This window comes from Lucilia sericata, unplaced genomic scaffold (assembly GCF_015586225.1).
Source record: "Lucilia sericata isolate MDLA Ls3-8-SP2 unplaced genomic scaffold, ASM1558622v1 Contig000270F_arrow, whole genome shotgun sequence".
NCBI lineage: Eukaryota > Metazoa > Arthropoda > Insecta > Diptera > Calliphoridae > Lucilia > Lucilia sericata.
This window is the reverse complement of record NW_023994295.1, coordinates 324,820-452,295: the sequence shown is the minus strand read 5'-3', so window position 1 is coordinate 452,295 and position 127,476 is coordinate 324,820. Positions and strand designations below refer to the sequence as shown.

Here is a 127,476-nt window from a genome sequence, read left to right as displayed (position 1 = left end):
ATCCTCAAGTACTCGAGCTATCTAATCTCTCTCCATTGCTTAACTACCAAGATGCAAAAAGATCTCTTCCGTTAACAACCACGCAGATGGAAAGGATTTTATTGAGTCGGCAACAGCACCTAGAGACGAATCCATCAAATAAGCCTGTGTTCTTTATCACAGAGAACACACACTATGTTAAATCTGGTATGAACAGAGTTTTCCCTGAACATCTCTGGATAAGGAAGGAAAACTCAATGGTATCACTTGTATAAGATATCTTTTATCCATCACCATTCAACCCAGCACACTTTCCATTCAACCGAGAACAACTTTCGACACACTCACTCTAGGTATAAGGCCGCGGGGGAAGACCCTATAAACCTAGATTCATCCTATATCACATACATTTAATACCAACTAATTTCCAAAGCTTAGTCCCACAGTCACTCCTCTGTGGGGTATCTGTTGACTTTGACAACAGCACCGAACTTATACCGAATTATAGATTTCACTGTGTATCCGTCCTTTAACCGACATTCCCTACACGCGAATTTGGCTTTAAACCACAGCCACTAAGTGGATCCCGAAGGAACTTCAGCCAACTGATCAGCCAGGACAAGGTACTGCGGGTAACTGGCAATCCGTAGTACCAGATTCTTCGGTTCGACCCAAAAACATTTAAATCATTTCAAGGAAATTGGATCATCACCAAATTATAGTCCCGCAGACTAGAGGTTTTGATAGCACCTCTTTTCCCCGGGAATGCAATCACATCAAGATGGGGTCTATCATCAAGGTGTGTCGACCCACAAAGTATGTATATATATATTCTGGATCCTCACATATAGTGAAGTCGATTAAGCTATGTTCGTCCTTATATTTGTTGAAATCAGTTTTTAGAAGACCCCAGATATCTTCGAGATACGAATCTTCAATAATTCTGACAGACATGCTTTCGAGAAGTTGACTATTGAAAATCAGCAAAATCGGTCCATAAATAACTGAGTATATGAGTAAAAATTTGAGATTTCTTCTGAAAATATAAGTTTTTACTAAAAACATAGTTTTTACACAAAAACTAAGTTTTTACGCAAAATTCCAGTTTTACACAAAAACTAAGATTTTACACAAAAACTCAGATTTTACACAAAAACTTAGTTTTTACGCAAAATTCCAGTTTTACACAGAAACTAAGATTTTACACAGAAACTCAGTTTTTACACAGAAACTCAGTTTTTTCACAAAAACTCAGTTTTTACACAAAATCCCAGTTTTTACACAGAAACTCACTTTTTACACAAAAACTCAGTTTTTACTCAAAATTCCAGTTTTTATACAGAAAATCAGTTTTTACACAAAATCTTAGTTTTTACACAAAATCCCAGTTTTTACACAAAATCCCAGTTCTTATACAAAATCTTAGTTTTTACACAGAAACACAGATTTTACACAAAATCTTAGTTTTTACACAAAATCCTAGTTTTTACACAGAAACACATTTTTTACACAAAAAGTCAGTTTTTACACAGAAACTCACTTTTTACACAAAAACTCAGTTTTTACACAAAATCCCAGTTTTTAGATGAAAACACAGTTTTTACACAAAAACCCGGTTTTTAAACAAAATCACAGTTTTTGCACAAAATCCCAGTTTTTACACAAAATTCCTGTTTTTACACAAAATCCCAGTTTTTACACAAAAACCCAATTTTTACACAGAAACCCAGTTTTTACATAAAAAGTCAGTTTTTACACAGAAACTCAGTTTTTACACAAAAACTCATTTTTTACACAAAATCCCAGTTTTTACAGAGAATTACAGTTTTTACACAGAAACACAGTCAGTTTTTTAACAGAAACTCACTTTTTACACAAAAACTCAGTTTGTACACAAAATTCCAGTTTTACATTGAAACTCAGATTTTACACAGAAACTCACATTTTACACAAAAACTCAGTTTTTACACAAAATCCCAGTTTTTACACAGAAACACAATTTTTACACAAAAACTCAGTTTTTACACAAAAAGTCAGCTTTACACAGAAACTCACTTTTTACACAAAAACTCAGTTTTTACACAAAATCCAAGTTCTTATAAAAAATCCCAGTTTTTACACAAAAAGTTAGTTTTTATACAGAAACTGACTTTTTACACAAAAACTCAGTTTTTACACAAAATCCTAGTTTTTATACAGAAACTCAGTTTTTACACAAAACCCCAGTTTTTACACAGAAACTCAGTTTTTACACAAAAACTCAGTTTTTACACAAAATCCCAGTTTTTACACAGAAACACAGTTTTTACATAAAAAGTCAGTTTTTACACTGAAACTCACTTTTTACACAAAAACTCAGTTTTTACACAAAATTCCAGTTTTTATACAGAAACACAGTTTTTACAAAAAATCTTAGTTTTTACACAAAATCCTAGTTTTTACACAAAAACCTAATTTTTATACAAATTCCCAGTTTTTAGACAAAATCCCAGTTTTTACACTAAATCACAGTTTTTACACAAAAACGAAGTTTTTACACAAAATCCCAGTTTTTACACAGAAACACAGTTTTTACATAAAAAGTCAGTTTTTACACAGAAACTCTGTTTTTACACAAAAACTCAGTTTTTACACAAAATCCCAGTTTTTACACAGAATCCCAGTTTTTACAGAGAAACACAGTTTTTACACAAAATCCCAGTTTTTACACAAAATATCTGTTTTTTAAACAAAATCCCAGTTTTTACACAAAAACCCAGTTTTAACACAAAATCCCATTTTTACACAGAAACACACTTGTGTAAAAACAAGAAGTCAGTTTTTACGCAGAAACTCAGTTTTTACACAAAATCTAAGTTTTTACACAAAATCTCAGTTTTTACACAGAAACACAGTTTTTACACTGAATCCTAAATTTTACACAAAAACTCAGTTTTTACATAAAAACTTAGATTTTTATACAAAAACTCTAGTTTTTTTTTTTTTACTCAAAACTCTGTTTTTACAGTTTTTTACACAAACATTTGGATTACACACAAAAAGTGCATAATTTTTTACATCAAAGCACAAAAATTAAAATTTTAGACAAAATTTTGTTTTTATTAATTTAATACAATTCTCCTTAAAATAAATAAAACCAAAACTTTTTTTTTATTATAATACAAACTTAAAGCTCTTGAGTTAGAAAAATTGTGCTTTTATAACTTAACTGTGTTCATACTTTAGCAAATTGGGGTTGACTACTACTAGATCATAAGTAGGCAAACTTACCAGAGGCTATAACAGTATGACAAGATAACATAGAGTTTAAATAGTATAAAACACAACTGGTTTAAAAGAAAACAAAAAAACAAAACAAATCAACATTTAAAACTAAACTCCATTCTTATACTCACCAAGTAATTGGTAATACTCCAAACAAAATGTTTGAGTGAGTCTTCTCTAAGCACTAGTATAAGATCATGTTGGTTTTTTTTTTTTTTTTTTTTTTTGAGTTAAACTTAAAAAGTAAAATAACTTGGAGTTAAAAAAACTTTAAAAAGAAAATGAAAAAATAAAAACTATGTTTTTTTTTTTGTATATTGCTGTATACAACAAACTACAATTATTTAACTATAACAATATTATGATGGTTGGTTTTGGGTAAAAGCATTTTTTTTTCTTTATTACCTTTACATATATTTTTTGTTTCATTTCTTGTATAAGCGACTCAAATGAACTTTATTTGTTGGGGCTGGTTGGCTTTTTAGTTTTCTATCATAAACCATGCGAATCAGTTAAACAATGTTATTTTATACAGAAGGTTTTTATAATATATTACGTTTTGTCGCTGGTGAAGACGGAGAAGATGCTAACGGTGGTCATAGAGTTCAAAAGGTATTTTGGAGTTTTTTTTTTTTTGGAAAATAATAACAAGTTGTATATGGATTATAGCATAATGAAAGTTTTTTTGTGTTTAATTTGATTTGCAATTTTACTATTAAGCTGCTTAACAACAAAAAAGTGAAAATCAAAATTAGTTTAAAAATTGTCAATTTTGTTTTTAATTTGTTCAAAAGACCAGAAGAAATCTTTAGCTTAAAAATGTTTTGTGTGTTAAACAAAATTTGAAATTTGGATAATTATTTTATTTTCGCTAATTTCCGTTTTTGGAAGTCGTTATAGTTGTGGCTTTGTTGTACATAACTACATCTTTATGTACCTTTTTGTGTCATTCATTATATTTAAGTAGAACATGTTTAACGTTCATTTATAGTACATATTTGTAGATACAGCTGTATATTTGTACTCATATGTTTATCTATATATATAAAATTCTAACGTTACTGACTGACTGATTCATCATCGCACAGCCTAAACGGTTAAAGCTAAAGAGCTGAAATTTGGACAAGGGGGTTGGTCTCCCACCAAATAGATCCACTAAGACGGGATTTTTGGAAATTCGAATGTTTAGGGGGTAAAAAAGGGTAAAAACGGGTAAATTCGGTAACTTCATATCTCCTAAACTAGAAAAGATACAAAAATAGTTTAAAGCTTATCGTCGTTCATTTAAAAAATAAGCGGACAGGTGTCTGGTACTTTTTTCAATTTCGGCCCCTTTAGGGAATAAACGGGTAAAAACTGTATTTTGGTACTATTTTTGCACCCCATATATCTTTTAAACCAGTGAACAATCAAACAATATTTTTGACTCCTTCATAACTTGACGAAAAAATAAAAATATAAATTTAGTACTTTTTGGCTATTCGGATGTTTAAGGGGTGAAAATTGTACCTATTTTTGGTACTTTTTTCATAAAACATTGATTTTGGTTTATTAACTTATACATATAAATACATATGTAATAACGGGCTCCCACTACGATGTTGCAACATTTTGGAATAGAATTTTTATTTCGTTAATGGGTAGAAAAAAGTACCAAAAGGGGTAAAAACGGGAAATTTGATTTTATTCAAACACAATGATCCAATTTAGATAAAATTTTTAGATTTAAAAACACTATATATGCTAATGAGGTGTTATTTGGAACCCCGGTACCAAGTGATATTTTTTGGTACTATTTCATTCTCCATCTGGAACTTTTTGAGTTTTCTTTGATATTGTAATCGAAACATGAAATTAATAATAAAGGGACTTTTCGGTACTTTTTCGTTCTACACAGGTATTTTTTTGAGTTTTCTTTAAAATTAGACCCAGAAGCATGAAATTAAGCATGTAGAGCCCGGAGTAAATGAGAATCTATAAAAGGGGACTTTTTGGTACTTTTTCGTACTTCGACTGGTACTTTTTGAGTTTTCTATAAAATTTAACCTAGAAACATGAAATTAAGCATGTAGAGCCCGGAGTAAATGAGAATCTATAAAAGGGGACTTTTTGGTACTTTTTCGTTCATCAAAAGGTACTTTTTGAATTTTCTATAATATTGAACCTAGAAACATGAAATTAAGTATGTAGAGCCTTGATTAAATGAGAACATATAAAAGGGGACTTTTTGGTACTTTTTCGTTCTTCAAAAGTTACTTTTTGGATTTTTGTATAATATTGAACCTAGAAACGTGAAATTAAGCATGAAGAGCCCGGATTAAGTGAGGACCTATAAAAGGGGACTTTTTGGTACTTTTTCGTTCTTCAAAAGGTACTTTTTGAATTTCCTATAATATTGAACCTAGAAACATGAAATTAAGTATGTAGAGGATGGATTAAGTGAGAACCTATAAAAGGGTACTTTTGGCACTTTTTCGTTCTTCAAAAGGTACTTTTTGGATTTTTGTATAATATTGAACCTAGAAACGTGAAATTAAGCATGTAGAGCCCGGAGTAAATGAGAATCTATAAAAGGGGTCTTTTTGGTACTGTTTCGTTCTACAAAAGGTACTTTTTGAGTTTTCTATAAAATTTAAAAGTGAGAACCTATAAAAGGGCACTTTTTGGTACTTTTTCGTTCTTCAAAAGGTACTTTTTTTGTTTTTTATAATATTGATCATAAAAACATGAAATTAAGCATGTGGAGCCCGGAGTTAATTAGAATTTATAAAAGTGGGCCCTTTGGTAGACATAAAACTAAGCAATCAGGGACTTGAGTGAATGAAAATTTAAACTGGAATATTTTCTGGTACTTTTTCGTTTTTTAATTGGTACTTTTTGAATTTTCTATAATATTGAACTTAGGAACATGAAATTAAATAAAATAGGTCTTTTGGTACTTTTTCGTACTTCACTGGTACTGGTACTTTTAGTGCTTTCTAAAATATTGAATATATAAACATAAAATTAAACACACAGTATCCTAATTGAACGAAAATTGAAAAAGGATACTTTGGTACTTTTTTGTTCTTTTACTAATACTTTTCTATAATATTGAACCTAAAAACATAAAATTGGACATGCAGCTTTCTGATTGTATAAAAATTTTCAATTCTGGTTGAAAATTAAACATGCGTCATCCTGATTTAATGAAAATATATAAAAAAGCACTGTCTGGCACTTTTTCGTTCTTCAAGTGTTTTTTTTTTTCATTTTCTGTAATATTGAGACTAGAATCGTAAAATCAAACTTAAAGAGTTCTCTAAAAGGGGAATTTTTGATATTGCAGATATATATACATTTACAATAATGATATTAATTTTATTCCATTACGATGAGGGTAGCGAAGCACACTGGGTATAGCTAGTATATATATAAAAGAGTAGCGTTACTGACTGACTGATTCATCATCGCACAGCCCAAACGGCTTAACCTAGAATCATGAAATTTTGATAGTAGATGTGTTTTTGGTTATGTAGATCCACTAAGAAGGGATTTTTGGAAATTTATACATTTACGGGTAAAAAGGGGAAAAAACGGGTAAAACAGTTTTTCTTAATTATCTTACACAATATTAGTGATACAAGAAAAATTTTAAATGCACCTATATCTACTCTTAAAATGAGCAGATGGGTGTCTGGTACTTTTTTGAAATTCGTACTTTTAAGGGTTAAAACTGTGTAACAAAGGTAATTTTGGTACCTTTTTTTTTGGCCCTTTATAACTTTTGAACTAATTAACATAATACAATTTTTATAAATATTTTTGCATACATCTCCCAAAATTATGAGGCACCTGTTTCGTACTTTTTTTAAAATTCAGTACTTTTTGGGTGTAAAAGGGAGAAAACTGTATTTATGGTACTTTTTTTTTTTTTAGCACATTAAGAAAACTTTTTCGTTTTATTGAATTATTCCTATTAAATTACGGTCTAACTGTGTAATATTTATTGTAATAAAATTTTTGCTATTTCACTGGGGAAAAAAGTACCAAAATGGGAAAGAACGGCCAAAATTTAATTTTATTCAAACTCATTGAGCCAATTTTTTATAAAATTTTTAAAAAGCAGTTTATTTACTCACACAAAATAAGCTGTTTGTATATTATTTTGAAATTCGAGTACTAAGGCCTATTATATAGGACCAAATTCGAGTAAATTGTACTTTTCGAAAGCACTGTTTTTCGGGAACAAATGAATGCAGATTTGAATCGTTTGAGTTTTATCTGTGATATATAGATTTTAATACGCAACATTTTGTAAACTTAATTCACGAAAAATTGTATTTCTAAGCGAAAAGGGGAAAAATTTTACTCTTTTTATTAGTACTTTCCACTTAGGTAAAATTTATTCCAATTTTGGTACTTTTTCTTTCTTTAAATGATACTCTTTATATGAATTCAAAACACATGATTATTAAAAATACACGGTCCTCATTGAATAAGATTCTTTAAGAGAGAACTTTTAGTACTTTTTATCTCATAAATGGTACTTTTTTTAATTTTCTAAAATATTCAACATTAAGGAACATTAAGTTTAACATACATGGTCTTGACTGAATAATATTCTGTAAGTGGAACTATTTGGTACTTTTTCTATTCTTCAAATGGTACCTTTTAGATTCATTATAATGTTTAACCGGAACACACGGTCCTTCTTAAATGAGAATTTATTGAGAGAGATTTTTGTACTTTTTCGTTTTTCCGATGTTATTTTTTGATATTTTTACGATATTGAATATAGATATTGAAAATAAATTTTAAAATGTAAATGAACACAGAAAGATAAATGTTTGATTAAATGATAATCTATTAGAGATATTTAAAGTACTTTTTTTCAAATAGTACTTTCGAAATTTTTTATAATGTGGAAGCTAAAATAATGAAACTAACATTAAAAAAATGTTCAATCAATTTTAATTTTCTATAAAAGTAAACAAAATTTTGTATATATTTAATTTAAGTTAGGGTAGCGAAGCACACAGGGTATGCTAGTATGTTTATATATATTAATATTTAAAACTGAAAAGATTTTGTTGTTTTAAGCTTAACAGTGGTTCTAATTCAATACTTGTTTGCTGCTCATTCATAGATCTTTTGTGGAATTAGTGCAGAACGGTAAAACAAAAACAAGTAAGAAAGTATAGTCGGGGCGTGGCCGACCATATGATACCCTACACCAGTTATGAATATTAAATGTGATTTATTTTTCATAATATCGCATTTATCTTCAATATTCCCTTGTTCCGATACATTTAAGCAATTTATGGATGAAAAACTAATTTTCTGAAAGAGGCTTTATATGGGGGCTAGGGGCAAATATGGACCAAGCCCGATAAAATTTTGTGAATATATTTATATTTACATAATATTTTATTGTGCTGAATTTCATCGCGATATTTGTGTTTATAAGTTAATTTGGGACATTCAAGTAATTTTCTGAAGGGGACTTTGTATGGGAGCTAGGGTCAAATGGGGCCCGATCTTTATGAAATTTGGCAGGGTTATCAAGACTTCTATAAAACTTAGTTGTGCCGTATTTTATCGATATATCTGTATATTTAACATAATTATGAGCTCAGAAGCCCTTTTCGGGGGGTTCTGTTATATGGGGGCTAGGTGAAATAATGGACCGATTTTAAACCATTTTCAGAAAACGATTCTAAGCCGATTGGTATACTTTAAGGTGGGTCTAGGACGAATATTTTTGTATGTTACAAACATCAGCACAAATCCAATATACCCTCCCCACTAAAGTGGTGTAGGGTATAATTATCATATACAAATGTAATTTTACACAGAAACTTAAATTTCTGGAAATAATAATAAAAAGGAAACATTATTAAAACAAAAAAAAAAACCTTTCTCATTTTAGACTACTCAACATGGATTTCCACACAAGCCTTCTACATTGGCTTATGATCCGGTATCGAAATTAATGGCCATTGGCACACAAACTGGAGCTGTAAGGTATTCGGCCAGCCGGGCGTAGAATTTTATGGTCAACATACTTTTACTAGTAATTCCGGAGCTGAGCTTAATATACAAATAATTGAGTGGGTATATGGTACGGGTAGACTATTGTCCCTGACGGCGGCAAATCAATTGATCTTATGGGAACCTTCTGGTGCAACATTGGTCGCTATTAAAGTATTACCATTCGATGGCAAATTGAAAAAGGTATCATCTCTTTGTTGTTCACTAAACAAAGATATTGTTTGGATTGGCACAGAAGGGTGGCAATGTCTATCAATTCGATTTACAAACATTTTCGGTAAGAGAACCGGTTATATTCCATGATGTGGTAATGGAACAGATACCACCTTCCTATAAACTAAATCCCGGTGCAATTGAAGCCATACGTCAATTGCCCAATGAACGTAATAAGCTATTGATTGCCTATAATAGAGGTTTGTGTGTTTTGTGGGATTTGGAAACTTCGTCGGTGTTGAAAACCTACATAGCACCTGGTCATGGTCAAAGTGTGGGTTTATTTTTAAATGCCTCTGGTTCTCAGTTTACTTGGTATCATGCTGATGGTTCATTTGCCACCTGGAATTTAACCAATTCAGATCCACCCAAAATGTTAATTATGTGCCCTATGGTCCCGATCCCTGTAAGAGTATAAATCGTTTATTTAAAGGCAAAAGAGGGTAAGTTTTCACTTTCTCAAAAAACAATCATAATTTCCTTTGTTAATCTATTATTTGCCGTTTTTTTTTAGATCCATAGAACTTTCAATATTTTCGGGTGGCATGCCTAGATCTGCTTATGGTGATCACAACTGTATATCGGTTCATGCCTCAGATGGCAATAAAGTTTGTTTAGATTTTACCTCTAAAGTTATTGACTTTTTTGTTACCTATTCAGAGGAAAGCGACAATGCTGATGTTCTTATTGTTCTTCTAGAAGAAGAATTTTGTGCCTTTGATTTAACAGATCCCAAGGTACCACCAATTAAGGCTCCTTATCTACATTCAGTACATGCCTCAGCTGTTACCTGCAATTATTTGTGTTCACAAGTAACTGCTGATGTTTATGAGAAAATTGTTAAAGCTGGTGAGGAACAAGATCATCATTATAGCAATGCTGAGTGGCCGATTAATGGTGGAACATTGCCTGACAATGAGGAGGATGAAAATGACACAACTTCTCAAGAATATGAGATTCTATTGACGGGTCATGAAGATGGCTCTGTGAAGTTTTGGGATTGTACTGGTGTGGTTCTGAAACCAATTTATAATTTTAAAACTGCTTCACTGTTTGGGTGAGTAAAACTTTTTAAAAAGTTATGTAAAAACTGTGTTTATAGCAAAAACTGCTGCAACTGCTGTTTTGTTGTAAAAACTAATTTTTTGTGTAAAAACTGAGTTTTTGTGTAAAACTGAGTTTTGTGTAAAAACTGAGTTTTTGCGTAAAAACTGAGTTTTTGTGTAAAAACTGAGTTTTTTGTGTAAAAACTGAGTTTTTGTGTAAAAACTGAGTTTTTGTGTAAAAACTGAGTTTTTGCGTAAAAACTGAGTTTTTGTGTAAAACTGAGTTTTTGTGTAAAAACTGAGTTTTTGTGTAAAAACTAAGTTTTTGTGTAAAAACTGAGTTTTTGTGTAAAAACTAAGTTTTTGTGTAAAAACTGAGTTTTTGTGTAAAAACTGAGTTTTTGTGTAAAAACTAAGTTTTTGTGTAAAAACTGAGTTTTTGTGTAAAAACTGAGTTTTTGTGTAAAAACTAAGTTTTTGTGTAAAAACTGAGTTTTTGTGTAAAAAATGAGTTTTTGTATTGAAATCCCAAATTTTTTTAAATAAAAAATTATAAAATACTTCTTTTCTTTTCTCCAGACACGAAAATAACGATGATTTGCCAGCAGAAAACTCCGAACCATTAGACGAATCCGAGCCACCCTTTCGCAAGGCTGGTTTATTCGATCCCTATTCGGATGATCCACGTTTGGCGGTAAAGAAAATCGCTTTATGTCCCAAAACTGGTCGTCTTATTGTGGGCGGTACAGCTGGCCAAATAATCATTGCCCACTTCGAAAGTGATGAGGAAAATAAAACACCGCTCAAAGTTAGCTCTATGAATTTGGTTAGTGATCGTGATGGTTTCGTTTGGAAGGGACACGATCAGTTAAATGTACGCAGTAATCTATTGGATGTCAATGCTGAACCGGTTGGTGATGAGGGGGTACATATAACTGGCGTATTGCAGGTATTACCTCCGGCCAGTATTACCTGTTTGGCGCTGGAAGCTGCTTGGGGTTTAGTAGCCGGTGGTACGGCACATGGTTTAGTATTATTTGACTTTAACAACTTTCTACCGGTATTCCATCGTTGCACGTTAAATCCTAACGGTGAGTTATATTAGAAAAAACTATTGTAAAGAATAAAAATTAATGATTTTATATGTTAAGATCTCACTGGCGCTGGAGAACAGTTGTCTCGCCGCAAATCTTTCAAGAAATCTTTAAGAGAATCATTCCGTAAACTAAGAAAGGGACGTTCAACTCGCAATAACCCCTCAAATCAAGTGCCCACCACAGTAAGTTGTTGAATAGATGCAAAATATTAGATAAAAGATTTTAATTATGAAACATATTTTAGCTTGAGGCCAGACCTGTGGAACGCCAGGTTGAAGCTAGATCATCTGCTGATGATGGCATGGGCTCTATGGTGCGTTGTTTAATCTTTGCCAAGACTTATATAACAAATGGTGAGTTAACTTATCGCATACATTGCATTACCATCAATTATTAATTTCTGGTCAATTGAACAGTCAACATCACATCACCCACCTTGTGGTCGGCCACAAATGCCAGTACGGTTTCTGTTTTCTTATTACATTTGCCACCAGCACAAACGGCCGCCACTTCTGTGCCTCCGACTGGTGGAGACGCCGCTCCTGCACCGCCTCGTCGTGTCTCTGCTCAGTTAGCCAAAGAAATTCAACTTAAACATCGTGCCCCTGTTGTTGGTATTGCTGTAATTGATGCCACCGGTTGTCCGGTGGATCAACTGGGCGGTGGTAATGGTACACAACCGCATCGTGTTCTTATCGCCTCCGAAGAACAGTTCAAAGTATTTTCTCTGCCTCAATTGAAACCCATTAACAAATATAAATTGACAGCAAATGAAGGAGCTCGTGTCAGACGCATACATTTTGGTTCATTCTCATGTCGTGTACCCAGCGAAATTATACAAGGTGCTATGGCTAATAGTTCACCTACTAAATCTACACGTTCACAAGAGAACAATGAACCTGCAAATACAAGTGTGGCCTCAGTTGGTGGTGGTGTGGCCGGAGAACATTATCAAGAAATGGCTTTAATTTGTCTAACAAATTTGGGCGATATTATGGTACTCTCTGTGCCGGAATTAAAGAGACAATTGAATGCAGCTGCTGTCAGAAGAGAGGATATAAAGTAAGTTTTTTTTTTTCATAAATAATAAAACAAACTTATAAAATCCTTTTTTTTCCTTTACAGTGGCATTTCCTCCCTTTGCTTTACCAATGCTGGCGAAGCCCTTTACATGATGTCTTCCTCGGAACTACAACGCATATCATTGGCCACCTCTAAGGTTGTCAATCCAGAGGGCACCATCACCATCGAACCTTTACAAACTATCGAAGAATCTGCAGACAACGAAACTGCTGATCAGGCATCAGTTAAGGATGAAGGAAATAATGAAGTTCCTACCGCCACAAAACGTTCAGTTACCGTTACCTCCAGTTCTGCAACTTCGGCGAAAACTAGTGAAGTTAATATTGATCATGCCGCTGGCTTAACTAATGGTATCGGCGAGGGTAATTCACCTAATCGAGCTAATGAAACTATCACCAGTTCTATGGGTGATATAACAGTCGATTCTGTTAGAGATCATTTGAATACAACGACTACTACATTATGTTCTACCACCACCGAAGAGACAGTTGGTATGTAAATTGTTTGTTTTTTTCGGTGTTTTTTCTGTTTTGCATTTATCATTTGGTTTGTCTATTTGTTTGTTTTTTTTTTTGTATTTGTGTTGATGGCATGACTAATTTCCATTAAGTTCACATAGTTATTTATAATTGCATGAGATTTTTTTTTATATTTTGTTTACAATCACAAACATACTATTTTTAACGATTTTGAAATATTAAAATTGCATTAATATTAGAGGATCTTAATGTTAATTTGGGGATAAAAGAATTTTTGTGGATTTTTGGAAAAATTAAAAACGGACTTTTTCACATTGAAAATTTTACTTACGGATTTCTATGTCATAGTCAATAGTCTGGTCTATAATGTTGTCTATAAACTGGACTATATACTAGACTATAGATTAGATTATAGACTAGACTATAGAATAGATTATAGACTAGACTATAGACTAGACTATAGACTAGACTATAGACAAGACTATAGACTAGACTATAGACTAGACTATAGACTAGACTATAGACTAGACTATAGACTAAACTATAGACTAGACTACAGACTAGACTATAGACTAGTCTATAGACTAGACTATAGACTAGACTATAGACTAGACTAGGCTATAGACTAGACTATAGACTAGACTGTAGACTAGATTATAGACTAGACTATAGACTAGACTATAGACTAGACTATAGACTAGACAATAACCTAGACTGTAGACTAGACAATAACCTAGACTATAGACTAGAGTATAGGCTAGACTAGACTATAGTCTAGTTTATAGTCTAGTCTATAGTCTAGTAGGTCGCCTAGTCTATAGTCTAGTCTATAGTCTAGTCTATAGTGTAGTCTATAGTCTAGTTTATAGTCTAGTTTATAGTCTAGTCTATAGTATAGTCTATAGTCTAGTCTATAGTCTATAGTCTAGTATAGTCTAGTCTATAGTCTAGTCTATAGTCTAGTCTATAGTCTAGTATATATTCTAGTCTATAGTCTATTATATATTCTAGTCTATAGTCTAGTCTATAGTCTAGTCTATATTCTAGTCTATAGTCTAGTCTATAGTCTTGCCTATAGTGTAGTCTATAGTCTAGTCTATAGTCTAGTCTATAGTCTAGTCTATAGTCTAGTCTATAGTCTAGTCTATAGTCTAGTCTATAGTCTAGTCTATAGTCTAGTCTATAGTCTAGTCTATAGTCTAGTCTATAGTCTAGTCTATAGTCTAGTCTATAGTCTAGTCTATAGTCTAGTCTATAGTCTAGTCTATAGTCTAGTCTATAGTCTAGTCTATAGTCTAGTCTATAGTCTAGTCTATAGTCTAGTCTATAGTCTAGTCTATAGTCTATTCTATAGTCTAGTCTGTCTATAGTCTAGTCTATAGTCTAGTCTATAGTCTAGTCTATAGTCTATAGTCTAGTCTATAGTCTAGTTTATAGTCTAGTCTATAGTCTAGTCTATAGTCTAGTCTATAGTCTAGTCTATAGTCTAGTCTATAGTCAAGTCTATAGTCTAGTCTATAGTCTAGTCTATAGTCTAGTCTATAGTCTAGTCTATAGTCTAGTCTATAGTCTAGTCTATAGTCTAGTCTATAGTCTAGTCTATAGTCTAGTCTATAGTCTAGTCTATAGTATAGTCTATAGTCTAGTCTATAGTCTAGTCTATAGTCTAGTCTATAGTCTAGTCTATAGACTAGTCTATAGTCTAGTCTATAGACTAGTCTATAGTCTATACACTAGAGTCTAGTCTATTGTCTAGGTTATTGTCTAGTCTATAGTCTAGTCTGTAGTCTAGTCTATAGTCTATCTATAGTCTAGTCTATAGTCTAGTCTATAGTCTAGTCTATAGTCTAGTCTATAGTCTAGTCTATAGTCTAGTCTATAGTCTAGTCTATAGTCTAGTCTATAGTCTAGTCTATAGTCTAGTCTATAGTCTAGTCTATAGTCTATAGTCTAGTCTATAGTCTAGTCTATAGTCTAGTCTATAGTCTAGTCTATAGTCTAGTCTATAGTCTAGTCTATAGTCTAGTCTATAGTCTAGTCTATAGTCTAGTCTATAGTCTAGTCTATAGTCAGGTCTATAGTCTAGTCTATAGTCTAGTCTATAGTCTAGTTTTATAGTCCAGTCTATAGTCTAGTCTATAGTCTAGTCTATAGTCTAGTCTATAGTCTAGTCTATAGTCTAGTCTATAGTCTAGTCTATAGTCTAGTCTATAGTCTAGTCTATAGTCTAGTCTATAGTCTAGTCTATAGTCTAGTCTCTAGTCTAGTCTATAGTCTAGTCTATAGTCTAGTCTATAGTCTAGTCTATAGTCTAGTCTATAGACTAGTCTATAGTCTAGTCTATAGTCTAGGACTATATTCTAGTCTATAGTAGTCATAGTCTAGTAGTCTAGTCTATAGTCTAGTCTATAGTCTAGTCTATGTTAGATAGTTAGTTTGAAAGGAGGATGTATATACATCAAATCCGAAGAAATACACCTAGGCCTCTATCAGGCCTGTTGTGCGCTCCTTAACCAGTGCCTCAGGTGGGAATCGAACCCTCCACCTCCGGTCTACCAGACTAGAACACTAACCACTAACCTACCGGAGGCCACTAGTCTATAGTATTGTCTACAGTTTAGTCTGTAGTCTAGTCTATAGTCTAGTCTATAGTCTAGTCTATATTCTAGTCTATAGTCTAGTCTATAGTCTAGTCTATAGTCTTGTCTATAGTCTAGTCTTAGTCTAGTCTATAGTCTTGTCTATAGTCTAGTCTATACTCTAGTCTATAGTCTAGTCTATAGTCTAGTCTATAGTCTAGTCTATAGTCTAGTCTATAGTCTAGTCTATAGTCTAGTCTATAGTCTAGTCTATAGTCTAGTCTATAGTCTAGTCTATAGTCTAGTCTATAGTCTAGTAGTCTAGTCTAGTCTAGTCTAGTCTATAGTCTAGTCTATAGTCTAGTCTATAGTCTAGTCTATAGTCTAGTCATAGTCTAGTCTACGTCTAGTCTATAGTCTAGTCTATAGTATGTCTACAGTTTAGTCTATAGTCTAGTCTATATTCTAGCCTATAGTCTAGTTTATAGTCTACTCTATAGTCTAGTCTATATTCTAGCCAAAATTCTAGTTCATTGTCCAGCCAATAGTGTAGTCTACAGTCTACCCTTTAGTCTAGTTGTAGTCTAGATTAGTCTATAGTATAGTCTATAGTCAAATTGTCAAAAATATGAGTTTTTGGAGATTTTTACTCAATCTTAACAGTTTTTGCTAAAGTTAAAAAGTAATTGAGATGGAGAAATAAAGCTCAACATATAAATCTAACAACTTCATCCCCAATCATTACATTCACATTTGCAAATTCATCTTGGTGTTATAATTCCTTTAATTTTTTAGATGTTATTACCACTTACACTTCACATAATTTGCTTTACAGGTAGCGGTAGAAGAATGATTTAATTTAATTTTTAATTTAAATACAAAAACTTTACTCTGCATGTTAAATTTTTTTTATAAGTTTACATTACAATACTTAAGGTAACAATGTTTAAAAATTACTTTATTTTTTTATCTAAAAAATAACACCTTAAAAATTAAACATTAAACAATCATTAATAATACAAATAATATTGCAATTTCATTTAGGCCGTTTATCTGTTATGAGCACACAAACAAATCAAACGCTAACTAGTGTTAATATGAAGGATATTAACGATTTCAATATACCCAATTTAATGGATTTAGCACCTTTGAGGTAAGTTAGAAAAACATTAAGTTGTTTACAACGAATTGTTTGTTTTGGATTCAAAATGAACATGAGATAAAGATTTGATTTAATTTTTAAACTCTTTTCTTAAATTTTAGTAATACAACTGAAACCAGCACAAGTTCGGTGGTAATAAAATCTGTCATAACCAGCGTTTCGCATGAAAAAACCAATGGTGAAGCCGAAGTTATAACTACAAAAAACTACAACACACGAAGAAAGTCAATTCTGAAACAACAACAACAAAAACGTCTAATAATATATAAAATCATATATAGCGCACTGCACTTTAGAGATTAAAAACAAACAACAACAACAACTCACCTTTTTTTTCTGACGCCACCTGCTGCATGGTATAATCTATTTTAAATTTAAGTTCTTTTCGCCTTTTGTTTATGTTTCTTTCTCTTTGTTTGCAAAATCTATTGTCTTTAGATTTTCTTTCTGTTAAACTATGTTAAAATTCTATAGAAATTAGTTTTATACTTAGTTTTTAGTTTCTCTGTCCATTTTGTTTAGTTTTTTAGGTTCTCTCTATCACATTCACATTTTCATAAAAAAAAACACAAACAAAAACCCCAAACGGAAAACGGCCGTTTAAAATATTTAAAAACAAATCTATTCTATTCATTTACTTTGTACACATTTATTTTTTTTAACTTTTTAAGTATTACTTTTATTCTTTTAAAAGCACTTTTTCACTTGAATTATTTTTTACAAAAAAAAAGAAGAAAACATACATTTTATTTTATTTTTTTTTTACATGAGAAATTTAATTTTAAAAATCATTATTAAAAACAAACAAAAAATGAGCATTTATCATAAAAAAAAAATCATTTAAAAGAAAAAAACTTAAAGTACAACTCCGCAATTGCCTTAAGTACTTTTTACAAAACAAATTTTAAATAAATATGGCAATATGTATTAGTTTACTACTTTTCCCTCCTCCATAGTTTATAAAAAATATTGTCTCGTTGTTGCATATTCTTAAAATATTTCATTGTTCCGAGTTTCTGATATGCATTTCAAAATTTATTTGTTTTTTTTTTATCATACTAAATCAAACCATATTTTTAATATATAAAAACAAAAATGTATATCATCTAATACTAAAAATCAACAATTTGTATGTGGAATAATATTTTTGGACTTTTTATATAAAAATATAATTTTTTATATTTATATTAAACATAATAAAAAAAAATCGTTTAAAAACCCAAAAAATGTCACAATTTTCTTGTATAAACAATTTTAATGTTATGGAAAAGTAACTTTATAATTGGAAATTTATTTAAGTATTTAGTAGAGTCGTGTAGAACTCATCTCAATCTGCTATGTTAGATTAGTCTATAGTCTAGTCTATAGCCTATTCTATAGTCTAGTCTATAGTCTAGTCTATAGTCTAGTCTATAGTCTAGTCTATAGTCTAGTCTATAGTCTAGTCTATAGTCTAGTCTATAGTCTAGTCTATAGTCTAGTCTATAGTCTAGTCTATAGTCTAGTCTATAGTCGAGTCTATAGTCAAGTCTATAGTCTAGTCTATAGTATAGTCTATAGTCTAGTCTATAGTCTAGTCTATAGTATAGTCTATAGTCTAGTCTATATTTAGTCTATAGTCTAGTCTATAGTCTATTCTATATATATTCTATAGTCAAGTCTATAGTCTAGTCTATTGCCTAGTCTGTAGTCTAGTCTATAGTCTAGTCTATGGTCTAGTATATGGTCTTATCCATATTCTCTTCTATAGTCTAATCTGTAGTCTATTCTATAGTCTAGTCTATAGTCTAGTCTAATCTATAGTCTAGGCTATAGTGTAGTCTAATCTATAGTCTAGTCTATAGACTAGTCTATAGTCTAGACTTTATGTAAGTATTTAGTAGAGTCGAGTAGAACTCAGCTCAACCTGCTGTCTAATCAGCTAATTTATTTACTTACTTACTTACTTACATACACTTACTTACTTATTTACTTACTGACTTACTTACTTACTACTTAGTCGAGTAGAACGCAGCGCAACGCGGCGAAGCAGCGAAGGAGGACGGACGGAGGACGACAGGACAGACGGACGGACAGACGGACGGGACGGACGGACGAGACGGACGGACGGACGGACGGACGGACGGACGACGGACGGACGGACGGACGGACGGACGGACGGACGACGGACGGACGGACGGAGACGGACGACGGACGGACGACGACGGACGGACGGACGGACGGACGGACGGACGGACGGGACGGACGGACGGACGGACGGACGGACGGATGACGGACGGACGACGGACGGACGGACGACGGACGGACGGACGGACGGACGGACGACGGACGGACGGACGGACGACGGAACGGAGGACGGAGGACGGACGGACGGACGGACGGACGGACGGACGGACTGACGAGGACGGACGGAACGGACGGACGGACGGACGGACGGACGGACGGACGGACGGACGGACGGACGACGGACGGACGGACGGACGAGGACGGACGGACGGACGGACGGACGACTACGACGGACGGACGGACGGACGGACGGACGGACGGACTGGAACGGACGGACCGGACGGACTGACGGACGGACGGAGGACGGACGCCAGGAAGACGACTGGACTGACGGACGGACGGACGGAGGACGGACTGACGGACTTACTTACTTACTTACTTACTTACTACTTACTACTTACTACTTACTTACTTTACTTACTTACTTACGTACTTACTACTTACTTACTTACTTACTCAACCACCTACTTACTGACTTAAATAAAATGTCCAACTTTTTAACTACGAACATACCTTGCTTTTCAACCCCTGCCTAAAGTAGGGTACTAATATATAAAACAACCAGAAAACAAAGCATCATTCAGCTATCTACAAAATGATACACAGATAAGAGATACTTTTTATGAAATGTTACAATTCAATACTAACTTACTACCTACAACGCTCCCCCCTTATACGTGACTTTTATGCTGAACGAAAAAAAAACAAAAACAAACACTAAATATAAACAAGACATTTGAAACATTTGTTCTTTTATTTTAAACATATCAAAAAAAGAGACTTTTTAAATAAATTAAAAAAATTGCAAAAGACACGTACTAGGTATTCTTTACAATTCCCCACACACAGCCGTTATCATTATTTCAGTGTTAAGCGAGCGACAAGGTTTAAAACAAAAGAACGGTTTTAAATTAAAAAGTCTTTTAACGATTAATTGTCAACAACTGACAGTAATTCAAAACATTAAAACCCATAAAATTGAAAACATGAAATTCATATCAGCAGTTTTAATATTTTGCCTAACACATGCCCTTCTTCTTTGGTCTGTTGTTAGGCCTACCAACTCCATGCAAATTGAAAGTACTCTCAGTGAGAAAAGTACTAGTAAATGTATGTTACTATTTAAGAGTATTATCTACTCAGTTCAGTTAATCTTGTTGTTTCTAATTTGCATTTATAATTGTTGTTGGTGTTTTGTTTTTAGCTTGTTTGGAACCCAAGACTCCCGGTGTCTGTCGTGGAAAATTATTACGTTATGCCTATGATGACAAATCCAAAAGTTGTGTAAGTTTTTATTATTCGGGTTGTGGTGCCACACACAACAATTTTCTCACCTATGAAGAGTGCCGTCGTGAATGTATACCCCAGTCGAGATATTAAAGTTAATGAAAATTAAAATATTTAATTATGATTATGATTTCTTGTTAAAATTTAAATATTTCGAGTGTTAACTACCTTGAATGAAAATATATTTGTAATAGTAATAATAATGTTATTTTGAAGCAAACAAATTAAATTGTTTTAAATAAGTGTCTGTTTTGAGAACAAAATTGGAGCTAGGAGTGTAAAATTTCCAGTTGTACAAACAAAAATTTAAAATTTGCAAAACAAAATTTTAAATGTTTACAAAAACATATCTTCAGCTAAAATGCATAATAATGTAGCAATAGCTTAAATTTTTAGATCTTAAGCAGAAGTAAATAAGTACGTAAGTAAGTAAGTAGTAAGTAAGTAAGTAAGTAAGTAGTAGTAAGTAAGTAAGTAAGTAAGTAAGTAAGTAAGTAAGTAAGTAAGTAAGTAAGTAAGTAATAAGTAAGTAAGTAAGTAAGTAAGTAAGTAGTAAGTAAGTAAGTAAGTAAGTAAGTAAGTAAGTAAGTAAGTAAGTAAGTAAGTAAGTAAGTAAGTAAGTAAGTAGTAAGTAAGTAAGTAAGTAAGTAAGTAAGTAAGTAAGTAAGTAAGTAAGTAGTAAGTACAAGTAAGTAAGGTAAGTAAGTAAGTAAGTAAGTAAGTAAGTAAGTAAGAGTAAGTAAGTAAGTAAGTAAGTAAGTAAGAGTAAGTAAGTAAGTAAGTAAGTAAGTAAGTAAGTAAGTAAGTAAGTAAGTAAGTAAGTAAGTAAGTAAGTAAGTAAGTAAGTAAGTAAGTAAGTAAGTAAGTAAGTAAGTAAGTAAGTAAGTAAGTAAGTAAGAAGTAAGTAAGTAAGTAAGTAAGTAAGTAAGTAAGTAAGTAAAGTAAGTAAGTAAGTAAGTAAGTAAGTAAGTAAGTAAGTAAGTAAGTAAGTAAGTAAGTAAGTAAGTAAGTAAGTAAGTAAGTAAGTAAGTAAGTAAGTAAGTAAGTAAGTAAGTAAGTAAGTAAGTATAAATAAGTAAGTAAGTAAGTAAGTAAGTAAGTAAGTAAGTACGTTAGTAAGTAAGTAAGTAAGTAAGTAAGTAAGTCAGTAAGTAATTAAGTAAGTATGTGAGTAAGTAAGTACGTAGTAGTTAGTTAGTTAGTTAGTTAGTTAGTTCTTTAGCACTTCAGTAAGTTAGTTAGTTGTTTAGTTAGTTCTTCAGGAAGTTAGTTAGTTAGTTAGTTAGTTTGTTACTTAGTTAGTTAGTAAGTTAGTAAGGTAGTTAGTTAGTTAGTAAGTTAGTTAGTTAGTTGGTTAGTTAGTTAGTTAGTTAGTTAGTTAGTTAGTTAGTTAGTTAGTAGTTAGTAGTTAGTTAGTTAGTTAGTTAGTAGTTAGTTAGTTAGTTAGTTAGTTAGTTAGTTAGTTAGTAGTTAGTTAGTAGTTAGTTAATTAGTTAGGTAGGTAGGTAGGTAGGTAGGTAGGTAGGTAGGTAGGTAGTTTATTAGTTAGTTAGTTACTTAGTTAGTTAGCTACGTAACAAAACAAGTATTGGAACAAAAAGAAGACTGATAGTGTGTATTCGTACCAACGTAACAGATGCGCATCGAAATGCAGAAAGTATATCAAAGTTGAAATTTGGATTCATAGGTAAATCATAATCCGTGGAATAGTCCTTGCACTATTCCATAGCCCGTTATAAGGTCAGTCCGTAGACATTCTAGACTTCACACTGTTTTTCTTTTTCAGAATTTATTAAGTCTTTTAATGATTTTTACATGAAAATGTTTTTTTGTAAAAATAAGTTGATCTTATATATTATTATACATTTATAAACGTTTGTTTATTTAAAAATAAGCAAAAATATTTCAATTTTAAAATTCTAATTTTATTTAAAAAAAGCCATTTAAACCTTCTAATGCGTTTTTATATAAAAAAATTTTGTATAAATAACAATTCAAGTTTTAAACACCAATTGAAACGAAAAACTTTAATAGATTTCACAATAATCATATTAAACACTAATATTGCATTAAAAGGTAAGATTTTTCTTTCATCATATAACTAATAGTTTATTGCATCCATGCTTTAATATAAAGTTTGGAAGACATTTTAATTTTAGAATCTAATTGAGAGAATAGGGTGAAAAAATAATAAAACAAATACAAAATTACATCTTAATTAAAAAAATATATGGCTTTAGTAAAATAAATCCGTTTTTTTTTTTTTTAAATATAAGTTTAGAAATCCTTATCCCAACCGGTAATGTCATCTGGTGGTGGTCCCTCTGGATCGGGAGGATAATCATCAAAGTTTGTGGTATCTGTGACACTTTTAACGGTGGGCCTAATGGGTGGTTCGAGAGTGCGATTTTGTAGTCCCCACCAATAGAAGCCATCAAACCATCTGTAAAAAAGAGGAAAAGTTTTATTTTAGTTAATTGCTATATTTGCAAGGTCTACAAGGGTTGTTTTCCAATGATAACTTACTTATGTTTTTGTATCTCACTTATGCCACCACGTTGATAACCCAATCTTTCTGCAGGATTATCCCGACATAATTTCTTAATAAGATTGCGGGCATTGCTTGTTATATTACGGGGGAATTCAATGGCATCGATACCTTTCAATATGATGTTGTAAGTTCTCATGGGATCAGAGCCGGTAAAGGGAGGAGTACCTTAAAGAGAACATTTTTAAATTGAAGATATTTAGAGCAAATGACTACAACAACTTACCTGTTAACAATTCAAACATTAAACGCCCAAAGACCAATAATCAGCACTAATGTCATGACCACGATTCAGTATAACTTCAGGAGCCACATACTCGGGAGTGCCACAGAAGGTCCAGGTCTTACGACCCGATTGCAGTTTCTTGGCAAACCAAAATCAACCAATTTAACATAACCCTTCTCATCTAGCAAAAGATTTTCCGGTTTCAAGTCACGATAGATAATATTACGTGAATGCAGATAATCGAAGGCCTCGACCACACAAGCTGTATAGAATCTGGTGGTTGAGTCATCAAAATTGCCTTTGTCACGTAATATAGTCCACAATTCACCGCCCAGACAACTTTCCATTAACATATAGAGATTATTTCTTGTCTCTAAATGTCTTAAAGAGTTTGACAATAAATTGACAATTGGCTTCACCCATAATTTCCTTTTCGGACATGATATGCTGCTGTTGTCGCGTCTCAACAATTTGAGCCTTTTTCATTTGTTTCAAAGCGAATGAACGATTCGTATCGCCATTGATTTGAACCAATTCAACGCGACCGAAACCACCTACACCCAAGGTAGCAATGACACGCAGATCCGTAAGATTAACATCACGGAATTCTTCATTGATCCTAAGAAAACGAAACAAAAAAAATGGAAATAATAAATGTTCATGTGTTCATGATGGGTAGTGTAAGGTTGTAAGTTACAATTCTTAAATGTTTCACTTACTTTCTTCTTTCCAGTGTTCCCTCATCATCATAGCGATGTTTAATTTCATCTAAATTCGATATTAGTTGATTAAATGTTTCACGATCAATAACCAAACAGGTGACACCATCGGGAGAATCACAAATAATATTGGCGGTACGCAGGTCATCCCTTTGGAGGAAAAAAAACAACAATAATGATAAAAGTCCTTTTTGTTATATATCCTTTAAGACAACTTACCCTTGCAAAGCCTTTTCGCCAAAGAAATCTCCCTTCGATAAGGTTCTTATAAACTTCTCCTCTTGGGTATTGGGCAGTTTAATTGTTACCCTAACCGTACCCTTAGATATAATAAAGAATGTATCTCCTCTGGCTCCTTGTCTTACAATATAATCGCCCTGCTGGTAATGGGTCTCTTCCAAAATATCCGAAATTTTAATAAGAGTATCTTCCTGGAGATTTTTAAATATAGGCACACTGTTTCAAATAGGAAGAAATCAAGAAAACAGGAAATCACATTAAAAAAAAAGCGAAAAATTTTATAAAATGTTAATTTAAAAAAAGTGAAATATGTTGTTTTTTTTTGTCTTGCTCATAAAATTATCTCATACATAGAGATACTCTACTCTTAACATCCTCAGTCATCGAACTTTTTCTATTTCAAGACCATCACCATCACCATCATCATCAACATCGTCATCAGCGTCATTATAAGTATACGCGGATGGATGGATAGATCATTGTGCAAGTATTTTTGCGTTTTTTTTTTTTTTTTTTTCTTAAATATTTATTTGAAAAAATATCAAACAGAAATAAGAGAGAAAGTTTTATTTGTAAACAATTTCAAACATCATTGCCACCAGTAACCAACTACTAACTACACGATACTGATGAATATGGTTGGGCTGACTCAGACTGGTTGGTTGGAAACTACGTTCATTCGTGGTAGGCCTTTAAGCAAACACAGTCAGACTAATACACAAATATGAACAAATAAAGCATCGTACAAACTGTTTTATAGAAGATTATGATTTTAGATCATAGACTATGGTCTAGACCATAGCCTAACTGCAGACTATACTTTAGACAAGACTATAGAATAGACTATAAACTATACCATAGAATATACTGTAGACAAGACAATAGACTAAACTATAGGGGAAACCATGTACTAGAATATAGACAAGAATATAGACTAGACTAAAGACTAGACATTATACTAAACTAAAAACTAACTTCAGTAGACTATAGACTTAAGACTAGGCTATAAACTTAAACTATAGACTAAACTATAGACTAAACTATAGACTAAACTATAGACTAAACTATAGACTAGACTATACTATAGACTAGACTATAGACCAGATTATAGACTAGACAATAGACTAGACAATAGACTAGACTAGACTATAGACTAAAAAATAGACTAGACTATAGACTAGAATATAGACTAGACTGTAGACTAGACCATAGGACTAGACTAGACTATAGACTAGACTATAGACTAGACTATAGACTAGACTATAGACTAGACAATAGACTAGACTATAGACTACTAGACTAGTAGACTATAGACTAGACTAAAGACTAGACTTTATACTAGACTAGTCTAGACAGAACTATAGGCTAGACTATACACTAGACTATAGACTAGACTTTATACTAGACTTTATACTAGACTAGTCTAGACAGAACTATAGGCTAGACTATAGACTATACTGTAGACTAGACTATACACTAGACTATAGACTAGACAATAGACTAGACTAAAGACTAGAATCTAGACTAGACTGTAGACCAGACTTTAGACTAGACTATAGACTAGACTATAGACTACTAGACTAAAGACTAGACTTTATACTAGACTATACTATAGACTAGACAATAGACTAGAAATAGACTAGACTAGACTTAGACTAGACTATAGACTAGACTATAGACTAGACTATAGACTCGACTGTAAGACATAGACTATAGACTAGACTATAGACTAGACTATAGACTAGACTATAGACTAGACAATAGACTAGACTACTAGACTAGTAGACTATAGACTAGACTAAAGACTAGACTATAGACTAGACTATAGACTAGACTATAGACTAGACTATAGACTAGACTATAGACTAGACTATAGACTAGACTATAGACTAGACTATAGACTAGACTATAGACTAGACTGTGTACTAGACTATAGACTAGACTATAGACTAGACAATAGACTAGATTATAGACTAGTAGACTATAGACTAGACTAAAGACTAGACTTTATACTAGACTAGTCTAGACAGAACTATAGGCTAGACTATAGACTATACTATAGACTAGACTATAGACTAGACTATAGACTAGACAATAGACTAGACTATAGACTAGAATCTAGACTAGACTATAGACCAGACTGTAGACTAGACTATAGACTACTAGACTAGTAGACTAGACTAAAGACTAGACTTATACTAGACTATACTATAGACTAGACAATAGACTAGAAAATAGACTAGACTATAGACTAGACTATAGACTAGACTATAGACTAGACTATAGACTAGGCTATAGACTAGACTATAGACTAGACTATAGACTAGACTATAGACTAAACTATAGACTAGACTATAGACTAGACTATAGACTAGACTACTATAGACTAGACTAGACTATAGACTAGACTATAGACTAGACTATAGACTAGACTATAGACTAGACTATAGACTAGACTATAGACTAGACTATAGACTAGACTATAGACTAGACTATAGACTAGACTATAGACTAGACTATAGACTAGACTATAGACTAGACTATAGACTAGACTATAGACTAGACTATAGACTAGACTATAGACTAGACTATAGACTAGACTATAGACTAGACTATAGACTAGACTATAGACTAGACTATAGACTAGACTATAGACTAGACTATAGACTATACTAGACTATACTATAGACTAGACTATAGACTAGACTATAGACTAGACTATAGACTAGACTATAGACTATACTATAGACTAGACTATAGACTAGACTATAGACTAGACTATAGACTAGACTATAGACTAGACTACAGACTAGACTATAGACTAGACTATAGACTAGACTATAGACTAGACTATAGACTAGACTATAGACTAGACTATAGACTATATGACTAGACTATAGACTAGACTATAGACTAGACTATAGACTAGACTATAGACTAGACTATAGACTAGACTTTAGACTAGACTATAGACTAGACTATAGACTAGACTATAGACTAGACTATAGACTAGACTATAGACTAGACTAACTATAGACTAGACTATAGACTAGACTATAGACTAGACTATAGACTAGACTATAGACTAGACTAGACTAGACTATAGACTAGACTATAGACTAGACTATAGACTAGACTAGAGACTAGACTATAGACTAGGCTATAGACTAGACTGTAGACTAGGCTATAGACTAGACTATAGACTAGAATATAGACTAGACTATAGACTAGACTATAGACTAGACTATAGACTAGACTATAGACTAGACTATAGACTATACTATAGACTATACTATAGACTAGACTATAGACGACTATAGACTAGACTATAGACTAGACTATAGACTAGACTATAGACTAGACTATAGACTAGACTATAGACTAGACTATAGACTAGACTACAGACTAGACTATAGACTAGACTATAGACTAGACTATAGACTAGACTATAGACTACTATAGACTAGACTATAGACTAGACTATAGACTAGACTATAGACTAGACTATAGACTAGACTATAGACTAGACTATAGACTAGACTATAGACTAGACTATAGACTAGACTATAGACTAGACTATAGACTAGACTTTAGACTAGACTATAGACTAGACTATAGACTAGACTATAGACTAGACTATAGACTAGACTATAGACTAGACTATAGACTAGACTAGACTATAGACTAGACTATAGACTAGACTATAGACACTATAGACTAGACTATAGACTAGACTATAGACTAGACTATAGACATAGACTATAGACTAGACTATAGACTAGATTATGACTAGACATAGACGACTATAGACTAGACTATAGACTATACTAGACTATAGACTAGACTATAGACTAGACATATAGACTATACTAACTATAGACTAGACTATAGACTAGACTATAGACTAGACTATAGACTAGACTATAGACTAGGACTATAGACTAGACTATAGACTAGACTATAAGCCTAGACTATAGACTAGACTATAGACTAGACTATAGACTAGACTATAGATAGACTATAGACTAGCTATAGACTAGACTATAGACTAGACTATAGACTAGACTATAGACTAGACTATAGACTAGACTATAGACTAGACTATAGACTAGACTATAGACTAGACTATAGACTAGGACTATAGACTAGACTATAGACTAGACTAGAGACTAGACTATAGACTAAGATATAGACTAGACTATAGACTAGAACTATAGACTAGACTATAGACTAGACTATAGACTAGACTATAGACTAGACTATAGACTAGACTATAGACTAGACTAGACTATAGACTAGAATATAGACTAGACTATAGACTAGAACTATAGACTAGACTATAGACTAGACTATAGACTAGACTATAGACTAGACTATAGACTAGACTATAGACTAGACTATAGACTAGACTATAGACTAGACTATAGACTAAACTATAGACTAGACTATAGACTAGACTATAGACTAGACTATAGACTAGACTATAGACTAGACTAGACTATAGACTAGACTATAGACTAGACTATAGACTAGACTATAGACTAGACTATAGACTAGACTATAGACTAGACTATAGACTAGACTATAGACTAGACTATAGACTAGACTATTGACTAGACTATAGACTAGACTATAGACTAGACTATAGACTAGACTATAGACTAGACTATAGACTAGACTATAGACTAGACTATAGACTAGACTATAGACTAGACTATAGACTAGACTATAGACTAGACTATAGACTAGACTATAGACTAGACTATAGACTATACTATAGACTAGACTATAGACTAGACTATAGACTAGACTATAGACTAGACTATAGACTAGACTATAGACTAGACTATAGACTAGACTATAGACTAGACGACAGACTATACTATAGACTAGACTATAGACTAGACTAGACTAGACTAGACTATACTAGACTATATAGACTAGACTATAGACTAGACTATAGACGACTATAGACTAGACTATAGACTAGACTATAGACTAGACTATAGACTAGACTATAGACTAGACTATAGACTAGACTATAGACTAGACTATAGACTAGACTTTAGACTAGACTATAGACTAGACTATAGACTAGACTATAGACTAGACTATAGACTAGACTATAGACTAGACTAGACTATAGACTAGACTATAGACTAGACTATAGACTAGACTATAGACTAGACTATAGACTAGACTATAGACTAGACTATAGACTAGACTATAGACTAGACTATAGACTAGACTATAGACTAGACTATAGACTAGACTATAGACTAGACTATAGACTAGGCTATAGACTAGACTGTAGACTAGGCTATAGACTAGACTATAGACTAGAATATAGACTAGTCTTTAGACTAGACTATAGACTAGACTATAGAATAGACTATAGACTAGACTATAGACTAGACTACGGACTATACTATAGACTAGACAAAAGACTAGACTATATACTACATCAGACTAGACTATAGACTAGACTATAGACTAGACTATAGACTAGACTATAGACTAGACTATAGACTAGACTATAGACTAGACTATAGACTAAACTATATACAAGACTAGACTATAGATTAGACTAGACTCGAATACAGACTAGACTATTAAATAGTCTATAGACTAGAATATAGATTAGACTAGACTCGAATATAGACTAGACTATAAAATGGTTTATTGATTATATTATATGCTAGACTATAGGTTAGACTATATACAAGACTATAGACTAGACTATAGACTAGACTATTTACTAGACTATAGACTATACTATATACTAGACTGTATACTAGACTATAGACTAGACTACATATTAGACTAAAGATTAGACTACAGACTAGAGTCTAGACTATACTATGTAAGTGAATCAGTAAGTGAAATGAAAGAACACAGTTTGGGACACGCTTTATGTAAACGAATATCACTTTAATAATTATGGAGCTGGTTAGGGTAGTAGATTCGTATTTGCAGTGTGACGTTATAACGATGAGCATGACCACCACCACAAACATTTTACAGACCTCACGTTATTTCTTTTTATTTTTACATACATATTTCTTTTTTACACAAATTTAGCAATAAATATATGATGTTTTTATTGCTTTTTATTAATTGCTCAGTTATTTGTTTATGGAAAATTATTATTATTTTTTTCATGCCTTTTTTTTTGTTGAACAACATACAACATTCCCTATTAAGTTGTTGGTTTAGTTATTTATTTGCTTGTGTTTTGTATGTATGTATGTATGTTTGTATGTATGAAAGTATGTAGTGCTAGGTAAATATTTAGCAAATTTGATTTCACTTTTATAATTTTTGTCGTTGTTATAAAATGTTAGGCGCACAAAAAAAAAAAAACTAAATTACGGATAAGCAGACCAAAAACACCTTTGAAAATAACAAATAAATTACAAATGTAATGGAAGCACTTTAAAATATCGCTTAGTTTGTTGTAAATGATTTATATTGCGTTTGAATCTAGTTTTAGAAACGTGTTTTACTAGGAGTTATTGCTTTTAAAGGTCTTTAACAATTTTTAAATAACTTTGTGAAATGACAAAGTCCACAAAATAACATTCGACTTCCTGCTAGGGTAAAAAACAAGTATCCATTCTTCAGTATACGATTGCAGGGTTTGTCGATCTACTATTCGAATGGAATGAACCGCCCATCAGATTTAAAACTATCTAAAGTTAATCGTAAACTTACCTTTTAAGAAAATCTGTATATTCCGCTTGGCGTATTAGACCAGTACGCATCATTATGGTCTGGAAACATTGACGTTCGATGGCCCATAATTTACACTCGGATATAGCAGTTATAGTGGCGGTACGTTGGCAATTATATAAAATGGCCAATTCACCCAAAACTTTAGCGCCCGATAAAGTGGACAGATATTTACCCTCACGTGAAACTTCAACACGACCCTCTAGAGTAAGAAAAAAAATTAAGAATAGTTATTGGAAAAATTCTAGGGAAATATAATAATGTAATAGTGAAATTAAGCCAAAAAGTTTAGTTTTTAAACCATCTTACCATCCGAAAGTTCATTATCCTCATTATTAATGGTTTCTAAATCTTGATCTTTAAGATTACCAGTACGACGTTTACGTGCATACGTATGTATAGGTACTATTAGCCTAGGTCGGGGTATAACAAATTGATCGTTTAGTTTTTGAGAACCTCTAGAACTAGCATTCGACGAATGACCGGATGATGTAGAGGAATCACTATTTTGTCGAGCATGTTGTGTGTTATTATATTTTATATTAACATTTAGATTTTCAAAGGTCTCCGCTAGTTGTTCAACATTTTGTTTTAAATCTTGTTTAATATCCAATGATATCTTACGATGTCTAGTGCTGGGCTTAGGCATGGTATTCATCATAGTGAGTGTATTGGGAAACGTTTTAAGGCTGACCTCATCTTGTTGTGGAGTGTATGAAGGAAATCTTACAGATTTCGAGCGATTAACATGGGCCATAGAACGTGGTTTCGGTATGGGGGCTGAAGATTGATCGTTAGTAGTAGTTGTAGTAAAAGAACTTAAACTACTATCACAGTTATTGGCAGGTAACATATGCTTTTTAAGGGCTTGTGGTTGTTTTAATATCACAGTTTGGTATTTGTCACTAACACTATCATCACCCTGAACAACAGTAGTGGGAAGAAAGGAGGATGAGTGTGTAGCATGTTGAGTATTGTTTAGCCATGAGTTATTTATATCCGTTTTAGAGGTCCGTGTATTATAAATCATGGTTTGTGACCTCTTTAAGGAGGGAGGTTTTATAGATATTTGCTGTCGAGGTCTCTGCTGACGTTTCTCTGTACCATAATTACTTATGGATGAAGAGTCATATTGAGATTGTAAGTCATTTTGTAATGTTGGCTCCTCCGTTATGGGTTTATCCCAATCGTAATTGGGTTTTATGGCTTTTTGTCTTAGCGTAGAGGGTTTATAACCATTTAAGTCTTTTAAGGTATTTACTACAGACTCATCTTTGCTTTGACGTTCCAAGGCACGTATTTGCTCCAGATTCATTTGATATTTACTGAGCGTGGATACGCCCTCCTTTAAGTAACTGCCACCACTATAAATTCCATTACTGCTAATGTTATGACTTTGTTTTAAAGGTTGTTCTTCTGTCGAGGATTGCTGTGAGTATTCGCTGTTATTAGGTACATGTAGTGTTGTATTTGTATCATTTACTCTGATTTGGCCAAAATTTTGATGCGCTTGACACCAGTTGGCCTCATATAACTCCACCATGGCATTGTTGCGGTCTAGTGATAAACTCGCATCGACCGCTTTACCAGGATAACGCTGTATTTTCATTTTGTGTAATTTTTTGTTAATTTATTTTTGTTTAGGGACGTTGGATTTGGTTCAGGCTTTTAAAGTCATTATTTTTGTTTTCAATTTAAAATGTTGCATTTTCTTAGATTTTACTTTTTTTTTTATTAATTTAATTAAACTTTTGCCAACGTTTTTCTCTATATTATTTGAAATATTAAGTTTTTTTCTCAGTTATAACGCGAAATTGTTGCCACCACGAACGAGTATTTGTGTTTTTAGTTTGATTTTTACTACTAGAAGACCCCGAGTCAATTAAAATTAAAAAATCAGCCAAAACAAAACATACTTGCGCTGTTGTCTTAAACATCATTATACCCTACACCACTTCAGTGGGGAGGGTATATTGGGTTTGTGCTGATGTTTGTAACACACAATAATATTGGTCCTATACCCACCTTAAAGTATACCAATCGGCTCAGAATCATTTTCTGAGTCGATTTAGCTATGTCCGTCCGTCCGTCCGTCCATGTAAACCTTGTAATCAAACTACAGGTCGCAATTTTGAAGATAATTCAATGAAATTTGCTACATGATCTTCTATTGTCCCAGGGACGAAGCCTATTGAAAATGGTTAACATCGGTCCATTATTTCACCTAGCCCCCATACGACTGAACCCCCCGAATAGGGCTTTTAAACTTTGTAATCAAACTACAGGTCGCAATTTTGGAGATAATTCAATGAAATTTGGCACATGATATTTTATGGTACCGTAAACGAAGCCTGTTGAAAATGGCTTACATCAGTCCATTATTTCACCTAGCCCCCATACTACTGAACCCGCCGATTAGGGCTTTTAAGTTCATAATTATATTTAATATACTCATATCTCGACAAAAAGCTGCAAAAACCAAGTTCTATACAAGATTTGATGACCCTCATGAATTCCATAATAATAGGTCCTCATATGACCCTAGCCCCTATGAAAAGCCCCCATCAAAATTTCACTTAAATGTCCACAATTTTATTCAACAATAAACGGCTTAAGTATGTATGTCTGAGGCAAGGTACAATTCAATTTAAATGCATTATTATGGCAAATAAATCACAGTATATTTTTGTCAAAGGTGTAGGGTATTATATAGTCGGCCTCGCCCGACTATAATTTCTGACTTGTTTTATTTATTCATTCATTTGTATAGCATTCAATTTTATTCCAATAACTGACGAGTACAACATACTAAAAAAAAAATTCAAAAAAAAAAAAAAAAGATCAAAAAACTATATATCAAAACCTAAACAATGTTTTGCGTAATTGAAAAACTTTATATGTTCATTGATTGCATACCAAAATAGTACCTCCAATCCACACTACTACATGCTGATTATTTATACATATTAAAATGTCTTCTTTTTGCTGCCTTTTTAGTGTTTCTTTTATTGTTGTTTTTTTATACATTGTTTTTGTAATTTCTTTTTGAAGTATGTATGTGTTTTTTTTATAGTAATTATTATTACAACATACTATTTACTGAGTAATTATAATAATAGCAACGCATCATCAATTTTACAAAACGAAATAATGGCACAAGGTGCTAAAAATAAGAATATGTAGCTAGCGGGTATGAAAATCAAAAGGCCTTATCAATTAGGCCTTCCTTTCTAAAATATTCAAGTGACGTTTCTGTTTTCTTGGTAAAACATTCTAAAATACCTTAATAGTCTTTAAGTGTGTAACTACATAAGTGATCAATGTTCAATTAATATGAAGACTTTTAAAAGTTACTTCGGATATTTGTTTTCGTATTATAAGCTTTAACTAGACAAAAAGCTCTTTTACAAAAGGTACTAGTTGATTGACGAAAAAGTACCAAAAGGTGCCCTGTTAAAGATTCTTATTAATCAGGACTCTGCATGTTCAATTCCTTATTTCTAAGACAAAAATATAAAAAATCAAAAACTACCTTTTGGTACCATGTAGTACGAAGTAGCACATTTTTTGGTACAAACTCAAAAGTACCAGTTAAATAACAAAAAACTGCCAAAAACCCCTTCTCTTGCGGATTTCTAATCACTCAGGACTCTGAATGTTTAATGTTATCTTTGTACATGGGGTCTATGGGTTCGATTCCCACCTGAGGCACTGGTAAAGGAGCGCACACAGGCCCGGAAGAGGCCTAGGTATATTTCTTCGGATTTGAACCTCAATTAAAACTAACGTAACTAACTAACTAACTACTACTAATTAACTACCTACCTATCTATCTATCTATCTATCTATCTATCTATCTATCTATCTATCTATCTATCTATCTATCTATCTATCTATCTATCTATCTATCTATCTATCTATCTATCTATCTATCTATCTATCTATCTATCTATCTATCTATCTATCTATCTATCTATCTATCTATCATCTATCTATCTATCTATCTATCTATCTATCTATCTATCTATCTATCTATCTATCTATCTATCTATCTATCTATCTAGCTATCTATCTATCTATCTATCTATCTATCTATCTATCTATCTATCTATCTATCTATCTATCTATCTATCTATATCTATCTATCTATCTATCTATCTATCTATCTATCTATCTATCTATCTATCTATCTATCTATCTATCTATCTATCTATCTATCTATCTATCTATCTATCTATCTATCTATCTATCTATCTATCTATCTATCTATCTATCTATCTATCTATCTATCTATCTATCTATCTATCTATCTATCTATCTATCTATCTATCTATCTATCTATCTATCTATCTATCTATCTATCTATCTATCTATCTATCTATCTATCTATCTATCTATCTATCTATCTATCTATCTATCTATCTATCTATCTATCTATCTATCTATCTATCTATCTATCTATCTATCTATCTATCTATCTATCTATCTATCTATCTATCTCTATCTATCTATCTATCTATCTATCTATCTATCTATCTATCTATCTATCTCTATCTATCTATCTATCTATCTATCTATCTATCTATCTATCTATCTATCTATCTATCTATCTATCTATCTATCTATCTATCTATCTATCTATCTATCATCTATCTATCTATCTATCTATCTATCTATCTATCTATCTATCTATCTATCTATCTATCTATCTATCTATCTATCTATCTATCTATCTATCTATCTATCTATCTATCTATCTATCTATCTATCTATCTATCTATCTATCTATCTATCTATCTATCTATCTATCTATCTATCTATCTATCTATCTATCTATCTATCTATCTATCTATCTATCTATCTATCTATCTATCTATCTATCTATCTATCTATCTATCTATCTATCTATCTATCTATCTATCTATCTATCTATCTATCTATCTATCTATCTATCTATCTATCTATCTATCTATCTCTATCTATCTATCTATCTATCTATCTATCTATCTATCTATCTATCTACTATCTATCTATCTATCTATCATCTATCTATCTATCTATCTATCTATCTATCTATCTATCTATCTATCTATCTATCTATCTATCTATCTATCTATCTATCTATCTATCTATCTATCTATCTATCTATCTATCTATCTATCTATCTATCTATTCTATCTATCTATCTATACAGAAATACAATATTAAAGAAAATTCAAAAAGTTCCTTTCGAAGTCTGAAAAAAGTACTAAAAAGTCTCCTTTGTAGCTTCTCATTTACTACAGACTTGAAATTATTAATTTTACGTTTCTAGGTTCAATATTATAGAAAACTCAAAAAGCACCTTTCGAAGAACGAAAAATTACCAAAAATAGTTCTTGATATAGTGTTACTTTTGTACTTTCTTCGCCATTCAATGTTCTGTGAGAAAAGTACCCAAAATAGCCACTATTTTCACCCCTTAAAAGGCCGAATATCTAAAAGTACTAACATTCATTATTTCTACAGGTTATTAAAAAGTACCAGGCATCTTCAAGGAAATTGTTAAGTGTCATTTCTAATGAAATTATAACAACTTGTTACAAGGCCTTTTAAAAGGCCTCATTACCCCTTTTTACGCTATTAGGCTTTAACAAGCCTGAGAATGTGGGTTACAAATTCTTTTCATTATGTTTTGCTAAAAAATCCATTGCATGTGATTTAAATCCCACTTTAAAAATTCTAAACATAATCGTCAGATCAAATACAAAATAACATAACTAACAAAAAATTTGTGAAAGTCATTTTAAAATGTGAAGAACTTTAAATTTAGAATATTACTATTTTCATTTAAAGATTTTGTATTAGGTCGCTTATGACCTAAATTTTTTAGAAATACTAGTGGTTCCCATTGATGGTTCCTCTATCACCTAAAATCTTAAAATAATTTAAGTTTAATGTCTAAAATTTAATACTGCAGTGACATCTAATGTATAGTTTTACAACAGAAACGCTCCTCACGATCCCTTGAATATATACATATATATACACGAAAATTTGTACCAACAGGGGTAGTACTTCCTGAGTTAATCGGTTATGAACAAATATTACTCTTTTATTAATATAGAAGATCGAAGATTAGACAAAAAAAATCCTACACTTTGAAAAGGCTTCCAAATCGATATGCTCTTGGTCACAATAGAAAGATTAAAAATCGTAACTGAGGATTTACAAAGAGCGAGTTATATGTGAAAGTCATTGATTATTTTATTAAAAAATCTTAAAACTGTTAAAAATGTCTGTTGTCATCAATAACGTAATTACTAGGTTCCGCAAATTTCTTTTAAAATTCTTGAAGATTATAAAATTATACATCTTATAACAGTAATTTATTAAATAATACACATTTAATATTAAATTTATATAATTAAACAAAAGACATCTACAAAAAACAAAACAAGTAACATTCGTAGAAATGTTTATTTTTAAGCCATGAACCAACCACCCATTTTTTGCTAAAACATTTTATTCCATTAAACATTTGCATACAGTCTACAAAAATAAAAACTAGTACAAAAAAAATCTTAATTAAAACAAGTTCTTTAAATAAATCTTTTTTTTCAAAAACATTCGTATAAAATAATGACTCGATTATGACTAATGCCAATTAATTACTGGACAACCCAAACCCAGAGAGAGAGCACGATTTTATACAGTTTACATACCAGGTATGGACAATGAAGTAGCTTTGTACTTTTTGATATCTATAGTCTAGTCTATAGTCTAGTCTATTGTCTAGTCTATTGTCTAGTCTATTGTCTAGTCTATTGTCTAGTCTATATTCTAGTCTATAGTCTAGTCTATATTCTAGTCTATAGTCTAGTCTATATTCTAGTCTATAGTCTAGTCTATAGTCTAGTCTATAGTCTAGTCTATAGTCTAGTCTATAGTCTAGTCTATAGTCTAGTCTAGTCTAAAGTCTAGTCTATAGTATAGTCTAAAGTCTAGTCTAGTCTATAGTCTAGTCTATAGTCTAGTCTATAGTCTAGTCTAAAGTCTAGTCTATAGTCTAGTCTAAAGTATAGTCCATAGTATAGTCTAAAGTCTAGTCTATAGTATAGTCTAAAGTCTAGTCTATAGTATAGTCTAAAGTCTAGTCTATAGTATAGTCTAAAGTCTAGTCTATAGTCTAGTCTATAGTCTAGTCTATAGTCTAGTCTATAGTCTAGTCTATAGTCTAGTCTATAGTCTAGTCTATAGTTTAGTCTATAGTCTAGTCTATAGTCTAGTCTATAGTCTAGTCTATAGTCTAGTCTATAGTCTAGTCTATAGTCTAGTCTATAGTCTAGTCTATAGTCTACTCTATAGTCTAGTCTAAAGTCTAGTCTAAAGTCTAGTCTAAAGTCTAGTCTAAAGTCTAGTCTATAGTATAGTCTATAGTCTAGTCTATAGTCTAGTCTATAGTCTAGTCTATAGTCTAGTCTATAGTCTAGTCTATAGTCTAGTCTATAGTCTAGTCTATAGTCTAGTCTATAGTCTAGTCTATAGTCTAGTCTATAGTCTAGTCTATAGTCTAGTCTATAGTCTAGTCTATAGTCTAGTCTATAGTCTAGTCTATAGTCTGGTCTATAGTCTAGTCTATAGTCTAGTCTATAGTCTAGGGTATAGTCTAGTCTATAGTCTAGTCTATAGTCTAGTCTAGTCTATAGTCTAGTCTATAGTCTAGTCTATAGTCTAGTCTATAGTCTAGTCTATAGTCTAGTCTATAGTCTAGTCTATAGTCTAGTCTATAGTCTAGTCTATAGTCTAGTCTATAGTCTAGTCTATAGTCTAGTCTATAGTCTAGTCTATAGTCTAGTCTATAGTCTAGTCTATAGTCTAGTCTATAGTCTAGTCTATAGTCTAGTCTAAAGTCTAGTCTATAGTCTAGTCTATAGTCTAGTCTATAGTCTAGTCTATAGTCTAGTCTAAAGTCTAGTCTAGTCTATAGTCTAGTCTATAGTCTAGTCTATAGTCTAGTTTATAGTTAGTCTATAGTCTAGTCTATAGTCTAGTCTATAGTCTAGTCTATAGTCTAGTCTATAGTCTAGTCTATAGTCTAGTCTATAGTCTAGTCTATAGTCTAGTCTAGTCTATAGTCTAGTCTATAGTCTAGTCTATAGTCTAGTCTATAGTCTAGTCTATAGTCTAGTCTATAGTCTAGTCTATAGTCTAGTTTATAGTTTAGTCTATAGTCTAGTCTATAGTCTAGTCTATAGTCTAGTCTAATCGTCTAGTCTAGTCTATAGTCTAGTCTATAGTCTAGTCTATAGTCTAGTCTATAGTCTAGTCTATAGTCTAGTCTATAGTCTAGTCTAGTCTATAGTCTAGTCTATAGTCTAGTCTAAAGTCTAGTCTATAGTCTAGTATATAGTCTAGTCTATAGTCTAGTCTATAGTCTAGTCTAAAGTCTAGTCTATAGTCTAGTCTATAGTCTAGTCTATAGTCTAGTCTATAGTCTAGTCTATAGTCTAGTCTTATAGTCTAGTCTATAGTCTAGTCTATAGTCTAGTTTATAGTCTAGTCTATAGTCTAGTCTAAAGTCCTAGTCTATAGTCTAGTATATAGTCCTAGTCTATAGTCTAGTCTATAGTCTAGTCTATAGTCTAGTCTATAGTCTAGTCTATAGTCTAGTCTATAGTCTAGTCTATAGTCTAGTCTATAGTCTAGTCTATAGTCTAGTCTATAGTCTAGTCTATAGTCTAGTCTATAGTCTAGTCTATAGTCTAGTCTAAAGTCTAGTCTATAGTCTAGTCTATAGTCTAGTCTATAGTCTAGTCTAAAGTCTAGTCTATAGTCTAGTCTATAGTCTAGTCTATAGTCTAGTCTATAGTCTAGTCTATAGTCTAGTCTATAGTCTAGTCTATAGTCTAGTCTATAGTCTAGTCTATAGTCTAGTCTATAGTCTAGTCTATAGTCTAGTCTATAGTCTAGTCTATAGTCTAGTCTATAGTCTAGTCTATAGTCTAGTCTATTATCTAGTCTATTATCTAGTCTATAGTCTAGTCTATAGTCTAGTCTATAGTCTAGTCTATAGTCTAGTCTATAGTCTAGTCTATAGTCTAGTCTATAGTCTAGTCTATAGTCTGGTCTATAGTCTAGTCTATAGTCTAGTCTATAGTCTAGTCTATAGTCTAGTCTATAGTCTAGTCTATAGTCTAGTCTATAGTCTAGTCTATAGTCTAGTCTATAGTCTAGTCTATAGTCTAGTCTATAGTCTAGTCTATAGTCTAGTCTATAGTCTAGTCTATAGTCTAGTCTATAGTCTAGTCTATAGTCTAGTCTATAGTCTAGTCTATAGTCTAGTCTATAGTCTAGTCTATAGTCTAGTCTATAGTCTAGTCTATAGTCTAGTCTATAGTCTAGTCTAAAGTCTAGTCTAAAGTCTAGTCTATAGTCTAGTCTATAGTCTAGTCTATAGTCTAGTCTATAGTCTAGTCTATAGTCTAGTCTATAGTCTAGTCTATAGTCTAGTCTATAGTCTAGTCTATAGTCTAGTCTATAGTCTAGTCTATAGTCTAGTCTAAAGTCTAGTCTATAGTCTAGTCTAGTCTAGTCTATAGTCTAGTCTAGTCTAGTCTATAGTATAGTCTAGTCTATAGTCTAGTCTATAGTCTAGTCTATAGTCTAGTCTATAGTCTAGTCTATAGTCTAGTCTATAGTCTAGTCTATAGTCTAGTCTATAGTCTATAGTCTAGTCTATAGTCTAGTCTATAGTCTAGTCTATAGTCTAGTCTATAGTCTAGTCTATAGTCTAGTCTATAGTCTAGTCTATAGTCTAGTCTATAGTCTAGTCTATAGTCTAGTCTATAGTCTAGTCTATAGTCTAGTCTATAGTCTAGTCTATAGTCTAGTCTATAGTCTAGTCTATAGTCTAGTCTATAGTCTAGTCTATAGTCTAGTCTATAGTCTAGTCTATAGTCTAGTCTATAGTCTAGTCTATAGTCTAGTCTATAGTCTAGTCTATAGTCTAGTCTATAGTCTAGTCTATAGTCTAGTCGATAGTCTAGTCTATAGTCTAGTCTATAGTCTAGTCTAGTCTATAGTCTAGTCTATAGTCTAGTCTATAGTCTAGTCTATAGTCTAGTCTAGTCTAGTCTATAGTCTAGTCTATAGTCTAGTCTATAGTCTAGTCTATAGTCTAGTCTATAGGCTAGTCTATAGTCTAGTCTATAGTCTAGTCTATAGTCTAGTCTATAGTCTAGTCTATAGTCTAATCTATAGTCTAGTTTATAGTTTAGTCTATAGTCTAGTCAATGGTCTAGTCTATAGTCTAGTCTATAGTCTAGTCTATACTTTTGTGTATAGTCTAGTCCACATATCTATATATAGTCTATGCTCTAGCTACTTTTGTTATAAGTTAGTACTATTTTCAAAAAGTCAATTCCCCATGCCTGATACATACGATCAGCAACTGAAATACATTGCGAGTACCGACCAGCAACAGAAACAACACAGCAAGGTCAACAAGTCAGTTAAAACAAATAACGAAAGAAACAGAAAAGAAACTGTGAATTTTGCACAAAAAAAAACACAAAAAGGAAAAGAAACCTGTTTCGCTACTTAGTGGACACATTTGAAACGGGCAGCACGATCGTTATGGTTTTTTAACGGTTCTTAAGTGTTAATTTCGTTTTAGTTGCGCTAGACGTTGTATTGTTGATTTGCAATTGCAGTACTGAATGTTATGCAATATTTAGTTTAATTAACTTAAAACAATTAACATACAATTTTGAAGTAAAAATAAAAGTACACTGGTTTTGGTTGGTTCATCACGAATGATGAGTTCAAAAACAAATTTTTTGAATGTCCTTTATTAAAGTAGTTGAATGTCTGGGAAAGCGTGCACTTTGTTGCACGATTTGTTTTTTTTTAATTACATTGACTTTTGTTGTTTTAGTTAAGTTAGTGGAATTGATCAAAATTATAATTAAAATGACATTTTACTCATCTTCTATTGTGATTGATCTTCAAAAATTTGTAGAATGAGTGAGCTAGCTTGATGTAGAGTTACATTGCAACAGGGTGTCGCGTCCTGTACATATTCGCTCTGAACCAAATACACGGCTTGAAATTGGTACTCATGTATGGCAGACTGCCATGAGGAAGCTAAGTTTCTGATCGGGGAATGAACTAAACCGTGTCTTTAAATACTCACGTTAAAATTGATCATATCTGTGGGTCATTGCATCCAATAAGCAGCAAATTTTTGGAAAAAGAGCTTTAAAGAAGTCAAAATCAATTGTGAGGTCAAGCTTGAGAAAATGCTTAATGCGTTTAAGGGGCTTATCTTGGAGTTATCTCGAGCGTGAGGGTCAAAACTTTGCCTCGAAAATTCATTGAAAACTCTTTTTAAAGAAAACTTTAAAGAACAATGAAATAATTTCAGAAACAATTTTAGTTTTATTTTTTTATTTATTTCTTAAATTATTAAATTATTTCTTAAATTAATTATTTCTAAAAATCATAGGGGCAATTAACAACAACATTACCTCATTTGCCAACTTTTTTTTTCACTTAATTGCGGATGCTTCTTTAAAGCAAAAAAATTATAAAAATTAAACATAATGACTTGAAAGACCTTCAACATTTAGATCATGTAAAAATAAACGTTTGGGTTTAAATGTCTTATTTGTATAAAGTTTATTACAAGAAGTTAACGAACCAAAAAAAAATAACAGAAACAAAATAATAAATCAATAAGTTTTAAAGATTACAAAAGTCAAAGGTTATAAGCACATAAGTAGTAAGTACGTCATACTGCACAGAGAGATATATATAAATATATATAGAGAGAGAGAGTGAGAGAAACAGATAATCTAAGATTAGGTGTTTCTGTATAATTTAAATCTCGTTTTTTAAAAAGTAATTATCATTATTGGTTTGCTTGTTTTTTAAAAGTTTAGAGTTTTATTTTTTGGAATTTCAAACACACCTACAATTTTTTAAGAGTGGGTACAAAAAAAAAAAACCCTAATACCTATTGCGAATTTCTATTTATTTCAAATGTTGGGTTACGGTAAGGTATCTATATACATATGTATGTATATGTATGTTGTGCCGCAACATTATTAAATTTCCGTCCAATGACCGAAAAATAAAAAAGAAATATAAAAACCGGAATTTAAATGCTACAGTAACTTGAAATATTAAAATGAACCATTCATTCAACATTTTATATTTTGTGTTATTTATACCCTTCATCTTCGTAAGATGGGTATATATAAGATGGTAATTTCTTTTGTAATTTCTATAATATAGGTTTCCGATCCTAAAAAGTATACATAATACGAGTCCTTATAGATAAGTCATTACCGTCTTCTTAAACTTCTGCCTTTTCGGCCTTATTTCTTGGTACTTGGTACTTTTACAACCACCGGATGAACTCTTAAATGACTAACCACCGACCTGTGGAGTGTCCTGCACCCATTTTGTATGTCTACAAACACTTTGCTCAAGTACTCGAGCCACATAATATCTCTTATCCCGAAATATGGACTTCACCGTGTATCAATCTTTAAACCAAAATTCTCTTCCAAAGAGTTTGAATTTACACTACAGCCACTACGTGCATCCCAAAGAGACCTCTCCAATCACGGGAACAAGAACGTCTTACAAGTGCTTTACGTAAACACCTGTCTTGACGGGCTTATTTTCCAGTGGTAGACCATTCTCCAACTGGGTAGAATGGAGAATAGTCTACCACGTGCCCCAGAGTGACTTAAATGAAGAACACTCAGGTGGTTATTTGTGTACATGGTTCTGAGGGTCCATGTACAAGCACTTTGCTGGAGTACTCGAACTATCTAATCTCTTGCCAAGAGATCACGTAGCGCAAAGCTACTGACAGGCGGATAAATGCCGGACAAATCAGAAAAGAGGAGTAAAGAAATCCTAACAAACGCACCTGATGAATCAATAATCTCGGAGTAACACGAAGAGGTACCTTCGGGTACATATACATATATGTATGTTGCCATGAATCCATAATCTGGGTGTAACACCGATATGCCATAGCGTCCCCATTCTTTAGGCGGAGAAGTGTTGGACAAATCAGAAAAGAGGTGTAAAGAAACCGCAACAAACGCACCTGATAAATCCATAATCTCGGTGTAACACCGAGAGAGACCTTCAGGCATATACGTTGCCATGAGCGACGCCGTCGTGTCTCCAATCTCTAGTGATTCGCTCCGGCAGATTAAACGTCTCTCAGTCGCACAACCACATCACAAGGATCTTTTGCATAGGCAACAGCACTTAGAGACGTATTTGGTAATTGCCCCGACAAGTTGAGTGGTGGACCTCAACCATTAGTCGCGTAGCAAGTAATAATATACATCTTGTTGAGATGGCAACAGCACCGAGAACTTCCCTGAAGTAAAAGATGTACTAAATCAATACTAATCTCCCGTCGGCCAAGGAGATTTTACCGAAAGAAATTTAGTTTTCATAAAGAACGATCTGCGGAATTACAAACAACTACCGAATGTCAACCTGAAAATTCCCCAACCCATACTGGCGCCCTACTACGCGATGAGTAAGAGATACCCAAAGGGTTCAGTCCTGCTCGCAACTGGCCATCCGTAGTACCAGATTATCTGGCGCTCTGGTTCGCCCTACTACGCGATGAGTAAGAGATACTTAAGGGGTTCAGAAATCCAGCTTAAGATTACATAGTGACATCTGTTGAGAGCACCGAAGAGAGAATTCAAGACATTTGGATATACCAGTCCTTAAACCAACATTCTCTCCTCGCGATTTTGGACATTAAACGACAGCCACTACATGGCTCACGAAGAAACCTTAACCAACTGACCTGCTAGGAGAAAGTCCTGCGTGCAACTGGCCATCCGTAGTACCAGGTTCGCCCTACTACGCGATGAGTAAGAGAAACTTAAGCGGTTCAGGAATCCAGCTTAAGATTACCTAGTGACATCTGTTGAGAGCACCGAAGAGAGAATCCATGGCATTTGGATATATCAGTCCTTAAACCAACATTCTCTCCCAGCGATTTTGGATATTAAACCACAGCCACTATATGGATCCCGAAGGAACCTCAACCAACTGATCAGCCAAAACAAAGTCCTGCGGACAACTGGCCATCTGTAGTACCAGATTAACTGGCGCTCTGGTTCGAACCCATGTCAAATCATTCAATGAAAATATTACGAACTAAAAGGGTACATTTCCGAAAATCAATTAAACAATCATTATTTAATAACCGTATCGGGACTCTAATATGTTGTACCGATATAAAATGTATTCAGCAAAATTTTTTTCCCGCTCGACCTATAATAGGTCATAGCTCATATATAAAGTTCTTTTAGTAAATAACTCATTACTTAATAATGATATCGGGATAAAATTATAAACGAATATGTTTTATATAAAAACAAATCATTTTGTAAAAATTTTTCTAGATCGGCCTATAGTTCCTTATAGCTTCTATATTAAACACTCTTCTGAAAATCTCATGAATTAATAACTATACTGATAACTCATAACTGAAGGGTATTGAAGATTCAGCATAACCGAATATATAACTCCAACTTGTTTTACATAAAATGTATATTGATACGATTTTCGGTTTTCTGGTCTACATTACATGTTTTCAATTTAGTGAATGCTGTCGTGAGCAAAAGACAAAGACTAAAAATTAAAATACGATTCTGTCTTAAGATGTTTATGAAGATCAATGATGGGAGGAGAAGAACAAAAAGAATGAATATGCAGAGCTAAGCTACTAGAGGTGAAACGAAATAGATAAGTAAAAAGAAATAAGAAGAAAAAAAAGACACAAAAACACACATTACGTTTTACATACAAACACTTTCACTTTTTTTAGTTTTTCTTTTATATTTTCGCTCAATTTTCGCAAAGAATCAATTACCCAGTTTGAAAGAAACCAACACAGAGATCATAAACCAGAATAGGTACAAACTTAAGAAACTCAGAAACGTGGTTGGTTGCAAAATCAGTGATCAGTTTCCAACCATGTCCAACAAACTAACTGGTACACATATTCGCTCAAACAATAGCTACTATGGAAATTGTACACGGGTTGGTATTATTTGAATAACAGCTGTTGCTTGGTTGCATGTATTGAAGCCATAACGAATGCATAACAAACTACAGCAACAACAATGAATTTCAGAATTTTGAAATCAGGAAATTTTATACTTTTATATTAAAAAAAAAAAAAATCAGCTGCAGGTATGAATATTTGTTTGGTTGGTTGTATGTATTTCATACATTCTTTTTACAAAACTATTTATGTATTAAATATCATTACACACACATACTCGTACATTTTTTTAAGTAGAGCTATACAATTTTAGTTAATTTTGTTTCTTTCATTATTATTAAAAATTTTATTGAATGTTTTTTTTTTGTTTTATTATTATAGTATTTTTAACATATTTTACTTTTTTTACACACAGACACTTGAAATCATTAAAAAAATTATTTCAAGAAAACACTTTTTGATATGATTTTTATTTCTTTTTGTTGTGTTTTTTTGCTTCCGTAATAATTTTTTGTTGTTGTTGTTAAATTGTATTTCTTTCTGAATAACACAAAACTAATCACGGAGTCAGTCAAATTTTAAATCACCGTTATTATATACATATGTTTTTGTCCGAAAACACGTTACTCCTCGTGCAAAGACCGTCTAACGACTGACTAAAGCTGTGTGATCGTATACAAAAGACAGATGTATGATATAGCTGGTTGTAAACAACAATAACAAAACTCAACTCTGCCGAGTGTGAAGACAAGACGAGACAAGACAAAACAAAACACCACACAACACCAGAAAATAATAAACAATCACTGCGAATAATTAATATTAATATTGTTTGTGTTTGTTTTTCTTGTTTCGAGAGAGAGAGAGAGAGTAAGAGACACAAAAAGTTCGAGAGAGTCTCACATTATCGGTGTCAATAGAGAATATATAAACCCAAACATCATCAGAGAATAATTGCAATTATTAACCTTTAAAATGCATAATATATATGAGACAAGAGTAGCCACTTATTGTAAATGTGTAATTCTGGGATTCTTTTTTCAAGATTTGGGAATTAGATTGTTAAACTAAGCAAATTACTCCTAAAGTAATTATTTAATCGCAAAAGTTTTGTTGTAATTTTTAAGGGCAATAGACGTCATAGTCAAAAATTTAAAATGTTACTCGCAGAATGGAAAATGTCAAAAGATTGGCATTGAAATTTGTTTCTTATTAACAAACCTTCGATCGGGCGAAAGAGTTTTACCTCTGGGCTATAACAAGAAGCAGCTTTGCTTAGAAATTTTCCCCGTAATAGTGATTTCTTTTGTTTTCCTAGAACTTCTCTTATTCCATAACTTTGAAACTGAAATATAAAACCTAGACCACTATCGATCTTGTTGGGCGCTGCTTTACTAAGGAAATTTTTGTGGAAAAGATCTTATACATGGCTTTACGAAAACATTATCGTCCGATGTTCAGAAATAGAGTTTTCTGGACGTAGTTCTTTAAAATTTTTCAATTTTCGTAAAGGGATATTATATATCTCTAGAATAATATTGGTCCCAATATATTTTAACCTAATTTCGACTATAGAAAGTGTTCATCTCTGTATGCTCTTCTCTAGAGCTTCTACATTCGTCTGAATCCGCTCTTTTAATTCTAAGTCGAACCCGTTCACTCAGAATACGTTCAATGTTCGTATGGGATGTTATATGTTATCATCTTAATAGCCATTTTTTGTTTACCTGGATCTTCTCTTATTCCATAACATTTAAACTGAAATATAAAACCCATACCACTATCGGGCTTGTTGGGCGCTCCTTTACTAAGAACATGTTGGCGGGAAAGATCTTATGTATGGCATTACGAAAGCATTATCGTCCGATGTTCAGAAATAGAGTTTTCTGGACGTAGTTCTTTAAAATTTTCCAATTTTCGTAAGGGATATTATATATCTCAAGAATAATATTAGTCCCAATATATTTTGACCTAATTTCGTCTATAGAAAGTGATCCTCTCAGCTTCTTCATTCGTCTGAATCCGCTCTTCTAATTCTAAGTCGAACCCGTTCACTCAGAATACGTCCAATGTTCATATGGGATGTTATATGTATCTGGTCACAAGAAATTTTGATCTAATTTCGACAATAGAAAGTGTTCGAAAGTTTCACACTTCTTTCCTCTACATTCATTTGTATCCGATCTTCCAATTTTGTATAGCCGTGCCCATAATATTGTGTGTCGAATGATCGTGTGTTATATGTATTAGGAATAACAGCGCTCCCAAGATATTTTTATCTAATTTCGACAATAGAAAGTATTCTAGAGTTTCACTCTTCTTTCCGCAAGCTCTACTTTAGAGTCTCCACTAGGAATCTGTCCAATGTTCGTGGGGGATGTTATATGTATCTGGAATAACATTGCTTCCAAGATATTTCGATCTAATTTCGACAATAGGGAGGGTTCTATAGTTTCAATTTTCTTACCGCAAGCTCTGCTGTAGAGCCTCAACATACATCTGAATCCGACCTTCCAATTTTGTATAGTCGAGCCAGTAATTCTGTGTATATCAGGATATATAAAATATTCGTGAGGTATGTTATATTTATCTGGAATAACATTGCTGTCAAGATGTTATTTTCAACGATAGAAAGTATTCTATTCTTTCCGCAAGCTCTACTTTAGAGCCTCAACATACATCTGAATCCGAACTTTCAATTTTGTATAGTCGAGCCCGTAATCCTGTGTGTCACTCAGAATATATCAAACATTCATGAGGGATTTTATATGTGTCTGGAATAACATTGCTGCCAAAATATTTCGATCTATTTTCTACGATAGAAAGTGTTCTAAACTTTAACTCTTCCCTTTTTTAATTAGTCTCTAGATTCATCTGAATCCGTAATCCTATGTATCCTCTCAGGATGTGTCAACTTCCTTTGATGCTGTGGATTAAGGTACATATTTATCTGTTGAATCAAGATCAAGTCAAATTTGAAAAAGCTTTTTAGCCTAGTGGCCGTGAATTGTTTCGTTTCGGTTAATCGAAGCTTCGAAACATATGGAAGACGTCTGATAACACGAATACCGAACTCAGTGCGTAAGAGATCGATTTATTATGCGCTAGATGGAAATCAAAGATTCCACATGCCAATGACATTTGAAAAAAGTGGAAACCCATGGTCTCAGCTGTGACCAATTTCAAAATAATCCTTAAAATTTCTCCATCACATCATTTTTTCGATATATCGTGGCCTAAGTAGAGATCGAGAGGTTAAGATAACGCGCTAATGTTGTACGAACGACGACTGGGATCAAGTTGAAATTTTAAGTGATTCGAAATATGGTATCTTGTTGTGTCGCTTGTACTCTCGAGACCCTTTAGGTCTATTTTAATACTCTTAAGACCTCTTAGGAATTAACTGGTACTTTTAGCCAGACTAAACTTTTAAAGACTCCGGAAAGATGAAATGAAATACCAAGACATCTTATAAGGTACAGATTATCCTTTGCAGTATTCTGCAGTGTATTGTATTATATTGAAGTGGATTGGATCAAGACATTGTCAAAAGTTTTATCAGAAGCTAAAAGGTTACATGTTCCATTTCGTTCAGGATAGGAAATAGAGTGGACCCTTTGAGTTCCGTCTTTTTTTGTCATCCATTCATCAATCATATTAGATGTTTCAAACAAACGTTATTTGATCCAAAATTTCATCCAAGAACCATTCATTAACTGATCGTTAGTCTCCAATTAGAGTTCTCGATTGCACAAATATGTAGGCTAGAGTTAGTTGCAATTGGAAAGTAATTCTAGGGCTTTATAGATACAAGATGTCGATATGGCAGTATCAATGGCTTATTTGAAGAGATCAACAAGATCGTCGTAGTAGCTTTCCGAGTAAAATTGAGATATTGATGGGACATATTGATGTCATAGCTGTGTGTAATATAGAGCAGAAATTTCATCTATAAATTCCCTGAGTAAAATGGAAATAGAAACAACTCGAAGCAAGGTTTGATTCTAGAAATTTGAAAATTCTCCAACAATGAACTCAGTACGCTTTAAGGGTTAATAAAAACTTTTTGGCTTTTTTAAAGATATAATTATAAAATTTTAAAATTATAATACAATTACTAACCTTCCATAACATAAACAATGCTGCCAACATCGCCCTCTTTAATAATAAGACTCTTTGCGGCATATTTAACTGGATACATGCAATCGACAATTTCACGTATTTGGGTGATATCGAGATTTTTCATAAAATCATTATCCAATATGGCAGATTTGATAATTTCACGGGATCTAGAAGAATAAAAGGAAATAATTTAATAATATGAACAGATTTTTTCAAAAACTAAAATTTTATTAGTAAATATGTTCATGTTTAGGAGGAGTCTTACTTTGCAGATTTGGGAATTTTCATTAGTTTATCTTCAGCTTCAACTAAATCTATTAAAGGTTCTGCACTATAACCCTGACGTTTAATACGCTTGGGTTCTGTGGCGGAGGGAAATACTCTAGTAGATTCCATGCCTATGGTACAATTGAAATCATCACAATCATTTTTGTGATGTTGCAGAAAGACCTGTGTCAGGGGTTTAACCACCTGACGAAATTTATCAATTTCATTTTGTAACTCAACGACTAGAGCATCTTTGGCTTGACATTCTTCCTGTAGACGAGCTATGCTCTGACAAAAGAAACGATTACGTTCTTGACACTCAATCAAAGCATTTTCTTTTTCCTGTAAGATCACACGTAAGTGTTCTATAAGATCGGCCATTTGTTGGTAATCGTGTGATGATCGCGAAGGAGGTCTTTGTGTATTGTGCTCTGAATGATGTTGGTGATGATGATGATGGTGGCAACTGTGATCTTTATTACTCATTTCACTACTATTTTCGCGAATGTCTTTGTGTTCTATTAGAATTTATTGGATTAAGCTGGACTTGTGGTTCTTCTAATAACTTTTTTAATTGCTATATTTCATGATCCTTGTCATCTAATGCCAAAACAGTAAATTGTAATTCATTACGTAAATCCGAAATTATATCTTTGCAATATTCTTTAACTGTATGAATATGACGTCCGATCATGTTGATCGGTAGTAACTAATTAACACACATACACCCAAAACTCAACTGATCGTATGAAATCAAAATTAATTACTTTGAAAGGGCCAACAATTGATTGAAAGGGAAAGTTATATGTTTGTTATACGTGATCGTAAACACATATACTTCCCAAGTTAGCTGTATTTGTCGATATTTGCACAATTACATGTTTGCGCTCCAATGCCCATAATTATGATTTACATGGCTTGTCAGTCAATCAGTTTAGTTCATGGACTATAATGCATGTAAATTAATCGTGGTAGAATTGTTTCTTTTATATATTTCAATGTCATTTTAGTTTCGTCAATGGTAAAGTTAAAAAGAAATACAATTGTTTAGTGATCGCCTTAAGAAAAAGGTAAATTTCAGTAAAATTTGTTTAAAATAGGAACCTAATTTAGAGTTTTTGGATTGTTGCGATTTTCTTGTATACGAGGGTTACCACTTGAGGTTTTCGATTGAGAAGCTCCAATGTTATAATTGGAAACTAAGGATATTATTTCGATCTTGCCCGATGATTGCCCGTCAATCAAGGAAATAATATTGTTCCAATAAATATACATAGGCTTTTTAATAGAATCTTCAGAAGATAATGAAAACTGTATTGCCATATAGAGTGGACAATGGACTGGACTATAGACTAGACTATAGACTAGACTATAGACTAGACTATAGACTACACTATAGACTAGACTATAGACTAGACTATAGACTAGACTATAGACTAGACTATAGACTAGACTATAGACTAGACTATAGACTAGACTATAGACTAGACTATAGACTAGACTATAGACTAGACTATAGACTAGACTATAGACTAGACTATAGACTAGACTATAGACTAGACTATAGACTAGACTATAGACTAGACTATAGACTAGACTATTGACTAGACTATAGATTAGACTATAGACTAGACTATAGACTAGACTATAGACTAGACTATAGACTAGACTATAGACTAGACTATAGACTAGACTAGACTATAGACTAGACTATAGACTAGACTATATACTAGACTATAGACTAGACTATAGACTAGAGTATAGACTAGACTATAGACTAGACTATAGACTAGACTATAGTCTAGACTATAGACTAGACTATAGACTAGACTATAGACTAGAGTATAGACTAGACTATAGACTAGACTATAGACTAGACTATAGTCTAGACTATCGACTAGACTATAGACTAGACTTTAGACTAGACTATAGACAAGACTTTAGACTAGACTATATACTAGACTATATACTACTGAATTGATCTTAGCAAATTCGAGTTCTAGTTATCTTACTTGAGCTCGTGTCACCTCTTGATTTGTTTTATATGACTATAGACTAGACTATAGACTAGACTATAGACTAGACTATTGACTAGACTATAGACTAGACTATAGACTAGACTATAGACTAGACTATAGACTAGACTATAGACTAGACTATAGACTAGACTATAGACTAGACTATAGACTAGACTATAGACTAGACTATAGACTAGAATATAGACTTGACTATAGACTAGACTAGACTATAGACTAGACTAGACTATAGACTAGACTATAGACTAGACTATAGATTAGACTATAGACTAGACTATAGACTAGACTATAGACTAGACTATAGACTAGACTATAGACTAGACTATAGACTAGACTATAGACTAGACTATAGACTAGACTATAGACTAGACTATAGACTAGACTATAGACTAGACTATAGACTAGACTATAGACTAGACTATAGACTAGACTATAGACTAGACTATAGACTAGACTATAGACTAGACTATAGACTAGACTATAGACTAGACTATAGACTAGACTATAGACTAGACTATAGACTAGACTATAGACTAGACTATAGACTAGAATATAGACTTGACTATAGACTAGACTAGACTATAGACTAGACTAGACTAGACTATAGACTAGACTATAGACTAGACTATAGATTAGACTATAGACTAGACTAGACTAGACTATAGACTAGACTATAGACTAGACTATAGACTAGACTATAGACTAGACTATAGACTAGACTATAGACTAGACTATAGACTAGACTATAGACTAGACTATAGACTAGACTATAGACTAGACTATAGACTAGACTATAGACTAGACTATAGACTAGACTATAGACTAGATATAGACTAGACATAGACTAGACTAGACTAGACTAGACTATAGACTAGACTATAGACTAGACTATAGACTAGACTATAGACTAGACTATAGACTAGACTATAGACTAGACTATAGACTAGACTATAGACTAGACTATAGACTAGACTATAGACTAGACTATAGACTAGACTATAGACTAGACTATAGACTAGACTATAGACTAGACTATAGACTAGACTATAGACTAGACTATAGACTAGACTATAGACTAGACTATAGACTAGACTATAGACTAGACTATAGACTAGACTATAGACTAGACTATAGACTAGACTATAGACTAGACTATATACTAGACTATAGACTAGACTATAGACTAGACTATAGACTAGACTATAGACTAGACTATAGACTAGACTATAGACTAGACTATAGACTAGACTATAGACTAGACTATAGACTAGACTATAGACTAGACTATAGACTAGACTATAGACTAGACTATAGACTAGACTATAGACTATAGACTAGACTATAGACTAGACTATAGACTAGACTATAGACTAGACTATAGACTAGACTATAGACTAGACTATAGACTAGACTATAGACTAGACTATAGACTAGACTATAGACTAGACTATAGACTAGACTATAGACTAGACTATAGACTAGACTATAGACTAGACTATAGACTAGACTATAGACTAGACTATAGACTAGACTATAGACTAGACTATAGACTAGACTATAGACTAGACTATAGACTAGACTATAGACTAGACTATAGACTAGACTATAGACTAGACTATAGACTAGACTATAGACTAGACTATAGACTAGACTATAGACTAGACTATAGACTAGACTATAGACTAGACTATAGACTAGACTATAGACTAGACTATAGACTAGACTATAGACTAGACTATAGACTAGACTATAGACTAGACTATAGACTAGACTATAGACTAGACTATAGACTAGACTATAGACTAGACTATAGACTAGACTATAGACTAGACTATAGACTAGACTATAGACTAGACTATAGACTAGACTATAGACTAGACTATAGACTAGACTATAGACTAGACTGTAGACTAGACTATAGACTAGACTATAGACTAGACTATAGACTAGACTATAGACTAGACTATAGACTAGACTATAGACTAGACTATAGACTAGACTATAGACTAGACTATAGACTAGACTATAGACTAGACTATAGACTAGACTATAGACTAGACTATAGACTAGACTATAGACTAGACTATAGACTAGACTATAGACTAGACTATAGACTAGACTATAGACTAGACTATAGACTAGACTATAGACTAGACTATAGACTAGATAGACTAGACTATAGACTAGACTATAGACTAGACTATAGACTAAACTATAGACTAGACTATAGACTAGACTATAGACTAGACTATAGACTAGATTATAGACTAGACTATAGACTAGACTAGACTATATACTAGACTATATACTACTGAATTGATCTTAGCAAATTCGAGTTCTAGTTATCTTACTTGAGCTCGTGTCACCTCTTGATTTCTTTTATATGACTTTAGGTTTCCCAAGAAACCATAACTTTAACATAATTGGGAATAGTTTGACATTTTAAAAAGAGAATAATTTCTCGGTTCAATCTCACTTTTTATTCGCAAAAAACATAAGTAGTGACCCTCGTAAACCATCAACAATCACAATAGAACAGCTGTTACGATCACTTCAAGACACAAACAATTAGTTCTACCCTAAAGCCAGACAGATACGACAAGTTCGTTAAATCCATAAAATAAATCAAATGATGAACTGAATTTCAAATCGCTATTTAATGTTCACTTTTTAATATTTTTTTTGTTTAGGTATGAAAATTATTCAAATCGGAAAAAAACACTACAAATATTCAAACATGGTTTGTTTGTCAGTCAACTCTGTTGCCATAAATTTAAAAATAAATATGATTTGACGACGATAACAATCGAATATTTAGTTATCGCGCTGTGTAATTTGTACAGAAATTAAAATCAAAAACTTCAATGTCATTAGCGTCATTTAGGGAGGTCGCTAAATTCAAAACAGTTGTAAACACAAAAACAAATACAAACAGACAACGTACATACAACTTAACTTGTAATTAAAAGCTTAATTTACGCTTATCATGATCACTTTTTGTAAATAAAGTATTAATTTGTATGTAAGTTCGATGTAACGATCATTCTTTGGCAAAAATACAAATTTTGGGATTTTTTTCTTGTTTTCTTTGAATTTTTTTTTTTACATTTTAATTCAAAAACACAAAGTTCATTTTGCACATTATTAAATTGACAAACAAAATTTATTTTTATTTTGAATTTTTGGCGATTTTTATGTTTTCAAATTAATAAACTTCAAGCAATGCATTTATTTATTATACACGCTCGCTTAATGTGTCAACATTTAATGGTGGAGGCACACAGTTCCACAAATAAATAAAAATTAGAACAACTAATAGAATTAGCCTTGTGGTTGATCAGAGCAGCGCGCTGACGCCTGAGTATTCAGAGTATTCTTCCATGCGTAACAAACTCGAGGGATTCAAGGAAAATTCACTTTACACACAGAGAGAAATAATATGTTACAAACAATTTCCGTCCGTTTGTTGTGTTGTAACCGACAAAAGCGTCTATTAAACTAATAAACGATGTTGACGATTGTTTTAGAAAAACCACCAGTGAATGAGTGGCAGCTAGAAATGTTTGCATGCTAAGCAAACTGACACAAACTGGCAACTACTTACACCAGGCATGGAAAATTGACATTTTGAAATATATACGAATATATCACAAAAATATATATTTTTAATAAATTGACTATAGATTAGACTATAAACTAGACTATAGACTAGACTATAGACTAGACTATAGACTAGACTATAGACTAGACTATAGACTAGACTATAGACTAGACTATAGACTAAACTATAGACTAGACTATAGACTAGACTATAGACTAGACTATAAACTAGACTATAGACTAGACTATAGACTAGACTATAGACTAGACTATAGACTAGACTATAGACTAGACTATAGACTAGACTATAGACTAGACTATAGACTAGACTATAGACTAGACTATAGACTAGACTATAGACTAGACTATAGACTAGACTACTATAGACTAGACTATAGACTAGACTATAGACTAGACTATAGACTAGACTATAGACTAGACTATAGACTAGACTATAGACTAGACTATAGACTAGACTATAGACTAGACTATAGACTAGACTATAGACTAGACTATAGACTAGACTATAGACTAGACTATAGACTAGACTATAGACTAGACTATAGACTAGACTATAGACTAGACTATAGACTAGACTATAGACTAGACTATAGACTAGACTATAGACTAGACTATAGACTAGACTATAGACTAGACTATAGACTAGACTATAGACTAGACTATAGACTAGACTATAGACTAGACTATAGACTAGACTATAGACTAGACTATAGACTAGACTATAGACTAGACTATAGACTAGACTATAGACTAGACTATAGACTAGACTATAGACTAGACTATAGACTAGACTATAGACTAGACTATAGACTAGACTATAGACTAGACTATAGACTAGACTATAGACTAGACTATAGACTAGACTATAGACTAGACTATAGACTAGACTAATAGACTAGACTAGACTAGACTAGACTATAGACTAGACTATACGATAGACTAGACTATAGACTAGACTATAGAATAGACCCTAGGCTATAGACTAGACTATAGACTAGACTATAGACTAGACTATAGACTAGGACTATAGAATAGGACTATAGATAGACTATAGATTAGGACTATAGACTTGACTATAGACTAGACTATAGACTAAACTATAAACTAGATTAAACTATGTATATACTAAATTATAGAATAGACGATAAACTAGATTACATACTAGACTGTAGACTATACTACAGACTAGACAATAGACTACACAACATACTAGACAATAGAGTAGATTTTATTACATACTGGATTACAGACTAGACTATATGCTTAACTATAGACTATACTATAGATTAGACTATAGACTAGAATATAGTTTAGATTATAGACTAGACTATAGACTAGCATATAGAACAGAATATAGACTAGATTACATACTATACTACATACTAGACTTTAGACTAGACTATAGACTAAATTATAGACTAGACTATATACTAGATTATAGACAAGACTATAGAATAGACTGATTTATTGACTACTATGTGGACTATTTATGAAAAGTTTATAAATTAGAAAAAGTTACGAAAATATCGTGGGAGATATCAAAATTATACTGATTTTTCCATGCCTGACTTACACTAGCAAAATAAAATCCAATGTTTGCTTGGTTCGTTAGCCATCATTGTGAGCTGGTTCAGGAGGAACGTGAGCAGAAAACATGAGGCTAAAAAAAGGCGCATATACATTTTAACATACAAGCCAAATAATATATTTATAAATTTATATATTATTAATGCACAACAAATAGTTTGATGTTCATGGTTTGTTTATAGCTTTTTCGTTCATTTATTAACAACAAATTATTTATTTTGTATTCGCACAGGCAAACTCACAGATACTTGGATCTGTACGAATGTTTGTTTATGTATGTATGTACGATCGATCAGCTGGTTGAGAAAAGTTTCGGTTATATTCGCGCAGTTTGTTTATACAGCTTTGATCCTCATACAAGTAAACTTTCGTGCGAAGTAAAAAGCTTTTTGTCAGCAGTGCATTTCAAAGTGTTAAGTTTAAGAAACAACTCTGTGTACGACTTGTTAATGTTATTTGGTTTACAATGATCATTACTTTGCGCTACAATAGAACAAGTTTTAAATGATATTTAAATAAATTAAAAATCAAACATTTTAATGCAAAATTAAATAAAAAGTAGTTGTCGATTTAGAATTTATTAATATTTAACATCTTGTGGTAAAATTGCGGCAGCAAAAATTTAATAATACGTATACGCCACCAGGATGGGCATTGTGAAAATTTCACCAATTATGAACGATATAAACACATCCTGAAATTACTCTAATAGCGCAAAACTCAGGAATTTTATAATTAATAGGTGATATTGTTAGTGTTTTGGAAATGACATATTAACATCTTCTCAGGAAGTGCCTCAATCAGATAATAAATTAATTTAATTTTCAATTAAGTCGTATCGTTTTTCTTAAAGAAATATGTAAATTTTAGACGTTTTTTTAATTAACTACATCCGTTATATTGTTACAAGAATAATGCGTGAAAATGCCAACGTTATCGTTTGAATTGACAGTTCAAAAAAATTTTAAGTTTTTTTACCATAAATCTATTAATGCCTGCCGCTTGCAATCTCTGCTAAATGTAACAACATTTTAATCCACTTTAATAATTATATGTAACTGTTAAATAAACCACATATCCCCATAACTCTTTGGCTTAGATATATTTTCTTTATTTTTTTAATTTTTAAATATGAAAACGTGCTTCCGAATTTTAAAATTTAACGATGCATTTTCAAATTCCCAGCAGCAGCAGCAACAGTAGTACTAGTTCTCATAAATGGATTTCGGATAAAAACTCCATACCCAAGTGTGTTTGGTTTTTGTAATTGTATTTATAATAATAATTCGCTCAGTATGCGTCCAACGTACGCATTTTAACAACACCCAAAGTCTGGTAATTGAGACTTAAAACAACTTTGAATCAATGGAAAATTATGGACAACCTTTTAAAATCTTAAATCTTATAAAATAGTATCTATGAAAACATGGAATGCGTGTGAAATGTATGATCATATTTTTTTAGTTTCATCTAATATTTATATACCATACAGACTGTTTATAGACTAGTCCATAGACTTGTCTATAAACTAGCCAATAGAGGGGTTTATAGACGGGTCTATAGACTAGTCAATAGACTGGTCTTAATACTAGCCAATAGACTGATATATAGCCTACTTAATAGACGGATCTATAGACTAGTAAATGGACTTGTTATTAGACTGGTCTATAGACTAGTGAATAGAGTGATCTATGGACAAGTGAATAGAGTGCTCTATAGACTAGTCAATAGACTGGTCTTAAAACTAGCCAATAGACTGATATATAGCCTAGTTAATAGACGGATCTATAGACTAGTAAATGGACTTGTTATAAGACTGGTCTATAGACTAGTGCATAGAGTGATCTATGGACAAGTTAATAGACTGGTCTATAGACTAGTCAGTGGACTGCTATATAGGCTAGTCAATAGACTGGTCTATATATTTGTTAATAGACTGGTCTATATATTTGTTAATAGACTGGTCTATAGACTAGTTAATAGACTGGTCTATAGACTAGTCAATAGACTGGTCTATAGATTAGTTAATAGACTGGTCTATAGACTAGTTAGTAGACGGGTCTATAGACTAGTCAATAGACTGGTCTATAGACTAGTCAATAGACTGGTCTATAGACTAGTCAATAGATGGGTATATCGACTAGTAAATAGACTGGTCTATAAATTCGTTAATAGACTGGTTTATAGACTAGTTAATAGACTGGTCTATGGACTAGTCAATAGACTGGTCTATAGACTAGTCAATAGACAGGTATATAGACTAGTCAGTAGACTAGTCAATAGACTGCTCTATAGACTAGTCAATAGACTGGTCTGTAGACTAGTCAATAGACTGGTCTGTAGACTAGTTAATAGACTTTTCTATAGACTAGTCAATACACTGGTTTATAGACTGGTCAATAGACTGGTCTAGTTTATAGATTTATCTACAAATTAGTCAATAGACTGGTCTACAAACTAATCAAATTATAGAGTAGTCAATTGACTGGTCTAAACTCTAATAGACTGGTCTATAGGTTAGTAAATAGACTGGTCCATAGACTAGTTAATAGACTGGTCTATAGACTAGTCTATAGACTGGTCTATAGATTTGTTAATAGACTGGTCTATCGACTAGTCGATAGACATGTCTATAGACTAGTCAAAAGACTGCTCTATAGACTAGTCAATAGACTGGTTTATAGACTAGTCAATTGACTGGTCTATAGACTAGTCTATAGTAGTTAATAGACTGGTCTATAGTCTAGTCAATAGACGGGTCTATCGACTTGTCAATAGACTGGTCTATAGACTAGTTAATAGACTTTTTTATAGACTAGTCAATAGACCGGTTTATAAACTGGTCTATAGACTAGTCAATACTCTGGTCTAGTTTATAGATTTATCTATAGATTAGTCAATAGACTGGTCCACAAACTAATCAAACTATAGAGTAGTCAATTGACTGCTCTAAACTCTAATCAATAATCAGATCTAAAGACTAGTCAATACACGGGTCTATAGACTAATCGATAGACCAGTTATGAGACTGGTCTATAGACTAATCAATAGACTGGTCTATGAACTAGTCTATAGACTAATCAATAGATTAGTTAATAGTGCAGTCAACAGTTCATGGTCTAGCAAATACACACAATTTCCATTGAGGACTTGAATTGGATGCCAAGATCAGGTGATTAAAATACAAAAATTATGCTTTGATAAAGAGTCATTTCAAATTCGTCTCATCTTTTCCAGATCCCTAGGCTCCCCAGCACTTATAATTGCTATTCACCAAATAGACTTCCTTTGTCATCGGAACATGTTTTATACAATTGGTCATCGAAAATTTGTTATCGCTTACAACTAAATTGACAACTTGCACACTTACGGTTAATTAAAAACTAAAACTACACACATAAAAATCACAAAAATGAAATGAAAAATCATTGAAAAGTCCCCAAGATAACGAGTTAAAGTCAAGATACATAAAGTTTAGAGTGTATCTATCTATTCGTTGGCAAGGAGCCTGGTAAGTAAGTTATGAATTTAACAGTTAATATAGTCGTACCTACATATTTGCACGCTTTTGTGGTAAGTTGTGTCAAATTCTTTTTTTTTTTTTTGTCTGTTCAGTTTTTAAGTTTAAACTACATGGCACGCACACGCTTATTGTCTACCATTTATGGTTTTAATTTGTATTTGAGTTACATTTTTGAATTATAACGGCGTCGTTTTACCGCACGAAAAAAATTCTTTAAGAAATTTTAAGGAAAAAACAGCAGCCTCAAAATAATCTATTTGGAGTTTTAGCAATACTTGTTACACATTTGTTCTATGGAAATTTTTGTTAAAAATTTAGACATTTTTACTTTGATTTAAGAAACAGTTCAGCGAAACAGCTGAACTGAGTTTTCATTGCTTACAATGTTAACTTTATTATACATATTTTTTTAACCTAAACATTTCAATTATAATTGTATGTGAGTTGCATGTACGTTTAGGCGATATTTTATAAAAATAAACTTGATTTAAATTTTACAAAAATTAAAAATAAAAAGTTTAACATATACACGTAGTTTAACGTATAAACTCTCACATATTTGTAGTTTTAGTTGTGCCAGGAAAATAAACTCCAAGAACTTGTCAACGTTTAAAAAAATATGTATTCTAGTTATATTTATGTATCTTATTTAGGGCATCCAAAGATTAACAATTAATAAAAAAATCAAAGTTGCACAAATAAAGCTAACATTTTTTGATCTACCCAAGAGCCCAATTGTTTGTAATCTGGCTCCTCGTCGTATAGTTTAGTCTATAGTTTAGTCTATAGTCTAGTCCATAGTCTAGTCCATAGTCTAGTCCATAGTCTAGTCCATAGTCTAGTCTATAGTCTAGTCCATAGTCCTAGTCCTATAGTCTAGTCTATAGTCTAGTCTATAGTCTAGTCTATAGTCTAGTCTATAGTCTAGTCTATAGTCTAGTCTATAGTCCTAGTCTATCTATAGTCTAGTCTATAGTCTAGTCTATAGTCTAGTCTATAGTCTAGTCTATGTCTAGGTCTATAGGTCTAGTCCTATAGTTTAGTCTACAGTCTAGTCTATAGTTTTAGTCATATAGTCTAGTCTATAGTTTAGTCTATAGTCTAGTCTATAGTCTAGTCTATAGTCTAGTCTATAGTCTAGTCTATAGTCTAGTCTAGTCTAGTCTAAGTCTAGTCTATAGTCTAGTCTATAGTCTAGTCTATAGTCTAGTCATAGTCTAGTCTTAGTCTAGTCTATAGTCTAGTCTATAGTCTAGTCTATAGTCTAGTCTATAGTCTAGTCTATAGTCTAGTCTATAGTCTAGTCTATAGTCTAGTCTATAGTCTAGTCTATAGTCTAGTCTATAGTCTAGTCTATAGTCTAGTCTATAGTCTAGTCTATAGTCTAGTCTATAGTCTAGTCTATAGTCTAGTCTATAGTCTAGTCTATTCTAGTCTAGTCTATCTCTAGTCTATAGTCTAGTCTATAGTCTAGTCTATAGTCTAGTCTATAGTCTAGTCTATAGTCTAGTCTATAGTCTAGTCTATAGTCTAGTCTATAGTCTAGTCTATAGTCTAGTCTATAGTCTAGTCTATAGTCTATAGTCTAGTCTATAGTCTAGTCTATAGTCTAGTCTATAGTCTAGTCTATAGTCTAGTCTATAGTCTAGTCTATAGTCTAGTCTATAGTCTAGTCTATAGTCTAGTCTATAGTCTAGTCTATAGTCTAGTCTACAGTCTAGTCTATAGTCTAGTCTATAGTCTAGTCTATAGTCTAGTCTATAGTCTAGTCTATAGTCTAGTCTAGTCTATAGTCTAGTCTATAGTCTAGTCTATAGTCTAGTCTATAGTCTAGTCTATAGTCTAGTCTATAGTCTAGTCTATAGTCTAGTCTATAGTCTAGTCTATAGTCTAGTCTATAGTCTAGTCTATAGTCTAGTCTATAGTCTAGTCTATAGTCTAGTCTATAGTCTAGTCTATAGTCTAGTCTATAGTCTAGTCTATAGTCTAGTCTATAGTCTAGTCTATAGTCTAGTCTATAGTCTAGTCTATAGTCTAGTCTATAGTCTAGTCTATAGTCTAGTCTATAGTCTAGTCTATAGTCTAGTCTATAGTCTAGTCTATAGTCTAGTCTATAGTCTAGTCTATAGTCTAGTCTATAGTCTAGTCTATAGTCTAGTCTATAGTCTAGTCTTATCTAGTCTATAGTCTAGTCTATAGTCTAGTCTATAGTCTATAGTCTAGTCTATAGTCTAGTCTATAGTCTAGTCTATAGTCTAGTCTATAGTCTAGTCTATAGTCTAGTCTATAGTCTAGTCTATAGTCTAGTCTATAGTCTAGTCTATAGTCTAGTCTATAGTCTAGTCTATAGTCTAGTCTATAGTCTAGTCTATAGTCTAGTCTATAGTCTAGTCTAGTCTATAGTCTAGTCTATAGTCTAGTCTATAGTCTAGTCTATAGTCTAGTCTATAGTCTAGTCTATATTCTAGTCTATAGTCTAGTCTATATTCTAGTCTATAGTCTAGTCTATAGTCTAGTCTATAGTCTAGTTTATAGTCTAGTCTATAGTCTAGTCTATAGTCTAGTCTATAGTCTAGTCTATAGTCTAGTCTATAGTCTAGTCTATAGTCTAGTCTATAGTCTAGTCTATAGTCTAGTCTATAGTCTAGTCTATAGTCTAGTCTATAGTCTAGTCTATAGTCTAGTCTATAGTCTAGTATAGTCTAGTCTATAGTCTAGTCTATAGTCTATAGTCTAGTCTATAGTCTAGTCATAGGCTAGTCTATAGTACAGTCTATGATAAAGTTTTATGTCCACATTTTCCGGAAAATTAAAAAAATTTAAATTGAACACCCTACTATCTATTTTTATCTAATCTCATAGTACACTAGAGATTTGTTCACTAAATGTTTATAAAAAAAAAATATTCATATTTTATGTGAGTTATTTATAATTTTCATTTTTAATCAACAGTTTTTTTTTTTTTTTTGCACCACATACCGATATTATTATTTTAACAATTTTATGATGTTGGTGTGATAGATAGAGTGAAATATTTGTTATAAAATTAATACTGAAACATGGGACATTACATAGATCAATAAAAACATTAAATAAATAATTAACATTACGACTAGGACTATTAACGATATAAATAAACATAGAAAATCATTAGTAAATATTCAAGACAATATGACGCGATTATATGTTATACAAAGTGTCATTTACAAGATAAAATATTGTTGCAATCGAATCTTTTACGACGCTACACTACCATTAACAAGTAAAGTAAACGATTAATGTTTACAATTGAGAATCAGCCAAACGAGTTAATTTTGAAGTGGGACATTTTTTAAATTAGTCAAACCATTAAAACACAAACTTTAATTAAAAGACATTTTTTAAATTAGTCAAACTATTAAAAAACAAACTCTAATTAAAAGAAATAAAAAAAACGAGTAAGAGTGTTATAATCGGCTACGACGAATCTAATATGCCCAAAACCAAAACTATAGTCTAGTCTATAGTCAAGTCCCTAGTCTAGTCTTCAGTATAGTCTTTCGTCTAGTCATTAGTCTAGTCTTTGGTCTAGTCTTTAGTCTAGTCTACTCTCAAATCCATCCGGATTTTAGTAAGAATTTACTCAAATATTTTTTTAAATATCTTGACAAAATTTATTTTGTTGACAAGCTTTTGAAAGAAAAATAACATAAATAATTATGTTTTTTTCACAAAATGTTAACACATGTTCGACCACTGTGTGTTATAAGATACATTGATAAATAGGTTGTAAAATATTTTCTAAGGTGCAGTTGTGTATGATAAGAGAGAAAGAAAAAATGTTAATATAATAATAAAATATACAGTTTTAATTAAAATTAAAAAGCGTTTATTTTATATAAATATTTTTAGTAATAAAAACAAAAACAAAAACGGCATTAAAAACCTTCAATTCAATTACTTCCTAATGACTTATTAATAATGTCATATACGTTCTGTAATAAAATAAAGCAAATTTATTTTAAACAATTTCAATAAATTTCCTTTAGACTTTTTTTCTATTTTTTTTATTAAACATAAAAAAATGGCCAAGACACAGTCTCAACGCTAGCGGGACAAATATTTTTTATATATAAAAAACTTTGATCAAACGATTAAGAGAAAAACAACATTTGGCAAACTGGTTGAGCTTAATCTCCTATGATTTAGTGTAGATCATAAACACTTTTCGTGGACATAGAAATTAATCTTGAGTTGAAATTACTTTTTTATCTTAAAACCCCAAGACACCACACACATGTTATAGGCAAATGGGCTTTACGTTATTCAAAAAGAAACTGAATAAATAGCCTGTTATTATTAAGGATATTCTGTTGAATTGTTGTGAAAATTGTTACAAAAAATTTCATAAATAATTCATAGCTGTTGTATATCATAATATGTATGTATGTATATTGTTAGATAGACGATAATTTTAGAACTCCTGTGGAGGTGTGGTTTTGTTAAATTGACTTTTAGTGGTCAATTTTAATTTAAAAGTGATCATATGAGCTAATATTTTTTGGCACCCTACTGCCACTGACAACAATGAAAAAAACTGATTTAAAAAATGTGGGAGAAAAAGATTTAAAACATCTCAGTAACAGATTACGAAATGATTACAATAGAGAGTTTATTACGGCGTCCAGAGTCCTCACTTTTCGAACACAACATCAAAAAAACTCCCTTTAAAAGAACATAAAGCCTCCTGTAGAAGACATTTTGGAACTAATATAGACACAAGGTAATATTGAAATAGATGAGCTCTTGAACTACTTTTGAAGTTAGTAACTAACTAACTAACTAACTACTAACTAACTAACTAACTAACTAACTAACTAACTAACTAACTAACTAACTAACTAACTAACTACTAACTACTAACTAACTAACTACTAACTAACTAACTAACTAACTACTAACTAACTAACTACTAACTAACTAACTACTAACTAACTAACTAACTAACTAACTAACTAACTAACTAACTAACTAACTAACTAACTAACTAACTAACTAACTAACTAACTAACTAACTAACTAACTAACTAACTACTAACTACTAACTAACTAACTAACTAACTAACTACTAACTAACTACTAACTAACTAACTAACTAACTAACTAACTAACTAACTAACTAACTAACTAACTAACTAACTAACTAACTAACTAACTAACTAACTAACTAACTAACTAACTAACTAACTAACTAACTAACTAACTAACTAACTAACTAACTAACTAACTAACTAACTAACTAACTAACTAACTAACTAACTAACTAACTAACTAACTAACTAACTAACTAACTAACTAACTAACTAACTAACTAACTAACTAACTAACTAACTAACTACTAACTAACTAACTAACTAACTAACTAACTAACTAACTAACTAACTAACTAACTAACTAACTAACTAACTAACTAACTAACTAACTACTAACTAACTAACTAACTAACTAACTAACTACTAACTAACTAACTAACTACTAACTAACTAACTAACTAACTAACTAACTAACTAACTACTAACTAACTAACTAACTAACTAACTAACTAACTAACTAACTAACTAACTAACTAACTAACTAACTAACTAACTAACTACTAACTAACTAACTACTAACTAACTAACTAACTAACTAACTAACTAACTAACTAACTACTAACTAACTAACTAACTAACTAACTAACTAACTAACTAACTAACTAACTACTAACTAACTAACTAACTAACTAACTAACTAACTAACTAACTAACTAACTAACTAACTAACTAACTAACTAACTAACTAACTAACTAACTAACTAACTAACTACTAACTAACTACTAACTAACTAACTAACTACTAACTAACTAACTAACTAACTAACTAACTAACTAACTACTAACTAACTAACTAACTAACTAACTAACTAACTAACTAACTAACTAACTAACTAACTAACTAACTAACTAACTAACTAACTAACTAACTACTAACTAACTACTACTAACTAACTAACTAACTAACTAACTAACTAACTACTAACTAACTAACTAACTAACTACTAACTAACTAACTAACTAACTAACTAACTAACTAACTAACTAACTAACTAACTACTAACTAACTAACTAACTAACTAACTAACTAACTAACTAACTAACTAACTAACTAACTAACTAACTACTAACTAACTACTACTAACTAACTAACTAACTAACTAACTAACTAACTAACTAACTACCTAACTAACTAACTAACTAACTAACTAACAACTAACTACTAACTAACTAACTAACTAACTAACTAACTAACTACTAACTAACTAACTAACTAACTAACTAACTAACTAACTAACTAACTAACTAACTAACTAACTAACTAACTAACTAACTAACTAACTAACTAACTAACTACTAACTAACTAACTAACTAACTAACTAACTAAACTAACGAACTAACTAACTAACTAACTACTAACTAACTAACTAACTAACTAACTAACTACTAACTAACTACTAACTAACTACTAACTAACTAACTAACTAACTAACTAACTAACTAACTAACTAACTAACTAACTAACTAACTAACTACTAACTAACTAACTAACTAACTAACTAACTAACTAACTAACTAACTAACTAACTAACTAACTAACTAACTTAAGCTAACTAACTAACTACTAACTAACTAACTAACTAACTAACTAACTAACTACTAACTAACTACTAACTAACTACCTAACTAACTAACTAACTAACTAACTAACTAACTAACTAACTAACTAACTACTAACTAACTAACTAACTAACTAACAACTAACTAACTAACTAAAACAAACTAACTACTAACTAACTAACTACTAACAACTAACTACGAACTAACTAACTTACTAACTAACTAACTAACTCACTAACTAACTAACTAACTAACTCACTAACTAACTAACTAACTAACTTACTTACTAACGAAAAATAAAGAAGATATGGCAAAAGTTTCACGTTTATTTGAAAGTCGCCAGTGTGGACTCAGATGACACACACCGATTTTAAAAATAAAAATGTCTTGGCGATCCTGATTTGGATTAGGCGCACCTCAATCTTTAGAAAATTATAATTTAGCCTCTGGGATAAAATTTGTTGGCACCATGTCTCAAATCTCTTCAGAAAATCGAGCTTATACTAATCTATTAACTTACCATGTCTATTGATTAGTCCATAGTCTATTGATTAGTCCATAGACTAGTATATGAACTAGTACGTGGATAAATCTATAGCTTAATCTATAACCTGGTCTATTGACTAGACTTGTAACTAGTCAATTAGCTAGTATATTATCGAGTCTAGTTAACTAAATAGTTTTTGGTATAGTCCATAGAATAGTCTGTGGACCAGTCTATGAAATAATCTATTGATTAGTGTTTAGACTAGTCTATTGACTAAGCTGTCTATTGACTAAGTGAACTTCTCTAGTCTGTAAACTAATATATTGACTAACCGGTGGACTAGTATATTGATTCGTCTTTAGATTAGTCTTTAGTCTAGTCTATTGACGGGTCTGTAGACTAGTTTCTTGAATAGTCTGTGGTCCAGTCTATGAACTATTCAATAAGCTATTATGTATATGGAATTTTCTCTAAACAAGCCTGTTGATTTCCTGTATACTAATCTATAGAATAATGTAGAATGGTGTATCGATTAATCGGTGAACTCGTCTATAGACTAGTTTATAGTCTATGAACTAGTCTTTAAACTAGTCTATTGCCAAATCTGTGGACTAATGTATTAAATAGTCTATGGACCACTCTGTGAACTAGTAAACTGGTTAGACAACTAATCTATTGACTTATCTTTTGACTAGTATATTGGTTAGTCCATGATGAATGTTTTAATAAACACATACATATTTATGGATCAATTTTAAATCATAACTTAAAATAACCAACATCTTCATTGACAAATCCAACAAAAGTGTTGGACAACTTTCATTTAGCCTTTAAGGCAAAAAATTACTTGTTGATCTACTATAATTTATGGCAAAATGTGTGTGAATTTGTACTCGACCTAACTACGAAAAACTTCCAACAAATACATAACCATATCACATATCAGTTAAACTATATATGCGGGTCGATTTTGATGTTAAATTTAACTGCAATTTTTAAATGAAATATTAACACTGTGCCCGTCAACTGCTGTTATTTTTCCAGCAATATAAGTTTTATGATTTATATGCACAAAATATGTCGCAATTATGTCCTGAGGACAAGTCTAAACACATCTGGACGTTATTGAGTAGAATAGGGAAAACAAACTTGATTTGAAACTCTACCACTGTTATAACACACAAACATATGACTCAGTACCCGGACATTTGTATAATATTTATTTCAATTTTTATTAACCGTAAAACAGAATGTGCATCAAATAGATTAAACACACATAGAGACTGGAAATTGAATTTACTTAATAATCATCTTTAAATGAATATTTGTCCACGTGTCTCTCGACAAAAAAAATATCCGCCTTTGTCATTTTATTTACCTTGGCAACATTGACCGTCATTTTAAATACAGAGTTTTCTTTGCCTTGCGTCCAACTGTCAAAATTATTTGTTTACGCACGAAATATTGATCTTTTAAGAGTCCAAACAAAAAAAAAAATCATATGAAAAACAAATAAATAAAGAAAAATGTCTTTAAAAATCGTATTAAGTATTTATGAGTAGTATTCATTTGATTAATACGCCTGTAATAAAAAAAATCAATTTGCAAGTGTCAAATTTATTACAAATACAAATAAATAAATAAATAATTTATAGACACAGTCATACAGTGACGTTAACAGACAGACAGACAAACAAACAGTCACTACTACACTCATGCCAGATCATACAGCGAGACAGATGGACGGACAGCCCTGAACGGTGTGAAACTTTAACACAAAAATAGTTTTTGACGGTATAAGAAAAACGTCACGTCAAAATACGTTTATACATAAATATTTGACACTTAATTCAATTTTTGCTAACTATTGATTGTTTACTTTTTTCATTCGTTTCAATTTGATTTGAATTTTTTTCTTTTGTATTTTAAAATTTAAATTTGAAAGGGAGGAGGTTCAATTACGCAATTTGAGAGCAATTTATGTTTTTAAAAGTCTAATAAGAAAACTGCAATAGATGGAAGAATGGTTTAGCTAGATGTGACGTTTGAAAATACTTAGTTTTGAAAATGAAATGTTTTAGTTTTTTTATTTTTTCAATACAAATCACTTGTTGACAGACAGGGTGTGTGGACGCCTACATGCTGTTTGCGCTTTGAGTTTGAGTGTTTCTTTATTTAGGCACTTAAATTACACTGAGCAACAAAATTTGAAAAATGTTGATGTACATTTCCGAATCTGAATCTGGTTTTAATCATATTTTCGACTAGACTAGACTATAGACTAGACTATAGACTAGACTATAGACTAGACTATAGACTAGACTATAGACTAGACTATAGACTAGACTATAGACTAGACTATAGACTAGACTATAGACTAGACTATAGACTAGACTATAGACTAGACTATAGACTAGACTATAGACTAGACTATAGACTAGACTATAGAGACTAGACTATAGACTAGACTATAGACTAGACTATAGACTAGACTATAGACTAGACTATAGACTAGACTATAGACTAGACTATAGACTAGACTATAGACTAGACTATAGACTAGACTATAGACTAGACTATAGACTAGACTATAGACTAGACTATAGACTAGACTATAGACTAGACTATAGACTAGACTATAGACTAGACTATAGACTAGACTATAGACTAGACTATAGACTAGACTATAGACTAGACTATAGACTAGACTATAGACTAGACTATAGACTAGACTATAGACTAGACTAGACTAGACTATAGACTAGACTATAGACTAGACTATAGACTAGACTATAGACTAGACTATAGACTAGACTATAGACTAGACTATAGACTAGACTATAGACTATAGACTAGACTATAGACTATAGACTAGACTATAGACTAGACTATAGACTAGACTATAGACTAGACTATAGACTAGACTATAGACTAGACTATAGACTAGACTATAGACTAGACTATAGACTAGACTATAGACTAGACTATAGACTAGACTATAGACTAGACTATAGACTAGACTAGACTATAGACTAGACTATAGACTAGACTATAGACTAGACTATAGACTAGACTATAGACTAGACTATAGACTAGACTATAGACTAGACTATAGACTAGACTATAGACTAGACTATAGACTAGAGACTAGACTATAGACTAGACTATAGACTAGACTATAGACTAGACTATAGACTAGACTATAGACTAGACTATAGACTAGACTAGACTAGACTATAGACTAGACTATAGACTAGACTATAGACTAGACTATAGACTAGACTATAGACTAGACTATAGACTAACTATAGACTAGACTATAGACTAGACTATAGACTAGACTATAGACTAGACTATAGACTAGACTATAGACTAGACTATAGACTAGACTATAGACTAGACTAGCTAGACTATAGACTATAGACTAGACTATAGACTAGACATAGACTAGACTATAGACTAGACTATAGACTAGACTATAGACTAGACTATAGACTAGACTATAGACTAGACTATAGACTAGACTATAGACTAGACTATAAACTAGACTATAGACTAGACTATAGGCTAGACTATAGACTAGACTATAGACTAGACTATAGGCTAGACTATAGACTAGACTATAGACTAGACTATAGACTAGACTATAGACTAGACTATAGACTAGACTATAGACTAGACTATAGACTAGACTATAGACTAGACTATGACTAGACTATAGACTAGACTATAGACTAGACTATAGACTAGACTATAGACTAGACTATAGACTAGACTATAGACTAGACTATAGACTAGACTATAGACTGTATAGACTATACTACTATACTAGACTATAGACTATAGACTAGACTATAGACTAGACTATAGACTAGACTATAGACTAGACTATAGACTATTCTATAGACTAGACTATAGACTAGACTATAGACTAGACTATAGACTAGACTATAGACTAGACCATAGACTAGACTATAGACTAGACTATAGACTAGACTATAGACTAGACTATAGACTAGAATATAGACTAGACTATAGACTAGACTAGACTACAGACTACACTATAGACTAGACTATAGACTACACTATAGACTAGACTATAGACTACACTAGACTATAGACTATTCACTAGACTATAGACTAAGAATATACTATAGACTAGACTAGCCAGATACTCAACGCTGCTCACAGTTTACATACTTTGGTCTATGAGTTTCAATTCTTTTCAAATTTTGTTGGCCGGTGTTATTGTAAACATTTTGCAAATAGAAAGAACGATCTGTATAGATCAATGAATGAATGACTGACTGCACAAATGTATAGACGGATGAGTGAATGAATGAATTTAGATGACTAGAAAAAAGTATGCGCTTATAATGATGGTAATTAATAATAATAAAAACACCAAATAGCTGTCTGTAAATTGTGTGTTTGATGTGAAGTTAATTGCTTTGGCAGGTACATATCTAAATAAAATTATCATTAAACTAAATAAAGAATTATGATGGTATTTATGGTAAATTTGCAGTTAAATGACTACTTGTAGGTAGTTATAATGGTATTGTTAAAAAGGAAGTGAAATAATAGAAATTAAATACATAATTCGAATTCTTTAGGAAGGTAAGTACACAGTATATAAATATATAATAAGTTACATTTATGATCATATTATCATATTTCATATTATGTTATTAGTTATAAAAATGTAAGAACATCAAATTAAGAAAATTTCATAATATATATGAAATGTTTCATTATATTTATGAAAAAATATGAACTGAATTCATGATAGTTTATAAGAAAATAAAAAGTTAATCACTAAAATCCCATTTTTAATAAAATCAGTTTTTCAGTATTACACTCTCCTTCTAGGACATTGTCATATTACAGTTAGGTGTTATAACTAGAAACAAGCCCTACCCTCAAAAAACAAGCACCCGAGTTCACTTCCTCTCCTGCACTATAATTATTATATGTATTAATGGAATAAACGAAAACAATTTGTTTATAACTATTATTAATTAATGTTTTTTTTAATTAATACAATAATAACAATAAATTATTGGTATTTATAAAAAACGTAAACTTAGACAATTACAACTGAAAGACTGATCATAAGAAAGCTAATAATAGTTATTAACAATTAATACAGCGAGATAATAATTATTAAGTATCAACAAAAAAAAAAGCATTAAAAATTTACAAATTGTGTTTTTATTCGTAAACTTTTATCAAAGATTATATATAATCTAGTCTATAGTCTAGTCTATAGTCTAGTCTATAGTCTAGTCTATAGTCTAGTCTATAGTCTAGTCTATAGTCTAGTCTATAGTCTAGTCTATAGTCTAGTCTATAGTCTAGTCTATAGTCTAGTCTATAGTCTAGTCTATAGTCTAGTCTATAGTCTAGTCTATAGTCTAGTCTATAGTCTAGTCTATATTCTAGTCTATAGTCTAGTCTATAGTCTAGTAGTCTAGTCTATAGTCTAGTCTAGAGTTAAGTCTATAGTCTAGTCTAGAGTTTAGTCTATAGTCTAGTCTATAGTCTAGTCTATAGTCTAGTCTATAGTCTAGTCTATAGTCTAGTCTATAGTCTAGTCTATAGTCTAGTCTATAGTCTAGTCTATAGTCTAGTCTATAGTCTAGTCTATAGTCTAGTCTATAGTCTAGTCTATAGTCTAGTCTATAGTCTAGTCTATAGTCTAGTCTATAGTCTAGTCTATAGTCTAGTCTAGTCTATAGTCTAGTCTAGTCTAGTCTAGTCTATAGTCTAGTCTATAGTCTAGTCTATAGTCTAGTCTAGTCTATAGTCTAGTCTATAGTCTAGTCTATAGTCTAGTCTATAGTCTAGTCTATAGTCTAGTCTATAGTCTAGTCTATAGTCTAGTCTATAGTCTAGTCTATAGTCTAGTCTATAGTCTAGTCTATAGTCTAGTCTATAGTCTAGTCTATAGTCTAGTCTATAGTCTAGTCTATAGTCTAGTCTATAGTCTAGTCTATAGTCTAGTCTATAGTCTAGTCTATAGTCTAGTCTATAGTCTAGTCTATAGTCTAGTCTATAGTCTAGTCTATAGTCTAGTCTATAGTCTAGTCTATAGTCTAGTCTATAGTCTAGTCTATAGTCTAGTCTATAGTCTAGTCTATAGTCTAGTCTATAGTCTAGTCTATAGTCTAGTCTATAGTCTAGTCTATAGTCTAGTCTATAGTCTAGTCTATAGTCTAGTCTATAGTCTAGTCTATAGTCTGTCTATAGTCTAGTCTATAGTCTAGTCTATAGTCTAGTCTATAGTCTAGTCTATAGTCTAGTCTATAGTCTAGTCTATAGTCTAGTCTATAGTCTAGTCTATAGTCTAGTCTATAGTCTAGTCTATAGTCTAGTCTATAGTCTAGTCTATAGTCTAGTCTATAGTCTAGTCTATAGTCTAGTCTATAGTCTAGTCTATAGTCTAGTCTATAGTCTAGTCTATAGTCTAGTCTATAGTCTAGTCTATAGTCTAGTCTATAGTCTAGTCTATAGTCTAGTCTATAGTCTAGTCTATAGTCTAGTCTATAGTCTAGTCTATAGTCTAGTCTATAGTCTAGTCTATAGTCTAGTCTATAGTCTATATAGTCTAGTCTATAGTCTAGTCTATAGTCTAGTCTATAGTCTAGTCTATAGTCTAGTCTATAGTCTAGTCTATAGTCTAGTCTATAGTCTAGTCTATAGTCTAGTCTATAGTCTAGTCTATAGTCTAGTCTATAGTCTAGTCTATAGTCTAGTCTATAGTCTAGTCTATAGTCTAGTCTATAGTCTAGTCTATAGTCTAGTCTATAGTCTAGTCTATAGTCTAGTCTATAGTCTAGTCTATAGTCTAGTCTATAGTCTAGTCTATAGTCTAGTCTATAGTCTAGTCTATAGTCTAGTCTATAGTCTAGTCTATAGTCTAGTCTATAGTCTAGTCTATAGTCTAGTCTATAGTCTAGTCTATAGTCTAGTCTATAGTCTAGTCTATAGTCTAGTCTATAGTCTAGTCTATAGTCTAGTCTATAGTCTAGTCTATAGTCTAGTCTATAGTCTAGTCTGATAGTCTAGTCTATAGTCTAGTCTATAGTCTAGTCTATAGTCTAGCCTATAGTCTAGTTTATAGTCTAAGTCTTAGTCTAGTCTATAGTCTAATTTATATAGTCTAGCTTAAAAATAGTTATTATTATTTTAAAGCCAAAGGCAGCTGTTATAAATCAGTACTATTTCAAAAGTTCGACTTCCATGCCTGGCATCAAAGTTTAGGCTAGTGGCAAAGGTTCCTCGAAAACTCTATTGAATTACTTCAGATATAACAAGGTTTCAGAGAACAGTTCTAGAAGTTCCATGGATGACATTCCAGAATCTGAAGTTCTTTTGTTTGCTTTAGTTCTAGAACTAGTTATTTTACGCGAGTAGTATTAATAGTAGAAACAAAATAAAATAATTTCGAAAATTTTTCAAAATCACAACACTTTTTTATATACCGACTATAATGCATAATAAATCTAATGGAAAAGAAGCAAAATATATATAAATAATTGTGAGGAAGTTAAATTAATTAAAAATATAAACATATGGTTAGAATTGAAAAACGAAAATGAGATTTCTTTTTAAACAAATAAACATTTTAAAAGAAAATTAAATACAAAATAATATTATGTATGTGTGTTTGTTTGGATGAAGGTATATTTTGAATTATTTGCTAATATGATTCAAAACAATTGAATATTTTTTTTTTGTTTTTTTAGTTCCAACAAATAGAAAAATCTTAGAAAATAAAAAAAATTGTGTGCGGCGAAATGAAAATACCTCAAAAAAAACATAAATAGAAAAAACTCGTGTGTTGTGGTTTTTTGCTTAAAATGTTCAAGTATATAGTAAAGATTGAGATTTTCAAAAAAAATAAACTGAATAAACTGAATATAGTTATATTTTGTATATTTTTCTGGATATTTTAGGTGACTTTCAGATTTTGGGTTAAAGTTAAGGGTACTTTTAAAATTCTTTTATAAAAAGATTTGATAAATTTGATTGTTTAAAGCAAAGTTCAGACTCTTTAAATGTTTTTAAAAATCTTATAAGAAATAATTGGACTAATGGGTTTAACTAATTTCAGACTCCTTTACTATAATAATAAAACTAAGAAAATTTCTGAATTCTACTCACTTGTCATCCTTATCGTATTTGGGAAACGTGACATTATCCAATAGTACAGATGATTCACTCTGAGGCTCAGCTGATATACCCTGAGCGCGTTGACGCTGAAACGATTGACCAGATTTACGAACACCACCGGCGGCTACAGCACCACCACTACCCACACCACCACACGGCGTTGTAGCGCCACTGCGCGAAAACGGAAAGACACTCTGAAATTTATCCAAATGAGATTTAAGTTCAGCTATTTCCGTATCCTTGTATTGTAAAGCACGTTGCATTTCTTGGATTTTGAGATCCTTTGCCTGTATTATCTGTATGAGACGCTCCTCATGAGCTGTGGCCGGCACATACGAACTACTAAGCAAATTAACACCGCCAGCAGTGTGATCCATTATGGGGGCCGTATTCGTTTGATTGGATATGCAGAGACCCTGCATTTGAGCGGCCAGATTATATTTCTGTTGAGCACAATAATCAGCTGAGGGATAGACAGCTGTCTGCTGACCGGTGGGTTGTATGACTATGGGATTGCCTGAGGGCGAAGTGGCAAAGATACCCTGCGTTTGGGCCTGCAATTGCTGGTATCGTTGTTGCAGCTGTAGCTCTTGTTGGTGTAAAATATTGCGGGTTTGAAAATTTGGATCGGCGTTCAATTGTTGAGCTCCCGTCGGCACAGTGCCGTAAATAAGCGTATGTGTTAACACGTCGGCCGTATGCAAGGGCAATGATAAGCGTATGCCACCACCGGGTGTATTAGTATCTATTAGCGTGCCACTTAGCGCTGGCAAATTATTGTTGTTCACAAGACCCAGATCGGGTTGAAACTGTATGTTAGCATTCGGTTCTTGCTGCATTTTAGCTATTTTCTCTACTTTTTCGTTCAAATTGACGGCTGGACTCTCTACGTCTATGTGCTGCCGCAGTCGCGTAACTTTGTCGTTGTTGTGACGTAAGACCTTCCTATCAACGGCGTCGTCTACGTCGATATTTTCTTTGTGTTGCTGTTGCTGGCGATGATCTTGATTATTTAAATGTTCTTTTTGATCTCTTTGCTCTAACTCAGCAGCAGCATCTGCCGCCGTAGTTGTTTTTGTTGCAAATGTTGCGTCAGGTGTTTGAGTTTGTAGTTTCTCTTGTTGAGGGAAAATTTCCGCCTTTTCGCCAGAATGTTTTTCCAAAATATTTTTAGTAGACGTGGGTGTTGTTGAGTTAGTTTGTTTGCTTTCCGAAGGGAATTGATTAATAATTCACTATGACTATTTTGTGGGCTTTGCCTTCTTGTTTTTAGTTGTTCTTGCTGTTGTTGTGTTGTTGGATCTTTTAGTTCCTGACACGTTCCTTCTATATCTGTAGTATTTTTTGTTATTGAATTTTCTTGTTTATTTACGTTTCTTCTTTTATTATTATTGTTTATTAAGTGGGAATCTAAAGCATTTAATAAGGCACCATCGGTTGGTTGTTGTTGTTGTAGTGTCGCAACAGATCTGTGTTTATTTAATGTTTCAGTGATTGTTGTGGTATTACTGGTGGTAATCGGTTCTATTTCGGTTTCTGTTCTATGTCTATTTGTTGTTGTAGTTGTTGTGCAAGAAGGAGTTGTTGTAATAACATTAGTTGCTGCAATTGTTGTAATTGTTCCTGTTGTTGTTGCTGTTGTTTTATTAACATTATTTGGATTGCTGAGGTTGTGATTGGTAAATATAGCATCGTTGGCTGTATTGTCTGATGAGGCTGGCCTCTGTCTAGCGAAGCACAGCCGATCAAACAAATACGCATGCAAGCGATTTTGACGTTTAAACGCTGACAAGTTGTTTATCAACACACAACAAGCCCTGAAAAGAAAGTTAAGAATTATTTCAAATGTTATCAGTAATTTTCCTTTACATTTAAATATTTACAAATTATTTGCTATTTGACCCACATACATACTATATATATATACATATATAATGACTGTAGAAACGTTTCACTATCAGTATTTTTGTTAAAAATATTTGCCTAGCAAATTAATTAGACTGTTCTCAAGGAGAATTTTAATTTACTATATCTACTACTTTATAATTTTAAATTACCTATTGTTTAATTATTTTAATTATTTGCTAAAAATAACAACTTTAATTTGTTAAAATGTCCTCATTATTTTGTAACTGTGTCATGTTCCCATCATACTTTAATGAAAATATAAAAAAAATTAAGCCAAGCATTACACATGTCTGTCGGCATTATCTTTAATCGTTTAGGGAAAAGTACCGACATATTTTGTTTCAAAATAATTACTAAAGACAAGCTTACTCATAGGCAAAATGTCTAAATAACAAAAATTATTTAAATTAGTAGGTTTTAAGACATTAAGCACAATTGCAAATATTTAAATCTAATTTAGGTTTAATTAACAATGATTACTAATATATTATAATTTAAGCGCGATGACAGTCAGTTAGGTATTTTATTAAAATAATATTTTTAATCTTAAATTATATTTGTTAATTTTAGTATTTAATTGAAATAATTTAAACAAATGAACTTTTTAATCTTTAAATGGAAATTTGTTTGAATTAACAGCTGATAAGTTTATAGCAAGATTCTATCTAGCGAAAATGCTACAGACTAGACTATAGATAGACTAGATAGACTAGATTATAGATTATAGACTAGACTATAGACTAGACTATAGACGGACTATAGACTAGACTATAGACTAGACTATAGACTAGATAGAGACTAGACTAGACTATAGAAGACTATAGACTAGACTATAGACTAGACTATAGACTAGACTATAGACGATATAGACTAGACTATAGACTAGATATAGACTAGACTATAGACTAGACTATAGACTAGACTATAGACTAGACTATAGACTAGACTATAGACTAGACTATAGACTAGACTATAGACTAGACTAAGACTAGACTATAGGACTAGTACTATAGACTAGACTATAGACTAGACTATAGACTAGACTATAGACTAGACTATCGACTAGACTATAGACTAGACTATAGACTAGACTATAGACTAGACTATAGACTAGACTAACTTAGACTAGACTATAGACTAGACTATAGACTAGACTATAGACTAGACTATAGACTAGACCTATAAGACTAGACTATAGACTAGACTATAGACTAGACTATAGACTAGCCTATAGACTAGACTATAGTACTAGACTATAGACTAGACTATAGACTAGACTAGAGACTAGACTATAGACTAGAATAGCTACTATAGACTAGACTATAGACTAGACTATAGACTAGACTATAGAACTAGACTATAGACTAGACTATAGGACTAGACTATCGACTAAGACTATAGACTAGACTATAGACTAGCTATAGACTGACTATAGACTAGACTATAGACTAGACTATAGACTAGACTATAGACTAGACTATAGACTAGACTATAGACTAGACTATAGACTAGACTATAGACTAGACTATAGACTAGACTATAGACTAGACTATAGACTAGACTATAGACTAGACTATAGACTAGACTATAGACTAGACTATAGACTAGACTATAGACTAGACTATAGACTAGACTATAGACTAGACTATAGACTAGACTATAGACTAGACTATAGACTAGACTATAGACTAGACTATAGACTAGACTATAGACTAGACTATAGACTTCACTACAGACTAAACTATAGATTAGACTATAGACTAGACTATAGACTAGACTAAAGACTAGACTATAGAATAGACTATAGACTAGACTATAGACAAGACTATATACTAGACTATAGACTAACTATAGACTAGACTATAGACTAGACTATCGACTAGACTATAGACAAGACTATAGACTAGACTATAGACTAGACTATAGACTAGACGATAGACTAGACTATAGACTAGACTATAGAGTAGACTATAGAGTATACTATAGACTAGACTAGACTATAGACTAGACTATAGACTAGACTATAGACTAGACTAGACTATAGACTAGACTATAGACTAGACTATAGACTAGACTATAGACTAGACTATAGACTAGACCTATAGACTAACACTATAGACTAGACTATAGACTACACTATAGACTAGACTATAGACTACACTATAGACTAGGACTATAGACTACACTATAGACTAGACTATAGACTACTAACTATAGACTAGATCATAGACTAGACTATAGACTAGACTATAGACTACACTATAGACTAGACTATAGACTAGACTATAGACTAGGACTATAGACTAGACTATAGACTAGACTATAGACTAGACTATAGACTAGACTATAGAAGACCTATACCGATAGCTATAAGACTAGACTATAGACTAGACTATAGACTAGACTATAGACTAGGACTATAGACTAGACTATAGACTAGACTATAGACTAGACTATAGACTAGACTATAGACTAGACTATAGACTAGACTATAGAACTAGACTATAGACTAGACTATAGACTAGACTTATAGACTAAGACTATAGACTAGACACTATAGACTAGACTATATAGACTTAGACTATAGACTACAACATAGACTAGAACTATAGACTAGACTATAGACTACGACTTATAGACTGACACCATAGAGCCGAGAACTATAGACTAGACTATAGACTAGACTATAGACTAGACTATAGACTAGACTATAAGACTAGACGTATAGACTAGAATCTATAGACTAGACTATAATGACGAGACTATAGTACTAGACTATAGACTAGACTATAGACTAGACTATAGACTAGACTATAAGACTAGACTATAGACCTACACTATAGACTAGGACTATTGACTAGACTATTGAACTAAGACTATTGACTAGTACTATGAACTAGACTATAGACTAGACTTAGACTATATAGAAGCGCACTATTGATCTATAACATCTCTCGACAATATGTATTGATATTAAATCAAAATAAAGATTTTATATGTATTTCTATAAAAAAACTATCTATGGGTTGTATTTAAGATATTACTCTTCTGTTTTCTAAGTTAGATACAATTGAATATAGTCCCTCGATATACATTTATTATCATTGTCATATATTTTTAACAATTCATTTGAATTTGAAAACACTTTTTGGTAGGCTGACACTTGCAAATATCACCCCAAGCTAAAATTTTTTATGTTTTTATTTTAATTTTTAAAAATTATTGAACTAAAAAATAAAATGATAACCAATCGTAGACTAATAAATAAATGAACTAAACTCTGATTGGGTGCAAAGGCAACAATTATTTTTTACACCAACTAGATACTACAGCATGGCTACACGAATAATTAAAAATATAGATTCATATTTAGGGTTAGCAATATATTAACAGATTTAAATTGGTAAAAAAAAGTGGTTTAAAACACTTAAGTAAATCGTATGATTAATCTTAAAGTTCTTATAGGGTTTATACCGGAAAATAATAAATGTTAAGATCACACAAGCTTAACGCTTTAAAGCTTTGTTCAAGTACCAGCCGTGACTTTAAATCATTAAAACTTAATCGATTTAAATAATTGATAATTGATTAATCAGCTTAGACAAGAAGAAATATCAAGATGTCTTTTGCAGAAAACAAGGGACCGAACAAAAGCTTGAAAAGATCTACACTCAAAGAAAAAAATTGAGTAGTCCGTACTTAAAACAAAATTGCTTACTTTCCTTAAATCAAAATTAGAAAAGATTTTTTTTTATATAAGATTTCATATTATGCACGAAATTTTCATAAATAGTACGAAAAAATAGTCATGAATTGTTTTTCGATCTTATAGTTAAAACGCTTTCTATAAGGAAAATTAAGATCACTCCTCAAGCTCTTTATATCGAACGAATATTAACTTTTAATGCTTAAAGCTTTGTTCAAGTAGCAGCCACTTGCGATCTTAAGAGCTTGAGGTTTGATCTGAATATCATAAAAGAGTCAAGTTGGACGAGAAGAAATATCAAGATATCTTCTCCAGAATATAAGAATTGGACAAAAAGGATCTAGTTTTAGCTTTATATATAATTAATATCAATCAATTTAAAACGATTTTGTCGTTGGAGGAGTCATTTGATAGAAATGATCTGACAGGAATAGAACGGAATTGTTCTATAATCTTCAGAGAAACCAAAGAATGAGCAAGTTTTCAGTCTCCAACTGCAAAAATACAAACTGATCTAGATCCTTGAATTGAACACCCTAATACGATCAGTTGTATAATGTGAGCGTAAAGTCATTGTGTCCAAAATATATACAAACTTTCATTGACTGTCGCTGTTGGCTGTCTGTCTGATTATTATTTTATGGCACACAGTTTGCCAACCAACAAAAACAACAACAATATGTTGTTGTTTTATTCTATTCTGTTCTCTAGACTATTTACAAGATAAACAACGCGTAAGATGAATAAATTTTATACATACTGTCGATGTTGTTCAAATCTACTCTTTGTGGCATACAACATACGCATTTTATTTATTTTTATGTTTGTCGAACATTATATTGAACTTTTTTTTTGGTGCATAAATGAAACGACTAACGCACTTTTTATATTTTTATGAGCCAGTAGGAGGGGTATAGAAATTCATTCTTACACAATTTTGAATACATTTACTAACCGATCGCAAAAAAAAAATTATTAATTTTGCAACAATTATCCAACATAAACGACTCTACAGGTTCTGTCTGTCTGCATCTAATACATGTTGTGGCAGTGAGGTGGTTTTAAGAAAATAATAAAGTTTTATTATAATATATAGATTTTTCTTAAAAAATGCATATGTTAGAGCAGAATAGTTTAGTGCAACAAACACAACCAGCTTGCTGCTGATATTTGCCCATAAATATTATAAAATACTTCTGAATGTAAAAGCACATTAGACCGCCTCACAAAATATGATATTTATTATGTATGTATGTAATTGTAAAGGAGAGTTCATAAAAAAAATTCCATAACATTTGGCAATAAACAAGTTGAGACACGTTAAATTTTGCATAAATTTTAAGAATTTTCTACATATCCTACTAATTAAAAAAGAAACCCAAGAGTTTTAAAGACAAGTGATGAAAGTTGTGAATCCTATACTAACAAGCAATTGATCGTGTTAGGAGTAATTTCAAGAAGAAACTAACTGATCGTGCTTAAGCTCATACCAGCTAAAGACTCTCAAATGTTACTTAAATGTCTATCTATTGAATCATGTTAAATGTTTCTTCCATAAATGATGATTGCCTATATAGATAAGATCTCTTAGTTCTCATAGCTCACTAAGGGTAATAAAATTTAAAATTGATTTGCTTCTTTTTGAAGTAAATTTAAGATAAACAAATTTACAATTACATCAACTACTACTAATTGCCAACAATTTCATAATAAAATTTAAAACATATGCATCGTATAAGTTTGCTATAAGTAAAAAGTTTATCGTACTAAACATTTTAATTTAAAATTGATAGTCTATTACAATGTGTATACATACTCACACACACACACACTCACTCATGCATAATCACGTACATAATTCCATTTATTGATATTGTAAAATGGGGAAGTAAAAACAATCATGAGAAGAAAAAAAAAATACACGATCAACACCGATCGTGCTATAGTCTTTACTTTATTCATTAAATCGAAATGAAACGTACATCTTAATCTTTCCTATTTGATCTTTTAAGGGAATAATAACATAAACAATTCTTCAATAAAATTCAAGGTCCAAAAGTTTTAGCAAACTAAAACCTAACTCGAACTGGTCAAGAACTAAAATTAAACTAGAAATGATATATAACTGAACTAGAACTGAACTAGAACTGAACTAGAATTGAACTAGAACTGAACTAGAACTGAACTAGAACTGAACTAGAACTGAACTAGAACTGAACTAGAACTGAACTAGAAACTGAACTAGAACTGATACTAGAACTGAACTAGAACTGAACTAGAATTGAACTAGAACTGAACTAGAACTGAACTAGAACTGAACTAGAACTGAACTAGAACTGAACTAGAACTGAACTAGAACTGAACTAGAACTGAACTAGAACTGAACTAGAACTGAACTAGAACTGAACTAGAACTGAACTAGAACTGAACTAGAACTGAACTAGAACTGAACTAGAACTGAACTAGAACTGAACTAGAACTGAACTAGAACTGAACTTGAACTAGAACTGAACTTGAACTAGAACTGAACTTGAACTAGAACTGAACTAGAACTGAACTAGAACTGAACTTGAACTGAACTAGAACTGAACTAGAACTGAACTTGAACTGAACTAGAACTGAACTAGAACTGAACTAGAACTGAACTAGAACTGAACTAGAACTGAACTAGAACTGAACTAGAACTGAACTAGAACTGAACTAGAACTGAACTAGAACTGAACTAGAACTGAACTAGAACTGAACTAGAACTGAACTAGAACTGAACTAGAACTGAACTAGAACTAAACTAGAACTGAACTAGAACTGAACTAGAACTGAACTAGAACTGAACTAGAACTGAACTAGAACTGAACTAGAACTGAACTAGAACTGAACTAGAACTGAACTAGAACTGAACTAGAACTGAACTAGAACTGAACTAGAACTGAACTAGAACTGTACTAGAACTGAACTAGAACTGAACTAGAACTGAACTAGAACTGAACTAGAACTGAACTAGAACTGAACTAGAACTGAACTAGAACTGAACTACTGAACTAGAACTGAACTAGAACTGAACTAGAACTGAACTAGAACTGAACTAGAACTGAACTAGAACTGAACTAGAACTGAACTAGAACTGAACTAGAACTGAACTAGAACTGAACTAGAACTGAACTAGAACTGAACTAGAACTGAACTAGAACTGAACTAGAACTGAACTAGAACTGAACTAGAACTGAACTAGAACTGAACTAGAACTGAACTAGAACTGAACTAGAACTGAACTAGAACTGAACTAGAACTGAACTAGAACTGAACTAGAACTGAACTAGAACTGAACTAGAACTGAACTAGAACTGAACTAGAACTGAACTAGAACTGAACTAGAACTGAACTAGAACTGAACTAGAACTGAACTAGAACTGAACTAGAACTGAACTAGAACTGAACTAGAACTGAACTAGAACTGAACTAGAACTGAACTAGAACTGAACTAGAACTGAACTAGAACTGAACTAGAACTGAACTAGAATTGAACTAAACTAGAACTATAACTCTAACTAGATTAGTACTGAACTAGACTATGACTAGATTAGAACTTAACTAGAACTTAATTAGAACTAAACTAGAACTAAACTAGAACTAAACTAGAACTAAACTAGAACTAAACTAGAACTAGACTAGAACTAAACTAGAACTAGACTAGAAATAGATTAGAACTAGACTACAACTAGACTAGAACTAGACTAGAACTAGACTAGAACTAGACTAGAACTAGACTAGAACTAGACTAGAACTAGAGTAGAACTAGACTAGAACTAGACTAGAACTAGACTAGAACTAGACTAGAACTAGACTAGAACTAGACTAGAACTAGACTAGAACTAGACTAGAACTAGACTAGAACTAGACTAGAACTAGACTAGAACTAGACTAGAACTAGACTAGAACTAGACTAGAACTAGACTAGAACTAGACTAGAACTAGACTAGAACTAGACTAGAACTAGACTAGAACTAGACTAGAACTAGACTAGAACTAGACTTGAACTAGACTAGAACTAGACTAGAACTAGACTACAACTAGACTAGAACTAGACTAGAACTAGACTAAAACTAGACTAGAACTAGACTAGAACTAGACTAGAACTAGACTAGAACTAGACTAGAACTAGACTAGAACTAGACTAGAACTAGACTAGAACTAGACTAGAACTAGACTAGAACTAGACTAGAACTAGACTAGAACTAGACTAGAACTAGACTAGAACTAGACTAGAACTGGACTAGAACTAGACTAGAACTAGACTGAACTGTTACCAACATTATCCCAAACAAAAACTCCTTATCCATACAACAAATATAAAACTGTAGGGTGTATTAAACACAAACAATACAATGTTTGTCGTGAGTGGGAATCTCGAGTTATACGCAGTAGGGTTGAATATTCTAAAAATATAAGTTTTTTCAAGGCGAAATTAATTTTCAATAACTAAACGAAACTATTGTTGGAAAAAATCAAAAACAAATAAAAATAGCGGAATAAGTTTTCATAAGAACAAATGATATTTAGAGTCAAATTAAAGAAAACAAATAAAACTTAGCTATTGATTTGAAAATAAACAATAAGTAAAGTGAGACAGAGTTAGCAGCTTTAGGGTCAATAAATTAGGGCCATTAAACTATGTTGTAATGTTAAGATGTTAAAAAAATCTTAAAAACTTGTTATTCTCTATGCACACGCACTCAGAACTTCTTCATTGAATCCAGGTCCATACATTTATAATTTATATACTTGTACTATCTGCCAATTAAACACAATCATAATTTTTAATAAGATTTATGAATATGATCAAAACAAACAACTACAACAGCATTAATAAGAGAAACAAATTAAATATCATGATGATGATCATCATCATCTACATCTTGGATCATATACCAGTCAAAAAAACCTAAATAAACATCGTGTGCTTTTAATAATTTTTTTATTTTTATCGAATTGTGACAGAAATAAGTTGAACGTCCTCATTATTAATAACTGAAGTATTTGACTTGAATAAATTAAATAATGATTAAAGTAATATTAATTAAATAATTTGTGAGGAGGTATTTTAAGTAATGAATATACTTAAAGATGGGCAGTTAAAACAACATTTAAATTTTCTTTAAAATTGCAATACAATGACCTTGAATTCTTTTTGAGTTTATGTTTATTTTTCAAGTATTTCCCTGAACTTGTCTAGGTTCTTTTTAAAGGGTCAATTTACCTAAACTTGAGGTAGATTAGCAGAATGGCTAGGAAGTAGTAAATGAAGTTTTACAATATCGGTTGCTGAGATATTGTAAGGTCCCGATGTTGTGCTAGTAACGATCATGACATTCAGTATTTATTTTACTCAACATATACACACAGTAGCAAGTTGCAGGCGACACTTAGTCGACAATTTTTTAAAAAATTTCAACTGTCACTTTACTTAGCAACAAAACTTTAAAAATATTTCTTCCATTACATTTTTAATTAATTGATTTAGCAAGGAAACCATATTTATTAAAAACATAAAATAAACAAAAGTAGTTCCAAAGCTTTTAAAACATTTGCTTTCTACTAATTTGAGTTAAATTTTTTTAAATTATTTTGGAATGCGGATTAATTTTCAATTGTAAATATTCCATGTACGAGCAAATATACATTCTTTTCTCGCTTTTGGTCTATTAGTTTGACAATTGTTTTTATTTATAGCACTTTTTTTGTTCGCTTTTAAAAGGAAAACAATTTAAACCAATCAAAATCAAGCAATCGTTGTTATAACTAAATCAATTGAATAAATTTTTTGTATGTTTAATATTTTAACGAACTACAAATAAAAACTTTTTAAAGTGGACTGTTGTTTTTTTTTTTTTTAGAAAAAATATAAATACAATTTATTTACTTAACAGCGGTCAAAATTGGAAGCTAACACTGTGTTTTTGAATGATCAATATATAACTAAACAGAGTTTCCAAACAGTTGTGCAATTAACCTATATGAAATGAAGTTGAATTAAACTAGAACTGAGCTAGAACTGAATTAGAACTGAATTAGAACTGAATTAGAACTGAATTAGAACTGAATTAGAACTGAACTAGAACAAAACTAGAACTGAACTAGAACTGAACTAGAACTGAACTAGAACTGAACTAGAACTGAACTAGAACTGAACTAGAACTGAACTAGAACTGCACTAGAACTGAACTAGAACTGAACTAGAACTGAACTAGAACTGAACTAGAACTGAACTAGAACTGAACTAGAACTGAACTAGAACTGAACTAGAACTGAACTAGAACTGAACTAGAACTGAACTAGAACTGAACTAGAACTGAACTAGAACTGAACTAGAACTGAACTAGAACTGAACTAGAACTGAACTAGAACTGAACTAGAACTGAACTAGAACTGAACTAGAACTGAACTAGAACTGAACTAGAACTGAACTAGAACTGAACTAGAACTGAACTAGAACTGAACTAGAACTGAACTAGAACTGAACTAGAACTGAACTAGAACTGAACTAGAACTGAACTAGAACTGAACTAGAACTGAACTAGAACTGAACTGAACTAGAACTGAACTAGAACTGAACTAGAACTGAACTAGAACTGAACTAGAACTGAACTAGAACTGAACTAGAACTGAACTAGAACTGAACTAGAACTGAACTAGAACTGAACTAGAACTGAACTAGAACTGAACTAGAACTGAACTAGAACTGAACTAGAACTGAACTACAACTGAACTACAACTGAACTACAACTGAACTAGAACTGAACTAGAACTGAACTAGAACTGAACTAGAACTGAACTAGAACTGAACTAGAACTAGAACTGAACTAGAACTGAACTAGAACTGAACTAGAACTGAACTAGATCTGAACTAGAACTGAACTAGAACTGAACTAGAACTGAACTAGAACTGAAGTAGAACTGAAGTAGAACTGAAGTAGAACTGAACTAGAACTGAACTAGAACTGAACTAGAACTGAACTAGAACTGAACTAGAACTGAACTAGAGCTGAACTAGAACTGAACTAGAACTGAACTAGAACTGAACTAGAACTGAACTAGAACTGAACTAGAACTGAACTAGAACTGAACTAGAACTGAACTAGAACTGAACTAGAACTGAACTAGAACTGAACTAGAACTGAACTAGAACTGAACTAGAACTGAACTAGAACTGAACTAGAACTGAACTAGAACTGAACTAGAAACTGACTAGAGCTGAACTAGAACTGAACTAGAACTGAACTAGAACTGAACTAAAACTGAACTAGAACTGAACTAGAACTGAACTAGAACTGAACTAGAACTGAACTAGAACTGAACTAGAACTGAACTAGAACTGAACTAGAACTGAACTAAACTGAACTAGAACTGAACTAGAACTGAACTAGAACTGAACTAGAACTGAACTAGAGCTGAACTAGAACTGAACTAGAACTGAACTAAAACTGAACTAGAACTGAACTAGAACTGAACTAGAACTGAACTAGAACTGAACTAGAACTGAACTAGAACTGAACTAGAACTGAACTAGAACTGAACTAGAACTGAACTAGAACTGAACTAGAACTGAACTAGAACTGAACTAGAACTGAACTAGAACTGAACTAGAACTGAACTAGAACTGAACTAGAACTGAACTAGAACTGAACTAGAACTGAACTAGAACTGAACTAGAACTGAACTAGAACTGAACTAGAACTGAACTAGAACTGAACTAGAACTGAACTAGAACTGAACTAGAACTGAACTAGAACTGAACTAGAACTGAACTAGAACTGAACTAGAACTGAACTAGAACTGAACTAGATCTGAACTAGAACTGAACTAGAACTGAACTAGAACTGAACTAGAACTGAACTAGAACTGAACTAGAACTGAACTAGAACTGAACTAGAACTGAACTAGAACTGAACTAGAGCTGAACTAGAACTGAACTAGAACTGAACTAGAACTGAACTAAAACTGAACTAGAACCGAACTAGAACTGAACTAGAACTGAACTAGACTGAACTAGAACTGAACTAGAACTGAACTAGAACTGAACTAGAACTGAACTAGAACTGAACTAGAACTGAACTAGAACTGAACTAGAACTGAACTAGAACTGAACTAGAACTGAACTAGAACTGAACTAGAACTGAACTAGAACTGAACTAGAACTGAACTAGAACTGAACTAGAACTGAACTAGAACTGAACTAGAACTGAACTAGAACTGAACTAGAACTGAACTAGAAGAACTGAACTGAACTAGAACTGAACTAGAACTGAAATGAACTGAACTAGAACTGAACTAGAACTGAACTAGAACTGAACTAGAACTGAACTAGAACTGAACTAGAACTGAACTAGAACTGAACTAGAACTGAACTAGAACTGAACTAGAACTGAACTAGAACTGAACTAGAACTGAACTAGAACTGAACTAGAACTGAACTAGAACTGAACTAGAACTGAACTAGAACTGAACTAGAACTGAACTAGAACTGAACTAGAACTGAACTAGAACTGAACTAGAACTGAACTAGAACTGAACTAGAACTGAACTAGAACTGAACTAGAACTGAACTAGAACTGAACTAGAACTGAACTAGAACTGAACTACAACTGAACTACAACTGAACTACAACTGAACTAGAACTGAACTAGAACTGAACTAGAACTGAACTAGAACTGAACTAGAACTGAACTAGAACTGAACTAGAACTGAACTAGAACTGAACTAGAACTGAACTAGAACTGAACTAGAACTGAACTAGAACTGAACTAGAACTGAGAACTGAAGTAGAACTGAAGTAGAACTGAAGTAGAACTGAAGTAGAACTGAACTAGAACTGAACTAGAACTGAACTAGAACTGAACTAGAACTGAACTAGAACTGAACTAGAGCTGAACTAGAACTGAACTAGAACTGAACTAGAACTGAACTAGAACTGAACTAGAACTGAACTAGAACTGAACTAGAACTGAACTAGAACTGAACTAGAACTGAACTAGAACTGAACTAGAACTGAACTAGAACTGAACTAGAACTGAACTAGAACTGAACTAGAACTGAACTAGAACTGAACTAGAGCTGAACTAGAACTGAACTAGAACTGAACTAGAACTGAACTAAACTGAACTAGAACTGAACTAGAACTGAACTAGAACTGAACTAGAACTGAACTAGAACTGAACTAGAACTGAACTAGAACTGAACTAGAACTGAACTAAAACTGAACTAGAACTGAACTAGAACTGAACTAGAACTGAACTAGAACTGAACTAGAGCTGAACTAGAACTGAACTAGAACTGAACTAAACTGAACTAGAACTAGAACTGAACTAGAAACTAACTGAACTTGAACTAAGAACTGAAACTAGAACTGAACTAGAACTGAACTACTGAACTAGAACTGAACGAAACTGAAACTAGAACTGAACTAGAAACTGAACTTAGGAACTGAACTAGAACTGAACTAGAAGCTGAACCTAAGAACTGAACTAGAACTGAACTAGAACTGAACTAAGAACTGAACTAGAAACTGAACTAGAACTGAACTAGAATCTGAACTAGAAACTGAACTAAGAACTGAACAGATAACTGAACTAGAACCGGAACTAGAAACTGAACTAAGAATCTGAACTAGAAACTGAACTAGGAACTGAACTAAGAACTGAACTAAACTGAACTAGAAGCTGAACTAGAACTGAACTAGAAACTGGAACTAGAACTGAACTAGAAACTGAACTAGAACTGAACCTAAGCTAGAACTGACTAGAACTGAACTAGAACTGAACTAGAAACTGAACTAGAACTGAACTAAGAACTGAACTAGAACTGAACTAGAACTGAAACTAGAAACTGAAACTAGAACTGAACTAGAACTGAACTAGAACTGAACTAGAACTGAACTAGAACTGAACTAGAACGTGAAACTAGAACTGAACATGGAACTGAACTAGAACTGAACTAGAACTGAACTAGAACTGAACTAGAACTGAACTAGAACTGAACTAGAACTGAACTAGAACTGAACTAGAACTGAACTAGAACTGAACTAGAACTGAACTAGAACTGAACTAGAACTGAACTAGAACTGAACTAGAACTGAACTAGAACTGAACTAGAACTGAACTAGAACTGAACTAGAACTGAACTAGAACTGAACTAGAACTGAACTAGAACTGAACTAGAACTGAACTAGAACTGAACTAGAACTGAACTAGACACTGAACTGGAACTGAATAGAACTGACTAGAACTGAACTAACTGAACTAGAACTGAACTAGAACTGAACTAGAACTGAACTAGAACTGAACTAGAACTGAACTAGAACTGAACTAGAACTGAACTAGAACTGAACTAGAACTGAAACTAGAACTGAACTAGAACTGAACTAGAAACTGAACTAGAACTGAACTAGAACTGAACTAGAACGGAACTAGACTGAACTAGAACTGAACTAGAACTGAAACTAAACTGAACTAGAACTTAACTGAACTGAACTTACGAACTAGAACTACTAGAACTGAACTAGAACTGAAGTAACTGAACTAGAACTGAACTAGAACTGAACTGGAAGTGAACTAGAACTGAACTAGAACTGAACTAGAACTGAACTAGAACTGAACTAGAACTGAACTAGAACTGAACTAGAACTGAACTAGAACTGAACTAGAACTGAACTAGAACTGAACTAGAACTGAACTAGAACTGAACTAGAACTGAACTAGAACTGAACTAGAACTGAACTAGAACTGAACTAGAACTGAACTACAACTGAACTACAACTGAACTACAACTGAACTACAACTGAACTAGAACTGAACTGAACTAGAACTGAACTAGAACTGAACTAGAACTGAACTAGAACTGAACTGAACTAGAACTGAACTAGAACTGAACTAGAACTGAACTGAACTAGAACTGAACTAGAACTGAACTAGAACTGAACTAGAACTGAACTAGAACTGAACTAGAACTGAACTAGAACTGAACTAGAACTGAACTAGAACTAGAACTGAACTAGAACTGAACTAGAACTGACTGAAATAGAACTGAAATAGAACTGAACTAGAACTGAAATAGAACTGAACTAGAACTGAACTAGAACTGAACTAGAACTGAACTAGAACTGAACTAGAACTGAACTAAAACTAAACTAGAACTGAACTTTAATAGAATTTTTACGAAACTTATCTACCTTTTGAGAACATCTGCTCTATTTTTGTAACGATCGCGGGAATATCATTAAGTATCACCTCTAATGCAAACGTCGTAATATAAGTAGTGTATAGTGTAAATAACCAATTAACTGGGTTATTTATTAATAGCGTTAAACGGAAAAATATTTAAAAATAAAAATCTAAACTTGTTGAAAATCAAATTATTTACTACTCACACACAAACACGGTGACGGTTATGAGCTCTTAACTAAATTTAAACTAAATAAAAATATATATAACACATTTTTGAACAAAAAAACAATTAAAAAAAGTGTTAAACGTTTATCAGAATTTATAGAATTTACAAGCTACATATTGCTATAAAACAAAAATAACAACAACAGCAAAATGACAAATGATCGATGAAGTATAAACTGGCTATAAAATTGGCAAAAACCTCCAATAAAGTTTTGTCATTATTATCTATGTATGCATTGCTGCCATTAAATACCAACACTAACTAAGCATCGCCTACTAACCAAAAATGAAAAAAGAGATATATTTTAAGTCTTTGCGCCTTTATGAGTGCAGTTACGTTTTGGTATTCTTAAGTATTATTGATTACGCTTTAGTGTTTGAAAAGTAAAAGAAATTAAACGTTAAAGAAATTTAATCAACGACAAATTAATAGACGTAACACGAGTAGAGCAAAAGAACAGCAGCTCAATTTATTCATTAGCCAAGATGACTGGAGGTCCAAAGACCAACAACAACCAGTCCATATTTGTGGCATTTGTATGTTGTGTTAAGATTATTGCATATTTGAACACCTGTAGCTATTTTTGTGTTACACGCAACTATACGAAGATCAGTGCAGAAGGTTTTTGATTTGGAATATCTACTTCTTTAAGAAAGATTGGAATTCTGAGGTTTCTTAAAAATATACTAGATGAACTTTTCTAGGCTATCAAAGAGTTAAAAAACCTTTGGCAGTTTATTGAGTGATCTTAAATGTACTAAAATGATCTGAAATGAGTCTTCGGTGATCACATATTTGACAGATCACTAAATTAAACATTGGAGAACTTAATTTTTTGATTTTGTTTGAAACATCACAACTTTCCGTGATTATCAATGATCAAATCATTTTGAGGTGAATTGAACTATCTTCAGAAGTCTTCTACGATCTTCAGTTATTTGGCAGATCATTTTCATTCGATCGGAAAGGGGTTCTATAAGTCTCTAATATAGGAATTGATAAATTGAACTGTTTTATTGTAAAACCTTTGACACCTTTAACCTTTAAAACCTTTAACTAAAATGATCTCAAAATTTGTCTTCGGTGATCTTGGCAGATCATTAATTAAACAATCTAGATGTTATTTTTTTGATTTTGTTTGACACATCACAACTTTCCGTGATCAAATCATTTTGAACTGAATCTTCACAACTCTTCTACGATCTTCAGTTCTTTGGCAGATCATTTTCGTTCAAACTGAAATGAGTTTTATTAAGTCCCTAATATAGGAATTGATAAATAGAACTGTTCTATTGTAATACCTTTGAAAGATTATTGAGTGATCTTGAATGAACTAAAATGATCTCAAATTAGTCTTCGGTGATCTTGGCAAATCACTAAATTAAACATTAGAGAACTTAATTTTTTGATTTTGTTTGAAACATCACAACTTTCCGTGATTATCAATGATCAGATCACTTTGAAATGAATTGAACTATCTTCAGAAGTCTTCTACGATCTTCAGCTCTTTGGCAGATCATTTTTATTCAATCGGAAATGGGTTCTATAAGTCTCTAATATAGGAATTAATAAATTGAACTGTTTTATTGTAAAACGTTTGACAGATTATTGAGTGATCTTGAATGAACTAAAATGATATCAAAATTTGTCTTCGGTGATCTTGGCAGATCACTAAATTAAACAATCTAGATCTAAATTTTTTGATTTTGTTTAATACATCACAACTTTCCGTGATCAAATCATTTTGAACTGAATCTTCACAACTCTTCTACGATCTTCAGCTCTTTGGCAGATCACTTTCTTTCAAACTGAAATGAGTTTTATTAAGTCCCTAATATAGGTATTGATAAATAGAACTGTTCTATTGTAATACCTTTGAAAGATTATTGAGTGATCTTGAATGAACTAAAATGATCTCAAATGAGTCTTCGGTGATCATATTTTTGGTGATCTTGGCAAATCAGTAAATTAAACATTAGAGAACTTAATTTTTTGATTTTGTTTGACAAATCACAACTTTCTTTGATTATCAATGATCAGATCATTTTGAATTGTATTGAACTATCTTTAGAAGTCTTCTACGATCTTCAGCTCTTTGGCAGATCATTTTCATTCAATCGGAAACCTTTGAAAGATTATTGAGTGATCTTGAATAAACTAAAATTATCTCAAAATTTGTCTTCGGTGATCTTGGCAGATCACTAAATTAAACACAATCTAGATATTAATTTTTTGATTTTGTTTGACACATCACAACTTTCCGTGATCAAATCATTTTGAACTGAATCTTCACAACTCTTCTAGGATCTTCAGCTCTTTGGCAGATCATTTTCGTTCAAACTGAAATGAGTTTTATTAAGTCCCTAATATAGGTATTGATAAATAGAACTGTTCTATTGTAATACCTTTGAAAGATTATTGTGTGATCTTAAATGAACTAAAATGATCTCAAATGAGTCTTCGGTGATCATATTTTTGGCAGATCACTAAATTAAACATTGGAGAACTTAATTTTTTGATTTTGCTTGTCAGATCACAACTTTCCGTGATTATCAATGATCAGATCATTTTGAACTGATTTGAACTATCTTCAGAAATCTTCCACGATCTTCAGCTCTTTGGCAGATCATTTTCTTTCAAACTGAAATGAGTTTTATTAAGTCACTCATATAGGAATTGATAAATGGAACAGTTCTATTCTAAAACCTTTGAAAGAGTGATCTTAAATAAACTAAAATGATCTCAAATGAGTCTTCGGTGATCATATTTTTGGCGGATCACTAAATTAAACATTAGAGAACTTAATTTTTTGATTTTGTTTGAAACATCACAACTTTTCGAGATCAGATCATTTTGAACTGTATTGAACTATCTACAGAAGTCTTCTATGATCTTCAGTTCATTGGCAGATCATTTTCTTTCAAGCAGAAATGAGTTTTATGAAGTCACTAATATAGGAATTGATAAATTGTACCGTTGTAGCGTAGAACCTTTGAAAGATTATTGAGTGATCTTAAATGGACTAAAATGATCTCAAATGAGGTGATCATATATTTGGCAGATCACTAAATTAAACATTGAAGAAGTTAATTTTTTGATTTTATGCGACAGATCACAACTTTCGAAGATTGGTATAAAACTTCTATGATCTTAATGGCGGTAGAAGTCTATTGATATTTTAAGAGTCTTTTATCACTTTTAATATCACGATAGATCACATTCATTTGAGATTAAAACAGTTAATAAAGGGTGTTAACGATCATCAACTTTTTGGCAGATCACTTTCGGTAACATGATTAGAAGAACTATTTTAAACTGATATAATCTTCAGAAAGAAGACGTGTACTCTGTTAAATGTCGTCTGTGATCTTCAATTAATTGGTAGATCACTTTTTAAAAAAATCTAAAAAAACTCCTTAATAAAGTAAAAAGGTTTGACAATTTGTAAATAACGCTTCGAGAAGACTGCTGCGAACACTATATTCTCACAAGATCACTTTCATTAAAATTATCTCTCATTTTTAACAAATCACAGAACTTTTCCAAATAAGTATAAGATCGTTTTAAAAATATGGAAAATCTTAAAAATTATCTGTTTTAAATATTAAGAAAAAACCTTTAACTCTCAGCCTCGTATGTGCGTATATGTATATTTCATCAATTTTACCGTTACCACTGCCTCAAAATAAGCGCCAAGGGGCCTTAACATCTGATACTACTTATTTTCATGGCATGCAGTGCATATATTTGTTATTTCTTTATTTTTTCTTTTAGTACATTCAACTTATAAATGACAAAACCTCTATTTGTAGCATTTACTAGCTTTGACAATTGCAAAAAAACAACAAAAACAAATGATCGATCGTAGTACAAAACGATCGATAATTCTATACCCTGATAGTGTTAGAAGGAGAGCATAAAACTGCGTACAAGACCGCAAAAACAAAAAAAGAAAATTTTAACAACATTTGTATCAATTTCGACCTAGTTTGAAAACTTACATGGAAATGATTATGGTAAAATTTATTATTGTGGCGATTTTATAAAATGGAATATGGTCTAGTTACAAGATATGTACATAATTTATTAAAGTGTGAATTAAGCTGATCATTATCATTACAAGACAATTGTTGTATATGATTAATGTTAAAGTAATAAGCAAATCTAAAGAAATCTTAATTGGGGGTGGTTTACTTAGTTTAGTTTACTCCTTAAAATTGGTAAATAATTTTGATCAATATTTACGATCATACATAATTGAAATTGTTTGAAAGAAAATTCATATTTCTGGCAGATCAAAATTCTTTTATAAAGATGATCTTGGATTTTGATAAATCAATAATTGTTTGAATCATCGTTCTAAGAATTAGCTTATTTTTCTAGAAGTCTTCTATGATCTTCTCATACTTGGCAGATCACTTTTATTTGTACCAAATGATAACAAACCCAGACTTTTAAAGAGTTAAAGAATTTGTTAAACATTTTAAAAGTTTTCTATGATATTTATATACTTGGCAGATCACTTTTTGTTTAAGATGAAAAACTTTATATGTTTCTTGAATAAAATTTCTAAGAAAAGTTAAATTTTAACAAATAATAATTATCGCAGAGGATCTCATTGATCCTCTTATCATAAATAGTTAAAAGAATACACTAAACGTTTTAAAAATCTTCTATGATCTTTATATTACTGGCAGATCACTTTTGTTTAATATGAAAACCTTTTTAGTGAAGCCAAGTCTTCGCTGATCAATATACATATAAGTGACAAATTCGCATTTGTTTCAGATAAAAAACTGCATTTGTAATTCTTAAAGAAAACTGCGTTTTAATTAAAATAAATTACTTAAGACTATCATAGTATTAAAGATCATTTTAGAAGTCTTCTAAGATCTTCATATTTCTGGCAGTTCACTTTTGTTTGAAATAAGAAAAAACTATATTGGAGACTCCTTAATTAAAATTTGAATATTTATAATTAGCGATGAGTAACAGGCATAATGATCGTTATTAGAAGAATAAAGCCTAAATCATTGTATTCCTGGCAGATCACTTCTGTTTTGTCTGAAAACATTATTGTCGATTTAAACTAATTGCTTAAGAAAACTTCAAGTTTTCATAATTATTCACGTTTTTTAAGTGATAACTGGTAGATCGTTGTTGTTAGAATTACATAATACTTTTATATATCTTCTATGTCCCTTCTATTTGTGGCAGATCACTTTTGTTTAATACAAAAACCATGTATTTATGATTCAATTTAAATACTTAACAAAAGAAGGATTTTATCAAAGAGGATTGCAATTAGAATGATCTGACTCATATGGACATTTTATCCGATCTTTAGTTCCTTGGTAGATCACTTTTATCCTTAACAAAACATGAATATTGATGATCTTTTAACTATGAAGAGTTGGTGTAAGTTTAATAGAATGATCTGTTTTATTCGAAAATTCTCTCCTTTCTTCAGCACTTTGGTAGATCACTTTTTGGTTTTAACATCTAATAAAAAGTTGGTTATGCGATCTTTACATCTTTGGTAGATCACTTTCACCCCGTTATAATGAATAAACTGATTAGAAATTTTGTAAGAATCTCCGGCTTTTTGTATAAGTCTTTGTATTTTTGGTAGATCACTCTCGTTTAAAATGATGAACTCATTATTAAAATTTAAATTTTAACGATTTTTATGTTGTGATTCCTCCAAGGATTGTTTTACCCAAGACAATCAAAGAGTTAGAGTTTAATGACGATCATACTCTTCATCTTTACATTTTGGTAGATCACTTACGCCCGCTGTAATCCTGTAAGAGTCAATCAATCTTATAAGAATCTCCTGCCTTTGTATAAATCATTTACGATCATTGTATTTTGGCAGATCACTTTCCTTTTTATTAAATTAAAATTTTAACTACTTTTTATGTATGAAGAGTATAGAAATCTTTTCAGGAATTACTTTTTTACCCAAGATTAACAAAGAGTTGGAGTTGAATAATGATCTTACTCATTTTAAAGTGTTATCCGATCTTTATAACTTTGGTAGATCACTTTCATCCATTATGATGAATAAACAGTTAAGGAATCTGGTAAGAATTTTTTGCCTCTTGTATAAATCATATACGATCTTTGTACTTCTGGTAGGATCACTCTCTTTTAATATGATCACTCTTTATTAAAACATAATTTTAAATTTTAAAAATTTTTTATGTATGAAATGTTAAGGAATCGTTTGATGAATTACTTTTTTTCCCCCAGAATATCAAAGAGTAAAAGTTCAATGTTGATCTTACTAATCTGTAAATGTTATACGATCATTACATCTTTGGTAGATCATCCGCCCGTCGTGATTAATGAAAATTAAGGAATCTTTTAACTGGCAGAGTCCTCTTGTATAAATCATTTACGATGTAAGTATTTATGGTAGATCACTCACGTTTTAAATGATCATTCATTATTAAATCATTTTAGATTTTACTTTTTACCCAAGACTATTAAAAACTTAAGAGTTCAATGATGATATTACTCATCATTACTTCTTGGCTAGATCACTTTCGTCCGTTATGATGATTAAACAATTAGGAAATCTTGTAAAAATCTCCTGCCTCTTATATAAATCATTTACGATCTTTGTATTTTTGACAGATCACTTTCGTTTAAAATGATCACACTTTATTAAAATTTTAACGTTTTTTTATGTACGAAGAGTTAAGAAATCGTTGGAGGAATCACTTTTTTACCCAAGACTATCAAAGAGTTAGAGTTTGAGGACGATCTTATTCTTCATTAAGGGTTATGCGATCTTCACATCTTTGGTAGGTCACTTACTTACTCCCTTAATGTTGATTAAACAGTTAAGGAATCTGCTAAGAATCTTATGCCGCTTGTATAAATCATTAACGATCTTTGTATTTTTGGTAGATCACTTTCGTTTAAAATGATCACTTTTTATTACAATTTTAGTTTGAAAGATTTTTTATTATGAGGATTTAAGAAATCTTTTGAGGAATTACTTTTTTTATCCCACACTATCAAAGAGTGGGAGTTAAACGATGATCTTTTGCATCAATAAGGGTTAAGCGATCTTCACGTCTTTGGTAGATCACTTACGCCCGTTGTGATGATCACTTGCTCGCGTTATGTTGATTAAAAGGTTAAGGTATCTGCTAAGTATCTTATGCCTCTTGTATAAATCATTAACGATCTTTGTATTTTTGGCAGATCACTTTTTTTAAATGATCACTCTTTATTACAATTTTAATTTGAACGCTTTTTTAGTTATAAAGATTTAAGAAATCGTTTGAGGACTTACTTTTTTATCCCACACTATGAAAGAGTTGGAGTTAAATGATGATTTTACGCATCAATAAGGGTTATGCGATCTTAACGTCTTTGGTAGATCACTTACGCCCTTATGCCTCTTTTATAAATCATTAACGATCTTTGTATTCTTGGTAGATCACTCTCGTTTAAAATTATCACTTTTTATTATAATTTTAGTTTGAAAGATTTTTTTGTTATGAAGAATTAAGAAATCGTTTGAGGACTTACTTTTTTACCCCACACTACCAAAGAGTTGGAGTTAAATAATGATCTTACGCATCAATAAAGGTTGTGCGATCTTTACGTCTTTGGTAGATCACTTACGCCCGTTATTATGTTCACTTACTCCCGTTATGTTGATTAAAAAGTTAAGGAATCTGCTAAGAATCTTATGCCTCTTAAATAAATCATTAACGACCTTTGTGTTCTTGGTAGATCACTTTCGTTTAAAATGATCACTTTTTATTACAATTTTATTTTGAAAGATTTTTTATTATGAAGATTTAAGAAATCTTTTGAGGAATTACTTTTTTTTATCCCACACTATCAAAGAGTTGGAGTTAAATGATGATCTTACACATCATTTAGGGATTATGCGATCTTCATGTCTTTGGTAGATCACTTACGCCCGCTGTGATGATCACTTGCTCGCGTTATGTTGATTAAAAAGAGAAGGAATCTGCTAAATATCTTATGCCTCTTGTATAAATCATTAACGATCTTTGTATTCTTGGTAGATCACTCTCATTTAAAATGATCACTTTTTATTACAGTTTTAGTTTGAACGATTTTTTTGGGTATGAAGATTTAAGAGATCTTTTGAGGAATTACTTTTTTACCCCACACTATCAAAGAGTTGGAGTTAAATGATGATCTTACGCATCATTTAGCGGTTATGCGATCTTCATTATGTTATGATGTTCACTTACTCCCGTTATGTTGATTAAAAAGTTAAGGAATCTGCTAAGTATCTTATGCCTCTTGTATAAATTATTAACGATCTTTGTATTTTTGGTAGATCACTCTCGTTTAAAATGATCACTTTTTATTACAGTTTTAGTTTGAACGATTTTTTTGGGTATGAAGATTTATGAAATCTTTTGAGGAATTACTTTTTTTACCCCACACTATCAAAGAGTTGGAGTTAAATAATGATCTTACGCATCAATAAGGGTTATGCGATCTTCATGTCTTTGGTAGATCACTTACGCCCGTTTTGATGTTCACTTACTCCCGTTATGTTGATTAAAAAGTTAAGGAATCTGTTAAATATCTTGTATAAATCATTAACGATATTTGTATTCTTTGTAGATCACTCTCATTTAAATGATGATCTTACACATCATTTAGGAGTTATGCGATCTTCACGTCTTTGGTAGATCACTTACTCCGTTATATTGTTTAAAAGGTTAAGGAATCTGCTAAGTATCTTATGCGTCTTGTATAAATCATTAACGATCTTTGTATTCTTGGTAGATCACTCTCATTGAAAATGATCACTTTTTATTACAATTTTAGTTTGAAAGATTTTTTTTGTTATAAAGATTTTTAAAATCGTTTGAGAAATTACTTTTTTACATCACACTATCAAAGAGTTGGAGTTAAATGATGATCTTACTCATCATATGATCTTGTCATTTTTGATAGATCTCTTAAACCGTTAAGGAATCTGCCTTTTGTATAAATCATTTACAATCTTTGTATTTAAGGTAGATCACTCTTGTTTAAAATGATCACAAATGATTAATCGATATTTAGAACTTTACTGATAAGAGTTATTAGGTATTTTTTCTATTGACGTAACTGAAAAAGTCAAAAGGGCTGTGGCATTTTCAAATCGAAGCATGATTAACAGCTAAAATATTTAGAATCTTAATATCAAATCCATATTATTTTTGTTAAAGAGATACTAGATGGTTTTTCTTTTTTCTTGTTTAAATTTTGCACGTGTAACAATTGGAAGAGAGGGAAAAAAATTAAGTTTATATGGATTATATTAGTATCTGTTAACACATAAACAAACTCATATATAAAAACACAAACAAATCAAGCAAATACAACACACACATAAGTCATAAAACAATGATCGATAAGTAATCAAAACAAATTAACTCAACCCAGAACAAATTAATGAATCAGTAAGAATTTTTTTGTTTTTGTTTGATTTGTCAGACAATTTTCTAACGATTTGTGTTCTCTGTAGTGATTGTCATCTTGGACAGAAAACAAATAACAATATTTAATTAAACTACATGTAGATTTTTTTTTTTGAAAATTTAAATACCATTTAGCAAAAGGACTGGGGGTAACTGACATGATCACACTTTTGTGGTGTGTGTATGTATGGGTCACATGATCAATTTTTTTTTATTATTTAACTTATTTATTTGTTGTTAATTTAATTTTATTTATTATTAATTATAATTATACTGGCGTTAAGGAAAGCTTAACTATTGTTTAAGGTTCTTGTCAGTAAAACATTTTTATCAAAATTATAAATTTTTTATTTGAAAATGCATTTAAGTGACAGTTTTTAATAACCACTTTAAATCGCAATAGCAAATTGCTAAAATTAATAATAAATAACAACCGCACTTAATATTATTTAATCATAAATTGTTGTTAAAAACTTTATCATTATAGGTTCTTTCCTCTGTCTGTCTGTCTGTTCCTGCGTCCGTCTTTCTTTCAGTTTGTTTATTTTAAAAATTTTTCTTTGCAAATTAATACCTTAGCAGCAAGAGCTTTTGTTAATAGTTTAGCACAGGACTTTATTTGTTTAAATAATTTAATGTATTTTTTATGTTCTTTATAACAATTTGTTTAATTTAGAACTTTATTTATGTTGCCACTAAACAAAAATTAATTTTCTCTATATTCTTTAGCTAGATTTTAAAATTAGTTTGCAAACACGCGATCACCGAGATTTTTTTGTTCAGTTTTCCGTTGTTACAAAACGCTTAACAAAAAATTGGAAAAAAAAATGTTTAACAAAAACTTCCGTAAATATTTGAATATATCACGTAACGTTTATTTTTATTACTGTTACACTATTTTCAAGTGATTTGAAGGCGGCGTTATTTTCTTTACTTTTTTTATGATATTTTTTGTTTATTATTTATTTTATTTTACTTTATTCTGAATTCTGTTTCGCATAATATATTAATTCTTACGATGTGTTCCTGAAGAGGGCTAAATCTATACTGTTTTTTCCCATATTGACAGAGAGCCAATCAGTGAAAAAATTGAAAACAGCAAAACGAAGTTATCGTGTTGTTATTGTATACGAACAGTGCAAATGAAGTGTTTGCTTTAAACAAAAAACAAAAAAAAAACTCTCACACATTTCTACTCATACATATAGCTATCATATATTTACCCGATCGTATTGAGCAGTAATTGCTATTGTAACAGTAATTGAGTTTCGTTTTTCATGCAATAAACATACGTGTAGTAGTTAGTTTTTCATTGCAATAGCAAGGAAGTAATGTAACGAACATTTTGTTATTAAAAAACTTCATTGATCGTGCGAGAATATGTGCGAAATTTTTTATTAGAATTCGTTATAATTCATCAATTTGGAAGTTTGAATTTTAACGAACATTTTCCACCCTTAGGTGTAAAAATTATGTGTATAATAGATTAGATTGTTTCCAAATTGGTACTGATCAGTGATCATTAAAAATAGCTTCAACTTCTCAAGTCCCATTCCTTGCATTGACTAGACTAGTCTATAGTGTAGTCTATAGTCTAGTCTATAGTCTAGTCTAAGGTCTAGTCTATAATAGTCTAGTCTATGGTCTAGTTTATAGTATAGTTTATAGTCTAGTTTATAGTCTAGTCTATAGTCTAGTCAATAGTCTAGTATATAGTCTAGTCTATAGTCTAGTCTATAGTCTAGTCTATAGTCTAGTCTATAGTCTAGTCTATAGTCTAGTCTATAGTCTAGTCTATAGTCTAGTCTATAGTCCAGTCTATAGTCTAGTCTATAGTCTAGTCTATAGTCTAGTCTATAGTCTAGTCTATAGTCTAGTCTAAGGTCTAGTCTATAATAGTCTAGTCTATGGTCTAGTTTATAGTATAGTTTATAGTCTAGTTTATAGTCTAGTCTATAGTCTAGGCCTAGTCTATAGTCTAGTATAGTCTAGTCTATAGTCTAGTCTATAGTCTAGTCTCTAGTCTAGTCTAGTCTAGTCTATAGTCTAGTCTATAGTCTAGTCTATAGTCTAGTCTATAGTCTAGTCTATAGTCTAGTCTATAGTCTAGTCTATAGTCTAGTCTATAGTCTAGTCTATAGTCTAGTCTATAGTCTAGTCTATAGTCTAGTCTATAGTCTAGTCTATAGTCTAGTCTATAGTCTAGTCTATAGTCTAGTCTATAGTCTAGTCTATAGTCTAGTCTATAGTCTAGTCTATAGTCTAGTCTATAGTCTAGTCTATAGTCTAGTCTATAGTCTAGTCTATAGTTCTAGGTCTATAGTCTAGTCTATAGTCTAGTCTATAGTCTAGTCTATAGTCTAGTCTATAGTCTAGTCTATAGTCTAGTCTATAGTCTAGTCTATAGTCTAGTCTATAGTCTAGTCTATAGTCTAGTCTATAGTCTAGTCTATAGTCTAGTCTATAGTCTAGTCTATAGTCTAGTCCTATAGTCTAGTCTATAGTCTAGTCTATAGTCTAGTCTATAGTCTAGTCTATAGTCTAGTCTATAGTCTAGTCTATAGTCTAGTCTATAGTCTAGTCTATAGTCTAGTCTATAGTCTAGTCTATAGTCTAGTCTATAGTCTAGTCTATAGTCTAGTCTATAGTCTAGTCTATAGTCTAGTCTATAGTCTAGTCTATAGTCTAGTCTATAGTCTAGTCTATAGTCTAGTCTATAGTCTAGTCTAAGTCAGTCTATAGTCCTAGTCTATAGTCTAGTCTATAGTCTAGTCTATAGTCTAGTCTATAGTCTAGTCTTTAGTCTAGTCTATAGTCTAGTCTATAGTCTAGTCTATAGTCTAGTCTATAGTCTAGTATTTAGTCTAGTCTTTAGTCTAGTCTATAGTCTAGTCTATAGTCTAGTCTATAGTCTAATCTATAGTCTAGTCTATAGTCTAGTCTATAGTCTAGTCTATAGTCTAGTCTATAGTCTAGTCTATAGTCTAGTCTATAGTCTAGTCTATAGTCTAGCCTATAGTCTAGTCTATAGTCTAGTCTATAGTCTAGTCTATAGTCTAGTCTATAATCTAGTCTAGTCTATAGTCTAGTCCATAGTCTAGTCTATAGTCTAGTCTATAGTCTAGTCTATAGTCTAGTCTATAGTCTAGTCTATAGTCTAGTCTATAGTCTAGTGTATGGTCTGGTCTATAGTCTATCTATAGTCTAGTCTATAGTCTAGTCTATAGTCTAGTCTATCGTCTATTATTTAGTCTATGGTCTAGTCTATAGTCTAGTCTATAGTCTAGTCTATAGTCTAGTCTATAGTATAGTCTATAGTCTAGTCTATAGTCTAGTCTATAGTCTAGTCTATAGTCTAGTCTATAGACTAGACTATAGACTATAGACTAGACTATAGACTAGACTATAGACTAGTCTATAGTCTAGTCTATAGTCTAGTCTATAGTCTAGTCTATAGTCTAGTCTATAGTCTAGTCTATAGTCTAGTATATAGTCTAGTCTATAGTCTAGTCTATAGTCTAGTCTATTCTATAGTCTAGTCTATAGTCTAGTCTATAGTCTAGTCTATAGTCTGGTCTATAGTCTAGTCTATAGTCTAGTCTATAGTCTAGTCTATAGTCTAGTCTATAGTCTAGTCTATAGACTAGTCTATAGTCTAGTCTATAGTCTAGTCTATAGTCTAGTCTATAGTCTAGTCTATAGTCTAGTCTATAGTCTAGTCTATAGTCTAGTCTATAGTCTAGTCTATAGTCTAGTCTATAGTCTAGTCTATAGTCTAGTCTATAGTCTAGTCTATAGTCTAGTCTATAGTCTAGTCTATAGTCTAGTCTATAGTCTAGTCTATAGTCTAGTCTATAGTCTAGTCTATAGTCTAGTCTATAGTCTAGTCTATAGTCTAGTCTATAGTCTAGTCTATAGTCTAGTCTATAGTCTAGTCTATAGTCAAGTCTATAGTCTAGTCTAGTCTATAATCTAGTCTATAGTCTAGTCTGTAGTCTAGTCTATAGTCCAGTCTTATAGTCTAGTCTACAGTCTAGTCTATAGTCTAGTCTATAGTTCAGTCTATAGTCTAGTCTATAGTCTAGTCTATAGTCTAGTCTATAGTCTAGTCTATAGTCTAGTCTATAGTCTAGTCTATAGTCTAGTCTATAGTCTAGTCTATAGTCTAGTCTATAGACTAGTCTATAGTCTAGTCTATAGTCTAGTCTAGTCTATAGACTAGTCTATAGTCTAGTCTTTATTTTAGTCTTTAGTCTAGTCTTTAGTCTAGTCTTTAGTCTAGTCTTTGGTCTGGTCTTTAGTCTAGTCTTTAGTCTAGTCTATAGTCTTGTCCATAGGGTAGACTCGACTAAAGCTTAAAAAAATATACTCTTTTTGTTTCTGTTATTTTAAAATTCAAAACTTCCATTAGCAGCATGTACTGTTGGAGCTGTTTTCAATACTTTGAAAAAAAGTTTTCAACTCTAAAACGGACAAATGACAAACGGACAATTTTATCACCGAAAATCATTACATTTACTTTGCAAATTAATTATAAGAGAAATACTTTTATGAAATACAATACATATAACATGTATACAGTTGCATATAAGTTATGTATAAATTATGAAGAGATAAATGTTAAGTATACGTTTGTTGTTTCAACGATTATTAAAAATTTGATTTGCATTTTTTTACAAGATTGTCGTAATTAAAAAAAAAAATCAATAACAAACGAAAACTTCATGGAAATGATCGTTATGAATGAATATTTTTAAAATATTAGAAATTTTTTGTTTAAACTAAACATTGTGAATAATTTTAAAAAATAATATTCAGTAATTCCAGGCGTGATGTTGTATGTTTTTGGTTATTTTTGTTACACTACATTACATATAAGTGTTTTTCCTTCAAATGTCGATAATACAGATCTTTTAATTTCCTCTTTAAATTTGTCGACTGCCAAATTTCGTGATTTGCATACAACACAAACACCAGTGATGAAATTTTTAAAGTTTTTTAAGTATCAAATTGATGTACAAAAGTACCAGAATATCTATCGGTTAAACGATAACCGGATTTAGAAAATATGGGCCTTAAACTGATAATATTGAAATCTTTCATAATTCGATCTAAAATTACATTGAATACTTTTCCGCAGTTGAACTAATATATTTATTATCACCCGAAACTAACTAAAATGCATAAAAATATTTAGTACTTTTTTGTTACAATAAAGTACTTTTTCAAAATTTATTTATTTGTTCCCTGTCAGTTCTCTTTAAAAAAGTTAAGAGAATTGCAAAGAGTATTTTAAAAATGTTCAATTATTTGAAAATATAATTCACAAAACACAAACATACATAAGTAATGAATGAATAATGCATACTCACTCACTCTCTCTCTCTAAAAGATTGCAATCAAATGAAAATGAACTATTTGTTAAAACAAAAAACAAAATGCGGAATGCGTTTAAGTTATTGGGGATGACATTCCAGTATTTTGTTTAACAAATAGGAAATAAATTTTGTAAAATTAGTTTAATAACAATTGTCACAAATCGAATTTAATACTAGGGTACGAGTACATGTTAATTCCGTTAATTTCAAACATGACTTGCATGAGTTTCATGTGTTTATATGCAAATACATATTTAGAAGTTGATCATGCAAGAAATTGCAAATTTACAGGGGCACTTGTTGAATGAGGAGTTATTTGATCGTAAATGCAAGGCAAACTGTTTTTCTTTAGTTTCAAATTCCATGAGAGATGCTTCAGACACTTGTTTCTCTCCCTCTCTTTGAATGGTTTCCAAACATATGGATTTTTTTCTTGGTGTGAAAATGTTGCCATATCATTAACTAACTAACTAACTAACTAACTAACTACTAACTAACTAACTAACTAACTAACTACTAACTAACTACTAACTAACTAACTAACTAACTAACTAACTAACTAACTAACTAACTAACTAACTAACACTAACTACTAACTAACAACTAACTAACAACTAACTAACTAACTAACTAACTAACTAACTAACTAACTAACTAACTAACTAACTAACTAACCTAACTAACTAACTAACTAACTAACTAACTAACTAACTAACCAACTAACTAACTAACTACTACTAACTAACTAAACTAAAAAGAACAACTAACTAACTAACTAACTACTAAACTAACTAACTAACTAACTAACTAACTAACTACTAACTAACTAACTAACTACTAACTAACTAACTAACTAACTAACTAACTACTAACTAACTAACTAACTAACTAACTAACTAACTAACTAACTAACTAACTAACTAACTAACTAACTAACTAACTACTAACTAACTAACTAACTAACTAACTAACTAACTAACTAACTAACTAACTAACTAACTAACTAACTAACTAACTAACTAACTAACTAACTAACTAACTAACTAACTAACTAACTAACTAACTAACTAACTAACTAACTAACTAACTAACTAACTAACTACTAACTAACTAACTAACTAACTAACTAACTAACTAACTAACTAACTAACTAACTAACTAACTAACTAACTAACTAACTAACTAACTAACTAACTAACTAACTAACTAACTAACTAACTAACTAACTAACTAACTAACTAACTAACTAACTAACTAACTAACTAACTACTAACTAACTAACTAACTAACTAACTACTAACTAACTAACTAACTAACTAACTAACTAACTAACTAACTAACTAACTAACTAACTACTAACTAAACTAACTAACTAACTAACTAACTAACTAACTAACTAACTAACTAACTAACTAACTAACTAACTAACTAACTAACTAACTAACTAACTAACTAACTAACTAACTAACTAACTAACTAACTAACTAACTAACTAACTAACTAACTAACTAACTAACTAACTAACTACTAACTAACTAACTAACTAACTAACTAACTAACTAACTAACTAACTAACTAACTAACTAACTAACTAACTAACTAACTAACTACTAACTAACTAACTAACTACTAACTAACTAACTAACTAACTAACTACTAACTAACTAACTAACTAACTAACTAACTAACTAACTAACTAACTAACTAACTAACTAACTAACTAACTAACTAACTAACTAACTAACTAACTAACTAACTAACTAACTACTAACTAACTAACTAACTAACTAACTAACTAACTAACTAACTACTAACTAACTAACTAACTAACTAACTAACTAACTAACTAACTAACTAACTAACTAACTAACTAACTAACTAACTAACTAACTAACTAACTAACTAACTACTAACTAACTAACTAACTAACTAACTAACTAACTAACTAACTAACTAACTAACTAACTAACTAACTAACTAACTAACTAACTAACTAACTAACTAACTACTAACTAACTAACTAACTAACTAACTAACTAACTAACTAACTAACTAACTAACTAACTAACTAACTAACTAACTAACTAACTAACTAACTAACTAACTAACTAACTAACTACTAACTAACTAACTAACTAACTAACTAACTAACTAACTAACTAACTAACTAACTAAACTAACTAACTAACTAACTAACTAACTAACTAACTAACTAACTAACTAACTAACTAACTAACTAACTAACTAACTAACTAACTAACTAACTAACTAACTAACTAACTACTAACTAACTAACTAACTAACTACAACTAACTAACTAACTAACTAACTACTAACTACTAACTAACTAACTACCTAACTACTACTAACTAACTAACTAACTAACTAACTAACTTAACTAACTAACTAACTAACTAACTAACTAACTAACTACTAACTAACTAACTAACTAACTAACTAACTAACTAACTAACTAACTAACTAACTACTAACTAACTAACTACTAACTAACTAACTAACTACTAAGTAGTAAGTAAGTAAGTAACTACTACTACTAACTAACTAACTACTAACTAACTAACTAACTAACTAACTAACTACTAACTAATCTATCTATCATATCTATCTATCTATCTATCTATCTATCTATCTATCTATCTATCTATCTATCTATCTATCTATCTATCTATCTATCTATCTAGCTATCTATCTATCTATCTATCTATCTATCTATCTATCTATCTATCTATCTAGCTATCTATCTAGCTATCTATCTATCTATCTATCTATCTATCTATCTATCTATCTATCTATCTATCTATCTATATCTATCTATCTATCTATCTATCTATCTATCTATCTATCTATCTATCTATCTATCTATCTATCTATCTATCTATCTATCTATCTATCTAACTAATTAACTAACTAACTAACTATATTCGTGCGATCAAAAAGAATGCAACCTGCTTGCAAAATCGTCTGACTTAATGTCTGACACCGTAGATATGTATGTATATTTTTACTCCGGTAAATTTTTCGATTGTGTGTCCTATGACCTTACCCAATGGATAATCCTCGATCTATCATTATTAAAGAGAAAAGCCAACTATAAGGATGTTATCAAATACTTTGTGTAATTCATAATAGAAATATTTTATGGCAACACTGATCCTATCCAAAGCGAGTATAGTAAACAAAACTATAAAAATAAGCAACAAAGTCATTTAAATACTTCAGAAAGACGGAAGAAGAAAGAAACGTAACGTTTGCATGTGTGTGAGAATGCATCATGAATGGATGGATGGATGGAAGAATTTCAAAGAATGTGTACAAAAAAGCACATTTTTGTATAAATTACGTTGTGTTTTTCTTTCTTTCTTTTTTTTTTTGAAATTTTCAATACACACACCGAGAAGGGCCAAACATTGAATCAATCAAACAACTGGTCAAACGTAGAAAAGAAAACCAAACAACAAATGAGGTGATCATGAGGATCAATAGGTGATGGAGACGAGGTGTTGGGGTTTTATTGTTTTATTTTTAAACATTTGTATGATATGTTAATTTTATTCGTTTTACTTGGCAAGAAATAGAATGAAAATATTAAATATTAGAGGTGCATTTAAATAAACTTTTAACTATTTGTATATGTTTATATGATATTTTATAAGCTGGGGAGTATTATATTTTAAGCAAGTAGATATGTACTATATGTATTAATTAAATAGCTGAATGCAATGTTTTATATATAAAAAACTGAAATTATCATTGTTTAAAAGTCAACATTTGTTGATGTGCAAATGAATTTATTGTCTTGATCTTGATCTTGGCTCAGCTTAACTTGGCAATAATTTCACTGGCTTTATTGTTTTTAAAATACATATTTATTTATATTTATTTATCTTTCTTAATGAAGCTAAAAATAAACAATAAATTTACAAAAGAAGCTTTTTATTAACATATAAAAACTTAACTACTATTTATTTTCTCAATTTACATTAAAATCAAAATCACTAAAATTTCGTTTTATTTACTTGTACGTACAGTGAGTAAGATAAATTGACGTACAGTTTTTGTTTATTGTTCAATTAGAAGAAGTTTTATGGTTTATGTTATGTTAAGGTTGCCTCCAGATCATAAGATCATATTCGATATTTCACCAGGATCATTACTGAAAGCTTCCTTCCAGTTTATCTCTAAGTGTCAAAAGTTTTGAATCAAACTGGCCTTTGACCTTTCGTTAGAGATTTGTAATTAAAGATCGTATTCGAGAAATGAAATTTAATAAAATCTGACCTTTGACCTATTCGGTTGTAAAACGTTAGAGCTTTATAATTGAAGGTCATATTCGATAATTCAAATTTTTTTATTAAGATCGTAATAAAAAGCTTTAAGTTTATTTCTAAGAGATAATGATGTGAAAAATTCAATAATTTTTCATTGAAATTCAAATAAAGCTGAACAATTTTCGCGAATTTTTCACTTTAACACTTTTAGTCTAATATAAACAAAAAAAAAAAAAAAAAAAAAAAAAAAAACAAGGCAACTCGATTGTTTTAAACATTTCAGAAATAAATTAAAATAAAAATAGTTTTTATTATTAAACATTTTTAGTACTTGCTTGATTCTGCTAAACGTTTGGCAAATTTTAAGTACAAAATATTTTCAAATTTTGAAATAATTAAACGTGTATGTGTGTGTTGTACTTAAGTAGTTCATAAAGATTTTCTTAGAATTTCTTTAAATAAAATGGGATCATTTCATAAAATTGATCGTAATTTTGTAGTTTGTTGTCATTTTTTTTAGGAGCAGCAGAGCACACCGACAAAACAAAAACACGTCTTTATTTATGTACAATTTGGCTTTTGGACAAATATGCGTCAGCAAGAGATTTTTGAAAAAATAAATAAACAAATCAAAACCTTATTTTATGCTCTTTGAGAAAAGTGTACGATCAGCTGTGTTGCCAGAGGGGTAGAAAAAAAATTAACACACATTTTTGATTTGATTAAACTGTAGGTTAGACTATAGACTAGACTATAGACTTGCCTATAGACTAGACTATAGACTAAGCTATATACTAGACTATAGACTAGACTATAGATTAGACTATAGACTAGACTATAGACTAGACTATAGACTATACTATAGACTAGACTATAGATTAGACTATAGACTAGACTATAGACTAGACTATAGACTAGACTATAGACTAGAATATAGACTAGACTATAGACTAGACTATAGACTAGACTATGGACGAAACTATAGACCAGACTATAGACTAGACTATAGACTAGACTATAGACTAGACTATAGACTAGACTATAGACTAGACTATAGACTAGACTATATACTGGACTATAGACTAGACTATAGACTAGACTATAGACTAGACTATAGACTAGACTATAGACTAGACTATAGACTAGACTATAGACTAGACTATAGACTAGACTATAGACTAGACTATAGACTAGACTATAGACTAGACTATAGACTAGACTAAGACTAGACTATAGACTAGACTATGACTAGACTATAGACTAGACTATAGACTAGACTATAGACTAGACTATAGACTAGACTATAGACTAGACTATAGACTAGACTATAGACTAGACTATAGACTAGACTATAGACTAGACTATAGACTAGACTATAGACTAGACTATAGACTAGACTATAGACTAGACTATAGACTAGACTATAGACTAGACTATAGACTACTATTGACTAGACTATAGACTAGACTATAGACTAGACTATAGAATAGACTATAAAACTAGACTATAGACTGGACTATAGACTATAGACTAGACTATAGACTAGACTATAGACTAGACTATAGACTAGACTAGACTATAGACTAGACTATAGACTAGACTATAGACTAGACTATAGACTAGACTATAGACTAGACTATAGACTAGACTATAGACTAGACTATAGACTAGACTATAGACTAGACTATAGACTAGACTATAGACTAGACTATAGACTAGACTATAGACTAGACTATAGACTAGACTATAGACTAGACTATAGACTAGACTATAGACTAGACTATAGACTAGACTATAGACTAGACTATAGACTAGACTATAGACTAGACTATAGACTAGACTATAGACTAGACTATAGACTAGACTATAGACTAGACTATAGACTAGACTATAGACTAGACTATAGACTAGACTATAGACTAGACTATAGACTAGACTATAGACTAGACTATAGACTAGACTATAGACTAGACTAGACTAGACTATAGACTAGACTATAGACTAGACTATAGACTAGACTATAGACTAGACTATAGACTAGACTATAGACTAGACTATAGACTAGACTATAGACTAGACTATAGACTAGACTATAGACTAGACTATAGACTAGACTATAGACTAGACTATAGACTAGACTATAGACTAGACTATAGACTAGACTATAGACTGACTATAGACTAGACTATAGACTAGACTATAGACTAGACTATAGACTAGACTATAGACTAGACTATAGACTAGACTATAGACTAGACTATAGACTAGACTATAGACTAGACTATAGACTATACTATAGACTAGACTATAGACTAGACTATAGACTAGACTATAGACTATAAATAGACTAGAATATAGACTAGACTATAGACTAGACTATTGACTAGACTAAACTATAGACTACACTATAGAATAGACCATAAACTAGACTAAAGACTAGACTATAGAATAGACCATAAACTCGACTAAAGACTAGACTATAAATTAGACTATAGACTACATAGAAAGTAAAGTTAAATTTAGAATGCGAGGGAGCAAGCTGACTGTTATTTAGTTTTCTTTAACATTTCTATTATAGCTCGTTGACTTTTAACAAAATCTATTTAGAAATTTATAAAAACCTGAAATTTTTTAAAATCTAATCTTTTTTTGGTTTAATATAATAAATTATTCCACAAATCACTTTCATAAATTTAATTGTTTAATAATTTAACACTTAATTCATTTAATATTTATAAATTACGTTTAATATTTTTGCAAAAAAAAAATAAAAATAAAGACGTTTAAATGTTAAAGTTCAAATACTTTACAAAATTCACATACTAAATAGCATTTTAAACGTTTTCTCAATGTTTTAGTGACTTTTAAAGAAAAAATGTTAACAAGTTATCTACACTGGGTACAGAACAGGGCACATGTTCTCACAACATCATAACTAAATACTCATTTAAAGCTGGTTGGTATCTTTCGATAAGAATAGAGTTAAAAATGAAATGTTAATTTTTATTATCATTATTAGCAGAGAGCTGAAAAGGGCATAAATAACAATAAAACAAAATTAATGTAAAATAAACTGAACTAAAAATAGAAACAAGTGGTTGTGTGAAAATAAAGCAAACATAAGGTAAAAATAAAACACTAAAACACTTTGAAATACTAAAATAAAATAATATGGAAGAGAGTGAGATACTCTATAAATGATGATTGCCAAGAGTTGCCATAGTAGAGATATTAAGAAAATACTGTTTATGATAGTAATTAAGCCTTAGTTAAAGTAAGTTTTCATTACTTTCTAGTGCTTCTAGTCTATAGTCCTAGTCTAATAGTCTAATCTATAGTCTAGTCTATAGTCTAGTCTATAGTCTAGTCTATAGTCTAGTCTATAGTCTAGTCAGTATAGTCTAGTCTATAGTCTATCCTATAGTCGGTCTATAGTCTAGTCTATAGTCTAGTCTATAGTCTAGTCTATAGTCTAGTCTATAGTCTAGTCTATAGTCTAGTCTATAGTCTAGTCTATAGTCTAGTCTATAGTCTAGTCTATAGTCTAGTCTATAGTCTAGTCTATAGTCTAGTCTATAGTCTAGTCTATAGTCTAGTCTATAGTCTAGTCTATAGTCTAGTCTATAGTCTAGTCTATAGTCTAGTCTATAGTCTAGTCTATAGTCTAGTCTATAGTCTAGTCTATAGTCTAGTCTATAGTCTAGTCTATAGTCTAGTCTATAGTCTAGTCTATAGTCTAGTCTATAGTCTAGTCTATAGTCTAGTCTATAGTCTAGTCTATAGTCTAGTCTATAGTCTAGTCTATAGTCTAGTCTATAGTCTAGTCTATAGTCTAGTCTATAGTCTAGTCTATAGTCTAGTCTATAGTCTAGTCTATAGTCTAGTCTATAGTCTAGTCTATCTCTAGTCTATAGTCTAGTCTACAGTCTAGTCTATAGTCTATAGTCTAGTCTATAGTCTAGTCTATAGTCTAGTCTATAGTCTAGTCTATAGTCTAGTCTATAGTCTAGTCTATAGTCTAGTCTATAGTCTAGTCTATAGTCTAGTCTATAGTCTAGTCTATAGTCTAGTCTATAGTCTAGTCTATAGTCTAGTCTATAGTCTAGTCTATAGTCTAGTCTATAGTCTAGTCTATAGTCTAGTCTATAGTCTAGTCTATAGTCTAGTCTATAGTCTAGTCTATAGTCTAGTCTATAGTCTAGTCTATAGTCTAGTCTATAGTCTAGTCTATAGTCTAGTCTATAGTCTAGTCTATAGTCTAGTCTATAGTCTAGTCTATAATCTAGTCTATAGTCTAGTCTATAATCTAGTCTAGTCTATAGTCTAGTCTATAATCTAGTCTAGTCTATAGTCTAATCTAGTCTATAGTCTAGTCTATAATCTAGTCTAGTCTATAGTCTAGTCTATTGTCTAGCCTAATCCCTAGTCTATAGTCTAGTCTATTCCCTAGTCTATACCCTAGCCTATTATCTAGTCTTTAGTCTAGTCATAGGCTAGTCTTTAGATTATTTCTTAAGTTAATATTTCCTTAAAGGAATTCCGAATAAAAAAAATCCATTAATTACAACTATCACCAAACATAAAATGTGCACTTGGCAACCCTGCCAGAGAAAAATAAAAAACAAAAAAAATTCGCAAAAAAATTAACTTGAGAGATTTAATGACATGCAATGAATAAAAACCAAAAAAAAAGCTAGAAAGAAAAAAACAAATCATGCAGAAAAATTTTTTTGGTTACATTTATGGGTCTGTTTTTAATAGATTTTTGGCAACAGGTTGAGGAACAAAATACAAAAAAAAATACAATCTAGAAAATACATTTTTATAATGAAAAACTTACATTTTTGCTAGTTTTAAGATGACAATTATTACAAGTTGATTTGTGTTTTTTTAGGTTGAAGAAGGATGGTGAGATGACTACAGCAGGTGGCAGTAGCAGCAGGGGAAACAAAAAATACTACAAAGCTGAAAGTTGTTTTCAAGAATATTGTTATAATAGATTCTTTTTACAACAACATATTATTTTTTTATATTTAAACACACTGTTTGTTATATGAATTGTAATAAAAAATATTTGATGGAAGATCGATCGAAGCAAACGATCACATAAAGATCAGCAGCAGTAGAGTAGCACTTTTATAGCAATTTCAAATTGTTTTTAAAAGTTAGCGGTAGTAGTAGCACAAAAAGAAGTTTAAATGACACAGGAAATGCACAGTCTTTGTTTTTTATAGATTTTCCTTTTTTTCAGAATGCAGGCGGAAGAAAAAATTATATTTAATAAAATAAAGATTCCACTTAATAAGCTTCACAATAACAAGAAGAACACAACACCCAAGAAATACAGAGATATATGTGTGTATATTTTATACTAAGTAAGTATGTATGTATGTAATAATAATGGTATTTTGTAGTTGTTGTTATTGTACAATCGTTTAGTATTTTGCATTCAAAAAATTTATAGTTGGACGACACTGTCTGCACTAGTCTCAAGTACAAGTTCCATTGCAGATTCTTGTTTAAATTTAAAGATCTTTTTGAAATTATTATTAGTTTTAAGCACTTGTTTAAGAAAGAAAGAAACAGAAGGGAGTTGTTTAAAAACGAGGAGTTAAATTAAAAAGACAGCTGTATTCTTTTAGATTTTAATGACAAATGAGGAAGGGAGTTCAAGCTTCAAGTTGTCGTTTGTGTAATAATAAATAATTAATAAGCCAATAATAGTTTTGTTGTTGTTTTTGTTGTTAATTGTGTTGTTTGTTCTGTTTTTGTACTTTTTGCGTATTAATAAAAACTATCGCAGCTTTTTTTTTAATTCATTTGTATTATTTATGATTGTTGTGTGTTTGTTTTGTTAATTTTAATTTATACCCCCCTCCACTACACTACTATAATAGGGGAAATGGTATTATTAGTTTAGGCTCATGTTAGTAACAGCCGAATAGTAATGATCGCTAGCAGAAACTATTTAATGATGTCCATCCCTGTAACTTTCTAAATTGTAAATTGCTAGTTTAGAGTCTAGTCTATAGCCTAGTTCACAGTCTAGTCTACAGTCTAGTCCATAGTCTAGTCTACAGTCTAGTCTATAGTCTAATCTATAGTCTAGTCTATAGTCTAGTCTATAGTCTAGTCTATAGTCTAGTCTATAGTCTAGTCTATAGTCTAGTCTATAGTCTAGTCTATAGTCTAGTCTATAGTCTACTCTATAGTCTAGTCTATAGTCTAGTCTATAGTCTAGTCTATAGTCTAGTCTATAGTCTAGTCTATAGTCTAGTCTATAGTCTAGTCTATAGTCTAGTCTATAGTCTAGTCTATAGTTAGTCTATAGTCTAGTCTATAGTCTAGTCTATAGTCTGGTCTATAGTCTAGTCTATAGTTTAGTCTATAGTCTAGTCTATAATCTAGTCTATAGTCTAGTCTATAGTCTAGTCTATAGTCTAGTCTATAGTCTAGTCTATAGTCTAGTATATAGTCCAGTCTATAGTCTAGTATATAGTCCAGTCTATAGTCTAGTCTATAGTCTATTGTGTAGTCTATAGTGTAGTCTATAGTGTAGTCTATAGTGTAGTCTATAGTGTAGTCTATAGTGTAGTCTATAGTGTAGTCTATAGTCTAGTCTATAGTCTAGTCTATAGTCTAGTCTATAGTCTAGTCCATAGTCTACTCTATAGTCTAGCCTATAGTCTAGTCTATAGTCTAGTCCATAGTCTAGTCTATAGTGTAGTTCATAGTCTAGTCTATAGTCTAGTCTATAGTCTAGTCTATAGTCTAGTCTATAGTCTAGTCTAGTCTAGTCTATAGTCTAATCTATAGTCTAGTCTATAGTCTAGTCTATAGTCTAGTCTATAGTCTAGTCTATAGTCTAGTCTATAGTCTAGTCTATAGTCTAGTCTATAGTCTAGTCTATAGTCTAGTCTATAGTCTAGTCTATAGTCTAGTCTATAGTCTAGTCTATAGTCTAGTCTATAGTCTAGTCTATAGTCTAGTCTATAGTCTAGTCTATAGTCTAGTCTATAGTCTAGTCTATAGTCTAGTCTATAGTCTAGTCTATAGTCTAGTCTATAGTCTAGTCTATAGTCTAGTCTATAGTCTAGTCTATAGTCTAGTCTATAGTCGAGTCATTAGTCTATAGTCGAGTCTATAGTCTATTCTATAGTCTAGTCTACAGTCTGGTCTATAGTCTAGTCTATAGTTTAGTCTATAGTCTAGTCTATAATCTAGTCTATAGTCTAGTCTATAGTCTAGTCTATAGTCTAGTCTATAGTCTAGTCTATAGTCTAGTCTATAGTCTAGTATATAGTCCAGTCTATAGTCTAGTCTATAGTCTATTGTGTAGTCTATAGTGTAGTCTATAGTGTAGTCTATAGTGTAGTCTATAGTGTAGTCTATAGTGTAGTCTATAGTGTAGTCTATAGTCTAGTCTATAGTCTAGTCTATAGTCTAGTCTATAGTCTAGTCTATAGTCTAGTCTATAGTCTATAGTCTAGTCTATAGTCTAGTCTATAGTCTAGTCTATAGTCTAGTCTATAGTCTAGTCTATAGTCTAGTCTATAGTCTAGTCTATAGTCTAGTCTATAGTCTAGTCTATAGTCTAGTCTATAGTCTAGTCTATAGTCTAGTCTATAGTCTAGTCTATAGTCTAGTCTATAGTCTAGTCTATAGTCTAGTCTATAGTCTAGTCTATAGTCTAGTCTATAGTCTAGTCTATAGTCTAGTCTATAGTCTAGTCTATAGTCTAGTCTATAGTCTAGTCTATAGTCTAGTCTATAGTCTAGTCTATAGTCTAGTCTGTAGTCTAGTCTATAGTCTAGTCTATAGTCTAGTCTATAGTCTAGTCTATAGTTTAGTCTATAGTCTAGTCCATAGTCTAGTCTAGTCTATAGTCTAGTCTAGTCTATAGTCTAGCCTATAGTCTAGTACGTAGTCTATGAACTAGTCTTTAGTCTAGTCTATGAACTATTCTTTAGTCTAGTCTTAGTCTAAACTCTAGTCTAATATTGCTGAAAGTTACTAGTGTAGTGATTGGTGATTGGTCAGTCTTAACTATAATTTCTCAATTGTTTATTTATAGCTTTTCGTATATAAAATTTGTTGTAATTTTACAATTACATATACATGTGGTTGGTTTGCCTATGGCAATGGAAGTAAGCTGTGGAGAAGTTGGGAAAGAGGAGGGAGTAAGAAGCAGTCACCAGAAACGGGAAATCAATGAGCCAAATGGCCCACCGATCAACCACTGAGAGCTGAACACAGCAAACAAAATAATGAGTAGAAAAGCCAAAAAACAAAAACAACACACAACAACAATATAAACAAGAAAAAATACTCAAAAATACAGATTGAAAAACTTGACAGACACACTGACTGACTGATTGAATGAATGACTGACTGACGGACTAACTAACTCATTGACTGACGAATGATAAGATACGCGCAGCGTATTTAATCCACGAAGATTTCCGAGGAGGGCTCTTCTTTATCTATTGTTTTCGTTTCAAATTAGTTGAAATTTCCCTCAAATAAAGAATATTATTTATATTTTTTTTTTTGTTTTATTTTTATTTTTTAATAAACACTTTTTTTGGTGTTGTTGTTTTTTATGATTATTTTACCGGGTGGAAAATTTAAGGGCTTTATTTATTTAATATTTCTTTTCGTTGTTTTAATTAAATTATTACTTTTTTTAAATTCACAAATTCCTTTAATAAAAGCTCTCTTTTTAACTTTACTCTCGCAAAATGAGCTTATTAAAATGCTTGTTTTTTCACTTCTTCGTTTTATTCACTTTAATTTTCTTTTTTTTTTTTTTGCTTTCAATATTGAACTTTGATTATTTCTTTCGTTTTTAAAAAACTGTTGATTCTTTAACACAAAAAAAATAAAACTATTTAATTAATTATTGTCTTTTCGATTTGCATAGTATTTATTTCAATTCTTTTTTGATTTTTTTATTGCACATTCAAAAAAATTCCACACCTCAGAAAGCACTTTGTTTTTAGTAGACCCGTGTACTAAAGCGATGTGTTTGTTTAAAGAGTCGTTTTGTACTGAACTAAAATCTTCTGATGGGGCAAAAAAAAAAAAAGAATAATAAAAATAACAGAAACAGAAAGAAAAAAAAATAAAGAAAAAAACACACAAAGTTAATCGCTGTATATTTGTTTGTAAATTGTTTGTGTAGTCTTTGTTGTTGTTTTATTGTTTCTACTTTATCGTTTAACTAACTCTCTTTTAGTTACATTCAATTTCTTCTCCGTTCGCGCTCTCGATCAACAATCAATGAGATTTTTAAGGGTTACCAAAGTGTGACTAGAAAACTGCTAATATTCATTAATAAAAAATCATTCCAGAAAGTAAATTTTTTCAAGAAAAAAGTAAAAGATTACAGAATGATCTCCGTTTTCAAAATAAAGGCGTATTTTTCGACCAAAAAATACAATTACGAGCTATATTGACTGATTACAAGCCCAGCAAAAACTTGTTCTTACAAAACCAGTTACTTCCAATGACTATTACACTTTTAAGTACTCTTATAATGGCTTACATACATATGTATGTACATACCCAGCAAAAAAAGTGTGGAAAAAGATGTAGAATTTTCATCACAACTAGTAACCCGAAGTGCTTCAAATTCGGGTGTAAAACCTATGAATTTTACATTAGCGTGTCATTGGAGGGATGTTGTTCATTTTTGGCAGCTTCGAACTACATCTGATCTTATTTTTAGAAGCAGTAAAAATCCGATATTTGGATGTCAAAAATAAAACACATTCTCTTAATGACACGCTTATGTAAATTTCGCTACTCTTTCACCAAATCATGATGTACTTCAAATATGTTATTTGTAATGACTTTTCCACATCTCTTTCCTCACTTTTAACTGGGGTTTCATTTGTAAGGAAATATTTGGTTTATAAAAGTGAAAAATATGAAATCGCATTTTAAGATGTGATTAAGATGTGGTTTGTAAAGAATGACATCAAATATTTTTTGCTGGGTATGTATGTATGGTTTGAAGGTTGCGGTAGTAACGTAATGTGCCCAGTTGGCCACTTTTGGAATGCAGAACGTACCCTTTAGGGTAACCCCTAGCCACCTACTGGCCAGATGTCTTAGTTAGTTAGTTAGTTAGTTAGTTAGTTAGTTAGTTAGTTAGTTAGTTAGTTAGTTAGTTAGTTAGTTAGTTATTAGTTAGTTAGTTAGTTAGTTAGTTAGTTAGTTTAGTTAGTTAGTTAGTTAGTTCGTTAGTTAGTTAGTAGTTAGTTAGTTAGTTAGTTAGTTAGTTAGTTAGTTCGTTAGTTCGTTCGTTAGTTCGTTTAGTTAGTTCGTTCGTTAGTTGTTCGTTCGTTCGTTAGTTCGTTGTTAGTTCGTTAGTTCGTTCGTTCGTTCGTTATTCTTTCGTTCGTTCGTTCGTTCTTAGTTCGTTCGTTCGTTCGTTCGTTCGTTCGTTCGTTTAGTTCGTTCGTTCGTTAGTTCGTTCGTTTCGTTCGTTCGTTCGTTCGTTCGTTCGTTCGTTCGTTCGTTCGTTCTTCGTTCGTTCGTTCGTTCGTTCGTTCGTTCGTTCGTTCGTTCGTTCGTTCGTTCGTTCGTTCGTTCGTCGTTCGTGTCTTCGTTCGTTCGTTCGTTAGTTCGTTCGTTCGTTCGTTCGTTCGTTCTTCGTTCGTTCGTTCGTTCGTTCGTTCGTTCGTTCGTTCGTTCGTTCGTTCGTTCGTTCGTTCGTTCGTTCGTTCGTTCTTCGTTCGTTCGTTCTTCGTTCGTTCGTTCTGTTCGTTCGTTCGTTCGTTCGTTCGTTCGTTCGTTCGTTCGTTCGTTCGTTCGTTCGTTCGTTCGTTCGTTCGTTCGTTCAGTTCGTTCGTTCGTTCGTTCGTTCGTTCGTTCGTTGCGTTCGTTCGTTCGTTCGTTCGTTCGTTCGTTCTGTTCGTTCGTTCGTTCGTTCGTTCGTTCGTTCGTTCGTTCGTTCGTTCGTTCGTTCGTTCGTTCGTTTCGTTCGTTCGTTCGTTCGTTCGATTCAGTTCGTTCGTTTCGTTCGTTCGTTCGTTCGTTCGTTCGTTCGTTCGTTCGTTCGTTCGTTCGTTCGTTCGTTCGTTCGTTCGTTCGTTCGTCGTTCGTTCGTTCGTTCGTTCGTTCGTTCGTTCGTTCGTTCGTTCTTCGTTCGTTCGTTCGTTCGTTCTTTCGTTTTCGTTCGTTCGTTCGTTCGTTCGTTCTCGTTCGTTCGTTCGTTCGTTCGTTCGTTCGTTCGTTCGTTCGTTCGTTCGTTCGTTCGTTCGTTCGTTCGTTCGTTCGTTCTTCGTTTCGTCGTTCGTTCGTTCGTTCGTTCGTTCGTTCGTTCGTTCGTTTGTTCGTTCGTTCGTTCGTTCGTTTCGTTCGTTCGTTCGTTCGTTTTTCGTTCGTTCGTTTCGTTCGTTCGTTCGTTCGTTCGTTCGTTCGTTCGTTCGTTTCGTTCGTTCGTTCGTTCGTTCGTTCGTTCGTTCGTTCGTTCGTTCGTTCGTTCGTTCGTTCGTTCGTTCGTTCGTTCGTTGTTCGTTCGTTCGTTCGTTCGTTCGTCGTTCGTTCGTTCGTTCGTTCGTTCGTTCGTTCGTTCGTTCGTTCGTTCGTTCGTTCGTTTCGTTCGTTCGTTCGTTCGTTCGTTCTTCTTCGTTCGTTCGTTCGTTCGTTCGTTCGTTCTTTCGTTCGTTCGTTCGTTCGTTCGTCGTTCGTTCTTTCGTTCGTTCGTTCTTCGTTCTTCGTTCGTTCGTTCGTTCGTTTCGTTTCGTTCGTTCGTTCGTTCGTTCGTTCGTTCGTTCGTTCGTTCGTTCGTTCGTTCGTTTCGTTCGTTCGTTCGTTCGTTCGTTCGTTCGTTCGTTCGTCTTCGTTCGTTCGTCGTTCGTTCGTTCGTTCGTTCGTTCGTTCGTTCTTTCGTTCGTTCGTTCGTTCGTTCGTTTTTCGTTTTTCGTTTCGTTCGTTTCGTTCGTTCGTTCGTTCGTTCGTTCGTTCGTTTCGTTCGTTCGTTCGTTCTTCGTTCGTTCGTTTCGTTCGTTCGTTCGTTCGTTCGTTCGTTCGTTCGTTCGTTCGTTTTCGTTCGTTCGTTCGTTCGTTCGTTCGTTCTTCGTTTCGTTCGTTCGTTCGTTCGTTCGTTCGTTCGTGTTCGTTCGTTCGTTCGTTCTTTCGTTCGTTCGTTCGTTCGTTCGTTCGTTCGTTCGTTTCGTTCGTTCGTTCGTTCGTTCGTTCGTTCGTTCGTTCGTTCGTTCGTTCGTTGTTCGTTCGTTCGTTCGTTTTTCTTCGTTCGTTCGTTCGTTCGTTCGTTCGTTCGTTCGTTTGTTCGTTCGTTCGTTCGTTCTTCGTTCGTTCGTTCTTCGTTCGTTCGTTCGTTCGTTCGTTCGTTCGTTCGTTCGTTCGTTCGTTCGTTCGTTCGTTTTCGTTCGTTCGTTCGTTTCGTTCGTTCGTTCGTTCGTTCGTTCGTTCGTTCGTTCGTTCGTTCGTTCGTTCGTTCGTTCGTTCGTTCTTCGTTCGTTCGTTCGTTCTTTCTTTCGTTTCGTTCGTTCGTTCGTTCGTTCGTCGTTCGTTCGTTCGTTCGTTCGTTCGTTCTTCGTTCGTTCGTGCGTTCTTGCTTCCCCTCCTGCCCAGTGCGTCCACCTGCCGCATGGTTTCTGCATAAAATTCGGGATAGGAGGAGTTGATGATATGATTGTTTAAAGTCATATTGTTTCTCCAGCATGTGATCATTCCACTTAATAGCTTCCGCTCATGCTAAACTCGGTTCTCTCGTCTTTCTTTTGTTGGGATAATTCTTTGGTTCCAATAACCGTTTCTAAATTTGTGTAAAGTGATGATATCTTTGTGATCTTTGATCTTTTGCTAAGTTAACTTTTAAACCGTCTTACCATGAACACTGCTTTATCTGACACAAGGGGTTGTGTCATGACTGGACCGCAGTCTAGCCAAAAACCCATTGGGAGATTGAACGTACTTGAAAGTACCTTTTCATTTAAGGGGAAATTGCCTAAATTAGATCCCCTTATAAAAAATCCCTTCTTTTTTATGTTTAGGCAACAAACTCCGCCCAAAAGTCCCGCTCATTGCGAACAACCACTTTTCTTTCGCTTAAGCATACGAACAACAACTTAATTGTTTCTTTTCTATTTTCCTCTTTTTTTGTATGCTATGTTGTTGTTCTTGTTGTTGTAGTTTGTTGTTCTTGTTGTTGTTTTGCCTTTAAGGCCACCCAACTGAGACGCCATATCCTCTACTTGACTAAATATATTTGAATTCTCCTTAGCACGTGATATACTACTACGAGTAGTATAAAGAGCAAATGGCTGCTGTTTCCGGTAACCAAGTGGGTGGACAATTGGGTGTTTGCTAGCTTGCTAAGTGAATGTGTTTGTTGCAGATGCTTTTAGTCTGTTGAAGATATATGTATGAATGTGTGTGTATGTTCGATTGTGGTTACTGCTGGTGCTGGAGCGAGTACAATCAGCAAGAGTTGGGGAACAAAAGTTGATTAGATGGATTTCGTTTGGTTTTTGTGTTTTTAATCACACACCAATTTCATTTATTAAATCTTAACATCAGCAAAAAAAAAAAAAAATGTATACACTAAGCAAAAGCTGCTGCTGCTGCCACTGCTGCTTTGGTTGCTCATCGGTTTAAAGCCTTGCAACATTTTTATTTTTTTATGTTTTTTTATATAGAATCAAGAGTTTGTAGGGTATGTGCATTTTTATATTATTTTCAATTTCATTTTAATATTATTGTTGTTTTTGTTATACTTTTTTCATTGTTGCTGCAATTTCTGTTATTGCTGTTGTTGTTAGTCTGATGTTTTAGTGTCACAAACAATTTTTTTGCTTTATTTGCTTTTAAAGTAATATACAATAGGACTGATGTGGCTGATGTTGTTGCAAATTTATTTAAAATTCCTTAACATTTTCCTTTTTTTCTCTCCAGAACCCAATATCATTAATTGAAAATTGGTCGTTTTATTGTATATTTCTTCAAATTTGTTTTCTTTTTTGTTTTTTCTTTAAAGATTCCTCATCGCTGTCATGTTGGAAGAAGAACGCCCAGAAGACATTTTTATTATTATTCTTTCGTTTCATTTTTTTCTTTATTAAAATGTTATTAGAAATTTGTTCCTATGTTATTGTTGTTTTTGTTGTACAACAACTCTGGGGATTCGATTATAATCAACATTTATTGGATGATTTAATTTTATTTTATTTATTTATTCATAACGAAATTTGTTCGTTGTTTTGGGGCAAATTCATTTTGTTTTTTTTTTCTTCTTCAATTATTTTGTGTTTAACAAAAATTATTCATAATTCAATTGAAATTTTAATTAAAATTGTCAATTTTCATTAATAACATTTATAAATGTAATTTAACACATACATATTTATACAAATATATTACAAACATATACAGACATACATAAGAGTATAAGTTTATACAGTTAGGATTAAAAATAGTTTGGCAAAACAATTACATATTAACTTAGAAAATTAAAAAACCTTAAGAAATCCAAAATCGCTTATAACTTCTCTCAAATATAGATGTTTTGGTCGCCTATAACTTCGTTAGTTAGTTTAGTTTAAAAGGGTTGTATACCAAAAGTATACATCCACTATTAGACCCAAAGGTCCATTGTGAATTGAATCACTTAATAAAGAAGAAGGAGAAGTAAGAAGAAGACAGAAGAAAAGAGAAAGATGAGAAGAGTGAGAGTTTCCCTCCAAAAAAGAACAAAATAAGAAAGTGGTCAGGGA

The 127,476-nt window shown here is 31.7% G+C and overlaps 3 protein-coding genes across 3 annotated transcripts; 2 read left to right on the top strand and 1 right to left on the bottom strand.

The window, feature by feature from the left end:
* Nucleotides 1-9,157: 9,157 nt before the first annotated feature.
* Nucleotides 9,158-17,296, top strand: LOC119603004 (lethal(2) giant larvae protein). Its single transcript, XM_037954856.1, is given in 13 exon segments — nt 9,158-9,242; nt 9,245-9,513; nt 9,515-9,857; nt 9,860-9,932; nt 10,004-10,546; nt 11,115-11,626; nt 11,687-11,814; nt 11,877-11,985; nt 12,049-12,694; nt 12,758-13,206; nt 16,818-16,926; nt 17,037-17,136; nt 17,138-17,296. Coding segments are annotated over 13 exon segments (3,339 nt in total). The 5' UTR covers nt 9,158-9,217; the 3' UTR covers nt 17,171-17,296.
* A 2,796-nt stretch (nt 17,297-20,092) lies between these two features.
* On the top strand, nt 20,093-20,698 carry LOC119603014 (trypsin inhibitor). Its single transcript, XM_037954867.1, has 3 exons — nt 20,093-20,106; nt 20,276-20,331; nt 20,426-20,698. The coding sequence occupies exons 2-3, from the start codon at nt 20,289-20,291 to the stop codon at nt 20,599-20,601; spliced, it is 219 nt and encodes a 72-aa protein (XP_037810795.1). The 5' UTR covers nt 20,093-20,106; nt 20,276-20,288; the 3' UTR covers nt 20,602-20,698.
* A 1,713-nt stretch (nt 20,699-22,411) lies between these two features.
* Nucleotides 22,412-121,794, bottom strand: LOC119603018 (cGMP-dependent protein kinase, isozyme 2 forms cD4/T1/T3A/T3B). Its single transcript, XM_037954872.1, is given in 13 exon segments — nt 22,412-22,951; nt 23,035-23,224; nt 23,283-23,306; nt 23,309-23,431; nt 23,434-23,644; nt 23,646-23,901; nt 24,002-24,151; nt 24,221-24,457; nt 30,956-31,175; nt 50,139-50,305; nt 76,522-78,347; nt 117,570-117,969; nt 121,709-121,794. Coding segments are annotated over 11 exon segments (2,592 nt in total). The 5' UTR covers nt 77,370-78,347; nt 117,570-117,969; nt 121,709-121,794; the 3' UTR covers nt 22,412-22,785.
* Nucleotides 121,795-127,476: the final 5,682 nt, after the last annotated feature.

Excerpts from the sequence above, each read along its gene's own strand:
- LOC119603014 (XM_037954867.1), top strand. The coding sequence starts at position 20,289 with ATGCAAATTGAAAGTACTCTCAGTGAGAAAAGTACTAGTAAAT. Across the intron at positions 20,332-20,425 it reads TGAGAAAAGTACTAGTAAAT|CTTGTTTGGAACCCAAGACT; the intron begins GTATGTTACTAT and ends TTTTGTTTTTAG.